We start from the raw sequence: 119,023 nt of genomic DNA on the forward strand, positions 1-119,023 counted from the left end.
GTTATCAGTGTCATTGAATTTATTTTGTCTAATATTAACAGAAATACTTGGCAGATGACTTGTGACTTCATCCAAATATGTCGACTTCTGCAGTTTTCAAGCCACAAGACTACAGTGATCAATTAAAAACATTTTTTTATATATAAAATTAATGCAAATCAAATAATGTGCTCTCTTATTAAACTAAACTATCTAATCTGAACCACCAGAACCAAAGCATATTTTGTTCATACAGCGAATTTAGGCCAAACACCTATAAATAGGACAAAGTCACCTAATCTTCTTTCTTTTGACTCTCATGACTGCAGTTAAATAGCTGCAAATGATAGTCAGGATGTTGCATTATGGACAATCTTGATCAATTTTCTACACCAATCAAAACACATTTTCATCCTAATGTAACCTTCCTTCTTACAGCTACATCTGAGAATCTGGTAAGATGCCTCCTCATATATGAAAGAAAAATCACAAATAAGATCTCTTGTATATCATTTATGCATTTAGCAGACACTTTTATCCAAAGCGACTTACTTTGCATTCACGTTACAGTTTTTACATTTTATCAGCTCTTGCTTTCCCTGGGAATCGAACCCATGACCTTGGCGTTGCTAGCGCCATGCTCTACTATTTGAGCTACAGGAAAGTTCTGTTTCTGCAAGATATGTTTAGTAGAAACATATCAGATGTTTCTACTAAGAAAGCAACAAACTGCTAAAAATAAATACATAACATATGTTTGACAACAAAATATTGACAACATAATATTATTATTCAAAATATAATAATATTAACAAAATATTATTTCAGTCTACTTCAAAATGTCATGTTTAATCCGTTACTTGCTATTTCTGTGTATATTATTTAAGACATTTACTTGCAATTTCTGAGTGAAAAATTGTTTCAAAGTAAAAGTTAAGTGTATATTGCTTTAGTCTGCTGAATCTGAAAATTTGATCCTGTAAAGACTGACTTTACACTCTACGTTTTCACAGCTGTGTTCAGATTTGCCAAAGCACCAAAGTCCACACATTTTATCTATTTACTGTGTAAGCAATATCTAATTTACTTATCCTAAAGAGAAACACCTGATAGATAAACAAAACTCAGAAATCCCTTCTCCTCAGCTAAAAAGAGCAACCTCTGAACAACATTTTGAGCATCATATATTATGTTCTGCATTATCTCAAAAAGGCTGTAACGGAGGCAGCACACTATGTTTTGAGTTACAGCCTGTGTGTGTCTTTAGATTCAGAGCTCTTTGAAACTTTGTGCAGCATTTCTCTGCAGCAGGAGGCAGGTTCATGCATTCTACCTTGTCATCAGCAGCACTGCCGTCATCCTGAGCATCGCTCGCCGCTGCAGTGAGCTCCTCCGCCGCTGCGTCCTCCTCACATCTGCTGTCCCGTTGCGCGGATGATGCCGTAGCTCCCATTTCACAATCCTGCTCTCGTTCTCTTCGGCTTCTTCCCTTTCACCTGATGTAACTGCAAAGCGAAAGGGGGAATATCCAAGGATGAATGCTGAGCGGTGGTCGGACTCAGAAGTGATGCAGTTTGGCTCGATGCAAACTCTTTTAGGACACATCCTTCTTGCATCACATGAACACACCGGCACGCCTCGACGAATCAATGGGAGAGAGAACGAGAGTACTGGGATGACCGAGGAACAACCTCTACAATGGACGTTTTTATCCCATGATTATGCTTCTTTATCCATCGCATGCGTTTATGTACAGACCAATGATTGCATTAAGGCACTCAAAATAGCTCATATTGTGTGTGGAATAACTATAATAGTTTTTTGTTGTTGTTTTTTTAAAAGGCAAACGTTAATTTCAAAGCTGTAAAAAAGAAGTATAGATCTTCTCATGGGACTATGCGGGAAAGCACTTAATTGTACTCCAAAACATATATTTTGTGATATAATTTGTATTTAAAGCAATTAAAGTGTCTTATTTTTATTTAATTTAAGGTCACTTAAGCGTATTAAATAATTTAGAACAGAAAACTAAATCAAATGTCAAACCAGAAATCCAGTTCACATGGCCCACACATTTATATAAATTATTAATTATGAAATGGTGGAAAGTTTGTGGACACTCCCTAAATAATAACAGGTATTTCTTATTAACAACAGGTTTGCCTATTCCACCAATTCCAGTGAGACAAATATTAATGGCATTCTAGAGAATTCTGTGCTTCCAACTTTATTGCAAAAGTTTGAGGGTAATTTTCTGTTCAAAAATCCCTTTATGTTAAAGGTTAAACTCTTCTGGGAAGGCCTTTCGCTAAATGTTATACACTGTTTGAACATGCAAATTCATGGATTTGCACCTGTTTAGACTTAAGAGCATCAGTAAAGAGGTCTGGCTTGCAGTTGATCTTCACATGCAGTAGCCTAGTAGCCGGGACAACTTCTTTAATGTTTCAGACGTGACGTAATGACGCAGTGCCATGCTCGAATTTCCCACGAAAACCTACCCATACAACTCAAATTAGAAAACCTTATTATAAGATAACTGTTGTGAATCGGGCTAAAGTAAGGAGATAGTTTTGAACACTGGCTGGTTATGTACTTGCTCAAATATTGATTTTGGATAATTTTTAACCCAAAAAAGTTACAGACTGCAGCTTTAAGTTAAACTGTAAAAGCAGATACAGACATCTGTATTCATATATGGTTAAAATTATTTACAGCCATGGAAAAGGTATTATGTTTTAATTGTAAGAGAAAAGCCTATTAATTTGGGAGCAATGGGAGTTAACCTTTTTGTGACATGCTAACATTCAGGAGTATTTAAAAAGATAAAAATATAGACTTTTCCAGCCATTTTGGGCAGATCATGCCTCAAAGCAGTAAAGCAGAAAGTTTGGGCGCAGGGTGAATTAAAATCAACTGACTGGTCAAATGAGGAGGAACAGCCTTCATCATAATGCAATTTGAGATTAAATGAGGGCATGTGAATTCAAACATCACGAGTGTGACAAACAACCCCAACATAAAACGCTCTGCAGTGGTTTACTTGTGTTCCGCATTTCTCAAGTTCATCTAAACACATTTTTATTCCTTCAGAGGAAAAGTTTGACCTTTCAAGAAAGTAGGATGATTAAAATTTCCAAAACGACCTTTTGTTTATTACATAACTTAACATGATATTACACAACTTTAAAAAGATTGTTCATCATTTTGCGCCCCCTCTAGTCATTTAAATGTTTATGATGCACTTTTCTATACAGATAATGTAGACAAAAAGGCTATAAAAAGGACAAAATAGTGGCATAACAAACCTGGCAAAGTCACAAGAAACATAAGAAACAATGGTGTGTGATGTCATGATGTATCAGGTTCATATTTACATTCATGCATTCACGCACAGTCGCATTGCATCTCATGGTATGTAATTTATTGAACAGAGTTGTTGTATTCAGCATTGTATGAAATGCCCAGTTAGGACACAAATGACAAGATTGTCTCAAGTTCTCTAAACCAACAGCATGAGTTTGCGGCAGGGCTCAGAGAAACACACTTCACCTTCAACCATTCACACAATTTTATTTCATGAACAACATTATCAACATAAAGACCATCAACATGAATTCCTGGGCCTGAAGATCAAGATAACACAAAACAGGAAATAAACCCATCAAGGGCAGATTAAATATTCCTGTTTGCTCATATGTTGGTGCACGGATGCTGTGGATCAGTCTAGGCCAGGGTCATCTGGAGAGAGCAACACAACATGACGGTGGTCTGAGCCCACCGAACTCAAAGTTGTTGAACCCAAATCTCACAGGAAACTTGCATCACTTACCACAGAGCAGGAAGTGACAGTTCTACAAGCTGTTCAATAACCTTTTGACTTTATCACATCCCAAATGCATGCATATTAAATCCAAGTTTGAGTTCTTACAAAATACATAAACAAGCAAACCACTACAAGCAGGATTATTATGGTTAAGTAAAACCATTAAAAACAGTTACTTAAATCTTAACTGAAATAAAATAGTTTTAAAAATGTATTTTATTACAGATAGTTTCTAATTTGTCATTTTCATTTAGATTAAATTGATGTACTGAAATAATTAAATTGAAATTAAAAATAATAAAATTATATGTAAAATTGCTGTAGCTATTACAATATTTCAATATTAGAATAATGTGTGGTTTTAACTTAAAAAAGTAAGTGTTCATGCTTAAAATAGACTTAAAAGTATTATTATACGTATATATAAATTATACTGTTTTTTTTAAAGTTATATCAACAAACTTTAAATTAGAACTAATAGCAGCAACATTAAAAAATTGAATAAAATGGCAAAAAATTACTAAAAAGAAAACTAATTCAAACTATTAAAAAATAATATCCACCAGAAAGACAATACAATTTTGGTTGGACCTTATTGAGACTTTATTAGACCTCTTAAAATACTGAGATGAACTTGTTATCCCACTAATATTGTTTTGTAATACTGCATTGTAAGTCTATTTTTTTATTTATTATTATTTTATGTACATGGTGAGATCTTGGGCTCTGCTGTGAATAGTTATGAATCTAAAATGTGTAATAAAAAAAAACCGAATAGTATCTTAATGTTACTAAAACAACTATAAGGTTCAGTGTTTGCTGATATAATGATTAATTTAATTGAGGGATCAAAACTGAAAAGCATGTAAGAAAAAAAAGAGAACTTATCCAGCAGACCAAAAAAACAGGAACAGGATACAATAATTGATTTAGGAGAATATGCAAGCTGCAAACACATCGCGGCAACATTTTCTTCCAAACGTACAAATTTAGTTAGTTCTGTTTTTGTGGAAACCTTCTAGATATAGTTTTGCTGTATCATTGTTCATTTCAATTGAACAATTAGCTGTTCTTAAGAAATAACAACAAATTATCTTTGTTTTTGTTCCTTCATAAAGGAAATGGAGGGTTACAGCAACGGGAAATTATGGAGTCAAGAAAGATCTCCAAACACATGACAAACATGAACGCTAATTCAATCAAGAGCCCTAAAACACTGGAGCTGCTGTGGAGATTCTCATACTGAGTTAACAGGATCAGTTAATTTGAGTCACAGTTCGGCTAACCAAAACCAGCTGATGTTTTCTTCAGACGTTATACAGTTTAGAAGTACCTGGAATCAGGATGAAACGATGCCTGTGAATAATCTACAGGCATGCACATCCCTATAGTGAGAGTTTGTCTGTCTGCAACCAGTTTGTTTGTTCAGAGTGACGCCAATCACAAATTTAATAAATCATGTTTGACAGACATACATTATATTTGGATTTGTAAATATAACTTGGGGAAATGGAATGGAAATGTCCCGGTTTGCAGGATGTTGGATTGCATAATTGTGTGTTGTGGTTACTTGCTAATGGTAAGAGAATTACACAGGTATCTAATTTGGTGTAATTTAATGCAAACAAACTTACAAATGGGCTGAGAGCCAGAGGAACTTTAAGAAAATGGATTTATATATTTTTTGTATTTTTTATGAGACCAATGCTACAATCTCAAGGATTGGTTAATTTGCTACATTTTCATTTTTGTAATAAACACTGCTGCAAGAATTTTTCAGATAATTAGGAAATTATCCGATGAGTTCCTATCAAAAAAATGGTGAAAATAGTACTTCCTAGGATGAATAGCATAACAATATCGCATATATTATACACACTGTGTCATGTTTTGTTGGGTAACATCTAAACTGGTTTTATGGAAAAAAAATATCATTTAATATGACTACCTCAACCTGACTAAAATTAGATTAATCCAACAGAAACATATTTTAGTGTCAGATCAGTTACAAATACATTTCGGCATATAGAATTTGTAATTCATATTAAACCTGTATTACATTATATACAACAACTGTCATCCTCTAAAGTCGACCAGCAAATCTTTAGGTATATGTGAGTGTAAAAAACTTCAGTTTCTTTCTCATCTCCACAGCAATTGGAAACAATAACCCATTCACAAAACACAGTCTTTACAGAAGCAACTGCACATGAAGATGATCACTCTGTGATCTGCCTAATTAACTTATCCTTTCCCATATGTTAAAGACCTGGACTCATTATGTCCTAACAATTTAACTAACAATTGTAATTAAAACTATTTTAACATTTTAAAGAAAACATTCTTGCCGTTCATGATAGGTCATGAACTCTCCTGCCATAAAGTCCAAGGGATTTTTATTCTATTGCTTATACTTTTTCCTAAAGTGATTTCATATCCTAATGTAATGATAAAAATGCCATTCTGACCGTATAATTCATTTGAGAAGCCTTGATGTTTGCACAACGTAACATTGTTTACTGTGCCGAACACAAGCACTCTTTCTCATATAGCAGAGACTGCAGGTAGAACTTCAGGCGCAAAGGATGTCATTCAATTAGATGTATAAACCACATTGAGCACACAGTGAAAGCACTTTCAAACAAGAGCTATGTCTTAAACTAAGCAGTTTAATGTCATACATACAGTGTACAAAACTGGTGACTTCATAAAACAAGAACATTTCCATAAATTCAAATTATGCAAACATTTTTGAAAATGCACCAACAGCTTCAAGACTCTTTATACCAGTGCAAAAAAAAAAAAGCAAGTGTGTTTTACAAATATGACAATATTTTTACTTATTTTAAAAAATTATTTTGGGAGATTAACCATTTCTGTGGTGTTTTTTTTTGGTTTTGTTTTGTTTTTTGGCATAAACGGACATTCCTGCAGTGTTGTTAGGTTACTACTGGAAGGCCATCCGGTACCTTTCAGATATAAGACAACAAAAGTTAGATCTTTGTGGATCATGGCTATAGTACACAACAAGAAAACCTTCCAGGACAAATGAGAGGAACTTTTTTTTTTTTTTTTTAATTCTATTTGTTTATCTTGAAAGAAGCTTGATGCTTTAGAGGGGCTAAATACTTGAGGACTTAAATTGCTAAAAGTCCGAATTTTAATATGATTTTGTTTAATCATGTCAGATCAATCAGCGGTTCTTGTGCATAGGTCAAAAACAGAATGCATCCTTAGAAATCTGGTTAGAAAAGAACCTCAATCAGACATTGAACAACAATATCTCTGTGCATGGAGTAAATATTCTGATCACTGTCATCTGACTGCACTAGAAGTAATTATATTTGAATTACAGTGTTTCTTTGCATGTTTTAATTATTGTCAGTAGTAGTTTCATGTGATTTCTCACTGTTGCATATAATCAATATTAGTGAGTTTAATGAAAGGCAAACATGTAATTAAATCATAAAAACGTAAAACGTAAATAAATCATTTAAAAATAACAATCAAAATAATTAACTTACTAAAACAAGAAGAAATATTTTATGTTTACCTGCACACCATATGACCATTAACCAATGTTAGAGAACCATGAACATGCAAATGTGATGCTTAATAATTAAAATATTTATTTTAAAATCTCAGGGGTACTTAAAGGGGTCATTGATTATGATTTCACTTTTTTAAAAACTTTAGTTAGTGTGTAATGTTGCTGTTTGAGCATAAACAACATCTGCGAAGTTACGATGCTCAAAGTTCAGTGCAAAGGGAGATACGGTCTTTTACAGAATTGCTGATTGACCATAATATATTAGGTGAAAGAGGTTCACATGAAAAAAAGTTTGAGAATGTCTGCAAATAAGAAATAACAAGAATTTGTGCATTTTAATGAGTTTGAAAGACAAAAGCCTTTCAGTAATACATAATAACACGGTTAAATAACCTACTGAGTGATAATTCAAATAAAAATGAATGTGTTCATCAGTAGTTGATGCAATATTGAAACGCTTCTTAAGCCTGAAATGCACTTTGTAAATCCATTGGTCAAATGTTGTGTCGCCACCTGACTAATGACTAGTCTATGTGTGAATGTCCACAAAACTGGACTTTCTGAGTGTATATAAGCGGGAGACTATTTTAGAAAGGAAAATTTAAAAGATAAAAATGAGGAATTAGAGATTGGTGAATAATTTATTGCTATTGTGGGAATAATATGTAAGCATGTAATCAATAAAAAAAGTAACTCTGATTACGAGTATTTTAAAATGTAAATTACTCTAATTACAAGTACTTGTACTGGAATCTTTGTACTGTGTAGCATCCTATCTTAATTCTTCATTTAAGATTTCCAAAGTTAATTTCTGTAACGTTTAGCATCTAAAACGTTTCTGTAGTACAGGCCCTAATGGAAAAATAATATGGAAAGTTCATAAAGTACTGGCAGTATTTGCAAAATATATGGTTGCAAATAGCATAATTATACAGAACGTTAATTAGGTAAAGCAATACACGAATTGAAAGGGGAAATAACAAAATATTATATATGAAATAAATATAAAAATATAGCCCTAACAAGTTAATATAACCTAATAATAATATATAAATATTAAATGAAATGTTTAATGTTAATAAAAAAATGTTTATTCATCTCTGATAATCCCGGGTTGTTATAGTCACGTAGGTTTATGCATTAAACTTGTGGCTATAATAATAAATGCTAATTAGTTTTTGTGAATGTTCTGGTTTGGAATCGGTTGGGCCTTTTAAATTTTGCCTACAATGCGATGTTGTAATTTCAATGCAGTGTAAAATAGACTAAAATTAAAAAGAAAAAATGAAAGCATAAAATAGGCTACTGGCAACATTTAAATTACTACTAAATAAACAAACAAATAAATAACGAACACAGTGATTGGACCACAAGCATACTTGTGGCTTGGCTTATACGGTGGAGACAATACACTGTATAATTAGCCTGTATACAGGATTGTTTTAGATATTTTTCCATCAGTTGTTTTGGCCATGATGCAAGCACTAAGTTTCAGCAGAAAGAAAAAAAATCCCTGAGACCCTGAGAGTAAAGAAGGAACCATGGTATAAAGAGGAAACCCAGACTCTTCTGGTTAACCTAGATTTTAAAAAGCAAAGGAAACAGAAAGAAGCACCAATGCTCAAACAAGAGCTCATCAAATATATAGTCAGCAGAGCAAAGAGCTAAAACTTCAGTGAAGAATTGCTCAAACAAATCTCTGAGAATCATTATTCAAGCTCTACTGCCATCATGTGGTGTGTGCATGAACCAAATGACCAATTCCCTTTGCATTTCATAAGTTTACAAACATCTGATTATAAAATCATCTTCTGTAAAATATTTTATCCTGCATATGCACACACCATTGAATTGTGTTGCTTAGTTCGGTTATCGTGTTGTGCAGACAATTTGCAGTTTCACTTCTGCTTTGGACTCACATGATTACTGTCTGGTTTGCTATTTGTTCTACAAGTAGTTTTTATAACAAATATAAACCAGTCAATAGAGTTAGAACACCTTACGATTTATGAGCCTCAACACCTTTTAATTCCACCAAACATATACAGTATATTTGCTGATATTAAAAATTGCTAACAGTTCACTGAAAAGAATTTACTTTGGAAATGTTTGACTTTAAAATTCCTTGTAATCTAAACAGAATATGACTATGTTATGATTTAATCAGCCCTACAGATCTGCTCTAAAAGGTCAATTGTTTAAAGTACCATAGATCAATAGGCCTATACCCACTTACCTTTGGTTTGGGTATCTTGTTACCAGAGAAACTGTCAAAATATTCAGAATTAATGAGTGCATTAATGAAATTCAACTGTTTGTCCTATAGGTTGTCAGTCAAGGGTAAAAGACAAGATTTTATCTACAGGATTGTTGGTCTGATGCTGCAGTATAAGCACAGCCACACAACATAGCCACTATTTTTTTTTATAAGTATTGACAAGTTAGTTTCTAGCAATGCCACAATTATAAATTGATTATTTTTTTTCAACTGCCTTGGTAAAAATAGAAGTGATTGATTTTGGGCCAGAATCAGCCACGAAGTCGAAAACTGCAAGCTGTAAGCTGAAAATTTCAAAGAAAAATGATGGGAAGGGATTTTAAACATCCACGTTATGATCATATTTGGAGGAAATGTGGCATTTTAGGGTTTTGAAAATGCCAAAGAACTCAAAAGAAAGCATAAAACACCAGTCAAGCAAATGACATCTACCACTGCACCACATTAACATACATATATGAACATAAAAATACCCAGAAGTCTTATATTTTACATAAAGTCTATAAATTCAACCATTATTAATGTTTGTTAAAAGTCATCTGTACTTTAAATAACACTGACAAGTTTAACCACTGTAAATATATTTTTCCGCTGTAAAACTGTATAGTACTATTGCTATAGTAAATGTTTATAAGATAACTCTTTATTTTAAACTTAAGTAAACTTTGGTGTTTTGACTTGTCGGAAACTCCCAGCAGTCAAAGCCAGTCAGTCAGTCATTCGACTGCAGCGTTATTTCCTGCAACGATGTGCCATGAGGAGAAGATGCGCGTTAGGACACGATAAAAGCTCGCGTTTATAGCCTTTCAATTGAACGAGGGGACATGAAATAAGGTATTGAGACAGTTTATGTATCATTTTAACTTATTTGAATTCAATTTACAGAAAAGTTTGTCGCGAAGCTGTTTTGTTGGACGTCAAATCAAATATTTAGGCTAAGTTACTCTAAATTAAACAAGGAGTTTGATCTTTCAGCATGATTGCTGAGTCGGTTTAAGCATTGTTCTTCTGTTTTATATAACTTATATTGAACTGTGTTTGATTTTGTGTGATCTAGCTTGCTTTATTTTTGAGGAAGTTAAAACGAAGATGCTCAGTTACTTTTTTACCTAATTGAGAAACTGAACTATTATTGTTCACGATATCAAAATGTGTTATTTCTGTGGCAGCACTTGCACACACTATAAGTTTAATATGTACATTGTGCACCAGTGTAATAATATATCAGTGTTGACTTTACATCCGGGAAAGATGGTCTTAGAAAAGACTGTTGTGTTGTTCCCGTGTGTAGCTAGTAGGCCTACTTGTAATTTGTATGTTCATAATGAGACAATAATGGCTTTAAGAATTTTAGATTTAAGCACTTAAGTCACGTATTTGCTCTTATTGCCTCATGGTGTTCAACAGAGGACTAAAGGGAAGTCCCCACCCTTTTTATTTTCTGTATGGTGACCATATCGGGTGGGAAATGTGCAGCATCTTTGTGGTAAATGACAAATACTTCTGGTCTTCTATTTAGTTTAGCTTCATGGGGAATGGTTGCCACTGTACTGAAACCATCAATGGAACAGTGTGTCTGACTGTATATTGATTGAATGTGTCTGCATATGATGCAATAAAGATCTAAAAGCATGTCATGTAGGTCATAAAGTCGAACAAACTGAATTTCCATCTGGTTTGATCTTTATTTTCCAGGAAAGATGAGAGACAGGCTGGTTGAACTGGGAGGTGTTGCCCCCAAAGACCACAAAGAGGAAGACCAAGTAGATATCGGAGAAGATGTGGACAGTGGTGAATTTGAACAGCATGCGGTGGTGTTTGAGGGCGAGGACATCATGGAGGATGCTTTCAGAGAAGCCCAATCCATCCAGAAAGAAATCGCCCAACTCCGGATAGAAGTGAAGAGGCTGGGAAAGCAGAACACACGCTTTCTCACCTCTGTCAGACGCATTAGCAGCATCAAACGCGACTCCAACACGATCGCACGCAACATCAAAACCAAAGGGGAGAACCTGTATGCTCGGATACAGAAGATGGATGCACTTTGTAAAGAGTTGGAGGAGAAAAACGGAGCCCATTCGGCTTTGGTGCGCATGATACGCGGCCAGTTCGTCTCAATAACAGGTTCTTTTCACGAGGCCATGAATGAGTACAACAGCGCTGAAATGGCACAGAGGGACAACTGCAAGACTCGCATCCAAAGGCAAGCGGAGATCATGGGTAAAGAAGTGACTGGAGATCAAATCGAAGAAATGATCGAGACGGGCAAGTGGAATGTCTTCTCCGACAACTTGCTTACAGATGGGCGAACCGCTCGCTCAGCGCTCACTGAGATCGAGAATCGCCATAAGGAGCTTTTGGAGTTGGAGAGTCGCATCAGAGACATCCGTGAGCTGTTTTTCCAGCTGGCCTTGTTGGTGGAGGAACAAGGGCCCATGGTGGACAACATTGAGGCCAATGTGTACGCCACCCAAGACTTTGTGGCCAAAGCCACTACTCAGATAAAGAAGGCTGTCAAATACAAGAAGAAAAACCCTTGTCGACAGCTCTTATGCTGCTGTTTTCCATGTTGCAATAAATGATCTCGGTGTTACCGCCTTACCATTTCGCATAAGCCATAGCATATAAGACTTGCAAGCTAGTGTTAACCATGTGATTCGCTCTGAAGAGACCAACTGATGCCCAGTGCCTGCGCTTGATGAACTTTGTGTTTTCTTGTAAACCACAGGAGCTGCAATGCATATGAGCTAAAGTGATACTGCAGTCTCACTTGTGTGAGAGTCACAGGACATTCACTTGATGTGTAGAAGATATTAAAAGGGAAACCACCAGAAAAAAAGTGTTTTACACCCATGTACAGTGCACAAGCAAATATTATACGAAAATCTTTTACTGATGAATGTACTGCTTTATTTTAAGGTACTTTTGTGTATGTATGGTTTGTTGCATTAATTTAATAAATATTTTTAATCTTTTAATGCATTTATGTTTGTTCGATCACCATATTGTGCTGGACTGTTCCTTGTAGGAAATTTATGCAATGCTTAGTATTGCATCAGTGTAGGTTTCCCGGGTTTGAAAGTTACTTCTGCAATATGACTTGCAAAATATATTGTGTAAAATTGTTTGGTGGTTTGAATACAAAATCCTGCAATCTTAAACATTTGAACAAATACTGAGAACTTTCTTTACATTGTTGCATTTTCACCAGAACCAATTATCTATCTTCTGCGAGAACCACATTCACATGCAAAGGTTTCAAGTCAACAAGATATTGCACTTAAATCTCACAAGTTTACCAGGAGTGGGGTTCAAACCCACAAGGGCCATTGGATCTTAAGTCCAACTTCTTAACCATTCGGCCAACCTGTTTATTTTGTGGCTTCCCCACATGGGCCTAAATCATTTAGGAAACCTTTCGATGCATTTAACTAAGCATAACCTTGCTTTACTAGACTGCTTAGTAATTTGTTTTTCTATTGGATGCTTATCTACAGTTTCTTGTAAAGTGGAAGATGGCATATATTGAATACAGTTTAAATGTCAGGAAGTGGGGACATTTGTCTTAAGTCCAACGCCTTAACCACTCAGCCATCCTGGTCACTATGGGGCTTGCTTGGCCTCAAATTGAGGAATTATATAAACTGACCTCAAGTTGTGGCATTAGATTTGGCTGGTTCTTTGTTTTTAATAACCACATCTACACAAAGAGCAACCTTCTTTAAAATTAAAATACCCTTCAAACTAGGTAGTTATGATGTGTGTCTGATTTGTTTGTAGTGGTGTATTTGGGGTCAAAAGTTTTACATTCGTGTCTTGAGGCTTTTTGGTATTTCTGAAAAAGAATTTAGAGCACCATTAGGAAGTTTAAACAGTGCAAGAAACCTAAAATTAAAATGTAATAATGCATATGCGTGTGAAAAATGTGTTATATGCATTTGGTTTTGGTTGACAAATTTCTAGCAGAAAAGTCAGCTGGGCTTTCACTGTTTAAGAAGCTGTCAATTTATTAACTAAGTGTGTTATTGATTTACTAGGCTATTTAGTCACTTGTTTCTCTGCTGGTTACACAGCTAAAACATTTTCCCCAATGTTAACAGTATATTCTGCATGAAATCCACATTATGCTCAAATGTTCTACCAGGAGTGGGATTCGAACCCACGAGAACAATGGTCCATTAGAAACACCTTAACCGCTCTGCCATCCTGGTTTTAATAAAAATGCTAATGACCTGTTGTTGAGTTTTTTTTTTTCCTCAGATCTAGAGATGTGTGTTTGGAGTCACAGAAATTCAATTCTGGGTGTTTTTGGGTGATTTTTAACAGTGGAAATGTGTTGCCATGGTACACCACTAGATGTCAGCATTGTATTTTTTTTGTGGGGGTCTCAAAACGCACGTGTGTTATATGAAGGTCAAATAACTGGACCACACATTATAAGCAACTGAATAAATGCTATTTGGTATAAGATATGGTAATTACCTAACTGTTGGTGTGTAAACAAACATGTCCTAATTGCTTTTCATAATAAAACACATTTGGAGTGTGATATTGAAATTTGTAATTATTTAGCAAAATTATAGCAAAAAGCAGGGAACAATTAATTTGGGGTATTATAATTGTTATTATAATGTTCTTATTTTAGTTTGTCTGGTTGCTGGTTTGTTTCGGGATTGCTTCCTGAGGCCTGTACCATGATAGTGGCTGAGCAAACAGGATTAGTTTTGAGTTGACAAAGCTAATACAATCTGACCATCAACTTTCTCTGTCAACTCAGGCTTTGATCCCGAGTTATTGATGCTCGTGCACTTGAAAGCCTGACATCAGTAATGAACAGCCAATCACATATCTTTTAACTGTGATTCACCTCCCAATTCACTGCCATAGATTAAAATGTTTTACTATGTAGTGTCTTTTACACTTGCACATCTACCAGGAGTGGGGTTTGAGGACATTTGTCCATTGGATCTTAAGTCCAACACCTTAACCACTCAGCCACCCTGGTCACAGAACAAGACTTCGTCCATCCACTCCACAACCCTGTTGAAAAAAACAGCATAAGGTCAGATAGGTTTTGAAGCATGGCTGCTGGTCTGAGCTGGTTTAAGCTGGTTCTTAGCTGGTCATGAGCTGGTCATGTGCTGGTTTAAGCTGGTTCTTAGCTGGTCATGAGCTGGTTTAAAATGGTCATGTGCTGGTTTAAGCTGGCTCTTAGCTGGTCATGAGCTGGTTTAAGCTGGTCATGTGTTGGCCATGAGCTGGTTTAAGCTGGTTCTTAGCTGGTCATGAGCTGGTTTAAGATGGCCATGTGCTGGTCATGAGCTGGTTAAGCTGGTCATCTGCTGGTTTAAGCTGGCTCTTAGCTGGTCATGAGCTGGTTTAAGCTGGTCATGTGTTGGCCATGAGCTGGTTTAAGATGGTTCTTAGCTGGTCATGAGCTGGTTTAAGCTGGTTCTTAGCTGGCCATGAGCTGGTTTAAGATGGTCATGTGCTGGTCATGAGCTGGTTAAGCTGGTCATGTGCTGGTTTAAGCTGGCTCTTAGCTGGTCATGAGCTGGTTTAAGATGGTTCTTAGCTGGTCATGAGCTGGTTTAAGATGGTCATGTGTTGGCCATGAGCTGGTTTAAGATGTTCCTGAGGAGGAGCTAGTTGCTCAGGACCAGCACACCAGCTAAGAACCAGCTCAAACCAGCAGCCATGCTTCAAAACATACCTAACAAGCATCTTGTGATGGCAGTATTTGGAGTCACATGTTTTTCATTCTTATTTAGGGGTTTTCTATAGCGGAAAGAAACACATGTATAACAGAAATTACACTGCAAATGAAATAAAATAGTGAATACACTGGTGATAACATGATATTGAGCAGGAATATGACTCAGTTCTCCTGCAGAACAGTTATATTAGAGTTAAACCCTTTAAGTTCCTATCAATTTATTAATCACCTTAATGTATTGCTGATTTATCAGGTACTTAAGAGCTAATTCGTCATACCACATTTACCCCCAAACTATTAATCTATTAGATTTAAAGATTAGGAGATTCCAAGGGAAGAGTTTAATCACATGAGAATCCTAAATCTGTATCATACTGTATCATATATCATACTGTATACATTTGACTCAGAAATTTCAAAAGGCCTCTAATATCATCTAAACGTTGGTTACAATCTCTTCATGCCTTGTGTCATTTGAAAAATTGTTAAAATATGAGTATCAAATATTTTTTATCAGGCTTTGGAGGAATGTTTATTTGTTCAGCTCATTGATCATTGTATTGCACTGCATTATATTTTGCCAACCGATATTACAACCAATATGTATATGCATTTTAGGTAAGTTGACTGCTATACTGTTAAAGATCTCATTGATTTACATTACAAGCTATCAGAATTTCATCACCAGCAGTACCAAATTGCATATTGGGCCTCTGAATAAAATTTAGGTGTTTTTTCTCTTTGTGTATGTGCTCCATTATCTCACTATAAAAGTGCTTTAAAGTTCAAATAGTTTTCTTAATTCATGTGTTCCTTGTATATTCTCCAGATATTAAGTCTGCTTGTATTTCAAGGCAAATAATCCAAGATATTTTTGACATTGATCATGTGATTGTTTGTACAGGTGGTAAATTGTTCTTCAGAACATCTCAAATCATATTGGATTCATCAAGTTTTATTCTTGTCAGTTATAATGCTACGGTCAGTAGATCAAGCAATATATGACAAACCAAATAATAAGACATTCTGAAATCACACAACTTTTTTATTCAATACATTTTGTAATGAAAAATATTACATTTTGATTGTATAAGACTACGGTCCTCACTGTATAATACAGTCTTGTTGTGTGCATGCTGTGTGTTCTCCCCAAATCTCTCTCTCTCTCTCTCTCTGCCACTCACTCAGACTCTCCTTCTCTCGCTCAGCATCATCTCATGCAGACAGGGAGTTTTTGCTGACAAGGAAACAAGCTTTTGCACTGTAGTCCAACTTTCAGTTTTCATGGTCCTCTGTTCATTATTCAGTATCCCTTTGAAGATTAAAGTACAAGCCGGAAGACAGGACATCTCTTGAGTTGGATCTTTGTGCTGGCTTTGTTTGCTGCTGTGGAGAGGCGTTTTCTTGCAAATAACCTCTTAAATTGTTGGACATGCTGTAGGAGTATTTGGATTCACTTTCAAAGCCTAGATGATATCCTAACTGTTCAAACATCAGGAGTGGCAATCCTTTAGGATGAGAATCTTAAACAAGCCCAGCAGTCTGAAGATAATGGCAATGGTGAGATCTTCACTGCAGAAAGTGATGCTTTTTCTACAACATATCCAAAGAATGGCCGTCACGTCACCACGTTATCAGAAACTGTGCAAGGTAAAAGAGTGTTAAATTACTTTGTTTATACTATGAAGGTGCATTTTATTCAGATCTGTTCATGTGTGTATTTGGGCTCGTACATTCTCAGTATTTTAGAGGGTGAAATGAAAAGTGCATTAACCAAGTTTTAACATTCAATGATATTGCAATGGGATGCATGATTAATCTGTGGCTAAACTGGGGTCTATAGTGAAACAAAGCAGCAGTAACTTTTATCATTGACTGACCTTATAGGACTCTTCTCCAGAAAGCCAGTTATTTATTCTCTAACAGGTATATTTCATGAATTATACAGACATTTGCATCTCAAACTTTCACATAATCTCTTTAAAACTTCAGGTCTCTACCAGGAGTGGGGTTTGAACCCACGAGGACATTTGTCCATTGGATCTTAAGTCCAACGCCTTCACCACTCGGCCATCCTGGTCTCATTTTAAAACTGATACCAGTGTTTTTTTTCACAGCACTGATATTTATGAACTTCTTAAAGTCTTAAAACAATGCCAGTCTCTGATTTTCCAGACTAAAAGCAAACACACTTTCTCTGCTTATGTGAAATATGTTCTAAGCCAAGTTTTAGGAGTCATTGTGTTAAAGATTTAAAGAGTTGTTCAGTTTATTTTCCTAACACCAGGAAGAGCCTTTTATGTTTTGATCCAAGCTATTCAGATTGCTCAAATCCGTTATTTGCTGTGTCATTGTAGGCCTGTTTATAAATAACTTGGTAAATTTCAGTGACACTGGAAATTGCAGTGTATTTTTTTCTGATTAATTTTTTATACTTGTGTAAATTTGTACTACAACCTCATTAACGCATGCAATGAGCACACGAGATCGTAATAGATCTGATCAGACTCATGTTTTTAGCATCGTTATAGCAGTAATAATGAGGCCAAATGTCATTTTCCTTTATCTTTTCCAGCTCCACTTATTAGCAGAATAGATAATGATATTAATGGATTCCAGCATAATAATAAGCAAAGACTCTCTGTTATGTCTCTGTTTGATGTCTTTCTTTGCATGTATATCATGACTACGGCCCTAAACGAGAGAGCTATATTTTTCTGATATAAACCAACCAGTCATTATGTCTGTGGAGGCTTTAAGGAGACTGTCACCATAAATGAAAGTTTTATAGGTAGGAATTACAGCAGACTGTTGAAGGCAGGTGAGGTGTGTGTAATTTAAGGTAATGCATTATTTTGCAAGTTGGTAAGTGTTCTGTCAACCACAGATGTGGATTGATTTATTTGGATAGCAAGTCATGTATTATCCATTATCCAGTCTCATTGAAGGAACAGGTCACCCAAAATGAAAATTTGCTGAAAATATCTTATCCTAAGAACATCTAAGTCGATGTTTAATCATCAGATTCATGTGGATTTCTGTGATGATTTTATCAACCGTTCTGACGGCACCCATTCCCTGCCAAGGGTCTATTGATGAGCAAGTGATGTAATGCTAAATTACTCCAAATCTGTTCTGATGAAGAAACAAACTCATGCACATCTTGGATGGCCTGAGTGAGTACATTTTCAGCTAATTTTAATTTTTGGGTGAACTATTCCTTTAAACAGCAGTGCTGTTTTCTTTTCATTTTAGTCCTATTTATAGGTCACACAGACCAAAGGAACCATCACTTTTAATGAGTCTATTGAGGTTTGTTTGAATTGGTGCAATTTCAGCTTCTGCATGCTGTTATTTCTCCTCAGGACATTCAGACAGATGTTGATACCCAGACTGATCTTTCTAAAAGGGCTCTGGGGTGTCAGATCCCGAATACCAAGGCACAAGAGCTTGATAAGTTCGGAGATGTGGACCACATTCATATAGCCTCAAGAAGGTTTGTGCAATATATCCAGCAATATAAACAAACAGATTCCTCCAATGTCCTGAACTTTCCTTCAAACTGTCATGTTCTTTCAGAGAGTGTCTGGAGGCAGGTGCAGAGAAATGGACAGGACTCATAGCCATCCTTGAAGAGCTTTGGTTCTGGGTAAAGCTGAGGGATGAGGAGCTGTCAAGGCAGAGGCCGGTGGGAGAAGACGCACATACTTTACTCCAGGAACAAGGCTACTGTACGGTCAGTCATGCTGTGTGTGGAAGAGGGAGGGCCATTTACTTGTGGCTCCAAAATCTTACTTATTCGTTCTATCTTGAATTATAAAGAATGCAAAGTTTAGTTTTTTTTGGAGCTTCAGCAAGGATGCCAAAGCAGTATGTTCACGGGTACGCATCTCTCATTTTAAGGATCTGGATGAGAGTTAAACACTTACAGTCCATTTTGAGTGATGTCGCCATATCTTTTATACATAATGTCTTATTATTTTCCACTTTGTACCCAGCACCTCCTTCTGTGCACAGATTATTGCCTTTTTAAATAGCCATCTTGCTGTCCCTTGATAATATAGATGTTTCTACTTTAATAACAAGATACAATACAAAATAATTAAACCCCTTGATTACTGTTCCTCAAACAGAATCTGTGACATTGTTTTGTTTGTTATTGCTCTGCTGAATTATTGATGTCCAGCACTGTTTATCATTGTCATTTATTGCATTAAAACATTGCATTATTTACATCATTTGCAATAAGTCTGTCTTGTCAAGCAGACCTCACATAATAATAGCAGTAAACAATATTATAAAGTATTTTTTATAAATGTAATCGTGATTGAATTAAACAGTATTTTATAGTAAAGTACCTCATTTATTCCACATATAATTTTTTATATCATTACTAGAGTCAGCTGCTCATTATTGCATCTGATTTGTTGGTGATATTATCTTGCTTTATCAGTAAAAAACCACACAGAATTAATCAAAAGTTTTCCTTCTGATATTGACCACAAAACATCTTCCCTCTGGTTCAACGATTTTGTTCCTCAGTTTGTCACTTTCAACTCAACTAATGTTTGGGTTTATACATTGCTTTCTGATTGCTTTTCGAGTAATTATATCTCCAATTTCACCGCCTCTAAATTGTCTGGAATGAGCTGTAATGAATGTCTAGCTTTATCTGTGTGATTTCGTTTAAATGTCACACCTCTGCATCTTTAATGTGTTGTTCGACAGGCCCTGCACAGCGAGTTGATTGGACGGAGGCAGGATGTGAATCAGATGTGTCTGTCTCTGGCTGTTCAACCAACAGCAATGGAAGTCCAGAGCAATATAGAGACGGCTGCAGGTGAGAGACAGTTTTACGTCCTCCCAGAGTGAACATTTTATTTCATGGCACAGGAATTCTCAGTTATGTTTCATAAAAGAATCAGCATATGTTGTGGATAACAAAGCTCAGATCATTTGGTCTTGGGAGAATTCGATAAGAAATGCCTGGGCTCATACTGAAATCTTTCGATTGCAGGCTTTGATGTCTTGGCAAATCTCAGCACAGTTTGAGACATTGTTAAGATTCCTTCTGAAACTCTGGTGGGGGCAGATGTGAGATTTATAGGGGGGGAAACATCTGAGAAGCAGGAGACTTTAACAAAAAATTATTTACTCCTTTTACTGTGTAGGAGAGTTAATTCACATATTAAAGAGATCTTATTTGAGATTTTTCTTTTATATAGGCCGGGCATGTGTTTTATACAATATGTAATGCACAACAGTTTATACATATCTACATTACGTGTTCAAAAGTTTAGTAATTTAACATTTTTAATAATTAAACATAAAAACTAAATTTTCAATTTTCAATAAATGTTCAATCACATACCGTTCAAAAGTTTGAAATCTGTAAGATTTTTTAATGTTTATGAAAGACGACTCATACTTACTGACCAAGGTTACATTTAGTTGCTCATAAACTAACTCATAAAATTTTCTATTTCAGTATATATTAAAATGTAATTTAATCCTGTGATGCAAAGCTGAATTATCAGCATTATTACTCCAGTTTTCAGGGTCACATGATCCTTCAGAAATCATTCTAATATGCTGATGTGCTGCTACTCAATAAATATTTATTACTATTATCAATGCTGAAAATGGCTGTGCTGCTAATAATTTGAGTGATAACTGTGATTATGCATTAAAATCACACATTTCTCTGTTAAACACTTTGTTGCCGTGACAGATTTCACCTATCAGTCTGGTTTCTATTAAAGACGCCACCAAGTGTCAATTTTTATGTGTATTGTCTTTCTGATGTAAATGGTCGTCTCCTGGATTCAAACACTAATTTTTTATGCCACCTTTCATTTCTGGAGGTCATAGTTTTAGGCTATAGCGTCGTTTCTGCTTGATTTATGTGTCTCTGTAATGGCTCAGTGGACACAATAAACCTTATAGGACACAAAGTGAGAAGTGAGAGAGTGCTGAAGGGGATGGATGTAAATCTGAGCTGGATTTATAGCAGCTGATCGCAAAGGAAAGATTAGATTCCAGAGTAAAGAGACATGGTAAGTGCTGGTCCACAGTAATATGGTTAGGACTAGGACTCTTAACTACTAAAATATTCAGTACTGAAAAACCAGTTTACATGTATCTGACATGAACAAATAAATATGAGCAGATAATCTTTTTAAAGTAGCCTGCTGACAAAGAAAATGAATTAAATAATGTATCTAACTATCCCATTCTAAAATGTATCATTTAATCAGAACCACAGTTTTATAAAAAACATTACAATTACACATGTAAACATATAAATGTACTTATAAATTTAAACATATAAATATAACTAACTAATGTTGTCCCTAATTTATACAAAAAGTCATACAAAAACTAAATCATCAAAATAGAATCGAAATGCCACTTTTTGGAATCTGTACGTTTACAAGAACCATCCAAACAAACCGATTTAATAGAAAAAATTTAAAATCACTAACTAAGACTTGTTATAGCACTTGCATATCATTGCTCTTTTTGATTGCTTCCATTGTCCTCATTTTTAAGTTGCTTTGGATAAAAATGTCTGATAAATGACTAAATGTAAATGTAAAGAATTGAACTTTCCAAAGGTACATATAAGACAGAGGAAGCCTAAGTTTGTGTGACATTGAAACAACTATGCTGCTAGTCATAGTTTAAAGTTGCTTACTGTCTACTATTATGATGTTGTAATCTACTGTAACAATGTAAAGAATGTCATGGTCATTGTACTCTATAAATGTCACCATAGTATGCAGAAACCCACAGATCACAAAAAAGATGCTACTTGAATTAAATAGTCACTCTAAAATGACATGACATAGAACATCTCGTTTGAGGTCATTTGATTGATGTTGTCTTTAACTTTCAGCAGAGATAGTCCAAGAGGAGAAGATTCGTCAGCTGGCTCAAGCGGTTCAGGAGCAGGCCATTGAGGTCCAGCAACACTGGGAGCGGTTTAGTTCTCAGGCCTCCAGTTGGCAGCACGAGGTTGACTGGGCTTTGGGGAAACTTCAGGATCTCCAATATGCCATGAACCAATTGGACCTCGGCCTGGCTGAGATGGAGAATGAGAGCTTGCAGTCTGAGGAACACAGCATGGTCAACTGTGTGCTGGAGAACGTGGAAAATATTGTGAGTTCAAATTAAAAATTAATTAAAGGATTTAAACGAGGCCCATTAATGCAATAAATAAAATGAACTAATAATGAGCATATCACACCCATGGACGTTCTGTTGTGTTTTCTTTCCCCATGTGCTCAGTGTGACCTAGTTTTCCGTCTATGTCTAATTGTGTCATTAGGTGCATGTGTGTCTTGTCAATTATTCTCATTTACTTACCATATAAGTTGTAGTCAGTTCTGTGTTTCTTTGTCTGGTCTCGTTAACGTGTATGTGTGCATTAAGCCTTCCTGTTGTGGATTACCTTGTGTGGATATATTAAAGACTTTTACTTTCATCTTCTTTTGTGAGTTCATTACTCACAGCACCGTGACAGAAGACTGGACCAAGAAAGTAAAGCGCCGTGGTCTACCCCGTTTATTTTTATTTTTTTCCCATTTTTTTTTTTTTTATGGAGTACTCCGCTAGATTCTCAGGATTTGTTTTCATTCACCCTCAAGTTTTGTCTTGCCGTCACCATCCCCTATGACGATGAGACATTAAAGTCTCTTTTCTGGATCGGGGGAAATTTCCATCGCCCAGTTGACCTTCCAGACACCATGGGACTGAACTGGAGGGACGTTATCATCTGGAGAGCGTCCAGCCCCGATCCAGAACAAAGCCCGACCCAGAGCCCAGCCAAGCATCACCCCACTACGTGGAGCTGCCTGAGCCTACAACAGATGGAGAGCCAGAGCCTGCCGCGGTCATTGAGCCATCGCCATCAGGAGCAACAGAGCAGACGATCGCGCCGGAGTCTGAGCCCGAAATGTCTGACCAGGTCTGAGAGCCGACAGCACAAGCGATGGTGGATGAGACAGTGGAGCACGAGAGTGCAGCGAGAAGCCTCGCCCACTGTACCACTGCTGAGGGTGAGCGGAGGCAGGACTCTGGAGATCTCATGGACTTTATTTTCTGAAGTACCCATTCTTCCATCATCTTCCTGTCCTTGGGGGCAGTCGTGGCATAATGGATAGAGAGTTGGACTTGTAGCATGAAGGTCGTGGGTTCGAGTCTCAGGTCCGGCAGGGATTGTAGATGGGGGAGTGAATAACCAACACTCTCTCCACCCATGGAGTTATATTGGTTAAACTCTGAGATCTGCAGTAATGGTCACAAAATCATCTGAAATACTCTTTAAGCTGTATGTATCCATAGTGATGCTAAATATAAATATAAATAAAGGTAATAATTTAATCCTCCTAAGGCCATCCAAGATGTAGATGAGTTTGTTTCTTCATCTGAACAGATCTTGAGAAATTTAGCATATCTCTTGCTCACCAACGGATCCTCTGCAGTAAATGGGTGCCGTCAGAATGAAAGTCCAAACAGCTGAGAAAAACATCACAATAATCCACACCACTCCAGTACATCAATTAAGCCTTCATGTTTGTAATAAACATGTTCATCATTAAGAAGTTTGTAACTTCAATAGTCCTCTATACAAAATATTGCTGTATTTTGAGTATTATTTTTTGAGACCAATGTATTTTGATGTGAGAGGACAACGGGGGATGGACGTTTTCAATGAAGGAAGCATTTTTATGGATTTTGGACTAGAAGCAATGGTTTAAAATGAAAATGTCATGATGGATATGGTCCTTACACTCTTACACTCAGCTTTTCACTTCATAAGATAATAATTGATGGACTGGAGTCGTGTGGATTATTGTGATTGTTTTTATCTTCGATTTGGACTCTCATTCTGACACACATTCACTGCAGAGGATCTATTGCTGAGAAAGTGATCTAATGCTAAATTACTCCAAAGAAGAAACAAACTCATCTACATCTTGGATGGCCTGAGGGTGAGTGAATTTTTAGTAGATTTTTATTTCTGGGTAAACTAAAGGTCAAAATTTTAGATTATTTACACCTGAGGTTTAGAATATTTCTTACTAGCCCACATAATAGCTATAAAGATGCCAATTTGTGCCACATGGGCAACAGATTAGAGCCGGTTGGCATCCCACTCTGAAATAAGGTGCATTCAAACCCCAGCGTTGACCTTGAAGAATCGATTATTTTTAATCATGCATTAGGATCACTCAAACCACACGGAGTCCAGTTTGTTTTTGATTGCTCCTTTATCCCGCAGCGTTGACAAGTGTGTGACTGTCATGTTGTTTTGAGGATCCTGTGGACAGAAATATTGACCCTCCGTATTGACTTGGGTAGCTGGAGAACATAGATAATTAAGCTGCTACCTGCCCAATGACACTCTTGGGCCTTGTTTCACCAACACCCCTCATCAAACCACAGTCAGGCTGCTACTGACTCATTTTTGGAGCTCGAACAACAACATTTTTCACCCAAAGTGAGCATTTGGGGATTTCATGTAATAGTTATATTAATATAACTGAAAGAGTTGCACCATTTGTGCTTTTGGGATGTGGCATTGTCTATCATACAAGATGAAAATGCACTCATTATATTTTGGCAGAGATGGGTCTCTACAGACTCTTGAAGGCAGGTGTGTTGGATAATGAGCATTTGGTCATTTCAGGAGTGAAGTTCTTTCTCATATTCTCAGAACAATGTCTTTATTTTTCTTCCGACTGCCCCCTGCTTAGTCGTCTCAAAGGATGAAAAAGCCTTTAAAGCACTGTAATTTTCTCTGATCTGAGCTACCATTATGTCTCCATTGGGGGGGTCTGTTTTGATCAGCGCATTATGGTCTGATAGCAGTAAGATGTTAGGCATCATTTTTTATCTTGCCATTTGGTGTAGTCATAAATCCTTCAATCTTGATTGTTTGAGAATATTTTTCTTTTTCAAATTCTTATCAGGGGATTGTGGGTAATCAGCACCGGCAGTTGCAATGCTCTCAAATGGATAGGAGTCATTTCTCCCATGACTTCTTGTCTGGTAAGTTGGATAAACATTTTTAAGCATTTGTCAGTTCTCCCATAGTCATGGAAAACCTTTTTAATTCTAACACCGGAACACTTATGTGAATGAATAAAAAGTAACTGAAAAGTAATTTTTGTAGTGAATAGGTATACACTACCATTCAGAAGTTTGGGTTTGACTTTAATTTTTAAAGAAATTAATGCTTTTTCAGCAAGAATGCATTTAATTGATTAAAAGTGACAGTAAAGATATTTATAATGTTACAAAAGATTTGAAAAGATTTTCAAATAAATGCTTATGCATACTTGCATACTATGCATACTTTTCCCACTGCGTATTAAAAACCATACTGCGTGAAAGTTATTCAAATGTCATGACTTTAAAACCTTCTGTCTCCCAACCAGTTTCCGTTCAGTTCCCTTGGCAAAGAGCTGTTTTTCATAACGGTGTCCCTTATTATATCAAGTGAGTTGTTTCATACATTATCATCTCTGCTATGACACATCATGCTGTTCATGTGATTTCCCATGTGCTCAGTTTTGCGTTAGAATGAAGTCATTCAACAAGTTTTAATCTAGTTGCAGTCACCCTTACTAAAATGTACTATAATAATTTCCTTCAGAAATCATTCTAATATGCTGATTTGCTGCTCAAGAAATATTTCTGGTTATTATACATGATGAAAACATGTTGTGCATAATATTTTTTTCAGGATTATTAGATGAATAGAAATCAGTTTAATGCATACTTACAGAATAAAAGTATTTATTTATTTAAAAAAAGGCTCCTTCAAATAACCGTGAGAATTTATTCAAAGCTTTATATCAATTTTATGCATTGTCAATGCATTTTCCATGGTACATTCATTTAAGGTGAATTGATGTTAATTATTATTTATTATCTTTCAGTCATGAGCAGCAGACCACCTCGTGGGATCATCCTGAGATGACACAGCTATTTCAGTCAATGGGTTTGTTCTTTCTCCTGTCAATCAGTGTCAAGTCTTTCTGTCTGTATAGTTCACTAAACATTTCCAGTATGCATGCTTTCTAACATTTTGCTCTTTGTTTGAACTTGAGAACTAGGACTTTTCTTCTTGATAATATTCACATCCAGCCCTTATGTTTTTACCCTCAATGTGCAGCTGATCTGAGCCATGTGCGTTTCTCTGCTTACCGCACAGCGATGAAGAGCCGTCGGCTACAGAAAGCCCTCTGCTGTGAGTGATAACTTATCATTGAAGTCTTATACTTCTTATACTTTCCTAATAAAAAACAGTTCCATGGTTCTTCTGTGGGGGATTTTGTACCAAATACCATATTTGTTTGGACATTTATCATTGCATTGCAAATTACTGTCAATGTGAAAAACCCCTCATCACTTCTCACTCGAAATGACCTTTGGAAGTAAACAGATTACTGCAGAAGACAAAGGCAATTTTAACCGAGCAATCTCGAGCTCTATCTGCTAATTTTGTCAGGACATTTCTGGTACACTAACTATAAGCCTTTGATCTGCAGTAGGAGTTTTGAGGGCGTTAGAGCCGGCAAGCCACCCGCTGACAACATTAGTACAGTACAAGCTGTGCAGAAATAGCCTTCAGTCAGGTTAGCCGGATGGTGTTTTTGGTAACAGACAGCAGCTGCTTTTTGCTTCATATCTTCAGATGTGGGTAATGTTGAGAAAGTGTAGTTGTTGAAATGTATAATTGGTTGCAATTCTGATGAATGCTGATAAGAAATATAATTTTTTGCTGCCTTTTCAGTAGGGAATGTTCATTACACGCCAACGGATGAGTTACGCTCTGGTGACTTTCATTAAAATGCGCTGAATGGAATTCATTGTGGAGACAGAAATGAGTGGAGATGAAATCTGTCTGTCTGTTTCAGTGGACCTTCTGGAGCTCAGCATCGCCCAGAGTGTCTTTGATCAACACAAACTCACGCATAATGGGCAGCTACTGGAGATTCCTGGCATCATAAACTGTCTCTGCACAATCTACCGTGAACTTCAGCAGGTGCATCTGGATCTGGTTAATGTGCCTTTGTGTGTGGATCTGTGTCTAAACTGGCTTCTAAAAGTCTACGACAGGTCTGTATGGGTCTTATCTTTAAAACAGTGGCCTTTAAATATATTTAAGTGACATGAGGCCAAGTATGGTAACCCATAATTGGAATTAGTGCCCTGCATTTATCCCATCCAAAGTGCACACCCACAGCAGTGAACAGCCAATGCTGCAGCACCTGGGGAGCAGTTGGGGGTTCAGTGCCTTGCTTAAGGGCACCTCAGTCTTGGTATTGGTGCGCTGGTTATTCACTCCCCCCACTGACAATCCCTGCCGGTTCTGACTCAAACCCTCATGTTAGACTTGAACCCTCAACCTTTGGGTTACAAGTCCAACGCTCTAACCATTAGGCCACAACTTCCCAATGAAACAATTTCCCCACGAAGACTTAGAGACTTAAAGGAATAGTTCACCCAAAAATGAAAATTTGCTGAAAATGTACTCACCCTCAGGCCCTCCTAGATGTAGATGAGTTTGATTTTTTTGAAACAGATTTGGAAAAATGTAGCATTACATCGCTTGTTCACCAATGGATCCTGCAGTGAATGGCTGCCGTCAGAATGAAAGTCCAAACAGCTGATAAAAACATCACAATAATCAATAAATCACTCCAAATCTATTCTCATGAAGAAACAAACTCATCTACATCTTGGATGGCCTGAGGGTGAGTACATTTTCATTTTTGAGTGAAAAAAAAGCTTATCTCTTGGTTTAATATTTTTGAATCTAATAATGACATTTATAAAATTTTAAATCTGAACAAGTTGTCCAAAACTTAATGCCACTAAAAAGTGTGTCTCATGACTTCTAAACTAATGCTGACAATCCCCTCTGTAATGGTTGCTCTCATACATATTTGATGTAATGCTTTATGTAAATTTCTTTTTGCAGTCCTACAACAATATTTATATTTTTGCCAAGAGGACAAGCTGTCACAAAAGTGCTTAGTAAAGACATAACCAGTGTTATTCCGCAAGATAATATGCATTTAAAATATAATAAATAATTTGTGTGGAATATAAATGTAAGTGTAGCCAGAAGGTTGAGCCAGAATTCAATGTGTTGTTGCTACAACTAACATCCCTGTTTTGTTTGCACAACAATATTTTTTAAGGAAAACAGTAAAGTAACTGGGATTTTATATTAGTATTTATATCTATATATATCAAATACACCAAAAAAGAAACCTGTTCAGATTGAATCAGCCTTTTGCTGTCTTTGTTTTTGTTTTTTTAGCGACAGAAGTGGAAAAGTTCAAGTGTTGTCCATGAAGATCGGCTTGTTTTCTCTTTCAAAAGGACCTCTAAAGGAGAAGTACAAATGCAAGTACTTTGATATTGAATATATATGGCATAAAATATTCTATCCTGCTCTCAATTTATAAATGAATTAAGTTATGTTGTGAAACACTGGCTTCTTTCTTTCACTTTAATGTCTGTGCACAATTTCACTGCAAACTTTGATCTCAGTGTCTCAGACGTACTGGGAATTGAATGCAACACTGTCCTTGCTGTGGCTCCAACAAGGACATTTATAAATTGGATCTTAAGTCTAAAATCTTAGCCACTCACCCTCCTGGTCTCATCATCGCTCCTGCTGTCCTTTACAGATCTGTTCGCTCAGGTGGCCGGCGCCGCAGGCGTCTGTAACCAGAGGCAGCTGGCGTTACTGCTACACAACAGCATCCAAATCCCACACCAGCTCGGGGAGGCCGCCGCGTTCGGAGGGAGTAACATGGAGCCCAGTGTCCGTAGCTGCTTTCAGTATGTGAGTTAACACTGCCTACAGGCTAAAAAATAAGATAATGAGAAACCATCTTTCAGGTCAAATGAAAACCTATGTATCAGATTTGTCTCCTGAGAATTAGTGCTATTTCTGTATTATATTTATGTACTATTCTATTTTTATATATTTTCTGTTATCATTTTCATTTCTAATAATATGCATGCTTTTGCTTTATTAGTTTTAGTTCTGAGTTCTCAATGTTTTATTTAATTCTAACTAGTCATCTTAGTGTTTCAACCTAAACGTATTTTAGAAAGTTGCCTTGGCTTTTAGATTAAATCAAGGTCAAATGAGACTTATGACTTCTTTTATATTGTTGTAATCATTTATTTGTGTTACACTTTTTTTGTGCGTTTGTCATTTGTATTATTTTTTTAATATTACTATTTAGGATTCATTTACTTTTATTTCAGTCTTAGTTTTAGTTTTAATTCTAGTTTGTCATTTTAGTGTTTTGACTTAAACTTATTCCAGGTTTCCAAAGCACTGAGATTAAATCGAGGTTGGAGACTCATGAGTCAGATTTTTCTATAGACTGTTGTAGTTTTATTATGATTTTTTTTTAAATATTGTTGTTTAGGTTTAATTTACTTTATATTAGGTGGCCTTAACTACTATGTACTTACATCAGAAAATAAGTACAATGTACTTATTGTGGTCATATTGTATTGCAACACACTTTTGCTGCTATTGAGGTGGGATACGGGTAAGGTTAGGGACAGGTTTGGTGGTATGGGTAGGTTTAAGGGTGGGTTAAGGTGTAAGGTTGGCTCAACAGCGTAATTGTAAATGTAATTACAGATATAACTACATATTGGTATTTTTACCAATTTATGTACACAATAAGTGCATTGTATCAAATGATTAATTTAAATGTAAGTACATAGTTAAGGCCACCTAATATAAAGTGGGACCCTTTTTAGTTTTAGTTCGGTTATAGTTTTGATTTATATCCAGTTCGTTATTTTAGTGCTTCATTCTAAACTTATTTCATTGCCAAAACAACATCTCTTATTTTGTACAGTTTTTTTTTGTCCAATATTTATATTTCATTTTGTTTTACCTTTATTTCAGTTAGTTAGATAGTAACCTTTTGAGATCAGTCTTGATGATTTGCTCAGATTTGTCATAACACCAAAGTGTGCTCTTGAAAAATCAGATCTCAGTACAAACTCAAACATTTATTTTAATAAAATTCATCCACAAATCTACACAAATATATTCAGTACAGATCTGTAAGAGAAGTCTGAGCAATAAATTGTTCCTTTGGCTGAAGTCTATCATTTGGCCAAGTTCAATTTATGACCAGCACAAAATCTCAGAGAAAATGAAAAAACGAATGCGTACAATAAAAAATTACAATGTGGAATAAAATTTCTGACATGCAAATTAATGAACATGATTCTATGATACATAATTTAGGTGTGCTAGACATTATATATTCCTAAAGGGAGCTGCTGAACGGATGCTCAGACTTGTTTATTTGGGGATAGGGGCTCATCATAACACTTGACTGAGTTTTGACATATAAATAAATGATGAGCTCAGTTATAAGAGTGGCAGGCCTGCCAGGGGATTTACATCGCCACTTTCAGACGCTTAGCGCTCGGTTCGACAGCTGACGCACAAGCTACCGAGAGATATTTAAATGAAATCCACTTGATTTGTGTGTGCGCCTTCCCATAATATCACATGATGGAGCGCTTTATGATGTGGACCACATCCACTGGTGTAATGGAGTATTTATAAATCCGTTCAGCTCTCCTGAAAGCCGCCCTGGACGGATCCTCCAATACTTCACTGTTTTACTTGGGTCACAGTGGAGCTCTTTTCATTTAATGTTGCATGTAATGAAAGACTCTTGATAGTCCTGCCTTAACTGGCCTGCTGTAATTGATTCATAACAGTAGTAGCAGTTTTAATGTCAGGAGGGAGACGCAAATGATCACAATTGGCCCCATTTGCTTCACTTGAAAATTACTAATGGATCCCTTCCCCTCAGGCTAATAAGGTTGTGATGGGATATTATAGTTTTTGGGCTGTAGTTGAATACGCTTCTGAACTGATAAATAGACCATCTGAGTGCTTTTAGACTCAGACAGCTCCATTATAGAGCATCGTGAGTGCATTGTGGTTATGAATGAGGGGTTTGTCTGTCGTCTGGGGTTCAGGTGGGCCGAGATGACGTCATCGAGCTGCAGCAGTTTGTGGACTGGATGCATTTGGAGCCGCAGTCCATGGTCTGGTTGCCTGTTCTTCATAGAGTCGCCGCCGCAGAAACCGCCAAACATCAGGCAAGATGTAACATCTGTAAAGAGTGTCCCATGGTGGGCTTCAGGTAAATAAAGTGAATTATGGTGAAATTATTTCATTATTTTCTAGCAGTAAACATTCAGATTGAACACTATAATAATAATAATAATCATGTCAGAATGGGAAACAAGGTTTGTTTGTGCATTTGTTAAAAAAATTAAGTAATGGTTCACCAATGTATATTATTTTTAAAAGTCAAGTCACATTTATTTATATAGCGCTTTATATAATACAGATTGCTTTAGAGAAGCTTTACAGTAATAAACAGAAAAAAGTATTAATGTTGCAAAATTCTTAAATTATGAAACAGCTCTACAGAAAACAATAGTGTCATTGTTCAGCTCAGTTTTGATTCAGTTTAACTCGATGACAGTATCAGACAGTGTTGCAAAATTCCTAGCTGCCAGTGTTAAGCATCTGTTTATCCTTTAGGTATCGGAGTCTGAAGCACTTCAACTACAATGTGTGTCAGATGTGTTTTTTCTCGGGAAGGATTTCCAAGGACCATCATCTCAGCTATCCGATGGTGGAGTACTGCACCCCTGTGAGCATCTGGAAGACGCTTGTGTTTTGTTGTGTTTTCAAATGGTTCGTTGTGGAAAATGGTTCAGAAATCAGGGAGGAAATAGTGCAGGTGTTGTGCCAGCCTAAATCATTTATTGTGTTCTGTTAATTTTTAAGAATATTTTGTAAAAATATATTTTTGTTAGATTTTTTTTTTTTTCAGAATTTTCTAAGCCTAAATGCCGAAACACTCCTGTCCCTGCCACTGTAATTGTTCACGCACAACAGAACATTTCCCTACAGCCTCTTTGTTACAGACCACCTCAGGAGAAGATGTGCGTGACTTCACCAAGGTGCTGAAAAACAAGTTCCGCTCAAAGAAGTACTTCACCAAACACCCTCGGCTCGGCTACCTGCCCGTGCAGACCATCCTGGAGGAAGAGCATTTAGAGACGTGAGTTTTCCTAGTGCAGATATTCAAGAAGCATCTTTCCAGATGAAACCGCTCTAATTCTTGACTAAAAGGTGCAAGAATAAACTGTACAAATGTCCTACATTTACATCCTGACTACAGGATGCCATTTCTTTATTGTAGAGATGACTTCCTGTCATCGCTCAGCCTCATGGGAAACATGCTTCTGTTTTGCTGAGGAGTTCATGAATTACTAAAGGTCTATTCATGTGTCCTTCGAAAGCTGGAACAGATAAGAGGCCGTTCATTCATGTAATTCCAAAGCTGCCGCTTTAACATCGACACACAAATGCCGCTTCCCTCTCGTGGATGTGAATTTAATTACAAAAGCAATCAGGTGTCTGTTTAGTGAGATCGAGGGGGAAATGAAGAGACGGGACATTTATCATGTTCACGGCAGTCTTTAATATTGAAATAAACCAGCTGTTCTCGCTGGCTGTTGTAATGTCAGAGCACAGACAATAGTAGTTGAGTGTCTTTATTACATGTCCAGATTCATTATATGAGTGACTGCTTATGGCTGTTTTCTCAACTACAGCTGCTTTTGTCCTTTTATAACTCAAATTAAACTCTTTTTGCTTTCATTTATTTTTTGCTAATTCTTAGTTTATTTTTATGTTCCGCAATATTTAATTTTATTGTCCCAGACCCAGATGCTTATAATGTTAAACTATGAAAATCCATTATATATTTAGAAAAATATTTTTTTTAACAATGATCTAAACAGAGTGAAATAATCATTAACTAATATTTCTTGGATGATTTTTTGTTTTAATCATAAATTTTTTATTTTATTTATTTTGTTTTATTATTTTGCACAAATTACGACTATCCCTCAGTTATGGTGTCATTTCCACTCCAAACAACATTATTTTATTTTTTGTTTTAATTATTTTGCACAAATTACGACTATCCCTCAGTTATGGTGTCATTTCCACGCCAAACAATGTAATTTTACTTAAATTTATTTTATTTTAATTATTTTGCACGAATTACAACTATCACTCAGTTATGGTGTCATTTCCACTCCAAACAACATTATATTATTTTTTATTTTATTTTTGTTTTAATTATTTTGCACAAATTATGAATATCCCTAAGTTATTGTGTCATTTCCACTCCAAACTACATTATTTTATTTTATTTTTTATTTATTTTATTTTTGTTTTAATTATTTTGCACAAATTATGAATATCCCTTAGTTATGGTGTCATTTCCACTACAAACAACATAATTTTATTTTATTTTTAATTATTTTGCACAAATTACGACTATTCCTCAGTTATGGTGTCATTTCCACTCCAAACAACATTATTTTATTTTATTTTTTATTTATTTTATTTTATTTTTGTTTTAATTATTTTCCACAAATTATGAATATCCCTCAGTTATGGTGTCATTTCCACTCCAAACAACATTATTTTATTTTATTTTTTATTTATTTTATTTTATTTTTGTTTTAATTATTTTGCACAAATTATGAATATCCCTAAGTTATTGTGTAATTTCCACTACAAACAACATTATTTTATTTTTAATTATTTTGCACAAATTATGAATATCCCTAAGTTATTGTGTCATTTCCACTCCAAACAACATTTTATTTTATTTATTTTTTATTTATTTTATTTTATTTTTGTTTTAATTATTTTGCACAAATTATGAATATCCCTCAGTTAAAGTGTTAGTTCCGCCACAATCAACCATTTTTGTGGCAGATAAATTACAACTATCCCTTAGTTATCGTGTCATTTCCACTGCAATCAATAATTTTGCCTTCAAAGTCCTTCAAAGGTTAGTGTACATGTTTGTTTATTGAGATGAGAGTGACACTGATGAGCTTGAGATGAAAAATGAAACGTGATACCGTGTGAAGAAAAATCTGTGGAAATATATTGTCCATTTATTATCCTTTGTCTTTTTTTGCACAGCACAATCGTCAACTGTTGATTTTTATTGTGCTATATGTAAATACATTTCATGATATTTTCTCACTCTGCTGTCTGTTTCGCAGCCCCGTTGCGTTTGTAAGCATGTGTCCAGACGAGTATGAGTGAGTATCTGCAGTCTCTCCTCTCATTCTCTGATTTAGTTTGAATCTGTTTTCATCTCTTCATCCACTAAACGACATCAGGGAATTCAAGCTGTGTATTCGCTCTTAATATGCAGTGGCCATAATTAAAATGTATGAATTTTGTTGTATTACATACAAAATATCAAACCAATTAGCAGCTTTACTGAAATGCTGCACTGATATTGCTAAAATGCTTAAAAGCATTTCTCAGATCTATGATTTTTTTTTGCTGTTATGATGCAGTGATTTTGGATGCATAATGTCAGTTCTCCTTTCTAGTTCAGGCTCGAAACGTTGTGCTCATACCAACTTTCTTTTAAATAAACGCCACTTGGTTTGATATTTTAACTAATGTAATGGCATTTTGAGTGTGCCTTAAGTGTCCACTATAGATACTGAAATGGTGTATTCATACAACAGAAAAGGTGTTTTAATTGGCAAAACTGAATGTTTCGATTGCAGTCCGTATCCACTAATGAGCAGGAGTTTTATAATAAAGCATCTCTTTTTCTCACCCTATTACAAGTGCGTTTTCTTTTAAGCTGAATTGTTTTGCCTCTTTCTTTAACAAGCTGTTTTGCTGAATTGAATATTTAATCTTGACAGCCGCAGGGAAATAAAAAAGGAAATGCTTCAGACATTTACACATTTTACAGTTGGGTACATGCATCACACTGAACTTTCACTTTTCATTTTTAGGTCGACACAGAACAACAGAGAATCCAGTGCCATCTTACCTGTAGCAGAATCTGACCTGTCAACAGGAAAAATGTGAGTCGCTGCAGATCGTTTGGTTCATGTGCACAGCAGTTTGTCATTCTGTCAGTCACTCTGACACCTGAACTAACAGACTGACGAGTGAACATTTCATATTTGACCTCACTGTGACCAGCACAAATAAATTGGTTTCATACACCTGGATTAATTCAGTACAGACACATAATGGCAGTATGCTCATGTTTAATCACAGAGACCCTAAAAATAATTTGAATAAGCATTGCTCCAATGTTACTTTAGTATAACTGAGATACTATTAGAGTTTTTATTCATATTTTGATTCAGTTTATATTTTTATATTTAACATAAATTATGTTTTCATGTTTGACGTTTCAGTAACTTTGTTTTTTTGTTTGAAATATGTCTATAGTGTTTATTAATTTTTGTTTTAGTTTGTTTTTTATTACATCAATTTAAACTAAATGAAAATTAGAAATTTTACAATTATTTTTTAAAATATTTAATTTCAGCGAAAGCTTATTTTATTTTAATTAACTAAAGGCATATGCATTTGTAACAGGGTGAACAAGATGCGAGACGTGCGGATCCAAGTGCAAGCTTTTATTTATAAACAGTCAATAAACAGGCAGGGTCAAATAACGGCAAACAGGTATGGTACAGGCAAGGCACAGAGCAATCCTAGGGCTAGCGAGAGTCGACGATCGGCGAACAATATCCAACAGGGCAAGGCAGAGAGATAATCCAGGTATACGAGCAATAGTCCAAGAGAGGTGCAAACAGAGTCCAAACGGCAAGGCAAAGGGTAAATCCAGGAAACACAGGCAAGAATCAAAACACTAGAAAAACACACAAGGCAAGACTATGACAACAAAGTGGGTTCTGTATCGCAGCTAAAACTAGGAGAGTTATAAATGCAGAACAATACTGGAACTAAACAGAAAAACACAGACTGGCTCGGTAAGTCATCTAACACTAGGGGAGTGATAAACGCAATACAATACTCGGCAGAGAGGAAGAGGAAGTCCATGGTTTATGTAGGGTGTGTGATCAGTGCAATCAGCTGTGTGTGATCAGTGCAATGGATGATGGGAATTGTAGTCTGAGCAACAGTTAGTGTGGTGCAAGAGTCCATGTGGTGAGCGAGTGACCTCTGGTGAGTTAACGGAAGTTCATAGACCAGATTCATGACAGCATTTAACAACTTAATTTCATGGCTTACTTTTCCTTAATTCGCCCTATTATAGATTAAAAAATGTTTTTATTTGTTGTCTGTCATGTCACTGCTTGGCCACCATACAAGTCATTTTTCAGCATAGGTTTTTAATAAATATAGTATGATTTATTTTTTTATTTTCTAAAAATGTAAAATCTAAAACTAATTTGCACTGAAATCAAACTTAAAAATAAGTCTCAATTTCTGAATCTGAGCACAGAATACAATGCAACTGTGCTAAAAGTGCTGAAAGGTTTCTTGAAATCCATAAATATGAGCAATAACAATATTGATGCTTGCCTTTGAAATCACTGCTATTAATTAGACATTAATCTATTATGCAAAATGCAATATTAAACAATGACAATATTATGTATAAGAGTTTGCAAAATGATCTGTCATCATGGTCATCAATAATGTCATCTTTGCAGTAGTGCAGACGACATCCACACTCAGACTGATGAGAGAGCAGCTACATGTGCACATCAGAGCTCATCCGACACTGAGATGATGATGATGAATGAGCTGGAACCTTCTCAGAGTCTGGAGGCGGACAGGTACCTGCATCATGTCACCTGATACACGCTGAGGGCCACTGATGTGTTTCTGACGCCTTACGAATGCTAGCAAAACAACTTCATATTGCCTACTACTATATGGCTCTATCCAAAATCACATGCTTCCCTACAATACAAGAGACCAAAACAGTATGTGAAAAGAGAGTAGTACATCCAAATTAACAGTATTCAGAAAATAATAGGCAAAAAGTAGTCAAATGACCTACTATTTCTGACAAGATTCTGAATTGCGCATCAAATGGACACTTTACTATCCCATGAGGCCACGGCAGAGGATCTGTGAATGGCAGTGAAGCAACACAACCGACACTGGTAGGTCACATGACAATAACAACATGATGAATGCAGTACATCTGGATTACACTGATACTACACACATTCATACTTTATAGAGTGGTCTCTAAGTAATTACAAAAGAAGTACCTACTTAGAATGTATGTAATTTCGGACACAGCCTATGAGTCAAATGTTTGCATGCAAGTAAGTATTTTTATACAATTTGTACACTTATAGACTAATTTGTTTTATAGGCAAATAATATAAATTATACAGTTTAAGTTTTCAAATTGAAGTTTTAATCTAGTATCTACTAAGGAAGCCTGGTTTCGCCACTGTATTATGACACCTTAAAATAAAGTGTTACCAAAAAGTCTGAGTAATTACCTAATTAAGTACTTAGTAGTAGCCGTTGTACTTACATGAAACAAAATGTACTTACCATGTAACTAAGTTATGGAACAGCCTGTACTTACAGTTTGTAATTATGTAGATGTAATAGGCAGCTACTGTTACACATTTGTGAGTCTGTTACACAGCTACTAGTACACTTAAGTACAATCTTGATACACTTTATTTTAAGTAGCTTATGTCTGTGTAATATTCTGTAATTTTAATGTAATTACAAATATATTACATGTATTTTAGCTGTGTACTGGTGGGTTAAATCAAACTAAGGTGCAGCTGGATAAGGTGGACAGTATAGATTCTCATGAAGTACACTTAAGTACAATCTTGATACACTTTATTTTAAGTAGCTTATGTCTGTATACTTACATTTATAATGACATTGTATAAAGTCTGCAACACATGTAACAATCTTTTGGTTACACAAGTAGCTGTTTAACAGACTCGGTCTGTTACATATGTGTAACAATAGCTACCTATTATATGTCCATAATTACAAACTGTAATTACAGGCTGTTCCATAACTTAGTTACATTGTAAGTACATTTTGTTTCTTGTAAGTACAACAGCTACTTAACTAAGTAATTACTCTGTATTATGGACACCTTAAAATAAAGTGTTACCGAATTTTAAAAAATGGTAATTACAACTTTTTATTTCATAATTTTGACTTTTTTTCTTGCAATTTTGAGTTCTGAATTTCCATCTCACAATTCAATTTTTTTGGTCCGACCAATGAATAAAAGATAAAAAAGTAAAAAATAAATAAATATGACTTTTTATCTCACAATTCTGACTTTTTTCCTCGCAATTGAGAGTTTATATCTCATAATCCAAACTTTTCTTCTTTGCAGTTCTGACTTATTTCCTCAGAATTCTGAGTTTATATCTTGAAATTCTGAGAAAAAAAGTCGAAATTGCCAGATATAAACTCAGAATTATGGGAAAAAACTCACAACTACCATTTATATTTTGTTTTAGTTCTGTGCCAGAAAACCATCTTTCATAATCTTCCCTCTTTCCTTTAGATCTGAGGATGTTTTTGGCAACTTCACATGAGATTCTTCAATCAGATGAGATAGTGGTGGCCTGGGATCTGAAGTTTAAGTTCTTTGCATGAGATTTCATCTTACATCACCCATGTAAGAGCATCTCACACCCCACACCAAGATGACTGATGCCGTTTTAGTGTGACAGGACTTTCATCATCGCTGTCTTCTGCTCCTCAAACTGATAAGAGCTGAAGTCGACCGCAGTGCAGATGTGTTTGTTTATCCGTGAGCTGTTGGCTAGAGGATGACCGTACAGACAGATCGCTCGCCTATCAGACCCCACACAACTTCCTCCCAGAGAGACTGCAGTTATGCTTTAAAGCCACTGATAAAAATGTACACATTCTCCCACCATGACAATCAGTTCTGAGCAATGCAAAGACTGCTTTAAAGGAAAAGTTCACCCAAAAAATATATTTTGCTGAGTTTGTTTCAGATTTGGAGAAATGTAGCGTTAAATCACTTGCTCACCAATGGATCCTCTGCAGTGAATGGGTGCCGTCAAAATGAGAGTCCAATTAGCTGATAAAACATCACAATAATCCACACCTGTCCATCGATTAATTATCATCTTGTGAAGTGAAAAGCAGCGTTTTTTGTAAGAAACCAATCCACCAAGGAGCTTTGATTTGAAGCTGTTGTAAACTGCACTGTTGTCTATCTAAAGGGAAAAAGCATCAAGAATTTGAAAAGGAATCACACAAGTGGAGATTTTCTTTTCTGATTCCACTGTTATTGGACATCTAGCTGTTTCCTCCATCTATATTCCACATTTGTTTTCTGTGTGCATCTTACATATGACACTATCCCCCGGTTTCACAGACCAGGCTTAAGCCTAGTCCTAGACTAAAATGAAATTCTGAGCTGTTTCAACTGAAAAAAACTTGCACTGACTGATCTTAAAATATATCAATGCCTTTGTTTTGTCTCAAGATGCACACCAGTAATGTATTTTTTCTAAGGCACATTTATAAAAAAATAACTAAAATGTCTTAATTGAACTATGGCCTAATCCTGGCTTAGTCTAAACCCTGTCTATGAAACCGGGCCTGAATTGTGTGTTTTGGTGTCTCAGTAAATCCTTAATGTTATATTGTTAATTAACTTAACATTGCAGCTGTTGTTGAAAAGCTTCTGTGTCACCATTAAACTTCTTTGGATTTGACTGGAAAAGCTGCATTGTAATAAATATATATTTTTGTCTCGGGTGTTTCTGCTCTATTTTCAATCAAATTTTGATTTTAAAAGACATGTTTAGGCATCATTTAATTAAAAGATTACTCATAATCAGTCTCAAATTCAACTGAATATCAATAATGCATGATTAATTAAGGATGTTTTGAACAGGATGCCATTTTAATCTCGTCTGATTATTGTCTCGGCTACACTGATGTTTTCCTGTTGTTATTTTTCTTCTTGCAGTTACAATGTTGCACACTGAAAAGTGTATGTTTCCTTAACCAGAATGCTATATTAAAGCACCCACATCTCTAAAGAGTACACTAAATGTTCTCGTATGTTATAGGAGATAATGGAAACTTTTCTCTAATGCCTGTTTAATGGGGTAATGGTTTAAGGAACCCTTCATTCATTATGTAATTGGTAATTAAGGTATTACATAATACTAATTACAATGCAAAGCAGAGCAGAGCAGCCAATAGATTTGTTGCTAATAAAATACCTCTTTAAGGATTAAGGATATATCCATAGTCTCTGTAAAGATTGTTATTTTGAAGGTATGCATCATTTATTGAAGAAGAATATTACTCCAGAAAGCTGTGCTTCTTTGTAATGGTAACGTGGTAATAGTTCTGGGTGTATTATTTGTCTGTCTAAACCTTTCTGAGAACTCTGCTGTAAAAGCCAATTTCCATTAAGGTTACTGAAGCAGATGAGCCCATCTGACCACAGTCCAGCCCCTCGGCCCTGGATCCATTCAGGATATTAATCTTTGGATATTTATCTGTTTCGGCGAAATTATACGGAGATAGATGCTGAAAAGGAGAAGTAAAGTATTTGTAAAAGTATGGCCTCATTATATATAGGCTGTATACTGTTCTTAGGAAGCAAATTCATTGTTTTATTAACAAATGTGTGTCTCTCAGGAAATGTACCGTGCAAATGGCCTGCTTTTTTGATTAACATATTCTGATTTTGAATACAGCAGCACCACCTGGTGGTAAGACACTTTACATTAAGTGAAAGTGACGTGACATACAGCCAAGTATGGTGACCCATACTCGGAATTTGTGCTCTGCATTTAACCCATCCAACGTGCACACACACAGCAGTGCACACACACACACACACCATGAACACACACCCAGAGCAGTGGGCAGCCCGGGGAGCAGTTGGGGGTTCGGTGCCTTGCTCAAGGGCACCTCAGTCGTGGTATTGAGGGTGGAGAGAGCCCTGGACATTCACTCCCCCCACCTACAATCCCTGCCGGCCCGAGACTCGAACCCGCAACCTTTGGATTACGAGTCCGACTCTCTAACCATTAGGTCACGACTTCCCCCATTAAAATAGAGTGGTTATTACAAAAAATGTATCTGTAAAATCAAAGCCACGTCATACACTTCAAGTGATAAATGTGTATGCATTGCATATTAGATTGCTTTTATTAATTCAATGCTTTGATTTTACCAAGTAAATAGTGAAGCAAAGCATTATCCACCCACGATTACATGATTGAGGTCACACAGGCAAATTAATTTCTCTTCCCACTTTGCTTAACGACTTTATTTGATATATTTGACATTTGGTTGGCTGCATATCTAGAGCCTAAACAAACGGCACACTGGTAACCTGGATTTCTCACACTTTATTAAATAATATTAAAAAAAATGTAAATAACGATACAACTGTTGATGTGAAACAACTGTTTAGGTTAGTTAACATAGATGGACAAACGTTCTGATTATTTACAATAGAAAAATGGGTTTGAGAACTAACATGCATGAGGTCATATGAAATCGCAAATATGAAAACTGTATTACAAAAATGTCAGGGTTTGGAGTGTAAATTAACTGTACACTTCCTTTCAAAAAACGGAAACCACACAGTAAATAATCAACCCTAACCTTTCCACAACTCTTCTTTAAATACCTGAGTTCCTTCATACTATTATATATATATAATGTATATGGCTGGGAAACCTAGAGTAAATATATTTAAATAAATTCAAACATCACAATTGTTAAAAAAAAAATACAAAATGCTTTATGTAATATATAAATGCATTTTGTTCCTTTGGGGGGAAAAAATCACTCGAGCAAAGACATTATAACACATTGCACATTGACTGATGTCAACTCTGATAAATTCTTTAAAAATAAGCATTTTATGGCTCTTCAGTTTTCAAAGATGCTAGAATTAGATTATTCAGAAACTCAAATGTTTCAGAATATTGCTCTATTGTCATCACTCAACACAAATGTAAGGACTGTCATACAATTTTCAAAAAGCACATACAGTAAAACGTATCACACATCTAATCCCTTAAACAAGGTTAAGAGAACGGTTTTCTTTCCAGAATGTTAGCAAACTGAAACATTGTAAGAGCACACCTGAAAAGAGTTACAGTAAAACTTAACTCTTTAGGAACTGTAAACCTGACTTTTAAACCATCAACAAATAAAAGTGGAAGAGAATCTCAAAGTCATGTTTCTCACAGATAAACTGTCCATAATGGCATATGCTGGATGTTAAACCCCTGAGAGACAGAGAAGTACACCTGCACATGTACCGTGTGCAACCAAAAAACAGTCTTGTACCTGTCCTGCAGGTTTTGCGCAGTGACTCACAATCAGGAAGATTGTAAAAATGAATAATTCAGCACCTGCCATCAACATAAAGTACATTTACATGAATCCATTTACTTATTAAAAGATGCAGAGGATGACCACTGGAAGTGTCGGGTGTGACAGTATCAAGTACTATATGTTGTATACAGCTAAAACTGGATACTATAAATGCTTCTCAAAGAAATAAGTTGTGTTTGTTCTGACAAACTGATATAGGAAATGTATCTAAGACTGTCATTTATAGACTTTTAAATGAGAGAGAAATCAGGTGATTTAAGTCTACATCAGTGGTTCTCAGTTAATGGTTTGCAGGTTGGTTCAGCAACAGCAGGTAAAAAAAAAAAAAAAAAAAAAGCAATTGATCAAATGAAACTAACCATATAGTCGTGAATAAGTCAGATAGTAAAATAAATGGACTTGTAAATAGAGAGCAATTTCTATATCTTTTGCACAATGTCTAATCGAACTCTGTATTTTAGAGCAAATTCATCTACTGAATGAAATGCCAAAATGGACAATTTTCTTGACATTCATCCTCAAGGAAGAAAACTTGAAAAAAACATGACCAAGGGAACAATAAAGACAGGTTATGTCCAGTATTGTATATGGTCACCATTTTTTGTACAATGCAATTTTGGGTTCAAGTGTAAAACCAGTTGAGAACCACTGCTCTATATGATAGAAATACTTGGATTGTGTATTCCTGCATTAGAAAAATGAAGACAATGGTTTTCCGTTTGGTCATCACCATTTAACAATTCAATGTTTCTGGTTTGAAGCTACATATCTGAACAAAAGCAATGAAGTTGTAAAAAAAAAAAATTAATAAATAAAAGACTTTGAATATACTGTATCAAAAGTGCAAGACAGAACAACCATCATCACTACAGCAGGTAGATATTGTTTATTAAAAAAACATCTCTTCCAAAAGTGGTTTAAGTTGAGGCTCTTATTTTAATGATTACGTCACCAAACAAATCCCACAGTTCACCTAAATACATAAGGCATGTTGTATTATAAAACGAAATCCTCATCTGAATTTTGACTACAGTCTATATCACTGGTTTAAGCACTGAACGTAGAGAGCGTCCCTCTTTTGTAAGTTCTCTTGTGAAACTCATACATGGAAGTGGGACAGCCTCTTCTCTCCGTGCTATGGTGTTAAACTTGCATGTTTTGAGGTGGTCGGCCATGCTGGAAATGTTGGCAAACTTCCACGTGTTCACAGTGTCAAACGCCGTACTGAACCGCCACACCTAAAATGAAAAATATCAGCAAGATTAGATTGTGAAAAATTGCTTTTTATGCTTGGTGCTTCAAGACAACAAGGTGAATACTCTTTGATTACCTTGTCTTGTATCTGCCAGGATGTGGTACCATCATCTCGCTTTGTCTTCTCCCAGAGCAGGACCACCATGCCACGAGATTGAAGAAGACTGGCACACACGTCCCTCATAGTGCGAGACACCCTGGAGAGTTGGCACAGGCTAAAGCCATCCAAGAAGCTGGCAATGTGCTGGAGTAACTCAAAGGGCAGGTCACTAAGGTGGTCACAGTGGGACCTGAACTGACAGGTGTCAGTTCTGGATAGAGGCTCATCAGGATAAGCTGCTAACCCAGGTTGCACCCCAAAGGAGCCCAGGTGTCGGTCATGGATGATTCTGAAACCTTGTACCGAAGGGCAGAACCTTCTTTGTGAGTAGGTGCATCCATAGTACGCCAATGGGCATCTTTGCTCCATCCAACCATTAAGGCCAGCATGTATGTCACCATGAACGTTCTTAAAATGGGAGGAGAACTCGTCCCTGCGAAACAGCTGTCCGCATACGAAGGTGAACATCGAACGCTGTTTGGTCTGATAGCGTGCCACACACTCCAAAACGAGGTCTAATCTGAGGGTGTGAAATGGACTGGGGTTAGAGAGTTGTGGACTGGCGTGGTCACAGGCAGATGCTGAGGCAATGTCACCTACCATGGTGCTGGTTGCCAGTATGGCAGAAGGGAGGGAGAAGGTTTGCGTGCCAAAGTCAATTCGATACCCATCTACAAAGCGACTGTCTGAGATGCCCCTACCTCCGGGTGAGTCTCCCAAACAAAAGAGCAAGGCAGCGGTAATGAGGTCAATGCCATGAAGACCCATCGGATCATCTGCCACCTCAAGGTCTGATGTGTCCACCGCCTTGTCCTCCATCTTGGCTTTGAATATATAGGGGTCGGAAAACAGAGTCCTTCGCCCGTTGATTGTAAACAAGTTCATTCCCCTGAGTAGTTGGAGATTCTCCAACTTGCGCTCCAGCCATCGGTCCTCAATTCTAAAAGGCAAATGGTGCAGAACATTGTTGTGCATCAGGTTAGGCACAGGGATGGGCAAAGGAAGAGGTAGTTGGGGCAAGTGGATCATTTCTGGCTCCCGTGCTAGAACAGGTATGGAATGATCAGGTAAAACCTGCCTTACGTTTGAGGAGGCATTGACCCTTTCAAGTCTAACCTGGCTGTCAGTGTTCCCTTCATTACGAAGTCCTCTGAGTTCTATCCCACCATTCATTTCGCCTTCTTCTTCAGAAGATTCACCGCATCCACTGTTCTCCAACCAATCATCTCTTTCGTCTTCAGGGTCTACTGGAAAAGGACAGTCTGCACCACCTACCGCTCCCAGATCGGAATCCGAATCAGTGTCACTTTCCTTTGTTGTGTCATTACTAAAGCCCCCATCGTTATTCGTAACACTGCTGCAACCTCCATTCAGTTCCTTACCATCAGGATTCTCCACAATCAAGTCAATATTTTTTGCACTACGGAGTACGTCCAAAGTGGTGGCAAAGCTTCTACTGTTTTCCACTGAAGTTGTGCAAGGTCCACCATACAATTCCTCGTCTGTTTCAATTAATTCATTTTCCGGGTCTGAATCCTGGGGGCTTGAATTGTCCTGATTTTGCTCCTCCAGAGCTTTTGTCACAGTGGTCGCCACTTTAAGCGACTCCAGCAACATTCGCTGATCCTGGAGGGCCAAAGCCATGTCGAGCTGATCCACGTCACAAACCTCCTTACTCAAGTTATCGTAGGACTTACGATCTGCATAACTCACTGGCCATCGATTCCATTCCATAGTGCAACACACAACGCTGGCTGGGCACGTTTCAAGGTGCTGTGCCATTTTGACCCTGGCAAGGTTGAACGGACATCCAAATCCACGGTTCAGACACGGGACTCTTTCATACGGACACAGCAAGCGGTGTTCATTCAGTTTGCACGAGTGAAAAACCGCCCCACATACAAGAGGGCAACCCACGAGGTCACAGGAAATGCTAGGCTCTGGTCTTATCATACATCTGCGGTTGACACATTTCAGGCAATGGATATGAAGCTCCTCCATTGCAAATATTAGGGAGTCGCTTAACTCAAAGACGCTACACCAAACACTGTGGAAGAAAAGAAAACAGATTGTTAGACCTTATCTTATTTTGGACACACATGTGAGGCGTCTTCGTGTACAATACCACACGGCTTAAAATCTATGTATACCATTCATGGGGAAAGTCCCCTCTTCTCTTAAAATGGACAAGTGTAAATAAACCCACTGCCCTCTCGCAGTATGTTTACTAAATTACTAAACCATTGCACTGCCATTTCACAACTCTCCTAAAGTTGCACGGTCATGCTGGTTCTTCGAGGACTGAGAAGGAACATGACCCCTTGTTTCTGAACGGTATGTTACAGGAATCAGTCATGGCTTCCACTCAAAAGAAACACTTCCATAAGGATCTTGCAATGTCATTCAAGAAGCTTCTCTCTCTCCAGCATGACAGGGCTTGGCTGGACATGTGCAGTTAGACTCAGCCGGCATGACCTAAATGCAAAACGTCTGAGTCAGTTGGGTTAAAGTGTGTGTGTGGGGGGGGGGGGGGGGGGGGGGGGGGGGGTCTGTCATGCTGTGGTGTAAGCTTTGAATTATCAAGCTGGCTTTCAACATTGCCCTCGTAATACCAGCTGGGCATAAACATTGCAAAACGTTTGTGCACAATGCCGGTGTATCAGCCTGCCTTATGTCTTGTGATGGCTTCTTTTGAAACAGCAAAACACATCTGAGGATGTTTTCTGAATACTTAGGTGTTTGGTATCTAATACTCATGTGCAATATGGCATAGAGTTGCACAAGCAATCACTCTTAAGGACTTACAACAGACAGCATGCTTACAGCATCTCAGTATGACCCCAAACATGACATGACTTCAGGATTCCAGTCTTAGAGGGGCTCAGATTTGTGGCAATTGTAGGTTACATTTTTGTGCAAGAACTTCTGGTTAAAAAGCTTGCACAACTGACTATCATTAGCCATTTTTCTGAAAATGTATGATGCTTATTTGATTGTATTTTATTTTGTGCTTTCATTGGAACAGAAAGGTCAACTTATCAGTCCAGCAAATCGCAAAAGAAAATGCAATACAGTGGTAATTCTAATAGATTAATTCATAGCAATCAAATAACTAAAATTGCTGAGTATGTATGTATTAAGTAAAGATACCAAACTTTTTTAACAACAGGTACGGTGACCTGTTGGTAATGAACTAATGTCTTCCTAGTTTTCTAACAAGCAACAACAACAACAACAACAACCAACAAAGAGTCTAATGCTTAAATGAAACTCTTCATTGTATGAAATTAAGGAAACTATGACATAAATGCATAACTGCTGAATAATACATTTTAATCTTAATTTAGTTTTCAAACGGGATACATTCCATGAAACAAGAGAATGAAAAATAACTTTTATTACAACCAAAGTGGAGGAAAAATAAATATTTTTAAAACCTGAGTGTTATTTAAAATATTCAGAATGTTATTATTCATGCCAGTCTATACTGTTTATGCTTAAGCAAGGTGTGTCAGTTACAGCATAAGCTCAATATTATGGACAAAACAGGTCATTAAATAGATAAATCTGATTATTTGTAATAATTTGTAAAAAAAAAAAAAAAGAAAAAAGAATTAATTAGTTGCTCATATGCCATAATTGAGAACTGACAGTTGAGTTAATAATCTCTGAGTCATCAAAAGCCTATAACCTGTGGATCCTAATGTTCATTTAATGACATATGATGCATTATCCTAAACATGATCCTACTCACGATGATCCTAATAATCCCAAACATGAAATGATCTGATACTAACGTGAAATGTTTCCCAAAAACGGCATGTTCTGCAGATGCACTGAACTGAATCCAGTCAAACTCATGAAACCTGATGCAGCTTTTGTTGTTCTTCCTAAACTGGAGTAAAACGACTGACAACATGAACCCGGCAGTGTCATGATCTCCTATAGATCAATAATGAACTAACCATCCTTAAACATCTGTATTATGACAGATAAATGTTTAAATTCGTTAAACTGACCAACACAAAGCCTTTAGCATTAGCTAGCTGGTTAGCCGCGAACTGCAGGATTAAATGAAAACAGCACAAACGCAATGAATAAACGTCGTATACAGACGAAGTTATCATGCTAGTAAGAGACAAAAAATAATATTTTGCTATTTTAACAAAGACCTAACGTTATTGTGTTGGAGCCGGTGAGGAAACTACTCAAAGTAAACAAACATTAAAGTGTCTTACCGTTGATCTGTGACGAGTCTTCAGTAGTTTAAGGAGGACAGTGAAGTAACTTATTTATTTAATTAAAAACATGAATATTTAATCGAGTATAATGACAGTGATGTTGTTTTCACTGCTGTCTGTTGAAATCTGTGTCTCTCTGTCCTGATACACTAAACTAGAGGCCCATAGATGGGCGGAGACTAAACACTAACAAGTACCATGATAATACCATGCTGTTTAGGCATTACCATAGTATTATTTTACACGGTATATGATACCATTAACTGTAAAATATGTCGTTTTTTGCCTATTGTACAATTCAGTTGCACTTACTTCTAAAGCTATATTCATAGTCACATTTTTTTTAAATCCATATTTGAAATAATATTGATTTACTTTACCTTTAGTCTAACCCTCATGGAAACCTGTTGATATCAGTATATTTAAGACAAAATATGATTTTTCAGTACATTTGGGAAATAACACATTCTTTTCCCTGCTAAAAAAAAACAATAGAAGCCCAATAGAAACCATCACAGAAATTCCAATGGTTTCTATTAAAATACCATTAGCTTTTTCCAGTAAAACCATTACAAAATTCCTCTTTGTAGTGTGTTTTGGGCATTTTTCCAATAGGATTTAACATCCCACCAATAGAATCCATCACATACCAGTAGACACCATTATAGTTTCCATTAAAACCAGTACAATTCCCATCATAACCATTAAATCCATTACATTTTCTATTGTTTTTTCAGCAGGGTTGTTTATGCTCTTTATGAGTGTTGTTATTGTTAAATGTTAGGGAGACGTTTTAAAACCTGTCCTAATCATTTATTCATGCATCTATGGTGTGTTCAGGGTACTGTTTTTCATAAATACCATTGTGTGTTTTATTGAAACCATTACATTGATTTAACTAATAAAGTTAGTTAACCTACCAATGGAACTGAGGATGCATTTTTAAAGCCTGATATTGTTATAAAAAATGTGGTTTCTAAGCAAGAACTATAGTCCGATAGACCAACATAATGTTGAACTGACTCCTGAATAATGTAGGCTATTTGTAAACTTAAGTCATACTTTAAAATAGCAAACCAAGAGATTTTCTTCACTGACTTTACTGATCTTCATTTTTTAGATGTACTGTATGAAGTCTGTTCTCCTCAGACAGGAGCTCTAGCAAGGTGTAGATTATCACATTATCTATGAGCATGTTACTGCACTATTCACAACCACAAAGTGGCTTATTAACACATTTTTAACAGTATATTAAATAAATTAAGCTGTTAGGAAATCAAAAAGCGTTTTTATTTATTTCATAATAAAAGACAACTACTATAAAATGCACTATAGGTTAGCAGACAACATATTTGACACAACACTGTGTGTGTATGAGATCCCAGGTTAGCTGGCCACCTCTGAGATATGGTGGATGTTGGAGAGAGTGAGCTGGGCCTCTTGGGTCGGATACGAGTTCCTGCTCTGGAGCCAGAGTTTCCCAAAAACTCCTGTGATGACAATCAGGAGGAACAGCAGACCACCCAACACAAAGGTTTCCACAGGGGGCAAATCTGAAGCTGGGGATGTTCAAATAAGTTGAGCACATTGGCGAGTATGGTGACTCTGACAAAAACACAAGAGTTTCTAAGACTTACTTGGTCTAGTATTCTCCATGTCAATTTTGAGCCTTCTGATTGGTCCATATGAGACAGTGTGAGATGATGCAACATCCCTGCGTGTCCGTACTGATGCTTGTTCAGATGAGCAGTTCTGTGATACACCAAGGGTTTATAGTTACTATGACGCAATGTTTCTCAACTATATTCTTAAAGCAAAAGTTCACCAAAACAAGAAAATTGTCATTATTTATTCACCCACATATTGTTAAAAATTGGCATATTTCTTGTACATGGAATTATAAAAGGAGATGTTTAGCAGAACTGTTGAAGATTTAAAATGCAAGCTCAAAAGGATTTCAGACTTTTCAGACTTTTAGGACTTTAGAGTTACAGGGCATAGTGTACTTTTATGGTATTTCAGACCAATTTTTGACTCTGATTGATAGATGGGTGTTGGCTAAGCATTAGGCAAACTACTGTTCAAAAGTCTGAGGTCAGTAAGATTAATACTTCTATTCAGCAAGGATGCATTAAATTGATCAAAAGTGATTTTTTCATTGATACCAAAATTTTACATTGTCACCACAAAAATATTAAACAGCAAAACATGTTTTAAACATGATTTTCATTTTACAATAAAAATAAATGTTTCTGAAGCAACAAATCAGCATATTAGAATGATTTCTGATGGATCATGTACCACTGAAGACTGGAATAATGATGATGAAAATTCAGTGGGAATTGTGGGAAGTCGTGGCCTAATGGTTAGAGATTCAGACTCGTAATCCAAAGGTTGCGGGTTCGAGTCTCGGGCTGGCAGGGATTGTAGGTGGGGGGAGTGAATGTCCAGCGCTCTCTCCACCCTCAATACCACGACTGAGGTGCCCTTGAGCAAGGCACCGAACCCCCAACTGCTCCCTGGGCGCCGCAGCATAAATGGCTGCCCACTGCTCCGGGTGTGTGTGCACGGTGTGTGTGTGTTCACTGCTGTGTGTGTGCACGTTGGTTGGGTTAAATGCACAGCACGAATTCTGAGTATGGTCACCATACTTGGCTGTATGTCACTTCACTGAAAAGCAGTTACTTTAAATTGTAATAATATTTAACGATATTACTGTTTTTACTGTGTTTTTATTTAATCAAATAAATGCAGCCTTGATGACTTGGGAACTCACAGGCTGGCAAACTCCTCCTGTGTTATGACAGATCTGGACGTTGCAGTGCAGGAAAACATCTGTGTAGGAGCTGCCAACAAACTTGAACATTTGTATCCTGAACAGAGCTTCTGGTCCTTGACCGTTCTTCATCACAGCTAGTGTCTGGTCATTCCACAACACTGGACAGCTGATGTGAAGAGAAATGCTTGTCAGTGTGATATTTGTACTCAAGAGAAGGATATTTAAGTTGGATAGGTTTTCTCTATTCTTCACAGAAACTACATGCTTCAGTTTTTTTCCTGGTGGAGAATCTCTGGGTAGTCAAGGACAAGCACAGCTGTTAAACTGAAACATACGGCTGCTGATGGTCGTCACATGACTGAAGCTGCATGCTTTGTTTTTAGCAACGGTTTCAACAGCATGTCTCAACAACATCCTTTCACACCTCTGGTGATAATTATGACTGAATGACGCAAAGGACTAATGAAGCTGTGAAGGAGGGCATTTACACAGAGGACAATAGAAGGGAGTTAATATACAAAATAAGTTTTCAAATCACTCAAATTAAATGCTTGATAGGCAAAGGCTTATACACTAAAACTTGTGTCCCAGACCTGTCCTTGATGAAGGTGTACTGAATGTTGCTGTAAGGGTCGTTGGTTGGTGTGGCCCAACATCTCTCCACTTTCAGAAAAAGATTAGCTGGAATCTGTGTGATGAAATTCCAGAAAGCTTCATTAGCATATTTAAAGAAGTGACTCCAACAGAAAATAATTATTGCTCATATGCAGATATACAGAATATGTCAGCATCTTGCAAGAAAAAAAAAGATAGTACACAAATTATAGGATCAAATTTTGACTGCCATGTTTAATTTGTGATTCAAAGTGATTTGCAGGATTTGTGTACATGAAATATTTCCTATATCCATTTATTCGTATTGAGAAGAAATAGTATTTTGTTCTAGAAATATCAGATATACATAGATAGATAGATAGATAGATAGATAGATAGAACCATCGAACAATAGATAGATTAGATAGATCTCTCGTTTGATGGTTCTACCTATCTATCTATCTTTCGATGGTTCTATCTAATGTTCATTCAATAATTCTATCTACATCTATCTATGTATATCTCTAATATTTCTTTTAGAAAATACTATTTACTTAAAACGACTAAATGAATGTAGGAAAGATTTCATGTACACAAATCCTGCAAATTACTTTATGTTCTGTTCATCTGGAAACAAAGAGCCAAACAGCTCTCAACTGCAGCATAAAGAAAATGCACGGCAGCTTTCATGAAAGGCCTCAGTAGCTCGTAGTGAGTAATGAACACACACCATGTAAACTTTGACATAGATGTTGTCCTCGAGTGTGAGAGAAGGAACAGTGGTCCATTTATCCTGAAACTCTTCATCTTTATACAGAAGCATGGAGACCGAGAAATTTCCATCCTCCGTGTTCAGAGTGATTGTCCTGCGGGGCAGAGAATGTTAAAAAGCTCATTGAAGAGGCTGAAAGGTTCGCTCAATGAATATTGAATGAAACTCTTGAGTTGGACCCCAGGGAAGTCTTTTGTTACCATTAGCTTCCTTTATTGTGTTTACATACAAACAAATAATTAGTGAGGAGCTCGGCCTTTTTTAAGCTTGGAAAAATAGTGATAATTAAAGCCGTTACTACATATAGAGTGCTGCAGTCCCAGACAGACTGAGCTTTGAACCAAAAAGAGTTGCGGACTTAATTAACTGGTGATGTCATGACTAGCAGAAGCTCACCTGACATCCACTCTGATCAGATTCTCCCCGTTTTGCTGCTGGACCATGTAGTTTATGGGGTATCGACACCCAAATGTAATGTTGATGTAGCTTCTGGTGATGATATCGGTTTCATTGTTACGGATTGAGTTGGTGAACATGATATGAGTATCATCTGATGCCTGAGGAAAACATGAAACAGAAATTAAAAATGAAATACTTTTAATGATTGAGTAAATAAGAATCTATCTATACACCTGAGTGACATTCACAGGCCAATAAAACGTTAAGAAGTTAAAGGTCAACACAAGGAAACAAATGTGCTATTGACGGGGCTGAATTGACCCCAACCACATCCGGTAAAACAAACTTTATTGCCCTTTTATTTCCCAAACACGCCTCCTGATTCAGAGAACAAGCATCTTCTTGACCAAATGTTAGTGCTATTTGTCTCACATTTTTCAGTTTAAATCAATCCTGCATGTACAAGGGACAGAAAACTGCCTCTCTAGCTCTAATTCTCAAAAGCAGCTGATTTCGACAACCAAGGATTTTATTTTTCTAATCCAGATATGCCCTACTTTTAACCAGCAAGTATGAAAAAAAGCTTGTAAAACTCCTAAAGGCGGAGAAGGAGGGAATTCATCCCCTCTCTAAGCTGCGTTAACCTTTTGCTGGCTTTACAAGAAATAGTCTGCTGAGTCCTGTGAGAGGCTCTCAACGATACTCGTGGTCTCAAGTACAGATTTATGCTGTGCCAGAGTGAAGCTTGTCCTCTGGGTTGTGGTAGTGCTGTTTGAGGCTGGCTGTATAGGGCAGAATAAAAGGAGGACTATAAAGTACGACACTGAATTATGGTCGGCCTATTCACCACGGCTGAAAACACAGTAATCATTTCCATATAAATCAGGATAATTTAGAGCCGCATGTCTGTTTGCCCTCCCCTCCGAGCTCTGAAAGGACTAGCCAGCCAATTTGGAGGGAAACGAACAACAATGAGCATTGAAAAATAATTAAATAAATACAAGTATTCCTTAAAAGGATATCTAAGCCTCGTGGTTGCCACTTATTACAATGCACATCATTATGAGTATGCCAGAGACGTGCAATATTTTATTCAATATTTTTAGAAGGTTTGCTTATTCCATGAACAAAGCATGCGGTCACCTTTCAACCAATGAAAGGATTGTAAAATAGGGAAATTTACTGTTTGTATTTTTAAGTTTAACAGCCAAAGAGGCCCAATTTGTAGTTGCCTTCAAGTAACAAGTGTTTACAAGCTTTTTAAAAGTCTTTAATGTCCTGACACCAATTTGTAATCAGCTGGAGGCCACTCTCCAGTCCTTGTGATCATCTGAAGCGGTTTTATGATTACACACAAAGCCTTGACAATGCTAATGAGGATTACCATAATGGTGCCACAGTCCGTGAGGTTTGTCTTGATGCTGAAGACATAGTCGTTCCCAACCTCAACACCTCGACAGTCAGGATCATTCAAGTGCAAATCCCAAACCTGAACGAAAATCAGCCAAAAATGGCATAAAACTGCAAAATAGTTCAAGCATTGCAATTTATTTAATCATTTGTGAAATAAATGGAATGAACATACGTAAACAGATGGCTCCTTGTTCAGAAAAAACACACTGGGAATGATAACTTGCATCTGATCGTTGGTGCAAATGACTGTCTCATTGAGTTCTAATGAAAATAGAGAGGAAGAATGTTTAAGTATTAATAACATTTTAATATCGGATGGTACATGCTTTAGTGTTCAAAAAAGAAATAAAAATATATAAAACATTAAAAAATCATAGTATATTTACATTCTTTTATATAAATATTACATTTTCATTTTTATGTACCATTGCACTGCAATTAATGTATATTATATATATATATATATATTTAAAAAAAAATATATAAAATATACATTAATTGCAGTGCAACGGTAGATGCAGTAATGTTATAAAAGATAAAACACAATGCATGGAAGACATTAGTGCGAGCTCATTTTAGGTCTATTTGAATAAAATCTTAATGTACATCACAAATTCAAACTGGTTTATATGCATGTAACAATAAAGTAATGCACTTGAATATTTCAGACTTACCTTCTTCAATCTGCACAGCAGAAGTTATTGTCCATATTGAGAGCAAAGACCATGTCAGTGCCAGTTTAGCAGGTGTCATCCTTAAAGCGTTTCTGGCTTCCTCTCTCCTGAAATGTAGTTCCCTTTTTGGCCCTTTCCACCAAATCTTCTCGGTTATCACCTCGACTAGCTGTCAGAGCCAAACGTAGTGCTTACGCTCTCTCCAGCCCTCCGAAACACAGCTCTAATGAAGTGGGAACCTCCAGTTGCTTTGGATCACCAGCTTGAATGATGTCCACACCAACAATGAGATTCCACACATGAATAGGATAAATTGGGGGGAGTCCAAGGTAACACCGACCAACTAGATTTCAGGCAAAAGTAGAAAAAAATACTACTGACAACCCACTTAGCAGACAGCGCACTACACCTCTCAGTGCGTTGGTCGACAAGGAGTTTGTTTGTCATGCAAAGGGAATGGAGGTACAGGGGCGGTGTTTTGTTTTATCTCACTCTTTTGTCTGTATAGGTTTTTAAAGGGCATGGCAAACGTTTTACTGTTTCGGGAACCCCAACGACTTGTTTGAAAAGAAATCCCGTCACAGTGAGTCAAGGGCAGTTCACTGACACCTTAGCCATAGAGTTGATATCTTTAAGACTGTTTGGACAGAGGAGGTGGTCAGTCTTTCAACCTTGTGAGGGAGATTTTCGAATGTTAGATGCCAAAATGGCATTGCAATCAATGCATTTTCAGAGGATTTTCAATAAAATGTTCAGTCTGCTAAGCATTTCCCTGAAAAATATAATTTTTAACATTACAAACTACACAAAATTCAAAGGAAATATACAATAAAATGCATCTCTTCTTGTAAACGGAAAATTTATTTTTGGTTAATTCCTCTGTTGACAATTTTGAGTCTGGGAAAATGTGCAATACTGTATTTGGGTTATAATAACCGGACACGAAAGATATTATGCATTTTAGTACAGCTTGACAGAAAGAGTTCAGTTTCCCCATCTGCCCTTGTTCATTCTAGGACAAAGAAAGTCTCTTCCCTTTTACTTTCTGGTTTTACTTTTTACAAGTGCTCTTTATTGGACGAGTTTTACGGACACTGAATCATGTATCTATTGTTTTGCAAATAGCACCACATAAATGTTCAAAATGGTCTGCTACAACTTTGCACAGCCAATCCACTGAAAGGAGCGTTTGAACGGAAAACGCTCTAACAAAGATCAGTGCTGTAAAATCAAACAATTTCCTTCCTAAACATCATAAAAGGCATTTAGATTAAAAAATAAACCAGGTCAAGAGCATAATTCCAATAAAATGTCACAATGTGTTTTTTTTATTGACTTTACAGCACAGACTGACAGACTGTGATTACTGTGGTTTTCTTATAAAAGGTTTGATCGCTTCAATCACAAATACGTGAGTGCTACTGTTAAAACCAATCCACTGTACAGCATAAGAAATGCATTCTAATTTCAATTTGGTTCATTAAAATCATATTAAAAATCACTTGTTTTATGCACAACATGGCATTGATAAAAATTACAGCCACTAAAAATCACTCTAGAAAGCAAACAGAGATACAGGACTGATACTGTATATACGGTACATCAAATCGTGTTCTTTTTCACATTGAGTATAATGAATAAATTACACCATTGGACAGACCATATAGAAAGGGGAATGTGCAAAGCAAACATATAGGAAAGCTGGAGAGCAGCGGACGGCTCGTCTCCTGGCTGGTGTTAGTGTAGTGTTCACATTACTGGCCTTTGGACTGGCAGGTCTGGAGAGACATTTACTCGCTGTCCTCTGTGAACAGCTCAGCCAGATCTGCCACTGTAAACACAGAGGCCTCCGAATGCTTCATGGACGTGGAACTATGACTGCAGAAGATGTTGGTTTGAAAAAGTTTAGTCAAGGTCATTTTCAGTAAACAAAACAAATCTACAGAAGACTCGAGTATACAATTACTATGTATTTAAAGATCCCATTAGGTGGCTTGACAAATAGCAGTTTTTTGTTGATGAGTTTCCTTTTAAACCAGTAAATTGGTACAAAGATAGTTATAGAGGGAGAAACATACATGGACTAGTTTAATTTTGATTTTAAAGACTATTTACTTTAAATACCCTCTTTATGTGTCAGGGACTCACCTCTTTTCTGCCGTTTTAAGCATTGCTTGCATTCGCTCCTCGATGGTGGACTTGATCAGAAACCGATGAACGAACGTTGGTCTGCAAAAATCAAAAGAATAATATTATAATTTACTGATAACATCACACAGGCCTCATGGTCCATCAATGAACATCTTGTGAAGTGAAAAGCTGCATGCAATAAACAAATCCATCATTTTTAACTTTAAACCAATGTTTCTGGCTAAAATACAACTCCACTCTACCTATAATATTGCTTTCTCCAGGGAAAGAGTTGTCTCATCTGAATCAGGAGAAAAATATGCACAGATCAAGTACTGCTTACAATAGAAAACAGTTCTAAACAAATATTTGAGTGGATTTTGATGTACTTTTTCCATTATTAGGAACGTTATTATGGATTATGGACTTGTGTATTTTGGCCAGAAGCAATGGTTTAAAGTTAAAATGTCTTAAAGTTGGATTTGTTTCTTACAAACAAGCAACTTTCTTGCTTCACAGGACATTAACTGATGGACTGGAGTGGTGTGGATTGTTTAGATGTTTTATCAGCCATTCACGGCAGAGGATCCATTGGAGAGCAAGTGATGCAATGCTGCATTTCTCCAAATATGTTTAGATGAACAAACAAACTCATCTACATCTTGGATGCCCTGAGGGTGAATGCATTTTCGGGTGAACTATTCCTAGAAATATAACAAAAACCCCCGCTCATATTTTAACTGATATGAGAAAAAAAGCTGCAAGCTAGAATCAAACTCATGTTACCAGCATGCGTTGTGTTGAATGTTATATGATTGGGTTGATGCCTACTTGGTCTGGCCAATCCGGTGCACTCTTCCTATGGCCTGCAGCTCATGGGCAGGGTTTAGGATGGGCTCCACCAGCAGCACATGTGTCGCTTCAATGATGTTTAGCCCATTTGAGCCTGTGTGCAGTGGCAGCAGCAAGATGTTGATCTTCTCCTCATATTTGAAAGCACTCAGGTTCTCCTACAAATGAATGCAACAACCATAATTTCACATATTATATGGAATATTATATTCAGAGTTTTGCGTATCTCATTAATTCATTAATGAATGTTTTGTGTCACATTTAGTAAACAAGGCTCATTTCAGTGTTGGATATACTCATAATGAGATATTTAAGTAATTACAGAGAAGAAAGTGGGAAAAATCCTTCATAAGACCAACAATTTGTTGTTACACTGTTGTACATTCAACACAAACCTGAAATTTGTGAATTCCGTTGATCTGTGCAAACTCCATGTTGTTGTCGAAAAGGGCTTTCGCAATGATGTCCAGGACGCCCTGCCACTGAGAGACGAGGCGTAAATGTTAGGTCAGTGGGTAAGAGCTGTGGTCTGGTGTTTGATGTAGTAACTCGTTTAATGAGAGCGTTACCGTGGAGAACACAAGAGACTTGGCTCCCGGATCGGTCATCTGAATTTTCTTTAAGACTCGAACCACAGCCTCGACCTTCGTGGAATGGCTACCCTACAAGGGAGAGAGATTATAGAGATGCGACAGATCATATCTGACCTGATTGAAAATGTCATGTGGTCACAGCACAGTTGTATTTTACCTTCATTGTAAAATACATATTAAATGTCTAAAGAAAACAGGAATTGTCGCTGACCTTCACAGGGATGTCCTGCCCCTGGTGGGCACTCTGAGTGGTGAACACATACGAGATCTCTGAATGTGAAGTGGTTTGTCGGCATATGGCGCACTTTATGGCTCTCCGTCGATTGCCGACGCTGTACTGCTCCACGATGATAGCGATGCACTCGTTACAGAAACAGTGTCCACAGGTCAATACGGCCCACTGATAATAAAAACACATGCAAGTCACGTTCAGAGTATATACTTACACATATACACTTTACAGATTCATTTTTGCTTTGATTTTACCTCCTGTCCCAGCGGTCGAGCGCAGATGGGACATGGTTCTGGATTCAACCCTCCAGTGGCCTTATCCTGAGACTGAAATGATCAATACATGAATTACTACATCAAATACAACACTTTCATTCATCTATACATGCTAAAAAAAATCATCTTAAAATTTTTACTACAAGTAAACAGTGTCTTATAGGGGTTCATATCATGCAAAGCAGAATTTTCTTGCTTTTTTGAGAGTTTCATCTACTAAGTAGACATGCTCACATTCACAACATACCATCTTCAATCTACTCAAAACACTTCTGGAAGCTAAAGAGGAGTTGTGACTCCATTCACATGCAAACAGTTCAGCTTAACAGTTCATATCTTTAAGATGAGACGCTACAGGTGAATAGGGTAAAACGTTTTAACTGATTTCACCATACTTTCACAGGTTGATTAATTACAGCACATTAAGACAATTGTTTTATATTACAAGTTTTTTGGGCAATGATACATTATCTAATTAAGTATGCACTAATTGGTATGTATTTCCAGAACGGAAATCTGAACATTTGATAAATCCAAGTTCAAATTTCTTTTCATTTTGTTGAAAGAGATATGGTTTTTACACAGAGGGTTTTGGATATCTCTTTTTATCACGCTGTGAATCAGAAAATACTGTCAACAGCTGGAACAAAATAAATTTTCACCATGTTTTAAGGAATAACATGTTATTTAAACCAGGCAAATAATAACTGACTCCTCTTTAAAAACCTGGAGATTTCTGACTTGGTGGAGGAGAAAATGGCCTTTAAAGATATATATCATAATTTAAATCTACAGACACAAACAGATAAAGTGTTATATAAATCGGGTGAATGACACATGAACAAACAGCTCCGTAAATCAGAATATAGATAGGAATAAACATGGAAAGTTAGGTGTAAATGCTACTGAAATGGGGATTTCTGAGAAAAAAAATTTTTAGTATTAAAATAAATACTTAAATGTGTATTTTGGATGTTTTCTTTCCACTAGTCTGAAAGAAGACAAGTTATGGAAGCAAAATAACCCAACCCATAATCTCAAAATTGACTAGTGCATGAAAAAAACAATGGTTTTGCCTGTAGCATATTGCCTTACACAGGAGCAAAAAACAAAAACTTCTTTAGTTCTAAGGATCAGAGAGAGGGTAAAAATCGATAGACTTGGGTCTAAATATTGTGTAAATAGTCTTAGGTAAAAAAGAAAAAAAAGAAAAGAGGGTTATCTCATAATACAGCATGTATTACCTTCTCCAGGTTTGTGAGATAGAGAAACTGCCCAAGCTTTTTTTGCAGTTGTGATTTGGCCACAGCCCTGTCATTGAGCAGCTTTATCCTGTTCTGCTCCACCTGTTCACATGTAAAAAAAAAGAAAAAGAAAAAGGCTCTTACTTCTCTTAATCTAAAAATCACAAATAGCATGACAGATGGGACTCTTTGATGTCGTCATCACCTCGTGAGGTTCTATGATATGAAGCACTTTGGGTTTGGGCTCATCGGGTAACCGCACACGCAGCCTCTCGGTGGCCATGCCCAGCTCATCTATGGCCGACACGTGATCCCGCAGTGACATCCAGTACTCATGCAGCAGCTGAAAGTGCACGGGACATTTTGATGAAGACATTCAAGCAATGCATCATTCATCATGCAATGAGAAAACAACCTCAAACCTTATATTCTTTCTTCCAGGACTCAAAGAGATCCATGAAGGAATTTCCCTCCTCTACGAGGCCAGACTCCAAGCGACGGGCCTTGGCGAAGGACAGGATAGCTTTAAGGGCTCGTTCTGTCTCACTGGCTGCCCACAAACCCCGACTGGTCGTGGGTAGTCTGTCATCTACCAGCCCTTCTTCATCCTCAATCATCTCCTCAAAGATGGCCGTCTGCCCCTTTACTCTGCCCAGAATGCATTAAAAAATAAAGTTTACTGACTATCCTTACTGCATATATATTTTAAATGAATAGTTTGCCAAATGGTTAAACGAATCCCTTTCAAAACCATTATCAATTTCTATTGTGGAACAGAAATTTTATTTTTTATATCAAAATGTCCAAGCTGCGACTTTCCACTGAATGAAACTAAATAGTGACCATGACTTTTAAGCATGACTTTTAGTAAATAACAAATAAAATTTCAGTTTGTTTCTCAGATAAAGCTATTGTATGACTTCAGAATATAAATCTGATATTTTTGATACTGTTATTGTGTGCTTGTGTCTTTTTTGTAAGGATGAAAGCAGCTTGGACATTTTTCTAAACATCTCCTTTTGTGTTCTACAGAAGAAACAAAGGTTTGTCATGAAGGAATAAAGTGAGTATGAGTAAATGACGTCTATTACAATTTTTGAACTGTTGCAAACTTACGTGTGGGAGAAAAGTTTTGACTCGTAGTCCGTAAAAAGTTCATCGGCTTTGCAAAACACACAGCTATGGAGTAAATATTAAAGCAACAAATTTTAAATTCAAAGTTGAACAATTATAATAATTTGCAAATATGAAATTTAAAGGTGAAATTTCTCAAACACTAGAGGCTTTAAAGTAAAAAAATATAAAAACATTGACAGTTAGGCCATGCATTATTCATTTTGGTACTGCTACTGTAATAGAAATGATGCACTGCATCCATAAACATATTTTACTTGTTCAGTGGCAGACGAACAGGTCGCAGGTGGCAGAGTGTTGCTTCCTCGATGACTTGCTGAGATGGCGGCCCCTCCAGCTTCTTTACAGCATCTTGAACCGTTTTCTGTGATTTCATCAAATCATCCATTTGAGTGCTGAGCAGAAACTGAAGACCACGAGCATCTCGAAACCTATGAGTAAGACATTTTTCTTAAATAGTAATTCTTTTCCATCAAAAACTATATTATTGTCTATCAAGTGTTGGATTACTTGTCTGCCAATGAGAGCTTGTTGGCTTGTTGTTTATAACTGCAAGTGAGCTCATTTTGGATGCGGCCCACAAGGTCGTCGTCCATGGAGTACTGAATGGCCTGCTGTATGACATCCAGCCACCAGGGAGAGCGAAGGTTCACCTAGGGTAGAACACACAATTAGTAAACTTCAGTACATACAAAAAATTCTGCTAAAACACAAAACTGAAAATGTGTGATAACTCAGATTGTACCTTGCGTTTTTGCTCTTTTATGTGCTGAAGAACAGGTTGTAGGTTCTGATGTGCTTCAGAAACCTCAGAGTTCACCTTGGCCATGTAATGCTGCCTCAGCTGCTCAGCCTGGGACGAAAACACAGAGAACTAGAAATGATTAGCAAATTTATCTAATTTTCTTTCTTTCTATATTTAAGCGATTATGAGCGAGTAACCCAACCTCTTCTTTGAGACGGTCATCTCTCAAGGTTGGAGGAATCCCAGGATGCTTTGCATTCAAAAGCTCCATCAGATTGTGGGTTGCATGAAGCCTCTATATATATAAAAAAAAAAAAAAAAGTTAAGCAACGATAAAAATGCACACAAAATTAATCGAAAAGGATGTGATAAAATTTTGGACAAAAACAACAGTTAAATATATTTGAATTGTGACTAAAATTACTAAACTAAAATTAAGTAATTTGAAAGAGAGAATTGGATTTGGAAAAAATAAAATAAAATAATGATTTGAGATTAAGGCAAGACACCACAAGTGAATATTTTAACAGAAAGCTATTCCTTCTCAGCTGAATAATCACAGTACATCAAGACACTTGTTTTGTATGATAAGATTTCTGAAATGTTATGTATAAATAAGGCATTATATAATTAAATATGCACTAATTTGAATTAATTTCAAGATGGAAATTGTTGACAGAGTTAAAGGTTTTATTGAAGGGATTTTGGATATCACTCTGAAAATACTATCAACAGCCAGATAATTTATATTACCACATTTTAAATATTATATTACCATACACTATTTTTAGGAATAAAATTTTAATAATTCAGATGAAAGATATATAAACAACCCCCTCTTTAAAATACAGAAAAAAACGTATTTTGAGAAAATGCCCTTAAATATATGTAGTTTAACTGAAATCTACATACACATATAGATAGAGGGGAAAAAATAAACATCTAAATGTGTATTTTGGATGTTTTCTTTCTCTAGTCTTCCCCAAATCTCAAAATCGACCAGTTCCTGGAGAAAAAAAAACAATGGTTTTGCGTGTCCTGCCTTAAATTAAACTGAATTGGTATTGTTTACCTGAAGGGAATCAGTTTTCAGTCTTGATTTATGTTCTTCAGATGATCGCAGCACTTCTCTGTACATCTCCACTGCATCTACAAACTCGCCTGGCGAGGACAGGAAATGGTTCATTGACATCTACAGCAGCAGACGCAGGTAAATACTGTGGATGAATACTGATAGTGTAGAAACCTCTGATGATGTGGATTCCAGCCAGACCGTTGAGAGCACACACCAGCTGCCTGTGGGCTTCTTCACACTCCATACGGCATTTCTTCTGCAGAGACTTCAACAACTCCTCCATTGTCATTGTGCTTAAACAGAAACAACAAATCAATGTTGACTAAATAAACCAGAACACATTGTCTCCCAAAAGCTGATCAATTATATGTGAAATTTGTTTTAACCTCTTCTGGAAGGGCAGGAACTCTCCTCTGACAGCTTGCGGGTGGCAGCAGGCCTGACGCAGACGTAAAAGTGGGTATAATATAGTAGTGACGGTACGTCGGTCCAAACTACCCAGCTTTAGTGACCAATCAGAGATCTTCCTCAGCTTGACAAGAGCATCCTGCGAGCAAACCTCATGCTGACGGTGGTAAAAGTGTCCCTCTACTGGAGAGAAGTTGAGCCAGTGGATCTCTTCTGTTTGAGGAGGGATTTGAATCTAAAAATGAAGTTTGTGACATTAAATCAATGCAATGACAAAATTATGATGGATGAGTTGTTTTTTAAAAGTGTTACCTACTAACCTGATCGATGACATCTTTTTTGGCAGATCGCCATAGTAGTTGACCAATGACATTGTAGAGCGGTGCCGTATTGCCGTGGCGGTACGGGCGATAAAGTAACTGGTCCCACCAGTATTTGACCCAAAAGGGATCAACTCCCAAGAATAAGACTAGACCATACAAGTCTAAAAAAAAAAAAAAATGATGTAAAACAAAAACAATTATCACCACACAATATAACTGTTTTTATTACATTAGGCCGATTCATCGATGATGATTCTAAGACATATATTATGTTATTGGCCACAGCTGCAAAATTGCCCAGAGAAGTTCTTGCAAATGTCTATTTTAAAGAACTGGTTCAAGCCATCACTCAGAAAAGCCTCAACGTGGCATTTTTATTTGTTAGTGTTAAATTTGATAGTAAAGAATTTTTTTGTTGTTACACTGGCGCATAGAAATATAATTTTTTAAGTGTTCATTAAATGATGGCAACATCCCTTGATTATTTACTACTACAATTTACTGTATTTGCTCTTAAATTTTGAATCAAAGGTTGTTTGGAATTTTTTTTTAATTAAAAAACAAAGAAATAAATAAATTATATCAATTAATACATTTTAATGGAAGACCACTTAGTTTAAATTGAAATCATATTTCACAATATCAGTGTTTTTACTGTATTTTTTTATCAAATAAATGCTGTTAAATCTCAAGATATTTTTTATCTGTATAAACAAGCTCTATTTCAATGCAATATTAATTCTGCATACCTTCCAAACCTCTCTGCACAGGTGTTCCACTGACACACCAGCGATTAACAGATGTGAGACGCAAAGCCATTTCTGCAGCCTGAATAGAGAAACAACAAGAGATTTTACCATTATAAAAATGAATGTCCTTGCCTTTCCAAATGAAGCTGTTCTGGGACTGTGCTGTCTCTGGGATTGAAACTGAAAAGGATTAATGCCTGCAAAATGAATATGGCAATGATATGATCACCTTGGCTGTGGTGCACTCCACCATCTGAGCTTCATCCAGACAGACCCGCCACCACTCCACGGCCACAAGAGGGCTCGGTATGGCCATGTAGCGCTTCTGGTTGCGGAATCGACGGCCGTCTTTGCTATTGCTGTGGGGGATGTCGACGTAATTGAGTTCAGTGCGCAGCACGTCATAAGTGGTGATGACCACATCCTGCTCAGCTAGAATGTGAGGCTGGATGAAACCGTGTCTCTTCACACCCTGATACACCTTAAAAAAAAAAATCACATTTACACCAAAGACGATAACTATAAGTTTTCATAATCATTCTAATTCTATGAGAACTGGGAAGTTTACACTTAAAAATAACGACACAGAGCAATTATATTATTGGAATCACTCTCAGAGCTATTTTTTCCAGCTAATGAATGATAAAAACTTATAATAAACAACATTATCATGCATTAGTGTGGATGGTTAGATCTCTCTATAGTTATCACTCTTGCTGTGAATGGGCCACAACATTTATTGCTATATATTGTTAGACTGGTGCATAAATACATTTACATATTTAGCAGACGCTTTTATCCAAAGTGACTTACATTGCATTCAAGTTACAGTTTTTACATTTTTTATCAGCTCTTGCTTTCCCTGGGAATCGAACCCATGATCTTGGCGTCGCTAGCGCCATGCTCTACTATTTGAGCTATAGGAAAGCTATAGGAAATACATAAAATGCATTGTTTGAAAATATAATTCTTCCATGTATTCATTTAGTGAGAAAAACTTCCCTTTTTTTCATCCAATTTTGCATTAGATTATAAATTTTTATTCAAAGGTTTAGTTGTTATTTAAAAATAAATTTGTATTTTAAAATAAACAAATATACTGGGGTTTGGAGTCAGAAAAAAAAATTAAGAAATTACATTACATCTACATTTTTTCAGCAGGGATGCATTTAAATGATCAAAAGTGACAGTAAATACATTTATAATGTTACAAAAGATTTCTATTTCAATTAAATGCGGTTCTTTGGAACTTTCTATTCATAAAAGTATCCTGAAAACAGAGTTTTCACAAACATATTAAGCAGCACAACTGTTAATTAATTAATAAGATAGGTGTAGTCTTATATTAAGTCTTTCATACAAACAACGCAATCAAAATAGAATCAAAAAAGTCTGGTTAAACTAAGTAAACTGCAGTAGTAGCTCTCTAGTTGGTCCTTACCAGCACTCGGAGGGAAGAAGTGTGAATGTGGCGGTTAATTTCATCCACCCACTGGTGACAGATGGAGCTGGGCGAGACAATAAGAGTGGCTCCAGTAGACACAGGTGTCATGGCCACCAGGCAGTGAGGGCAATAAAACGGGGTTGTTTCCAGGTTCTCCTCTTTGTAGTTGACACACTCTGCATGCTGCCACAGCAGACAGTTCAGGCACTGGACCCGAGGCTTGTAGTCCACCAGGCCAAGCTCTCCACAGATGCACTCAAAGCGGTAGTCTGGAGTATTAAACGGGATCACAGATGCTCTGGTGGGGGTCTCGTGTTCAGGTTTTGAGTTTTGTGTAGGATCTGAATCACAACTCTCAACATGGATGTCTTCTGTTGTTTCTTGTTTAGGTTTGTCTGTTGGTTCTTTGTCATCTTCATCTGTGATGTCTTCTGACATCTTCTGCGGTGGATTCTCTGAGTCTACAAGGGAATCTGACTCACATTTCAGTTCCTCTGTGAGAAGAGGAGGATCCACACTGTCTTCAGAGTCTGATGCTGTCGTATACGAGGTCCGTGATGCCTCTTTTTCCTGACCAGAAACCCGTCGAGATGTTCTCCTGGGAGTGGCCTTGTCAACTGACTTCTGCAAATTAATACAAAACATCTGAAAAAAGCGCATGATCCATTTGACTGTGTCATTTTTTAATACAGCAAAAAATAAATGAATAAATATTTTTTTAATATATATATATATATATATATATATATATATATATATATATATATATATATATATATATTAGTGCTGTCAAATGATTAATCGTGATTAATCGCATACAAAATTTAAGTTTTTGTTTGCATAATATATGTGTTCTGTGTATATTTTTTATGTATATATTTTGAAAATATTTATGCATATTTACATATCTATATTTATATTCATATAACTTATATTATAAATAAATATATGTAATATATAAACTCAACATATTTTTCTAAAGTATATACATGCATGTGTGTGTATTTATATATACATAATAAATATACACAGCACACATTCATATTTTATGTAAACAAAAACTTTTATTTTTTTACTTTTTAGATTTTAAAGCAACAATCATAATGTGTCTTAATAATATTACACATTTGTGTAATTTATAATCTGTATAGATAAAGGAAGCTATATAATCTGGTGTCTCTGAAACATTTTGGAGAATTTGGACCCATAATTTTTTTTTTTATTCTCTATAGGAGATGTAAAAGTTACGCACAATTCGAGGAGAGGCAGGTTTCTTCTTCTTTTCTTTGTAGTTTTTCCCCAGTTTGAAGGATCCTGCTAACCCTCGTCCTTTGACCTGCTCCACAATGTTTTCACTAATGAGCTTGGTCAGGATCTTCTTTATGTGGTTCCGGTTCTTTAGGGTGTCATACTTGTACATGGTCCGTAGATAAGCAAAAATGGCATTGATTGACGCTCCTTTCCCAACCCTCATTTCCTTAATCGCAGTCAACAGCATCTCACGCACAGCTGGAAAAAGATAGAAATTGCATGAAAGTAGGGCTGCAACTAACGATTATTTTGATAATCGATTAGTTGGCCGATTATTCTTTCGATTAATCGATTAATCGGATTAAAAAAATATTGACCAAAAAAAAGACTATTCCACATTCTGCCCAATGTCCTTCAAACAAACGTGACAACTGAATGCTATGAAAACATACAGTGCTTAATTTATTAGACCACTTATCATAATAAAGAGAAAACATATTTTAGAAATTTGTCAAAAATTTGTTTAAATTTAAAAATGTTATTGTCATTTATTGGACATAATAATAAAAAATGTCCTCATAACAGCTTGCATTCTTGCTGGTATTGTTTATGTACTTTTTGACTGCAATTGGGTATCGCGAAAAAAAAATACTCAAATAAAAAATACAAGAAAAAAAATAAGTGCTCTGGTTTTCTTTCATAGATAACAGCAATAATGATATTATAGCATTAAAAATAGCCTACTACTGTTACTAAAGAGCTTACACATATTGGAGTACTAACCAGTACAGAAAGCCGAAAAATGATTTTGGTTATCACCAATACTGTTACTTTAGAGCAGCAGTGGCACAAACCTTACATAAACACATTGTTAAACTTACATAAATTTGTTAAGCATTGTAAAAATTGAATATAGTTTAAACCTCTATTAAAAATTAAAATAATAAAGATAATAATAAAGACGAATAAAAACACAAACTCAGTGTTAACCAACAGGTAAGAGTAATGTTCTGCAGGAACTACTTTGATCACAGTCACCTCGTCATTTCTTTATCCTGTAAAAGGCCGTTATGGAGCGTCTCATGTTTATATTCAGACAGACAATTACACGCTGTTATCCCTTTAAAGTTCCTACTCTCATAAAATATTTTAATTTATTTTAAACCTTAAATTAACTTTCAACAACAGATAATTCAGCACAATGGATATGTTTGCGCTGAAAAGCCTATTAATTGTCTCCCTCTCTACGGTGTTCTGTCCGTCTGACGCGCGGTGCTCATTCAGTATTTTAAACTTAACACAGACTGTCAGGACGGACCTTTATGCAAAAATGGAAATGCTCGCGTGAATTTGTGGCATTTATAGATAAGGATATGACCGTAAACTGAACGTTTTTGCGCTGAGGACGCACACGCATCTGTCAAAGCGCCTGACAGGGCAAGCCATTACTCTTATGCATTAACTTAAAGCTTAAAATAAAGAATTATCATGTTTTGGGCAGCTTGGATCATTTGCTTCTCCGGCAGAATCTCATTCTGTTTCCGCCACTATTTTTAGATGCATTTTGTCCATAGAAATGCATTATTCAGTGTCGTAATTTGACTAACCAGCTGAAGTTGGACGTGCACTGTGGGCAGACCCGATTAATCGATAATGAGAATCGTTGTCGATGATTTTCATAATCGATAATAATCGATTTTATCGATTAGTTGTTGCAGCCCTACATGAAAGTATGTACTCATTACTCATTAATACAATTGGGACATGTTCTTGGATCAACAATCTTAAGACAGTCCTTGAATAACATTCCTATCAAAGAGCAGGTTAAAACCTAGCAGGTTATCTGATGAGATAACATGGTAATGAAACATGGTTGACAGAAATGCTGCTCCAGAACCAATCAGGATGCTGATCCAGGAACATGTCCTTGTTTGGTAAAATTAAACCATTTTAAAAACATTTTTACCTGGATAAATGATCTTCTCCTTGGGCCTCACCTCATGTTTAATGATTCGTTGCCTCTCTAATGGTGGAGGAGGGACAAAGTAATTCACAGATTGTCCCTGGAGAGGACAAAGACACAAGAGTAAAACAAAAAGTGTCATTTCTGGAAAAGTCAAACAATGTCCTAATGTACGCTCTTTAGTAAAGAAATCTTGAACTCAAATAAACTGGAGCAGATATGACTGTATATCAATAAGTTTGTTATTCTATACAAAACGTCAAAAATGTGCATGATGATTTTGCTGTTAAATTTTTCTCTGACATACACTAACTAAAATTATAAATGCAACACTTTTGTTTTTGCCCCCATTTTTCAAGGAGAAGTGCTCACTAACACAGATTTAGACTGATTTGTGAACAATATTTGAGAGAAATAGGCCTTTTGTGTACATAGAAAAAGTCTTAGATCTTTGAGTTCAGCTCATGAAAAATGGGGGCAAAAACAAAAGTGTTTCGTTTATCATTTTGGTCAGTGTAAATTAAGAAATTACTGTGACTGCAACTGTCTTAAGTCTTTCTAAGGATACACAGGTAGTCAAGTGTGATGGTTTTAGCATGCAGTGAATATAAACAACAATAATCTGGGGCCACTGACTATATTTGTAGGTGAAGAGCTTACCAACATTAACCAATGAAACCTTGTTATAACCGAAATTACATCATTATTTTTTTACTAATTTGCATGCATTTAAGGGCATATATAATCTTAAATTTACCAATGGCAAAGTGAGAACCCCGTGCTCCAGGTTTTGCCGGGTGTTACACAGAATAAGGGCCAGCACTTCCACGGTTTTCCCAAGTCCCATCTCATCAGCAAGGATTCCACCAGGCCAGTCCACTCCAGCCAGAGGAAACTCTCGAATCAAGCTGTTAGTGAGTTCAAGGGAATTAAACAATGACTTATGTACAAAACTATATGTTGTTGTTATTATTAGATTAGAAAGTCCATGCACATCTATTTTAACTACAGTTTCAGTATGTTTTGCTCCAAGTAGAAAAAGAATCATACCATCCAGTGTAGGGATTGTAAAACAGCTTTTTGCCACAAATCGTGACCATTTCCCGCCAAAGAAAATGCAACCTTTGTTCTGTGCAAGAAATACAAACACTGTAAATAAGCACTGAACTCTTTTCATGCACTGATATACAGCAAAGATGAACATTTGTAGAACATGTCTGAACCTTGAGAGCTGCTGCTTTTGTACTTCTCTCTCCTCAGCATCCAGTTGACCGCCTGGCTCTGATAGGGTCTCAGCACGGGGATGAGGCCTGGGTGCTGGACATCGAAACTCTGCTCCGCTGCTTCTGTCTGATGGAGGTGTCTGATGTGATCATACAGCTCCTCGACGTTCTGACGCTCCAGATCAGTGTCACACTCCTCCTCTTCATTGTCCATCACCTCTACCATTGGAATAAAGTTCACAAATGAATATTACAGGAAATCAAGTGCATTACTGTATTGTGTTTTTTGTTTCTTTTTACAATATAACTAAAAACAGTTCTTAAAAAATAATTTTTAGTCATAAACTAAAGATTACCGGGAATGATGAAGTCATAGAAGAATTCCATTAATTTTTGCATTAGCTGATTGGCTTTTTTAATGCGCCCATTTCCTTCACTGACCAATTCTGGTCTGCCCAACCCCGATTCGAGAAGAAACATTTTCAGCTGTTCAAAAAAAACAAATGGAGAGAAAACACAGCAATTTATTTGTTTGAATGTTTGGAGAACGGTGTCAATCACAAAACAGCTTAATCCTGATGATTTTGAAATACGCACCTTTAGTGATTCATCTCCTGAAGCGTGACACACTTTAATGACCTTCCTCTTCTGTAGCCAATCCAGATCCTCCAACAATATTCCACCAAATGAACATTCAACAGGTACACGGCAGACGGGATCACTTCTGCCAGTCTCAACCTCCAACTCTTCACTATTCAGACTCATACTTAATGTGTCACCTGTTTGCTGCAGGCAGAAGGAATTGTCTCCTAGCATAATGGAAATCTTTGGACACAGGTTAAACTCTCCAATCAGTGCATTCCACCCCTGATCCAGAGCAGAAATTGGCATCACATTCAGTTCTATGGTATCTGGAAGAGAATCCTGTGTGGAACAGCTTGGACGCTCTTCTGATGGTCTTGCAGAAGATGTAAAACCCTGGTTTGACTCTTCCTGGTTTCTCTCAAGCACCGGTCCAATATGACAGCTGTCAGACGGTGCTGGGATTGACTCCAGATCTCCTTCATTTCTCCGATCTTCATGCATATTCCACTCCACTCTCCTCTTGGCCTCCTCATTCATGCGCGCCGGCGGCGCACGTTTCCTCCTGCTGCTCATCGTGGAAACCTGCTGAGATACAATGACACAAAGTTTCATAAATAACATGTTTTCTATTTATTTACCATTTTGAATTAAAATGCATGGGACTTAATTCATTAAATGTAACAGAACACATGAACTGACAGTTAATGGATAAGTAGCAGAATTATACATCAGTTTGATTTGAGGTAGACATATATGGGAATGTACATACATTTTTAATACAAAGCAAATAAATACCCAGAAATATACACGTTTAACCAAAATACACCACGGTTAAAAAACGTAAACACTTCAGATTGCAGCTATAATTCTACTTAATTCTATACAGAAAACAGATGTGGCAAAAAAAATGATATTAGTGCACTAACCTACTCACTTGATAAATATACATACATACGATCATTATTGCAAACTCCATTGAAAATGCTTTCGTGGAAGGTCAGTATATATAAGCAATACAGAACTGATATGAAATATTCCATTCATTCAGTAAAACGCTGCAGATTTCAGACTATCATTATACCGCCTCACCAGCAGTCGAAACCTACCTTTGTTTTGCTTCGGGATGTGCTCTTGTCAGCAGCAAATAAATATCATAAAATAACTTTCATAAGCGCCATAACCTGCGGGACATTTTCATGCCTTTATCCGCCATATTTAAAATATAGGAAGTGACGTCAGTCGGAACCAAAACAAAGCCAAGGCACTGTAATATTCTAAACACTAGATGGCGCTAAACATCCAAGTATAATAATAATAATAATAATATTATAATATATATATATATATATATTTTTTTTTTATTATTATAAATAAATAAATGAATGAATAAATGAAAATAAAAAAAATGCATAACTTACTCCACAGCTGAACTTGGACTGACTGAGAGCATAGTTTTACACACACATTCAGTACAACTGATGATGTCCTTATTTTATGAAGTGCTAAAATGCCTTTATAATCTTTATTGTTTTCAGAAGTCTTCATAACCGACACTGCAAAATATTATTCATTCTCGATTGTTTAATGTACTACAAAAGTTACCTTACCTTACCATCTGGCGCTACGGACCCAGTGGTCCATGAACTCTACAACCATCCTCTTCCATGCTTGCCGCTCGAAATTGTGCCGCAGCCCTGCACTTCTCATATCCCTCCTCATTGCATCGGCCCATCGGCTTCTAGGCCTTCCCCTTAGCCTGGTACCGAAAGGCTGTGCCCCGAATACTCTCTGTGCCAGTCGTTCCTCTCCCATCCTTTGAAGGTGCCCATACCACCGGAGGCGCTGAAGTCTAACAAATGTTGATAGTGATGCCTCCTGATACAGTGCTTCTCATTCCTTCTGTCCACCCTCATTCACAGGTCCAAATATTCTCCTTAGTACTTTCCGCTCAAACATATCCAACATGTCTGCAGACTTTTGGTTAAGGACCCAGGTCTCACTGCCATATGAGACTACAGGTCTAATGAGGGACTTGTACATTCTGAGTTTGGAGGACCATGAGAAACTACGGCTTTTAAAAAGGCTACTGAGGGCAAAGTAGCTCCTATTCCCAGCAGTTATCCTTCTCTTGATCTCGCCAGTCTCAGAGCACTCAGCATTAACAGAGGACCCCAGATACACAAAGTTCTGTACTACCTCATATTCATGTTCACTTAATTTGAGGGCTCTCCTTCCTTCTGGATGTCCATAAAAAGGGAGACAATGCCATCTGCAAGAACTACAGAAGGATCAGCCTTGTGTGTGTAGCATACAAGGTATTGTCTATAATGCTGTACAACCGTCTAACACAATTGCCGAACGTCTGATAGGAGACTATCAGTGTGGTTTCCAAGCTAATAGGTCGACCATTGACCAAATGTTTACTCTTCGACAGATGTGTGAGAAAGCTTGGGAGTTCGGAGTCACAACCTGGCACTTGTTTATTGATTTCAAAGATGCCTATGATAGTGTCCACAGAAGGTTCCTATACAAAAGTTACATAAAGTGGTATTTCCATGTGTCTATTATGCCAGTAATAAAAACATCGCAAACTATGTGGGAGTTAAATCAATCATACACAATGCATGATCATATAAAAAAATACCAAAAGTTATTCACTGGTCACTCTGAAAGACAGTCAATTACAGTGATTATTAAACAGTTTATTAACACAAAACATTTTACTAAACATAATTCCCAATATTAGACCTTGCATTTTTGCTCATTTACTGTCATCTTTATCACACAAATGTATCACTTCCGGTTTGTTAAGATTCAGATTTTGTTGTCATTTAGAAGCTTTTATCCAAAGCAACTTAGTACAATAATACTGGATCAATACTGGGACAACAACTGAGATAATTCTTTGTTTTTCCACTTGCAGTTAGAATACAACCTAATTTTTTGATTGCATTTATTCATGTGACACATCACAGGTGCTGTGAGAAGGTCAGAGTGCTGCTGGAAGCAGGTCATTCACTGTCAGACTCGTCTTGAATCTGGACTGCGTCTCGTTGGGCAGCATATTGTGCCATGTTAGGTAATCCTGATATAATGCAACAACTCAGAGCACTGCGGAAAATTGCCATTTCATTTGCATCAAACCTGTGTGGAAAACAGAAAACAGGCTGAGAATGCAAAGAAATATACATTCAAGTTTTATTCAGTGTTCATTCATTTTTTTGTGCAATTACGCCTCATTTAGAGGCATTAGCTCATGCAGTGTGAAATTGTTTTGGGATTTAGTGTTTGTGGATGTTACCATTCATTTGTCTTCTCATCGTAGCACTCCGCATCAGATGTTGTGCTGAATCCATTAAACCCTCCGACAACAAACAACTGATCATCAACTACCTGGATTTTGAAGAAGGTATAAAGGAAATTAAATAATGTTCTGCTAGTATTTACTTTTATATGAATATGTCTTAGTATTGATGAAACACTTCAATGAAACCTAATAATCCACAACATAGAATTTCTTGACTCTTGAAATTAGGAAGATGTTTTCATAGTCAAACACACTTGGCAATATTGATTCATTCTGACATTTCCATGAAGCCTTCTAGAGTTATTTAGATGCAACTTTACACTTAGTGTCAATATGGGACCAATACATATTCCCTACAGTCATAATTACCAAATCATACTTGTAATGTTATTTAATAGTTTCAGCAAATACAAATAATAACTGTCCACATCTCACCTCAATGCCAAAGTTACTGCGTGGATTGTACATAGATGCAATATCACACCAGGTGTTAGTCAGTGGGTTGTAGGTTTCTGCACTCTGCAAACGACTGGCACCATCGAAACCACCAACCTTTAAAAAATATATATATTTTTTAATTTATGCATTCTATGTTTTTGTATGCACATTCATGCATGCATTTACACACACACAACCTTTAAAACTGTGCTTCCATGTAAGGATTATTACAGTTAACTAAAACTCTTTTAAAAATTGTTCTTGAAATAAAATCAAATATTTAAAAAAATTATTATTAAAACTTATTTTTTTCAGATAGTTTAGCGAGGCAATATTTCTCATTTTTCTCATTTCTCGTTTAAATTGAGGTACTAAAATAAACTAAAACAGAAATAAAAATTATTAAAACTATATAGACATAAAAAACTTAATTTAGTTTAACTTGTACTAAAATTATGTACAAAAAATAAAACTGAAAAAATTATGTATTTAAAAGTCACTATCAAGTGACGTCACAATTATTTGTATAGCGCTTTTAACAATGCAAATTGTGTCAAAGCAGCTTTACATCAGCTGGATATAAAGCTGTATCAGCTTTACAGTATTTAGACACGGAAATAGTGTCGAAATGTCATGTTACAAAAAAATCATGTTACTATATAGACAAAGATATATTTCAATAACAAAAAAACTTGACAAAAAACTAAAATAATATCTGAAAATACATCTAAAAAAAATATGAATAAAATAATAGTATAATAGTATGTCAATGATTCTAAGATAACAGTGATGTGTGTGTTTAATGCTCACAGCATAAACTAGATCCCCGTAAGCAATCACACCAACACCACTGCGGCGGCTTCTCATGGGAGCGATGAGAGTCCACTGGTTTGTGTCAGGGTTAAAGCTTTCAGCTGAGAAGAGACACTCTGTCCCAGTAAAACCACCACAGATATAAACCTGCCAAACACACACAATATAATATGCATGATGTTCATGACTAAAGCCTTTCACGTAACTGTGTTTACAACAGACAGTATATTTAATACGGTATTCTGTTTCTTATTTAAATGAACATTCTTGTGCTATACTGTATTTCTACATTTTCAGTTTCACCCGTCCTGTTTTACAGGTCACGGATGATTGTTCTTACCCTGCCCTGCAGTGAGGTGGCACTGGCATCACTCCTCTGTTCATTCATGGATGCGGTCAGTGTCCACTGGTTGGTGTCAGGATCATAGCGTTCTGCTGATTTGAGCCGTCCATGTCCATCAAAGCCACCAATGGCATAAATGAACCCATCCAGAACAGCAACACTAATATAGCATCGCCGTTCATACATGGGAGCCACCTACAACACAACACGGGTTTAACATTTTTTTGGCATTTAAGTCATTGTCTATACATATATCAATACACTAGCTCATTGCTCTTTTCTATCATGTTGATAACTTTCAAAAGTTACCTGTTGACCTACAACATTTCTCACCTCATGCCAAGTTTGAGTGATAAGATTGAGTTTCCTGACACTGTTAAAATACTCCACACCGTCATAACCACCAACACAGTAGACAAACTCATCCAGGACAGCTGTGCCATGATAGGCTCTGGGACGCTCATCCTCAAGAGTCACATTGACCCAGCGGTCTGCATTTGCATCATATGCCTCGATCGCATTGGAGGGACTGCCATTGCTCCATCCTCCAATGGCCAATAGGATCGCAGAGGGCAGACGTGGGCGTGTCAGTTGATGTATGAGCTCTAAGCTGATGGGTCCATGTACATCCATGTCAAATTCAAACAAAGCCTTCATTGCATTGATGATAAGAGGCATGCAGGCTTCATTCTCCATCACCAGTGCATTGCTCTTTACATTATTGATGAAGTAGTCTGATGTCATCAATCCCATTCGAACCTGAAGCACAGTGAAGAGAGTTTCAACTTTCAGAATTGCTAGATTGTTGCAAGGCAGTTGATACGGTGTCCAAAGTGCTTGCAACATTACAAAATATCTTTTTACTCAGTATTTTTGTCTTGTTTCTAGTACAAATATCTAACCTTTCTAAAATCAAGATGCATTTAACAAAACAAAGACAAATGATTTAAGATATTAAATCTTGTTTTATGAAAAAATTATCAAATTTAAGCATGTTTATGCTTAAAATAAGAAAAATATCTCTCAGTGGGTCTCAAGAAAAATAAACTTATTTCAAAAGTAAAACAAGAATATTTTTCCTTCCTCCATTGGCAGGGTTGTTATATTTAACAGAAGCTAAAATGATCATTACTTGAAATCAAATACAATTTATTATTTATTTCAGCTGTGAAGGCAACATCATTTAGTTTAATTTAATGTACTGAAATAATAAAAGTAATAAAACTAACTAACTAACTGAATAAATAAATAATAAAAAACTATATAGGATTATTTAAACAAAAAACACAGCAAAATTACTGAAACTAAAATTAAACACAGAAATAAAAACCAAATTCAATATATTGATAAAAATTATAATATATTTTTCTTGTTTTAAGCGTAAACTCACTTAATTTTGTTAATAGTTTATACTGTTTAATACACAAGACTTAATATCTTAAGTCATTTTCCTCCTAAAGTAAATTTATCCTGATTGAAGACTTTTTAAATATTTGTATTGGAAAACAAGACAAACATACTAAAAAAAGAGTACAAGAAAATAAAAACTTTTTTGCAGTGCAAGCTGTTGAAAGATAGTTTCTCTGTCTTACCTTTGGCAGAAGCATGGCGATGTGTTTCCTCCTGCTTTCAGGTGCGTAATCAATCCAGTGGAGCACGGCTTCAAAAACCACCTCCTCCTGTTTGACATTCAGCTCATCCTTATCAATGATCTCCTCAAGCTGTTCCAGTGAGAGCTCCAGGAACTCCTCAGATACTTGCAGAACCTCCTCAAAGTGCTGCAGGATGTAGAGCTTTGCTTTATGGCGGAGCTTTGAGCAGGAGTGAAAATCCTCTGTAAACATGCAGATGCCAATGCAGTTCTCTGGACATAAGCGTGACTCCAGGAACTGACAGCAGGCATCTACAAGACCTGAGACTAAGAACTGATCAGCTGCCACTAAGAGCTCCAACACATTCTCTTCTGTAATGAAGACAGATCCTGTGTAAGCATACTGAATAATAAGAGACCAGATGTTTCGGGACATTCCTGGAATATCATAGAAATGTTCTGTTGTTCTGCTCCAATTAGTGGAGAAAAGAACCCTGCAAATAACAAGCATTATTAGTATTTGTGTTACACACATTAAAATAATATTATTTACAATTCAATTTCAGACCAATTTTTGCAAGTAGAGAAACTTTGAAATATATGCTGCTTAAATTAATGGTAATTTCACAGATAATGTAATTTGTAACATATCATATATTAAATTTAACATGCTGGATAAACCTTCTTACAATTCCATTAAATGAAGAATTAAATTTCAAGAAACATTTTTATCTAAATATGTCCATGTGTTCTGCCAATACACTCATTCCTTTTTATCCATTTATACATTAGACATCTTAGGCAGTTTCAATGTTATTGATGAAAAATAGGTAGGTCTATATAATTAATTATTTCTTCTAGATAGGCTACTTTGTACACAGTTGCAGTTTAAATGCTTCTGCTCACCTGAAATAAGGACTGCAGCCACACAAGATGATCTTGTGCACTTGAAATACTCTGTCATTTGCCCTGATGATCAAGTCAGTGTGTTCACCCAGTAAACGTGCTTCATCAAACACGTTAAAAGCTGTAGGACTGATGTTCTCCATTTTTTTTACTAGCTGTTGGTCTTCAGTAAATGTATGCAGTCTTCTCATCTCAAACTATGATTAAAGTCTCAGGACTCTAGAGTTCTAGAATATCTTTGTGACATCATAGTGGCAGAGTTTGAAGATGCTCTATGTTTTTTTTATTAATTTGTGTCTTGGCCTTAACATTTAGCTTTTGCATCAAAAACCAACATTAAGTTTTCTTTAACGATTAATAATAATTAACCACTTCATTTTTAACTCAGTGACCAATACAATTATATTAAGAGATTAAATAATTTAATATGTGCTAATTTGCATAAATGTCTAGTACAAAAATCTAAACACTGGATGATGTCAGTTTCAAAATTCTTGTTTACTTTTTTTGACATTAGAGCCAAAGGTTTTTACAGAGGGAATTTTGGGTATGTCATTTTCTGTCACTCCATAATTCAGAAAATGCTCAAAGAACAGGCTAGATTTTTAACAATTTTGGGGAGGGATTAAAATGTATATAATCAAGCAAATGATATATGAACAAATCCCTCTGTAAAAACATTCAGGATATAGACAGGAATAAAAATGTAAAGTTTGGTGTGTGTAAGTGCTACTGAGATTTATGGCTCAGTTAAGGGGAAAACTCATTTTGAGAAAACTTCCTTTAAAAGTATTGTGATTGAAATCTAGTGACACAGATAGATAAAGTGCTAGAAAAGAAACACTAGTGTCTTTTGGATGTTTTCTTTCCGCTGGTCTGAAAACACTATGAAAAACCAAAAAGCCCAAAATCTCAAATTTGACCAGTGCATGAAAAAAAGATCCCCTTAATCTAATTAATTTATGATGGTGTTTGGATGAACACTGACACATCTGGTTATTTCTTTTCATTCGTCCAGTGGATAAACAAACAAATATATATTATAAAAATAGACAGAGAAACAATAAATGTATTCAAATATACATTACAATTATAGCAAATGAATAAAAAATTCAAATAATGAATAAAACACAAATATAACAAATACATTAAATTATACATTAAAATGCCCCATCGGGACAAGACCACGGGAATCAGATAAGCCCTTTACACAATCTGACATGGCTGCGGTTGAAATTGAACTGCGGGTTTCGTCTGGACAGAGGAGAACTGGCCCCCCCCCCCCGACTGAGCCTGGTTTCTTCCAAGGTTTTTTTTCTCCATTCTGTCACAGAGGGAGTTTTGGTTCCTTGCCGCTGTCGCCTCTGGCTTGCTCAGTTAGGGACAATTATTATTGGAGACAATTTCTAGCGATTATCGTCAATTTGTTTTCACCTTTTTTGTTAAAAAATTATGTAGGAAAATTAATAGATTAATTTATGACAAGAGTGCATCTGAAAAATCTACATCATAACAGGAGTTCTGACCTTTGTCCCAGACAGTCTTCTTAGTTGCCTTTTTCCCGATCACACTTTAGAAAGCATAAGAAATTATATATCAGTTGAAAACTTAAAATCTCAAAATTCATCATTGAAACCCATTTTAAAATCAGACATTGCATTACCATGGAAATGGTACATAAAAATCATGTTACAAAATGTTATAAAAGTTTGAATAGTGCTCTATAATGTCTATGTTCAAAACTGTGAGTGACAGTTAAGGGGTTAATATATCTAAAAGTTTTCTTCTTTTTCTTCTGCTCAGTAACATTAAAATTGAACAAAATGGCAATAATACAAGAACTAGGTAGGTTAGCTGATTATCTTAAAACTCAATAAATATCGCTGTCAGTTCATACTGCTTTTGACACTTTATTCCATATTAACTCTGCAGACTTGTAAAGGATATTATAGCTGTTACACAAGGAAACAGGGTGTCTGACATATTAAATGAAAACGTAAAACACAAAACAGTCCAAGACAAAAACATTGAAATCACCTTCTTCTGATCCCAGCCACATAAGAAACAAAAAAATAAAAAGGTAAATAATACTTTGATAATAGGGGTGGGCGATATGGGAAAAATATCATATCACGATTTTTTTTTTTTTAGAAATATCACGATTTTATCATGATTCTTTGTCATGTTAGTTTTACTATTTTGGTTTTACAAGTTGTGTGAGCATTACAGCCAAACTAGAAAGACAAAGATGCATGGCAGATATTTAGGCCAAACTGGGCGAAGATAAAAAATGTGTCATTATTTTATCTTTCTTATTAAAAAATAAGAACAAAGATACACATTACAAATACATATAATATACAAATAAAACAAGTGCTTTATTTTCAGGTACAATAGGTGTATTTAGCAGAGCATTCAATGAAATTGAATGAACAAATATAAAAATAAAACACTAGATAGACTGATTCCTAAAGCAACTGTATTAAAGTTTTTCAGTCAAGAGTAGTGAGTGATTTTTCTCTTTGCGTTTTGTTGTTTTGTTAACGTTAAATGAATAGTTCCCCCAAAAATAAATATTCTGTCATCTGTCTGTCAATTTTGTCATAATGTTTTATTTTTATACCATCATTTACTCAAAAGTTGTTTTAAACCTGAATGAGTTTCTTTCTTCTGCTGAACATAAATGCTATTTTGAAGAAGGTGGAAAACCAAACAGTTGCTGGTCCTCAGTGACTTCCATAGGATTTTTCTTTCCTATCAAAGTCAATGTGGACCAGCAACTGTTTGGTTACCCGCATTCTTCAAAATATCTTCTTTTGGGTTCAGCACAAGAAATTAATAGAGGTTTGGGACAACATGTGAGTGAGTAAATAATGACAGAAATTAAATTTTAGGGTGAACTATCCCTTTAATGACAGTCGACAGCATGTTTAGTACTGTCCCTTTAAGAGCTGCACGCATCTAATATACAGGCACGCATCTGTTTCTCTCTTAACTATTTACTTTTATTGTAGGAGATAACCAACTGAGTCTGTATGTAAACCTTGTGTGTTTTGACAGTATTAGCGCAAAAGATAAGTTAGTTGAGTAATCAGGCGCTGTTAGACAGGGTTTTTAGTGCGCGTGCTTCAGGTGTATGTGCTCAGAAAAAGCGCACGTCAGACCAGCGCGCGAATGAAACATTTAACCAGCAAGGCTTGTGTGCAAATAATGTACTTTTGCGATCGCGAATAAGTGCAGTGTCCTGTCAGAGTAACTCTACTGCTGTGTGTCGTGTTGTACAGTATATAGAGACGGAGGCGCCAGAACTGTATTTGACATAAGGTGTGCTGTAGCACGATACTACGATATTTCTTCAAAAGCAGATCGTGGAGACAAATCGTCATATCGCACACCCCTATTTGATAATATAGACTTGTTTCTAAATAAGTGTTTCTTTCAGACTTGAGAGGAACATAATAGGCTACAGCTTGCCAGGAACATTAGCTTATAACTTCATTTCATTCCAACCTGTCATTTCGTATCACTTTACTGCAGAGCTTCTTGACATTTTCTGTAAACTGTAGATATAAATGAAAGTATTTCAAGACATGTTGTTGTCAGCCTAGCACAGGTAAAGTGAGAGCTGTAAACACACTTTTGTGTTTGTATTTGGATTCGATTTGAACATACTCAGAAATGAAGAAAACCACTTTACCTGTGCAGGTGTTGTACACACACCCAACATTGATTTCCTCTCTAGCTGGTGAATGTTTAACCAAGTTCACCTGTTTGTCAAAAGTGAAACAACAGACTCCATTTTGTATAAGGAAAAACATGAACAGCATCAGGAGAGAAAAGCTGTGAATAATGTCAATCAGTTAGAGAACAGATAATTTTATGCTGCTATCTAGAGACAGAATGGATTGATGAACTAAATGGAGTTTGTGTTTGATATTCTTCATTGTTGAGACAGAGGCGTAAATGTTTATTCATTCTCATGCAATGGTAAATCAGTATGAATCGGCATGTGCATATATTTCTATCCTACTGTAATGTAAGAATATTTTCAAAAGCTTTCGTCTTTCTACTAAGACTTTTACTTACTCTTGACTGTGTCTATGTCTTAGATTGATTGTAGGAGACATTTCTGAAACTGTTGAAGTGGGATTTGAATTGAACAGCTCTTCAGGGACTATTCATCCAAAGCTTTGTGGCTCAGGGAATGGTCGTGTTCGTGAGTCTAGAAAAGTAGCCTATAGTTTGTTTTATTACATATTTCAATATTGTGTGGCATAAGAATTCTTAAATAAGTTTCCATTTTCATTATTTCTCTTATGAGCCTTAGTCAATTCAGTTGTCTGTTTCTACAGCACTGCATGTAAAATGAATGTGTCTATGAGAAGAGAGAGGAGGAGGTGGATGTTCACACACATAAAGCAGCATCTCCAGAACCCAGCTGTGTGTCTCTGAAGATCGACAGATTCATGATGAAACTTTGAATTGTAGTGGTGGAACAGCGACCTGTAGAAGTGAGTATAAATGTGATTTAACCACTGTACTTTTCATGTTTCACGTGACATTTCAGGATATTGAATAATGAGAATTATTATGTAATGTTGTCTTTTGAATATTTGTTAAAGGGTTCCTATTATGCTCTTTTACAAAGTCTTGATTTTGTTTTGGGGGTGTACTAGAACATGCTCTCATGCTTGCTGGTTTGAAAATCGCATTATTTTTCACATAATTTACATTACAATACCTTTCTCCCCAGCCTGAAACAAACGGTTCGATTAGTTCCGGGTTTGATGAAGGCCCGCCTTCCGAAAAACAAAATGTGTTGTGATTGGTTAGCTGCCCCAGTGCGTTGTGATTGGTTAGCTGTCCCAGTGCATTGTGATTGGTTAGCTGTCCCAGTGCATTGTGATTGGTTAGCTGTCCCAGTGCATTGTGATAGGTTAGCTGTCCCAGTGCATTGTGATTGGTTAGCTGTCCTAGTGCATTGTGATTGGTTAGCTGTCCCAGTGCGTTGTGATTGGTTAGCTGTCCCAGTGCGTTGTGATTGTTTAGCTGTCCCAGTGCATTGTGATTGGTTAGCTGTCCTAGTGCATTGTGATTGGTTAGCTGTCCCAGTGCGTTGTGATTGGTTAGCTGTCCCAGTGCGTTGTGATTGGTTAGCTGTCCCAGTGCGTTGTGATTGGTTAACTGTCCCAGTGCGTTGTGATTGGTTAGCTGTCCCAGTGAATTGTGATTGGCGAACAGCTTAGACGGTGTTTCAGTATTGCCCCGCCCCTTGCCAAAACAGCAAGTTAGTCAATATTGCTATATCAATTCAGACCCCGAGAATATTGAACAAGAGGATCGTGCAGAAACCTTTGCACGCACAGATATTGTGAGACATATTAAAGTGGTACATTTACATTTACATTTATTCATTTAGCTGACGCTTTTATCCAAAGCGACTTACAATTGCTATATATGTCAGAGGTCGCACGCCTCTGGAGCAACTAGGGGTTAAGTGTCTTGCTCAGGGACACATTGGTGTCTCACAGTGGATTCGAACCCGGGTCTCTCACACCAAAGGCATGTGTCTTATCCACTGCGCCACCACCACCCGCTGTTGTTGTTGTTTTTGTGGCTAAATCATGTTTTAGATAGGATGTCAACAACAGCTTAAAAATAACTGCATTGACATGCAGATAAGTGCAACGGTAATAAGTATTATGTTTATTGTTCTTTAATTGTTCTTTAATTCTGTTGTTTAATAAATAAAACATTATAACATGAATTGCACTGAAACTGTTTTACAGTTGAATTTATTTATACCATAGTCCCACAGATTTACACTATTTGTGGCCGCACAATATATGCAAATTAATTCTATGCCAGCAGGAGGCGCTGTTGGAGCGGAAGAGAGCGAGGTTTCTCCGGTAACGCTGTACACAAAACAGAGCTCTGCTCACAAACGCTGCTTTACCAGACATTACATGCAAGATGAAATGAAAACGACATCCATAATTTTCTGAAAACAGTTGGTTTCCATCAGAAATACAGTGATATAAAAACACCCGCACTGGGTTTCGATTTTGAAACGTGCAGTGCTCAACCAAGCGTTCCTCCCACCCCCCAACCATTCAAATTTCTGTAGGCGGGATTTACAATTTGTGATGTCACAAATACAGGAAAACAACTTTGTAGTCCAAACGAGCCTTTCGTTGTAGTTCTTGAAAAGGGATTTTTTAAAAACGAAATATCGCCCTTTGGAGTGGACTTTGAGATTTGTAACTTTGTAGATCGGTTTATGCCCAAACATACGCACTACACACTAACTAAAATTCAAAAAGTGAAAAAGCACAATAGGACCCCTTTAATAGATGACTTGGAGTGTACACACTCAGTTCGTTTTCTATCATCATATAACATATAGGAGGGAAAGAACAGAAATGCTGTAAAAAGTTGTTTTTTTAAATAGAAGATGGTTTATATCAGTAAAATATATTAGAATATCCTATTAAAGCATCAAAAATTATTTATTTATTGTTTTAATACTGAACTGCGTGTAAAATGAGTCTCTGTGAGAAGAGAGAGGAGGAGGAGGATTTTCGCACGCATAAAGCAGCATCTCCAGAACCCAGGTGTGTGTCTGTGAACAGTGACACATCCATGGATTATTCACTTCAGTTCAGTGATGGAGCAGTGACCTCTGACCCTGAGTGAGTATAAATGTGATTGAACTGCTGAAGTGGAACTTCTAATGAAACATTTGTAAAGATTATTAATCTTCAATGAGGAGTGGAAGATTGTGCAAGATTGTTATATTTTGTTATATGAATGTTATTTTAGACCTGACAGTTCTGTGTGAATGTGGCATTATTTAAAATTAGAACTGATGGAACATTTGAATAATTTTCTCTATTTTAATGAGAGAGGGGTTTCACAGTGCTTCTGTTCAACTCACTGTTTTTGCAGAGAGAAAAGAAATGATGTCATAAGTTTAGTGATGTTCTACCTGTCTCGCCTCATCTCGTACTGTCGGACAATCCTGGGGTGGCACAACTCAGATAGAGCCCTGCAGACACGCACACTGCTGGAGGAGACTGCAGATCTTCAGCATGATTCTCACCAACCAGTAGATGATGTCCTGCAGAGACTCAAAGATCAACACAAAACCAGCATGAAGAATAAGTACAAGAGAGTAGAAGAGAATCAAACCTTCCTGAAATGTATCTACACACAGTTCTACATCACAGAGGGAGAGAGTGAAGGAGTGAATGAAGACCATGAGGATTTACAGATGGAGAAAAGACCCAGAACACAAGACACTTCATTCTGCTGCAATGACATCTTTAAACCTTTGCATATGCCAGGATGTGAGGAGAAAGACAAAATCAAGACTGTTCTTACTAAAGGCATTGCTGGAATTGGAAAAACAGTCTCTGTGCAGAAGTTCATTCTGGACTGGACTGTGGGAAAAGCCAATCAGGATGTAGATTTCATGTTTGTGCTTCCATTTCGAGAGCTGAACTTGATTAAAGATCATCAGTACAGTCTTCACAGACTTCTGCTGGACTTTAATCCTGAACTCCAAGATCTGGACTCAAAGATCTATGAGGAGTGTAAATTTGTGTTCATCTTTGATGGTCTGGATGAAAGCAGAATTACACTGATGTTTTCAGATGATGAGAAGGTTTGTGATGTGAATGAGTCTTCATCAGTGGGTGTGTTGATGTCAAACCTCATCAGAGGAGAGTTGCTTCCCTCTGCTCTCATCTGGATCACCTCCAGACCAGCAGCAGCCAATCAAATCCCCTCAAAATACATTGACCGTGTGACAGAAATTCAGGGATTCAATGAGCTTCAGATGGAGGAATATTTTAGGAAGAGAATCAGTGATGAGCATCGCGCCAGCAGAATCATCTCACACATTAGAAAATCAAGAAGCCTCCACATCATGTGTCACATACCCGTCTTCTGCTGGATCTCAGCCACTGTGCTTGAAAACCTCCTGAAACAAGATGAGAGTGCAGGAATCCCTCAAACTCTGACTGAAATGTACATCCACTTCCTGCTGACTCAGATCAACATGAGGAATCATAAGTATGATGAGAGAGATCCTGAGAAACTCCTCAAGTCCAACAGAGATGTGATTGTGAAACTTGGTGAACTGGCTTTCAAACAGCTGACGAAGGGCAATGTGATGTTCTGTGAGGAGGACCTGATTGACAGTAGCATAGACGACACTGATGCCTTAGTGTATTCTGGGATTTCTAAGGAGGAATCTGTGATTCATCAGAGGAAAGTCTACTGCTTCATTCATCTGAGCTTTCAGAAGTTTCTAGCTGCTTTATATCTGTTTTATTGCCATGTAGAAAAGAATAAGGAATTCCTGAAGTTGTTTCTAAAGAAAATATATCACTGGTACAGTCGGGAAAACTCTCTATATGAGCTACTAGAAGCAGCAGTTGATAATTCCTTACAGAGTAAAAATGGGCAGCTGGATCTTTTCCTGCGGTTTCTGCTAGGCGTCTCACTGGAGTCCAATCAGAGACTTTTACAGGATCTACTGACACACACAGTGAACAGTTCAGAGACCACTGAGAGAATCACACAGTACATTAAAGACAAAATCAAGGGTGCTGAACGTCTCTCAGCTGACAGATGCATCAATCTGTTCCTCTGTCTGCTGGAAATGAAGGATCAGACTCTTTACAGAGATATTCAGGAGTTTGTGAAATTAGAGAATAACTCAGTGAATCAACTATCCCCATCTTACTGCTCAACAATAGCCTACATGCTTCAGATATCAGAGGAGGTGCTGGATGAGTTTGATATGAAGAAATACAACACATCAGATGAGGGTAGAAGAAGACTGATACCAGCCGTGGTGAACTGCAGAAAAGCTCTGTGAGTATTATTTTACTGACCTGGTCAAGTAAATTGAAATGATGCTTGTCAGTCATTTGAATTTAATCCTCTGTTATAGTCTTGCAGACTGTAGCCTCACTGATCAGTGCTGTGAAAGTTTGTCTTCATCTCTACAATCATCAAACTCACTGAGAGAGTTGGACCTGAGTAACAATGACCTGCAGGATTCAGGAGTGAAGCTGCTCTCTGATGGACTGAAGAGTTCACACTGTCGACTCAACATACTGAGGTAGGAATAACTGTTACATCTCCTCCAACACTGACACGGAGTTAAAAAAACTGAACCTATAGAGTTGCTCCAGGTGAACTGAACCTGTAGTCAGTGATCTGGGGATGAAAGTGCTACAGAAATCGGAAACACTCCAGTCTCAGATGAAGTGATGTTGAGTGTTTGTGTTTGTGTCTGTGTGTGTGTGTGTGTGTGTGTTTGTAGATTATCTGGCTGTATGGTGACAGAGGAAGGCTGTTGTTTTCTGGCTTCAGCTCTGAGTTCAAACCCTTCACACCTGAGAGAGCTGGATCTGAGCTACAATCACCCAGGACAATCATTAGTCAAGCTGCTCTCTGATCCAAACTACAGACTGGACAAACTCAAGTATGTTCAACACTAATAATCATCCTGTCATGTGTAAATGTGTGCAGTATAAAGTCAGTGAAAACTCATATGTATATAGATCCCTGCATGCAACACATATACTGTGTTTCCCATACATTGATTTATTTGTGGTGGTATATTGTGTATATTTACATTTACATTTACATTTGTTAATTTAGCAGACCCTTTTATCCAAAGCGACTTACAACTGGGGAATACATCAAGCGATTCTTAAAGATCTTAAAGAGGCAAATAGACACAGGAAGTGCTTGTAATAATAATACGTTTCAAGTAGGGCTGCACGATATTTTGCATGTGATAGTCATGCACATCTCGTCAATAAGCTATGCAATATCACGTTCAAAATCAAATGCGATTCATCTGCGATTATGAGCGCGAATTGCGTAGCTTGTCAGTGAACTACGGCTCTGTGTATATAAATGCCGCTCCATCTGAAAGCAGGTGATGGAGATTTACCACTAATCACAGAACCGTCTTTACTGACCAGATGCGCATGACTATCGCATGCAAAATATCATGCAGCCATTGAAAAATATTTTTCTTCATTTTCTAAATTTACTCTTTTGTGGACTTGGGTATTCCTCTTCATCTTTAGCTTTGTAAAGTTTTGATTTTGACAGATTCCAGCACATCCTTTATAAGCCCTTTGTGAGATGTGACAAAGAATTTCCTACAGAAACTATTTGTATTTGTTTGTTGTGTGGAATTTAGCTGGTTTTAATATCTCATTAAAGGTGGAAAAAAATGATTTAACGTGATTTTTTACATCTCAAATACCTGAAATTTTAACAGGGATGTTCTGTTATTCAGATGTACCCTTATAATTTTTTTTAGATATAGATTTTTCTTTAATTTAACCAGTTTATTTTTATATAGAATCTTCATTATGTAAGTGTGACATCTTTTGTTTTTACAGTGTGGATCATAGAGGAAAGTTCAGGGTTACAGCAGGACCACAGAAATGTAGGTCATGTTTATTTAGCTGTCTGAATGGTGAAATTGTATAGACTTCAATATAACTTAAAAAAAAAAAAAAGAAGAATTAAAAAAAAATATATATATATATATATACACACACACACACACACACTGAACAAAATAATAAACACAACACTTGTTTTTGCCCCCATTTTTTAATTTAAGCACTTTTATCTCGGCAAGCACTCTTTTGCCGAGATAATCCATCCACCTCACAGGTGTCGCATATCAAGATGCTGATTAGACAATGTCCACCAGAGCTGTTGCCCGTGAATTGAATGTTCATTTCTCTACCAAAAGCCGTTTCCAAAGGCGTTTCAGAGAATTTGGCAGTACATCCAACCGGCCTCACAACCGCAGACCACGTGAGTGAAGTGCCCACTAAGACAGATTTATACAGATTTGTGAACAATATTTGAGAGAAATAGGCCTTTTGTGTACATAGAAAAAGTCTTATATCTTTGAATTCAGCTCATGAAAAATGGGGGCAAAAAGAAAAGTGTTGCATTTATAATTTTGTTCAGTGTGTATATATATATATATATATATATATATATATATATAAGTCTATGCAATTTGGCCATTTTTGGCCCCTAAATTTGGTACACACACAAGTATATACAGTACACACACAGTCTTCTGTTGCATCTATATTGAAAGAACAATGTTTCTGTTCCCTGATCCCACACCTACCAAAACCTTACAACTAACAAGAACCTTTGTATTGTTGAGTTAAAATTAAATAACTATTTAGTCACTTTATTAAGTATTTGTACTGTGGAGCTTGTTAGGAGATCCTCACAACCTGTACACACCTTAAATATTGTTGTTTTTTTGTTTTATGAAGTTTATCATTTCTTTTCTTGTGTTCAGATATCTGCGATCTCACTCTGGATTTAAACACTGCAAACACTCGACTCGCTCTGTCTAAGAGTAACAGAAAGGTGATTTATGTGAAAAAGAAGCAGCCCTATCGTGATCATCCAGCAAGATTTGATGAGTTTCAGCAGGTTCTTTGTAGAGAGAGTCTGACTGGACGCTGTTACTGGGAGGCTGAATATAAAGGGAAGACTGATATATCAGTGACATATAAAGGAATCAGCAGGAAAGGATGGGATGATGACTGTTGGTTTGGATATAATGAAAAGTCCTGGAGTCTGAACTGTTTTAACGACAGTTTCACTGCCAGACACAAAAATACAAGCACAGTCATATCTGCCCCTTCAAGTCACTCTAACAGAGTAGGAGTGTATCTGAACTGGTCGGCTGACACTCTGTCCTTCTACAGCGTCTCTGACACACACACACTCACACACTTACACACATTCAACACCACATTCACTGAACCCCTCTATGCTGGATTTAGGCTTGATTGGGGCTCCTCAGTGTCTCTGTGTGAGATTTAACATGCTTCCTGTGAGAGACAGAGTTGACAACACACTATCATTTCCTTTTTCATCAACTAACAGCTGTATAGATTTAATGGGGGAAGTCGTGGCCTAATGGTTAGAGAGTCTGACTCGTAATCCAAAGGTTGCGGGTTTGAGTCTCGGGCCGGCAGGGATTGTAGGTGGGGGGAGTGAATGTCCAGCGCTCTCTCCACCCTCAATACCACGACTGAGCAAGGCACCGAACCCTCAACTGCTCCCCGGGCGCCGCAGCATAAATGGCTGCCCACTGCTCCGGGTGTGTGTTCACGGTGTGTGTGTGTTCACTGCTGTGTGTGTGCACGTTGGATGGGTTAAATGCAGAGCATGAATTCCGAGTATGGATCACCATACTTGGCAGTATGTCACTAAATAAAAAAAATTGTTCTAATATGGAAACGTGTTTTTTTTTTTTATACACATTTGAATGCAGCTCAACAGGAGTTTTTCTTTCTGAGTCTCTGCTCGCCATCTTGAGGAAGATTTAGTTTCTCTCTCACAGGAAACAGCTCTTAGCAAGTGCTTGCTCTGTTACTATAGTAACTGAGGGTCAGTCAGAGCTCATCTTCTAAGCACACTTCATTACAAATGTTAAAGGCAGTGGAGCTCTTCTTACACTAAATGTGGAAAGCTGATGTCTCTTCCTGATCACTCATTCTCACGATCACAGTTTAAGAAAACCCATGTCAGATTTAATCTTTGTGGGACACAATGATCAGGAGGGTTTGGAAATCTCTCATAGATGCAGGCAGAGCTTCAATACATTCAATGATGAATTTGAGTTCAACATTATTATGCACTGATATTTACTCTCAAATTATGAATTTTACCCTGTTTATTCCAAATACCTTTTTAAATTAATGACCAATAAAATGTGTTTTCAACAAACATTTATGTTCATCACCCATAATTCAAGATCACGTGTCAGGTATTTATTTTAATCATTTGTAAATTTAATACCTAGCAATGCTGCTGTTTTATAAATTAATGTCAAGTCAAATTGTGGGACATGGATAATCGGTGATATTTCAAGGTCAAATGAGTGTGTGAATCCAGTGCAGTATGTTAATCTCACCACCTGAGGGCTCTGGCACCTGCTTATTAAAATGGACTCCTAAGTGCCACACAATTCAATATATTCTTGTTAGGTTTTTATTCATCACTTGATATTTGATGTATTGATAATATTTCAGTTATATATCAATGTTAATCTTTTTAGATAGCATGAATATATAAGCACAGAGAACGTCTGAGCAAATATCTCAAAGAGGTATTTTAAATATATATCAAATATCTCACAGAGGTATTTTATTTTATACAGTCCTTAAGCATATAGGCTATGTGCCTGAATTTCTGTTCAATGTGATATGCGATATTTATGTTTTCTCATTGCAAAGTTTAATATCAATTTGTGTATCTGTATTTATATGCCTGATTTCTTTTTGGAGATGTTTTCATAATTTAAGGGGAATGTGGATAATCTTGCAATAAGTAATATTTAGAAACAACATATACAATAACAAAAAAAAACATTTTAGATTAGCTGTTCATTTTAAAGAAGACATACCTAATACATACTTGGCTAATGCTATATTAATGTATAATATTTCTCTAATTTTCCTCTGTATTTGTGTGTCTGTGTCTGTGTCTGGTGTGTGAGCTGTGATGATAAAGGAGGAGGTTCCTGCGCTCATGCTGGAGGATGAAAACAGGAGGCTCAGTTTGTGCTCCAGCAGCTCAGGAGAGAGATGTGACGACACGCGCTGTGATTTCAGGTGAGAATGAGCTGATTAAATGAGCAATGAATGCATGACACAGATATAATACTTCAGCCAGATCACTAAACTAGAGTACTGTTAGAAGATATTGCATGCTGACTATTATATTTTAGTTGAATCATAGCACAGAACAGCTAATCTATAGGACACATGAAGCATGTTAAGGAAACTTCTGTCAGTTGTTTCAATGTCTGTTTAATTCAGATACGTCCACAGCAGAAATTTAGGATGATTTCCATTTGTATTGTCTGTGAATGTGAAATATCTGTATCAGAATTCATCTACAAATAATAAGCATATATTTTCATTATGATTGAGTATATCATCGTCCTTTGACAAAGAGAATTTCTGGCTCATCTGTGAGAGAGAACTGCTGTTCATAGAGCTGAACGCTGTACACTGACTGCATGAATTATTAAAAAACAAACCATGAGAGTTTATTGCATCTGTAGGTGCTGCTAGAATGTGCTCTGAAGTGATTCATTCTCATCTTCATTCTGCAGGGAAGCTGTTTGGATGATGATGGCTGGACTGGAATGCAACAAATATCTGTGTCTTAACAGAAAGATGGAGCTGATTTTAACTGAAGACATCTGACACCATGCTGAGAATGAATTTCCTCCTTATTTTGTGTTTCTCAGTCTTATTGTTTTGTACCTGTCCCATCTCATCAGCTGATGTTCATCAGAGGTCAGTGGTTCCCAGAGCAGCCTCCCGCTCGGTGGCAAGGATGGATGGTGATATCATCATCGGCGCTCTGTTTTCTGTCCATCATCAACCTGCGGCAGAGAAGGTCGCGGAAAGAAAGTGTGGGGAGATCAGGGAACAGTATGGGATTCAAAGAGTGGAAGCGATGTTTCATACACTAGATAGAATAAACTCTGATCCAAACCTTCTTCCCAACATTACTCTGGGTTGTGAGATCAGGGACTCCTGCTGGCACTCATCAGTGGCTTTGGAACAGAGTATTGAGTTCATAAGAGACTCGCTCATTTCCATCCGAGATGATAAAGATGGGCAGAAGTGGTGCGTTGAGGGAAATCCTTCCGCTCAGCCGCCGGCCACCAAAAAGCCCATCGCTGGTGTGATTGGACCTGGATCCAGTTCGGTAGCCATTCAAGTTCAGAACCTGCTGCAGCTATTCAACATCCCTCAGATTGCGTACTCGGCTACAAGCATTGATCTGAGCGACAAAACCCTCTTTAAGTACTTCCTTAGGGTTGTGCCCTCTGACACTCTTCAGGCCAGAGCTCTTCTGGATATCGTTAAACGCTACAACTGGACGTATGTGTCAGCGGTTCACACTGAGGGTGAGTTATAGAGCTTTTTTATACAGCTCAGATGTTCTCAAGTATCAGCATGTATCTCAGTTTCTCAGATGGCTCTCCTAAAATACATTAAAAGGACAAAAAGACACAAATTAGTCAGTTCTAACATAGAGCTATACAATTAATTGTGCATAGCAGGTCAGATTCTCTGGTCTTGGAAGAATTTTATGAGAAATGTTTGAGTTCCTAGAGAGATCTTTAACTTGTAATTGCGGACTTAGTCATGTTTGCAGACACATGTGAGATTATTGGGATCTTTCTCTTAGGAGAAACAGCAGAATTAAGCAGAAATCTCCATTTACACCCCATTTAGTCTCTCTGGTGTCCAGGAGAAACAGATCAGGTTTTAAATATATCTTCTTTGTGATTTGTCTTTTCTACATGATCATTCTGTGCTTAAATCTTGAACTGACTTTCAAAAATAGCCCAGATTGCATTTTAAATAACATAAATTTGTCTGTTTGGGATGGTAAAGTGAAATCAGACCAGAAGAACCAGAGGTTACAGTACTTGAATCCAAATATCACTTAAATTCCTCAAAAAGGTCAAACAGTCAGTACATGCTGAGTGTCTTTGAATAGACTTTTTAATCACCATATCATTATCAGGAGATTGATGTTGGTCTCATATCGTGTCACATTATTCCAAATACCTGTGATTTAAAATCTGTGATTAAAAAGTAACATTGTAATCTTCTTAACAGCATTTGTAAGCACAATCAGGGTCACAAGCTGAGTTCTCAAATCATCCAATGAAACAAATATCAGTCATCGTCAGTTCATTCATTCATTTTGAAACAAGTCCAATGTCATATAAACCAATATCAAACATAAGAGTCATTTCAAACATTGAGAATTAATATCAACTAATGTGTCTAGAAATACTTCATTGGATGCATATATTGGTAATACCTGGAGTTCAGAACATTTTTCATTCCAATTCACAATCCAATTCAATGTTATGTGGATGTTTACACTCATAAAATAAAAAGAGCCAGTTCTTACATTCTGAATAGGCAACTCTTCCTATTTACCACAAAAAATGGTCACAACAGGTGTTTTTTTATGTGTAAGATTATTAAAGTTGTAATTTAAATCAGACTAAAGTCTATCTGCAGTCTTCATCTGCTCAGCAGAGGAACTCTGAATACACAGTTAAGCTGTCAAACTCATTGCATTGACACTAAGCTGGACTGAGGCATTGAGAGGCTCTCTGATTTAGGTGCTCTTGTGTTGGCTATCGTTCCTCAGGGAACTATGGTGAGAGCGGGATGGAGGCCTTTAAGGAACTGGCATCTCAGGAAGGTCTGTGTATCGCCCATTCTGACAAGATCTACAGCAACGCTGGGGAGAAGCACTTTGACCGGCTGCTGAGGAAACTGCGAGAGCGTCTGCCCAAAGCTCGTGTGGTGGTGTGTTTCTGTGAGGGGATGACCGTACGTGGGCTGCTCATGGCCATGAGACGCCTTGGTGTAACTGGAGAATTCCTCCTCATTGGCAGGTGACTATTAATTTTTTATTTAATGAAATGTGACACTTCAGGGACACTGGGGACATTTAGAGGCATTAAAGCATAATCCTTGATAGTTTCATAAAGCATCAGATCTGTCAGAGGGATTCTGCTTAGAAATGATCATGATTTCCTGATGCTGCAGGTTTTTATTAATGAGATATTAGAATGATGGATGACTGTCCCTTTAGTTTTTTTAATCAGCAGAACCCTCTATTGTTGGTGTAAAGTATTTTATACCTCTGTCTTGACGCCAAAGCAGTCTCTATGGACTGAAAAGAGGAACATCATTTGGACAAGGCTGCTTTATTCTGGGTCAAGGAGACTGTTTTAAAGGAGGCTAATTCAAAGCTTTATACTTAACTTACTGAAAGACATAGTCACACTAGGCTAATTGGACTAGTTAACAGTGTGCGCACAGTAACAATTAAAATGATTTAGTTGAAAGGAATTTAGTAAATTTATATTGTAACAAAATGTAATTGTTTTGTGGTGTGTTTTATAGATTGGTATTCAGAATTGTGAAAATGTGAAATTAGCTGTTAATATTTACATTATAAAACTACTATTGAGTTTTCAAACTAAAGAAAATTAGAACTCTGAATTCAAATTTCAAACTCTGAACTCAGAAGTTCCAAATGTACAAAAATGGTCAAAGGTCAAGCCTGTGTGTTCCATAAGAAGTACTAATGACTAATTTTAGTATTTTTGTCTGGAAATTAATAGCATTTTTTGGTTTTACATGACAAATTAACTTTTTGAATCCTAGGGTGTAGGTTTGATTGGGAACGTACTGTAAACTGTAACAGCACCCCCCCCCCCCCCCCCCCCCCCATCCAACTACTCCAACATTTTCACATTTATGATCAACTTTGGACCACAGTTTCATATCATCTAAAGTCTTTATTTATAGCTATGGTAGCTAACATGCTCATAATTCATAAAGAGAGCATTTTTATGTTAGCATATTCATCAGACTATAATTATACAATTTTGATTATGATTATGTAAAACCATCAACATTACAGCAGCAGTTTTACAGATGTATTCTTTGGATTGTTTGACTATATAGCAAAATACTATTTATAGCAAATGACTATATAGCAAAAAGTCAACTAATTTGTGTTTCCCGCTAGCCAAATTTCACATACATAAACAAAAATCTGGCGCTAAAATCTGTCTCTCTTTTTTATTCAGAGTTGTTCTTGAAAAGTATATGAAAACTATTCAAAGCTCTGTTAATTCTAAAGCAATCAAAAATATATCTCTATATTCATCTTACAGTATGTGTCCTCTTAAGGTGTACATTTATTACTGTTTTTGTTAACCTGGCAACATATCCCTTATGAAATTTATGGTTTTACTGTTTAACAAAAAAAAGAAAGAAAGAAAGAATCAGAAAAGCCCATATCAAAATCAAAAGATTCACGAACCTGCTCCGAAGTTCTGAAGCGCTTTGAAGTCCTGATCTGAATCAAATTGATTTGTGATACGCTATCCGATTGTAGCGCTTCGAAACAGTGAATCACTTTTTGCGATGCAATGGTTTAACTGATTTGGGGTTTTGAAAAGCTCCATTTCAAGGACGTACTTTTCTAGCGTAATTAACTTCTCAGGTAATATTAATGGTATAACCTATTTCAGATTCAGCCAAAATGACAACAGCCGTGGTTACATACACATATATTCAACTGTTTGATCAAAACTATTGTAGTCGCTGGATACTGGTAGGGACATGTCCCTAGCATCCCTAATAAATTCTAAGCCCTTGATAGAATCATTGTTTCGATTCTTGGTGCTCCTGACACCACACACGCTTGCTGGTCACAGCTGTACATGGAACAAAAAACATGCCAAAACATGCATGTTTCAAAAACACCTTTCACAAACCAATTGGAAAAGATTTATTGAAAGTGTAATCTGTTAAATGCAATCAGCAAATCATCAAAGATTTATCAGTTTGTTTTCATTAAAATCCACTCCTGGGACATACAATTGGAAGCAATTTGAATAAAAGTTGAAGCAACACTTGATTGTGGCATTTCTTTGGTAAACTGTAATCACTTTGGGAACACACAATGCTTGTCAGCTGCTCATGGTAAATTGTCATTTGTGAAATATGAAGTGTCAACTAATAATAGTAATTTTTTGGCGTGCTGCCGAGAAGATGCTGAGAGGCAGATGGTGCTGATGATGCCATGACCACAGAAAGAGACCTTTATTATGAGCTCAAACAACACACGTTCAAGCAGGGATGGACTGGGACTAAAAAACAGCATGGGATTACATCTTGCTATTATATAGTTCATGTAAATGTTTTCATGCATTTTTGACATGCTTGAAATAGCAGCTTATTCATTGCAAAGGCAGCCAGCTGTACAATATTTTATCTTGAATGTTGTAGCTAAAAGCATCAGAGAAGATTATATCAATCAGCTGGGAGTCATCATCACATCACTTGATGATGAACCGTCTAACACAAAGTAAGTGTTATGCATGCTGAGTCTGTTCTTTAGCCTGTGCTAAAGTAGGTCAATGCACTCGAGTGTCAGTGTTATTCAGGCATTGCAGTTGAGAGATTGAAGAGGAAGCTGGTGGTAATTAGGTGACTAATTAGACACTCTGTGACCCGTTTCCTTCAGTGATGGCTGGGCGGACAGGGATGAGGTCGTGGAGGGCTACGAGCGGGAAGCTGTGGGCGGCATCACCATGAAGCTACAGTCAGAGGAGGTCACATCCTTCGATGAGTATTACCTGAAGTTACGACTCAACACCAACAATAGAAACCCCTGGTTTGCTGAATTCTGGCAGCATCGTTTCCAGTGCCGCCTCCCAGGACATCCACAAGAAAACATGAATTATAAGAAGAACTGCTCAGGTACAAGGAGAGAGAGAGGCTGTATATGGGTCATTCCGAGTATGCAGTACATGTCTAGTATGCAGTACTTTTTCATGTCCCGTCATTGTGTTTTATTTCATTACAAAAATCACAAATAAGTGAACGTAGAGGTGAATTTTAAAGAATTAACTTGTTAATTCTCTTTAATGCGTAACGGGCAAATGTTACACATTAACTTCTAAAAAAAGAAACTTCATACAGAAATTAAAATTTGCTAAATATTTACTCACTCTCAGGCCACGCAAGATGTAGATGAGTTTGTTTCTTCATCAAAACAGATCTGGAGAAATTTAACATTGCATCACTTGCTCACCAATGGATCCTCTGCAGTGAATGGGTGCCGTCAGAATGAGAGTCCAAACAGCTGATAAAAACATCACAATAATCCACACCACTCCAGTCCATCAATTAACATCTTATGAAGCAAAAGACATATCCATCATTATGGCGTTTTAACTCTAAACCATTGCTTCCAGCTAAAACATGAGTGCTTTCGTTTGAATCAGGAGAGAAATATGCACAGATCAAGCACCACTGAAAACTACTTGGATAACAGAGGATGGAAGGGGTGTTATTTTGGATTATGAACTGGTATTTTGGACTGGCACAATCATTTGTAAGTGTAAGTGTGAGCAATGGCTTTTAAGGATTCTTTGATGTTTTGTGGCAATAGTTACTTGTCATGCAAAAAAAAAAACAACCCAAAAACAAATCATCCTGTTTGATCAAATTACAGAGTTCAAAAGTACGGCAGAACAGGAATGACCCATTTTGCATGCTATAGCTGTTATTTCCCAAAACAAAAGGAAATGAAACGCATACCTATTGGGCTTATAATAATCTAAAATCATATTTTTGTGTTTTTTCTCTTTTTGTATATTTGAAACCTGCTGATTGAAAAGGTGATCTAGGTAAATTGACTGTTTTTATGGCACATTTCTATCTGGCTGGGTTGATATTTAACATCAGCTGAAGCGCTGTTTTGAGACCACACTCAGTAAGCATGTTGTCAAATAACACCTGACTTTATTTTCTGCATTTGCAGTGCCACATTTTGTTTCACAAAGCAATATATTTATGTTTTAGCTTGTTAGATGCTTTTAAATTTTTTGGAGTTTTACACAACTAGAGTCATATTAAGGTATAATAATTCCAGGGAAGCATGCCACTCACTTTATTATCTGATCTACGTTTATGCTATTTTCATGTTGTTTGTCCATATTTTTTTACAGCATTGCTTTGCTATATCATTTTTTTTAACGTTTTTTTTTTAAATTAGTTTTAGGCAAAAGGTAAACTTTATGCAAACTGTTCATTTTAACTTTTTGAAATGTGAACATAAACAGAAAATGAAAACTGTTACAAATAATCAAACAGAGAAATAGTCATAGTCTGCTGTTCTGTTATTATTTCTTTGTCTAGAACTGCAAGATGGTAAGTGAATATTTTTCTGAAGAGCTAACGTGGAGGCACTTCACTTCAGCAATATAGATAGAGGTCGACTGATATAATACAACCATATGATTTAAAAATAAATGATGTTGTGTGACTATCTTTTTACTGTGTATTTTCATATCAGATAAGTGAGTTTACTATTGTCAATAAGGTCACAATGCAGCAATGAATATCGGTTGACCTCTAATATATGAAGTTATTGGGATGTTTTTTTCCCCCAAAAAGAAATGAGCATCTAGCATCTTGAACTTTATATCCCAATAACAGCTAGATTTATCATGCCAGTTGGCTTTGCTGCATGTTCCAGTGGGGACCTCTTTTAAGCTCCAAACATTTTTAGTTGCTTGTGCTAATATGAATCAGAGCCTTCAGAGAGAAGAAATTAAGAGGTCACGCTTCTTATTTCTATAGATTCGGCTTACAACATGCATCTGCTAAACATGCACAACTGAAGAAAAAAAAAATTAATAAGAAGATTGTATCGATGTCATACTGTGACTATGGTGAAAAATGTTTTGGTGTTCACTAATTTTGACAAAAATAACAGTGAACAGACACATTATCATCTGGTGTCGTATTGTAAATAGGGTGTAAACAGTAGTGAATTATATGGTGACTATTTCTTTCTTTACTCATAAAAAATAAATATTTAAAAATAAATGAAGCTAGACAGCACGTCCTTTATTGTTTGTTCTTCAAATTTTTTTATATCTGATTATAGGAATGATTTTGATGAATTGTTGATGAGATGATATTTAGGTGGAGATATCATAGCACAGTATCATATCCTTACTGAAGCTTCCAGTCCTAATTATTGCACTTTGCATGTAAACAAAACTTGGATATACCAAATAAAAAAGATGTCATTTTTGAACATAAATGATCTAAAAGAGAGCCAGAGGGTTAGAAACACTGAGAAATCCTCACAATCTGCCTCTATTATTAATAAAACGTGTACAATATTTAATGTTTCAGTTTTTCTCAAAGTGTCACTGTTATATTATGGTTGGTGCCCATCCCACAAAATTAGGGATTGACAAGCAAAGCATGCCTAGGTTTTAGCTTTCGCCCGTTGCTTGCTGCAATGCACTTTAACTTACAGATATAATGTGAGAGCCATGTTACGATGAGCGTTTTCTTTGAATATGTATTATTTTATCTTTGAAATACACCATAGTTATCAGCTATGGTGCCTGATACTGCTTCCTGCTGGCTTGTTACAGATCACCAGATAATGAGCTGATAGGGTGTCCTTTGGCATTGCCTGTTCCTTTGAATTAACACAGCGATCTTTTTTTTTTCCTTCAATTGTCAGCCACATTTACTTTGATTCATGAGGGAGATGGGCAAGAATGAGAACATGAATGAATAATTAATTTCCTTGCTCAATTAATAATAATGTCACCATCATGTCCATTACTAATTAAATGCAGAGTTGGGTTACATAAATGATTTGCTTCGCCATGGCGACTGCATTTCGTTTGATCTTCTGTGTTAATGCTGCTGTCTTTTGATTCACTGTCCAATAGAAAAAGACAGAACTTACTGTCCTGTCGCCCGTGGCTTAGGAATAATGATGTCTTTGGACACCCTCTCGTTCCCTTTCAAGTGCTCAAAAATTGCTAAAAAATGGGGTCTGGAAATATCATGTCTGAATTGTTACAGTGGTGATTTTCATTGTGATTTTTATTCCAGCAAAAGCCTTTTAGCTGCAAAATGTGGAACTTTTCAGAATTTGCTTGTATTCCTGAATGATTTCCTGCAGTCAACATGAAATCAAAATTGACCCTGTTTGCTTTCTTAATGCATGTTTCTTTATTTACTGCCAATGATTCATTAGTGCACGTTATTCTAAAGAAAACTTCATTGGATATATGAAAAGATTAACACCACTTAGGGCATGTAGGCTGTTGGTAATGTCAACCATTTGTCAAACAGCTGTTTAGATCTATAAATATAGATCTATATTTAGTTTCATGTTGACTAAAACACACAGGTTGCATTGCAGTGATGCTCTAATAATTACTTTTTGGTTTGCTGATTCTCACAGGTTATGAAAGCCTAGAAGACAACTATGTCCAGGACAGTAAGATGGGCTTTGTCATTAATGCCATCTATGCCATGGCTCACGGTCTTCATGACATGCATGAGCACTTGTGTCCGGGTCACGTGGGACTTTGTGAAGCCATGGACCCCATTGATGGCAGCAAACTGCTGGAATTTCTCCTCAAGACCTCGTTTACTGGTGTGTCTGGAGAAGATGTGTGGTTCGATGAAAACGGGGACTCGCCAGGCAGGTCAGTCTTACTTACTGGCCTACATAAATCTATGTTTTATGCACTAAATGAATAACACAAAAATAGCTATTAATTAATTGTTAAACCACCATGGAGCATGCGTCCAATAAGTCCAATGGCCTGACTTTGGAAAACAGGCATTTCTGGATGTTTTGTCCATAATTCAACATTCAACGTTTTGCATTAGTAAAGTGCATTTATTCCAAAGAAAATTGGGTCACAACCCAATACCTAGGTTTAGGGGTTTGTTTAAATTACTAACCCTTACTATGAGCGATAATAATAGTTGTATTGTAGATGAAGTTCCTTCTCTCTTTTTTAAAGGTATGACATAATGAATCTGCAGTTTGTGGAGCCTGGCGTTTATGACTATATAAACGTTGGGTCGTGGCATGAAGGCATTTTAAGGATCGATGATAATATGATCCAGATGAACCTCAGTGAGATGGTCCGATCTGTCTGCAGTGAGCCCTGCTCCAAAGGAGAGATCAAGGTTAGTTTGTATATTTATTAGTAAAAACTCTCATGCAAAAAGTTCCCTTTATTTCCCCTGCATCTATTTCTTCTTAAAAACAAAGTAAAACGTGTGTAATGTGTCTTCGCAGGTGATCAGGAAAGGGGAGGTGAGCTGTTGTTGGATCTGTACGGCCTGTAAGGACAATGAATATGTCCAGGATGAATTCACCTGCAAAGCCTGTGAGCTGGGATGGTGGCCGGACAAAGAGCTTCAAGGTACTTCATTTGCAATAGTCATCATTTGCAGTGGTCATTTTGTTCAACTTCAGGCCTAGACTTTAAACCTGGAGAAATTAGAAATTTGAATTGTTGTAGCTTAAAGCAGCTGAAAGCATTATCACATCAGCCCAAATATTCAATAAATTAAAACTATGAAAAAGTGTAATGCTAACATAAATGTGATTTGGTTTTAATTTCAAGGATCAACAGATGTTTCTCCTAAAATTCCTCAGGAGGAATAACAATAGATGCAAATGAGACTACACTTGATATAATGTCAAAGTATAGACCTGTAAAATTAAGTTGCATAGTACTGTTCAAAAAATGTATATTCTTTGAAGAGAAATGTACTGAAAAGTACTGAAATCTTGTATTTTGGTTGGCTTTGGTATTTTGGTTTCTTGAGGTTGAGATCTCTTCTGAAGCTGTAGAGGACACCTATGATATTACTAAAATCAGCAGAAGAATGAGGCAAAAGTCTCCATTTTATATCCATTTGATTTCTTACTGTAGTTGTCTAAGGGAAACAATTGACAAACTAAAAGGAAAGCATGTGGCATAATTAACATTTTTAAATTGGAAATGTTTTTGTTAAGCTAAATATTCAAAGATATAACTTGTCTTCAACCTTTAAAATTCAGTGTCACCATTTATGCCAGACAAGAATGACACTTCAAATCGAACGGCTTTTCGAGGAAAGGTGTGATATTATTTTTCTAAGCAATCAGACTGTTTTTATATGACAATAGAATTACTGTGGTGACTTTTGCACGGACATGTACATGCACACCTGTTTTCTTCAGTAAATGTTAAAGTGTTGTTAATGATTTTCCTACATTGTTTGAATCACTTTAATTGGTTTTGAGTTTTGAAGTCAAAGGAAAAAGCATGTGTCTGAATCAAAGCATCATAGATGCGTCATCAAACATCCATGCAGAATCCCTTTCTCCACGTCTTACATTACTGATTTGGCTTTTTAAAAGACCTTCACTGTCCTATTTTCAAAAGGTTTCCCATGACACCTGAAGGCCATTTATCATTTTTACAGATTGCTTGCGCCGTACAACTTATCGCCAGTGACAGCCCTACTTCACTGCCTACTTCTCTGGCCTATTTTCAAACACTGTGATGGTCAATGTCAATGCAGCAGCCTAAAGTGTCCTAGCAATGTATTTTTCATCAGTTCACTATAGTATAGCTCCATTCTATGCTACTGCCGTAATGCACAGATTCACCGTAGCTCAGGAATAACCCATGTGCATGGGACAAATACAGATTTAATTTGTGATGCATGTAAATTGTTGTCCTTGTGCTCTCCTTGAGTTCTATCATTGGTAAAGTGTCTGGCTCTCATGAATACTGGTGTTGATAATGAGGAAGCATTGGTTTCCTCTCTCCTACTGCAGTCTCTCAAGTCTCCTTTGGCTTGGTTCTTTCTTAGGTTGGTCCCTTAGTGGAAGGGCTGTTTATTTTTAGGTGAGCTGGAAACCTACTTTGGTACTTGGTGCATAAGCGAGCTGGTCACACTCAGATGGCCAGTCCTAAAAAGGCACGAAGCAATGCGAAGTGTATGCTTTTACCATTTTTAATGCATATTCAGCAATGCATGCTTTGATCTAAACCCCTTGTTGACCTCTTAAGAGTGTTTTGGTGGAAGCATTAATTCATAATGTCTCACACCCTATGACTATAGACATATGAGTCCACAGTAAAATTGGAAAAATCTATGCAGGTGTGTTTTGAGTATTTCTGGACTGTTGCTAGATGGCGAGAGAACCAAAGCATAAATTGTGAGAGTGGTTTCCAGGGCTTAATAAGATGTTCAAAGGTGTTTTAGTGTGTTGTGCAGTTGCTAGGTTGTTCAAAATGGTTACTAGGTGGTTTCTTACTGACCCAAATCAAAAGAACCCACCCCGAAAATGTATGGCCAGTTAAGACATTGTTTTTGGTTGCTGAAGTGCTCTGAGTATAGTATTCAGAATTCACAGTGGTTACTTATTGTCCCATGTGTTTTCAAAAATAAATAAATACAAATATACAAGTCGTTGCCAGGGCATTACTATGCAGTTGCTTGAGTGGGTTTCAAGTTGTTTGGTGGTTGCTTTCTAGTAAAAAACAAAACATCAATAGAACATGTTTTTGGCTGGTTGCCAAGATGTTGCTTTGTGGTTTTCAAAGTGTTTCGAGTATTTTTGTGTCTTGCTCTGTGGTTTCTAGGATGTTTAAAGTGATTACTTACTGTCCAATGAAAAAAGGTATTGCCAGGGCATTGCCATGCAGTTGCAGTTGTTTGACTTATTGCTCCTAGACTGTTGGTTACTTAATGGTCCAAATCAACAGAAATCATCCCAGAATTTTGTGGGTTGTTGCCAAGGTGTTGCTATGTGATTGTTCTTCTTGGTGCTCTCGGTGGATTTGGGTACATTGCTATGTGGTTGCTAGGGTGTTCAAAGTGTTGCTCACTGTTCCATGTAAAAGACCGTTGTAACCAGGGTGTTGCTATGCAGTAGCTATGAATGCTTTAAATAGTTGCTAGGGTGTTCGTTACTTAATGGTCCAAATGACCAGGTCTCAAATGGTCAAATAGTCTCATCCCAAAATTTTATGGACAGTGGCTAGGATGTTGCTATGTGGTTGCTAAAGTATTATGAGTGTTTTTTGTACATTGCTGTGTGGTTGCTAGGGTGTTGTTAGGTGGTTACTTACTGGTCCAAGTTAAAAAATAATAATAATAACTTCCCCACATTTTGTGGGTCGTTGCCAGGGTGTTGCTATGCGTTTCTTCTTAGCACTCTGCATGGGTCTTGGTGTGTTGCTCTGTGGTTGCTAGGGTGTTAAAAGTGGTTACTTAATGTCCCATTTAATAAAAAAAATGTTGCCAGGTTATTATTATGAGTTTATAAATACCTGCTTGGATGTTGGTTACTTAATGGTCCAAATCAACAGAGCTCCTCCTAAAGTTTTTTGGGTTGTTCCCAAATTGTTGCTATGTAGTTTTTAAAGTGTTTTAAGTGTTTTTGTGCATTACTATGTGGTTAGGGTGTTGCTAGGTTGTTACTTACTGGGCCAAGTTTGTGGGTTGTTTCCAGGGTGTTGCTATGCAGTTGCTTTAAGTACTCTTATATTGCTATAAGAGTGTGTTGTTGTGCAGTTGATAGGGTGTTCAAAGAGGTTACTTACTGTCCTTTGTTAAAAAAAAAAAGAAAGTTTTTTTTGGGTCAGAAAAAAAGTCTGATGCTTAGAAAATTATTTGCACACCATTAATAGCACAATATAAGCAAGAATAATAGGGATGCTTGCCTTAGCAAACATTACGATTAATATTTGAATGCATTGTGTTCATAGTCTCACATATGATCTAATCATTTTGTCTTGTCTCTTCAGTCTGTGAGCCCCTTCCCCTGCGCTACCTGGAGTGGAGTCATCCTGAATCCATCGCGGCTGTCGTCTTTTCATGTCTGGGCATCCTAGTGACCAGTTTCGTCACCTTCATCTTCATACTGTACCGAGACACACCAGTCGTCAAGTCCTCCAGTCGTGAACTTTGCTACATCATCTTGGCTGGCATCTTCCTGGGTTACATTTGCCCCTTCACTCTCATCGCCCGTCCCACCATAGCCTCGTGTTACCTGCAGCGCCTCCTCGTGGGTCTGTCAGCCTCCATGTGCTACTCGGCTCTCGTCACCAAGACCAACCGCATCGCTCGAATTCTGGCCGGCAGCAAGAAGAAAATATGCACTCGCAAACCACGCTTCATGAGCGCCTGGGCGCAAGTAGTGATCGCGTTCATCCTCATCAGCGTGCAACTGACTTTAGAGGTCACACTGATCATCTTGGAGCCTCCAGAGCCCATTAAAGCGTACCCAAGTATTCGAGAAGTTTTTCTAATATGCAACACCAGCAATTTGGTCATGGTTGCGCCATTGGGCTACAATGGCCTGCTCATTCTCAGCTGCACCTATTATGCGTTTAAAACTCGCAACGTCCCTGCCAACTTCAACGAGGCCAAGTACATCGCCTTCACCATGTACACCACCTGTATTATCTGGTTGGCCTTTGTGCCGATCTACTTCGGCTCCAACTACAAGATCATCACCACATCGTTCTCTGTGAGCCTCAGTGTGACGGTGGCTCTCGGCTGCATGTTCACACCAAAAATGTACATAATCCTCGCCAAGCCCGAGAGGAACGTACGCAGCGCGTTCACCACCTCCGACGTGGTGCGCATGCACGTGGGTGATGGGAAAATTGCTTGCAGGAGCAACAGCCTGCTAAACATGTTCAAACGCAAGAAGAACGCACCTGGAAATGCCAAGTAAGTAGCTCAGCGGCATTAGCACAGTCTCTCTCCGTCCTGTTGAGTTAGAGCCCATGGGTCCAGTCCTGTTATTCCAGCTTCTCTCCAGATCTTAAGATCATGCCATTTTCAGGAGCTTCTTCAATTAACGTCTCTCTCAGACATTTTGTGATTTGCAGGTCAACTACAATTAAAACCTGCACACCCGGGGCGTCTGAGCAGCAGGGCTGGGAGAGCCTGTGGGACTATAGTAGCTTTAAATGTATGTAATGGGAAAGAGCAAGAATTATTATTGTTCCTCTACCAGTTTTTGAGTCGCTGGTCGTTATGATGGTGTGTATTAGTAATGGTTGAAATTTGTCAACTGGAAGAGACTTTGTTATAATTTTTATACCAGTAGACAAATGAAGCATAAAGCAAAAATAGAGAGAAGGACTTGTTCCAAACAAGTCCAAGATCTTTGTGCCTAGTTGTTTTACGGTTGTGATTGTTGCATAATATAGTATGCATAATATATGTACATGTATATTGGCTGTCTTGCAATGGCTCTGATAAAAATTGAAAGTTATAACTATTTGTTTATAATATTAGTCTTTTGTGTTAATAACCGAAGCGGTTTCTGCACTGATGCCAGACTAATTCATTTGTTATGAATAATCTGATATTTTGCTTAGAGTCTAATAACTTCCAGATAAAATGTGAAAATGATAGAATGAGATGAAATTCCTTTTATTTGTAATGTATATTGGGATTTAAAGTGTGGTCCAAAAGTTTGAGAGCGCTAATAGAAACGCTTCTATTTTGCTGTGTTTTAATGTAATATTTAATATTTTAATATATTCAATTAAATATTTTAATGTTATAGTATACATTTATATTTATGCAGTATTATTTCAAATATATTTTATTTTAAAAATATATATATTTCCAAAATATTTGAGTAAAAAGTTTGAATTTTCACACAAATTCAGATTTTTCAAAGTTTAGGGGTTTTTTTTTCTTTAATGACAGCAGCATTTTACAGCAAGTTTATGTGAAAAAATATCACATATTGACTTTTGGACCTCGCTGTAAAATATTACTTTAATATAAATTTGCTTACAGTATACTGTGATTTAAGATCTTGTTCATATTAGAATGATCTGTAAAAATAAAAGTTTTTAAGCATACGCCAAATATCTGAATAATAATATTCAGTATATTTCTTTTGCACAATTTTTTACACGAACCAGAAATGTTGTTCTTGTGTTCACCTTTCTCGGTTCCTGTGAAATAACAGCCGTCTTTATTTTGTTCATAGTTCTAATGGAAAGTCTGTGTCATGGTCTGAACCAGGTTCAAGACATCCTCCGAAAGGGGAACACATGTGGCACAGACTGTCTGTACATGTGAAGAGGCAGGAAGCCGGATCCAATCAGACGGCTGTCATCAAACCCCTAACTAATACCTACAATAACCCCGGCATGGAGTTTTCCAATTTAAGCACCAAGACTCTATATAATGTAGCCGAGGAAGACGAGAGCGACCCGATCAGATACAATCCCTCGGGCAGCCCTCCTCTGATGGCTCTCAGGCACTCGCCTGTCAGCAAGCCTATGAAGGAGGCGGGCACCGATATGTCATTTTATACTCCCGAGCAACACGTGTCACAAAAAAACAGTGTTCTCCCTCAACATTGTATTGCGGATCAAGAGATGCTCAAGTTCAGTTCAAACATGCCCGATCTGGATGAGATCATTAGCCTGCCCAAGCTGGGCGATGGGGTGATTTTGCCCCTTCAGCCCCAAATATTGCGCCCGCATCCGATTTTGCCCATGCAACTGGGTGCGTACCCGGATGAACCCTCCTCCCCTTTGGAGGATGTTGAAAACGAGCAGTTCGGGCTTCTTCGTGGCTACATGTATGACAATGCGCAGATCCACGACGAGGAGGAGTTGGTGCAGATTAAAATGGCAATGGAAGACTCTCTGGCCCTTATGCCACCTTCTCCGTTTCGGGATTCGCTCGGCTCGGGCAGCCCCGTTCCCAACTCCCCTGTGTCAGAGTCAATCTTATGCATGCCGCCAAGCGTAACGTACGCCTCCGTCATTCTCGGAGACTATAAGCAAAGCTCCTCGACCCTTTGAAATCTATTTTAGGAGATCATGTCTGCTCCAGCTTTGTAAAAAAATAATAGCTACTGTACTAGTTTGTGCAATAATGTGACTGTAAGTCGCCTGCAATGGAGAGCTTTAATATTATTTATGGTTAATTTAAAGAGTGTATATAGAAGTGAATGTATGTTGAGCAGGGTCCAAAATTAAGACTTGCCAAGTGCAAAAGGCACATAACATTTTGCCAGTACATCTTTCACAGTTTCACAGACATGGAGAAGCTTGTGTACCATCTACTTATTTTAAATGATTCAGTGTTAGTATTAAAAATAATAAGGTTTTATACTGTTTTCATTTTAATTTTAGTTCAAGTTTTAGTCATTTTGTTGTTTTTTTCTTTTTCTTTTTCTTTAAATATGCCCTGTATAATTTATATTAATTTCTGTTTCAGTTATTTTAGTCTTTTTTTATATAGTTTTACTTGTAGTGAACGATAATAACCCAGAAATGAACAATAAAACAAAATACTGTTTAATGGTTGGAAAATATTTAGTAAATTCACCTGAAATTTGCAGGTGTGGCAAAAATATACTCTTATAGTTTTTATTTACAGTTTCGGTAATTTTGTGTTTTTGTCATTTTTAGTAGTTATTTTTTTTGTCTTTTTTCCTTTAAAGGGTTAGTTCACCCAAAAATAAATTCTGTCATTAATTACTCACCCTCATGTCGTTCCAAACCCGTAAGAGCTTCGTTCATCTTCGAAACATGAATTTCAATATTTTTGATCAAATCTGAGAGCTCTCTGACCCTCCATAGACAGCAACTGCAATGTTCCCAGGACCAGAAACGTAGCAAGGACATCGGTACAATAGTCCATGTGACATCATTGGAGTGGTTCAGCGTGGTTTATACATTCAGCATGCGTGCGATTACGTTCTGGGGTACTCTCCAAAATGGATGGTAACTCGGGGAGAAGAATTGTTGAATAAATGATATTATATTTTCTTTGCCCACCAAAAGTATTCTTGTAGCTTTGTAAAATTATGGTTGAACCACTGTCACATGGACAGTTTTACCGATGTCCTTGCTACGTTTCTGGACCTGGGAACATTTCAGTTGCATTGCTATTTACAGACGGTCAGAGAGCTCTCAGATTTGATCAAAAATATCTTCATTTGTGCTCCAAAGATGAATGAAGGTCTTACAGGTTTGGAACGGCATGAGGGTGAGTAATGAAAGACAGAATTTTCATTTTTGGGTGAACTAACCCTTTAATTGTCTATATAACTTTTATTGATTATTTAGTACTTTAAACTAAATGAAAATGAGATGTCCTGGCAACCAGCTGAAATCAAAATAAGTTGTTTTTTAATAGTTTATTACATACGGCTAACATTTATTTATTTGTTCATTTATTTAATGTTTCTTTATGTTTTTAGTTTTAGTTAACAATAATAACCTTGAAATGAACGATAAAGCAAAATACAGTTCAGCATCCTGTAATTTTTCTCAATTCACCCGCAGTAGGCAGGTGTGGCAAACAGGTTAATTTTGGACCTTAATGTCAGTGCCGGATCGTATAAAAGCAGGAACCAAACGTGTCGGTGCGCTTTGATTTGTGTCACTATCACTTGCTTTAGTATAGCAGCAGTAGTTGACATGAAACCAACACCAGTCATTGTAATGCTGTGTATTCTGAGCTCTTTATGCTTTTCATAATAGATCAAAGTTGCAGAAAACAACCACTGTAGCAGAAAATGAAGATTTAGGAATTCAAACAATGTGCAGCAACTCTATCAGTGACTATTTAATGTGTTTAAGGTGTTTTATACAATCATAACTTTTATAAACTGCATTTTAAAAGTCTATATTAAAATAAACATGATCATCAAACAGTTTTAGGTCTAGTTAAAGCATCAAATCATGCAGCATATGTATGCAGTAAACTATAATAAGTGTAGATAACAGATGCCTAGTAAATTTGGTAGCACAATGTAGCAAAAAATCAGTGGTTTTTAAGTGCCAATGTCAAAACCAACTGTATTTTTTTCATGCCGTGTTGTTTTTATGTACTTTTTGTATAGTTTTTGTGTTTAAAGTACAGTAGGAAGTGTATATATTATTCTATTTATGTGTGATTTTTTTTTATAATGAAGAAAATGTAAATGTATATCATATATCTCTGTATTTAAATGGTCATAACATAAAGTTAGAGTTTGTATTATTACATGGACTTTTCCATTAGACATTATTGTCTGTATTTGGTAACTGTTGATTAAATGTTTTCATATCAGCTCCAAATGCTTATACTTCATAAAGTCAGTGTGTTAATGAAGATTCAAGATCCCCTAATGCTCAGCAGGGCCACCGACGGCACTTTCACCAGAATGTACCACAGTGTAGACAGTTATATACTCTTGTTATGACCATTTAAGTCTTATATGACATGACGGTTACTAAATTATTATGGGATTTTAAGCAGTTATAGAGGATTGTATTCAGGTAACTTTTTAGATATTATCTGAAATGATTATGCTGTAAGTTTTCTTTTTTTCTGTTGCAGTGCAATATGTGTTGTCAGATTGCATAGACTTGAAACTATACTTTAGCTTTAAGAAAACATTTGTGCTATTAGATTTTTTAAAAGAATCAATCATTGTATGAGCCTAGATGTAGCTATCTTAAGATAAACTACATGTTTCTACATTTAGTTCTGCTGTATTTGTCAGGAATTGCTTAGCTTATCATTTTAGTGGGCATGTTTTATTAGGTTTATGATAAATATTGTATATTTTGTAAATAAGCTCTCAGGGTTGTTTCTGCGGTAGGTGTTTAGTTAATAATTTCCTAAAATGTGACCAGTTATTGCTTTCATATGACCAAGTTAAAGCTGTCTTCAACACCCGTGTGTCTCACTGTCACTTTATGCACGCTTTGCACCTGAAACGCTCAAAATGCATGAACTTTGATTTACCTTGTAAAATCTTTGTTTTACTGTTTTTAATGCTGGAAACTGTCTGTGTTCTTGGTAGCATGGTTGGAAAACGCGATAGGGATTTAACTGGCAGAATAAATCTGAAGTAGGTCATTTACAAAAAGCAATTTGTTATCGCTCTCCAGGAAAATGTCAGGAGACTCAGAATTAGGATTCTCTGAACATTTATTTAAAGTTTTGGTGATTGGAGACCATAAAGTTGGGAAAACCAGCTTTGTTAAACGATATGTGAAAAATCAATTCTACGAGGAGTTGAAAACGACTATAGGTGTGGATTTTTCCATGAAGGTGATAGATTGGGACGGTCACACACGGGTCAGATTACAGCTGTGGGATATAGCAGGTAAGTCTTTCTTTAAACCTGAAATTAGGTTGTTATTTTAATAGGTCATAATAGGTCATCAGTGCATAATGTTGATGTATATGAGAAAAAGGGCATCAGGAGCAAAATAGAACAGAAATGTATCTAACTTTGACAAAAAATAGTTGTTTTTTAGTTCTACTGATCCTCATAAGGGGTAATTATCAACCATTTAGTGGCACAGTTTCACTTTCAGATTTATATTTGACTAGAAATCTCTAGGCAAGAAAAATGTGTCATGCTGTTATGAATTAGGACCGCAATTCTGCATCTCAAAGGCTAATTTGGTGCTTTCTGATTAAAGTGTTTTTTCTTGGTTATTTAGGTCAAGAGCGTGTAAGGGGACTGAACCGTGTGTACTTCAAGGGATCCAGTGGTGCACTTGTTGTGTATGATGTGACAAACGGGTCAACATTGGATGGAGCTCTGAACTGGAAACGTGAACTCGATGGTCAAGTAATGCTGAAAAATGGCCGTCCGATCCCTGCTGTTCTACTGGCCAATAAATGCGATGAGACTAATGTGTGTCGGAGGAATGCCTCTTTTCTGGAGAAACTCTGCCAGGAGAAGGGCTTCATTGGATGGTTTCAGACATCAGCAAAGGTGGCTTGATTATTATCGTGCCATTTCCATATTTAGACCAATTTTCAATAAGAAACGGGGGTTTTTCAATCCTCACCCAACCAGCGCCCTGCCTCTATGTGTTTGTATTAATTATACTTAATATAAACTTAATTTTTTTTAACTTATGAAAGAAGTCTCTTCAGCTCACCAAGGCTGCATTTATTTGATCAAAAATACAGTAAAAATAATAATATTGTGAAATATTATTAGTTTAAAAGAACTGGTTTCTATTTAAATATATTTTAAAATGTAATATATTCCTTTTTTTGTGAACAATTTAAAATATATATATATATATTTAAAAGGCAAACTATAAAATGTAATTTATTCCTGTGATCAAAGCTGAATTATCAGCATCATTACTCCTTCAGTGTCACATGATCCTTCATAAATCATTATAATATGCTGATTTGCAACATTTCTTATTATTATCAATAATGATCATGTGCCACTGAAGACTGAATTAATCATTGTTTTTTATGAAAATATTGTTTATAGTTTAAGAAATTGTATGTTTTAACCACTATCTATAATATTGCCTATAGTATTATAAGTGTATAGTAATGTCACGTCTACTATTCCACTTCTGTTTCATTACTTCAATGGTGTTTTATGGTTTTGTTTGCGTCTTAGGAGAATATCAATGTGGATGAAGCTGCTAAATTCCTCGTTAAGCACATTCTCCAGAATAATGAGGAATCAGTGAAAGAAGAAGAGCAGAACATGCAGATCAACCTGAAGCAGCAGTCAAAGAGCAACTCTACCTGCTGCTGATTCAAAATCCCAGTCTGAGAAGCTTCCTTATTGAGGTTAAACTCAAGGGATAACTGTGCAGAATTCTTTCTGTATAGCGTATCATTTTGCAATTTGTATTTTTTATATATTTTATTTTATTGTCAATGATTAATACTCATCTAAACATTTTGGGGGCCACGAGCAAGTACCATGTTGGATGAGTTTCATGCTGAGTATCTAATAAATACCTCTGCGGCGATGCGTCTCATTTCCCCTGCTAATCTGTTACATGCTCACGGGTTATTAAATACATCAGCATGCAAGGACTGGAGACTAACTGAGATCCGCCGTACGCACTTCAGCTTACAACATTTCAGGAGTGAACAGAAATACTGTCAAGATGCCAAATTCATTATGTTTCTCTCTGCAGAAAGCAGCGTGCACAGGGACATGGCCTATATTTTCATATATAGCCGTCAAAAGTTAGTTTTCTTTGAAAAAACAGCAATAGAGAATGTGTTTGAAATAAAAAGTTAGACTGATGAAAAATAAATGTAGCTTCCGGATAATACTCCATATTCAGGGCTTACAAAATAAATTCCCTCCCTATCAAGCATAAATGTGTAATGCTGTGCCTCAGATGGCAAGCTAATATATCTCTCCTTACATTATTTGACAGAAATTGGCAGAATTTCCATTTCAGTGCATGACTTCTGCAAACTTTAGAAGCTCAAAACGTACACTAATCAAGGCCAATGCCCCCGCTCTATTTCATCAAGTTTATAAAATTATCAATTATTTAAAATTTAGAGGAGAAATATGCCTCATACAGCGATTATACAGGTCAGGGGAGCGTACAAACACAGCAGGATGCACAGCTTCCATACACAATGGTTAATGTCACAGAAATAGGAAGCCGTTCCCAGCGTGACCCAATTTTTTGCCGCACAGCAACCTCAACTCACTGCATCCGCTGCCAGCATATTCAGATTTCTGTGCATGCAAGTAGGTTTGAACGGGTTTCCAGAGTTTTTTGTGCTCGTATGCAGCTGTGTAACTTGTCACACAGGTCTGATGGTGCACCGTTCACCGCGTTCCCCCAGAGGCACCAGAAATGTTCCTGTCTCGGCCGTAAGCGCTTCCCATCTGTTAGTGCTGCTAGACAGGTTGTACAGGTGTAGCGCTTTTACCTTTTCTGGCACATTTCCATGCTTGTATTGTGAGAAAACAAGAAGGCACTGTTGAGTCATAATGTCGTTGCTGAAGACTGTGATGCAATTAAAAATGTATTAAAAAGATAATTAAGTAATTTGCTCAATAATGATAGCAGGGTTATAAAACTATGAATAAATTATTCTGTGCAAGTTTTGGAGAATGAATAATTAAAGCAACTTAAAATTCAACATACACTTTGATTTCTTTTTATTTGTTCATTTATTTTCAAATGCAGTGGCAATGTTTCAGTCATTGTGAGTCTGTATATTTATTGTACTATTGTACTATATTAAACACTATGAAATGTGACATTAAAACACATAACGTGCAATTTTTTTAAATTTTTTTTTAAGTACTCCCCCTCTGGTGATCCAAGATGTAGATGAGTTTGCTTTTTCATCAAAACAGATTTGGAGAAATATAGCATTGCATCACTTGCTCATCAATAGATCCTATGCAGTGAATGGGTGCCGTCAGAATGAGAGTCCAGCTTATAACATTTTATAAAAACATCACAATAATCCACAAGTACAACACCACTCCAGTCCATCAATTAAGTGCTTGTGAAGTGAAAAACTGTACGTTTGTAAGAAACATCTCTATCATGTAGGCTTTTTTAACCCCCTGGGGTCGAAGCCCGCACCGGTTAAGTTTATTGACTGACTCAATTACTGAAGTATTATTTGTGATGTTTTTATCAGCTGTTTGGACTCTCATTCTGACGGCACCCATTCACTGCAGGGGATGTGTATGGCATTTTATAGTTTTTCTGTTAAAATAACATTTCCATTTTCTGTCTGTGAATAATTTGCTGACTAATCTCTCAGTTGCTTGGACAGTGGGCTGTGGTGGTCTCATTCTGGTTCATCGTGTGAACGCTGAGCCTGAAGGCAGGTTTTTGCTGACATGGTGTGTGTATACGAGGGCAGATATTTTTATTCTCCCATCTGTTCCGCACCGTCCCGTAGTTTTACTTTGTAGCGTCCTTGGTGTGCGTCTAGGGATCTGTTCTACATACCACTTATTTGAGCCCCTCCGCTGCAGTTGTTTACAAATAATATGGGGTCCTGATGAAGCTGAGAGTCTTTACTGTTGATCTTAACGCATGAAACTTTTAGCAACTCTTTGGTGCTTTGAATGAAATGTGACTGATTCGTGCTGCTTGAAATGGATGCACATGCATTATAACTGTTTCTGGATGCATTTGAAGTGGATATTTTGCTTAGAGGAAAAGCATCAAAGACAAAGTCTGTGTCCTATATACTTCAGACCTAGTTTCAGAGGCTGAGTGAAGGAGTGTTTGTGGGAAATCCTTCAACAATAAGCACAAAAATCTTACATGTATAATACTTTAAAGAATTCTTACTTATTCTGGTGGTCTCATAATTTGAAATAATTATTACAAGATTTAGATTGTCTCTTCATCGGAGCAGATTTAGGAAATGTAGCATTCCATCACTTGGATTCCATCAACAATGAATGGGTGCCGTCAGAATGGGAGTCCAAATAAAATCATCACAATAATTCACAAGTAATCCACACCGCTCCAGTCCATCAATTAACATCTTGTGATTCAAAAAACTGTGTTTTTAAGAAACAAATCCATCAAGATGCATTTTTTGTGTGTGAAGAACATTTCAACAATGTAAAGAAGCTGTTTTCAAATTTTTATGGAATGGAAAGTTTCCATGGATCTCAAAGTTTCTTTCTGGAACCATAAACTCAATTTTTACGAGTGTATGTGATATAGTTTATACATTTAAAAAATTGTTTGCAAAAATATCCATGAATTATTAAATGAAGGTAAATTGTTTTCTGAATATTAAACCTTTTCCTGTCTGGTACGAGGTCATTGTGAGTAATCTGCAGCAAAACAAGCACTCATAAATCGTTCACATATTCCATCAACCTTTCCCCTTTACCCAAGACACAACTTACTCTGTTATGTGCGATGGGTAAAGCGGCGGCTCCATGTGTGTGAGCAGATGGCTCTCATGGAGAAGCGGATGATCACTGTGCTGACGTACAGAGTCTGAGAATCACACAAGGAGGGAAGCTGGACAGAAGAGAGTCCACAGGACACACGAGGAGCTGCAACACAAACCAAACATGACCTTTCTGCAAATATTTTTGACCTTGGCGAGTCTGTATGGGGTTCACATTACAAATCTGTGATTTTCATAAACAGAAAGAAGTTTTAGGATTAAACTAATTAAAACAAAATATTAACATGGAGAAATGTATTCACTTTTTTGGTAAAACTTCACAAGAAAGATCAATTTGTCAATATTAGTTAACTACATTGAAAATTTGAATTGAAAAAATATTGTATAAAAATACATTGTGTTTAATAATCTTCATGTTCATTTCAACATACATTCTTTAAAAATCAAAAGTTGAATCTCATATTATTTAATGGATGTTGATTGATAAAATCAAATAAATATTTTGCAAAAATTATTCTAGACTTTATATTTATACTAGCCTATTTATAGTGGACTTTTTAGACTTCTGACTCTCTAATCTAATTAAAAAATATATTACTTAAAAACAAACAACTATTATTAAATATAAGTAAATAATATTATTGTATTAAATATTTTTTTGATAATAATAGTAATAATCATAATATTTTAATATATATTTATATTCATATTGTATTTATAAATATTTACCTATATTGATGCAAATCATATATTATTATTTTTCAGTGTACTAAATTAAAATTGAGCAAAGCCATTACGATGGATGATTGCCTTAATCTTCATCATAATCATCATTTAATGGATCTGAGCTATTATGAACTAACAAGCAGTTGTATTTTTATTAACTAATGTTAACAAGTATTAATAAATACTGTAACAAATGTATTGCTGGTTAATGCATTAACTGACATTAACTAATGGGACCTTATTGTAAAGTGTTACTGCTGCTCTCAGATAGTATCGCTGATGATGCTATAATTAAGGCATTATCTCTTATAATAGAGAGATTGTGTTCTTTTCATTTAATATTCTACTTATGAATCACCTCATTCATGTCCATGCTGATTTTGGATGTAAGAATGATTATGGCTCCATCTAGTGGGTGTAACACAGACTGTCCTCTATTTCAGTTCTGCTTTCAAGGAGGCCAGTATTTAAATGAATAGTTTACCTGACTGATTTGTTGCTTAAAATTAACCAAGTTTGTTGTTTACCCATAATGAAGCAGAAATGGTACAATTTCAAATGTTTAAAAGTATAGTTTAAAGTTTAAAGCAACCAATATACAAATTACAGTGTTTGCATCCCAAAACACATCATATACTGCAGTTATTATGTATGCATGGTATTATGTAGGATTTTGTCATATTTTTTGCATAGACAATAGTGTAGGATTGAAAATTACATCATTAATCTCCTGAGACAGTGAGAGGAGACCCTGGAGACCGTGTGTTACTAAGCATCCGGAAACAGCAGCCATTACAGGAGGAACGGGCCAAATGAGTCTGCCACAGGCTTCATTGAGAATATTTTGTACCCAGAGAGTCCCAGACGACCTGAACAACCAGTACTGTAACAGAGAGAAAGCTGTTGAGTTAATTAGTTATACTGTTAATTGCACTCTTTTCTAAAGCAGTTTGAGTATAAATGTATATGTAAAGAATTAATATTTTAGCGACTCTAAATTTGCTGGGATATTATATTCCAGTTGCACTAAAATCTGTTGTAGTTTTTATAAAAACTGTCTTTCATTTTTGTGAATTGTGTCCTCCAATATAAACCACAATAAAACCACATGAACAATGGCATGAGTCAGTTACTGTATATAACATACTGTAGGTGGATTTTAAATGATATGGTGAACAGGTCAAGAGTGTTTTTCATAAATTTCAGATTAAGGAAGGCTTTCACATTTTCCCCCGGTTTCACAGAATAGGTTTAAGACTATAGTCCTGGACTAAAATCTAAGTCTGAGCTGTTTCAACTGAAAGAAACTTGCACTGATCGATCTTAAAATATATCAGTGCATTTGTTTTGTCCCAAGATACACACCAGTAATGTTTTTTCTCTAAGTCCTAACTGAACTATGATCTAATCCTGGTTTAGTCTAAACCCTGTCTGTGAAACCAGGCCTTTATATGTTAATTTTATAAACTGCTGTCCAAAACAATGGCTGAAAATGTCCCTTTTTGTTGTCATTTATGTTTTTGATGTGTTCTTTGCTTATTTTGTTTAATTCCATTTTAATAC

At 36.6% G+C, this 119,023-nt stretch overlaps 9 protein-coding genes across 11 annotated transcripts in view; 4 read left to right on the top strand and 5 right to left on the bottom strand.

The window, feature by feature from the left end:
* Positions 1-1,702, bottom strand: part of akap12a (A kinase (PRKA) anchor protein 12a) — an 11,321-nt gene extending 9,619 nt beyond the window's left edge. The window contains exon 1 of the mRNA XM_079386513.1: positions 1,313-1,702. Coding sequence (XP_079242639.1) covers positions 1,313-1,432 — 120 coding nt within the window. The 5' untranslated portion in view covers positions 1,433-1,702. The remainder of the gene's footprint in view (positions 1-1,312) is intronic.
* An 8,645-nt stretch (positions 1,703-10,347) lies between these two features.
* On the top strand, positions 10,348-14,181 carry stx11a (syntaxin 11a). Its single transcript, XM_079385597.1, has 2 exons — positions 10,348-10,467; positions 11,329-14,181. The coding sequence occupies exon 2, from the start codon at positions 11,334-11,336 to the stop codon at positions 12,213-12,215; it is 882 nt and encodes a 293-aa protein (XP_079241723.1). The 5' UTR covers positions 10,348-10,467; positions 11,329-11,333; the 3' UTR covers positions 12,216-14,181.
* A 27,492-nt stretch (positions 14,182-41,673) lies between these two features.
* On the bottom strand, positions 41,674-48,468 carry fbxo30a (F-box protein 30a). The gene is made up of 3 exons (XM_079385732.1): positions 48,285-48,468; positions 44,023-46,093; positions 41,674-43,930 (listed from the first exon to the last, which is right to left on the bottom strand). The coding sequence occupies exons 2-3, from the start codon at positions 46,045-46,047 to the stop codon at positions 43,727-43,729; spliced, it is 2,229 nt and encodes a 742-aa protein (XP_079241858.1). The 5' UTR covers positions 46,048-46,093; positions 48,285-48,468; the 3' UTR covers positions 41,674-43,726.
* Positions 48,469-51,063: 2,595 nt separating this feature from the next.
* On the bottom strand, positions 51,064-54,997 carry LOC306850460 (alpha-tectorin-like; the record flags this gene model as incomplete). Its single annotated transcript, XM_079386112.1, has 6 exons — positions 51,064-51,754; positions 52,391-52,526; positions 52,829-52,989; positions 54,216-54,320; positions 54,417-54,505; positions 54,919-54,997. 6 exons carry the CDS (start codon positions 54,995-54,997, stop codon positions 51,605-51,607), a joined length of 720 nt encoding a protein of 239 aa, XP_079242238.1. The 3' UTR covers positions 51,064-51,604.
* A 768-nt stretch (positions 54,998-55,765) lies between these two features.
* Positions 55,766-72,387, bottom strand: shprh (SNF2 histone linker PHD RING helicase). Of its 3 annotated transcripts, none has more exons than XM_079385502.1 (30): positions 72,251-72,387; positions 71,157-71,729; positions 70,916-71,045; positions 70,560-70,778; positions 70,387-70,465; positions 70,094-70,244; positions 69,340-69,436; positions 67,375-67,631; positions 66,120-66,746; positions 64,908-65,159; positions 64,679-64,757; positions 63,927-64,090; positions 63,585-63,841; positions 63,370-63,491; positions 63,196-63,284; positions 62,326-62,418; positions 62,124-62,231; positions 61,889-62,031; positions 61,636-61,809; positions 61,361-61,423; positions 60,667-60,892; positions 60,450-60,587; positions 60,245-60,346; positions 58,980-59,051; positions 58,705-58,893; positions 58,470-58,562; positions 58,296-58,382; positions 57,880-58,058; positions 57,067-57,147; positions 55,766-56,796 (listed from the first exon to the last, which is right to left on the bottom strand). In XM_079385502.1, the coding sequence occupies exons 2-30, from the start codon at positions 71,715-71,717 to the stop codon at positions 56,709-56,711; spliced, it is 4,920 nt and encodes a 1,639-aa protein (XP_079241628.1). In that variant the 5' UTR covers positions 71,718-71,729; positions 72,251-72,387; the 3' UTR covers positions 55,766-56,708. The 3 variants fall into 3 exon arrangements, with proteins under 3 accessions (XP_079241628.1, XP_079241629.1, XP_079241630.1); XM_079385503.1 differs by having other exon boundaries at positions 71,157-71,726; positions 72,251-72,341; XM_079385504.1 differs by lacking the exons at positions 57,880-58,058; positions 58,296-58,382; positions 58,470-58,562; positions 58,705-58,893; positions 58,980-59,051 and having other exon boundaries at positions 56,226-56,796.
* Positions 72,388-73,830: 1,443 nt separating this feature from the next.
* Positions 73,831-78,159, bottom strand: LOC306850168 (kelch-like protein 10). Its single transcript, XM_079385634.1, has 7 exons — positions 77,638-78,159; positions 76,379-76,804; positions 76,043-76,240; positions 75,700-75,849; positions 74,887-75,003; positions 74,446-74,537; positions 73,831-74,288 (listed from the first exon to the last, which is right to left on the bottom strand). The coding sequence occupies exons 1-7, from the start codon at positions 78,145-78,147 to the stop codon at positions 74,156-74,158; spliced, it is 1,626 nt and encodes a 541-aa protein (XP_079241760.1). The 5' UTR covers positions 78,148-78,159; the 3' UTR covers positions 73,831-74,155.
* Positions 78,160-85,085: 6,926 nt separating this feature from the next.
* On the top strand, positions 85,086-90,863 carry LOC306850461 (NLR family CARD domain-containing protein 3-like; the record flags this gene model as incomplete). The annotated part of the gene is made up of 6 exons (XM_079386113.1): positions 85,086-85,234; positions 85,491-87,425; positions 87,505-87,675; positions 87,880-88,041; positions 88,979-89,025; positions 89,914-90,863. The coding sequence occupies 6 exons, from the start codon at positions 85,086-85,088 to the stop codon at positions 90,444-90,446; spliced, it is 2,997 nt and encodes a 998-aa protein (XP_079242239.1). The 3' UTR covers positions 90,447-90,863.
* Positions 90,864-92,132: 1,269 nt separating this feature from the next.
* Positions 92,133-108,891, top strand: LOC306850462 (metabotropic glutamate receptor 1-like; the record flags this gene model as incomplete). Its single annotated transcript, XM_079386114.1, has 10 exons — positions 92,133-92,242; positions 92,749-92,783; positions 92,887-93,555; positions 94,824-95,073; positions 97,725-97,960; positions 101,487-101,733; positions 102,058-102,226; positions 102,339-102,465; positions 105,853-106,783; positions 108,066-108,891. The coding sequence occupies 10 exons, from the start codon at positions 92,133-92,135 to the stop codon at positions 108,889-108,891; spliced, it is 3,600 nt and encodes a 1,199-aa protein (XP_079242240.1).
* A 3,091-nt stretch (positions 108,892-111,982) lies between these two features.
* On the top strand, positions 111,983-113,612 carry LOC306850590 (ras-related protein Rab-32-like; the record flags this gene model as incomplete). Its single annotated transcript, XM_079386296.1, has 3 exons — positions 111,983-112,196; positions 112,540-112,817; positions 113,472-113,612. 3 exons carry the CDS (start codon positions 111,983-111,985, stop codon positions 113,610-113,612), a joined length of 633 nt encoding a protein of 210 aa, XP_079242422.1.
* Between the last annotated feature and the right edge of the window lie 5,411 nt (positions 113,613-119,023).

This window comes from Barbus barbus (genome assembly GCF_936440315.1).
Source record: "Barbus barbus genome assembly, chromosome: 30".
In the NCBI taxonomy this organism is placed as follows: Eukaryota; Metazoa; Chordata; class Actinopteri; order Cypriniformes; family Cyprinidae; genus Barbus; species Barbus barbus.

What these genes read in the sequence shown, in the direction of transcription:
- shprh (XM_079385502.1), bottom strand. Translation starts at nt 71,717, where the DNA reads ATGAGCAGCAGGAGGAAACGTGCGCCGCCGGCGCGCATGAATGAGGAG. An exon ending in ATATCATAGAACCTCACGAG is followed by an intron (nt 60,347 to 60,449) that starts GTGATGACGACA and finishes ACATGTGAACAG; the next exon opens with GTGGAGCAGAACAGGATAAA. An exon ending in CTCGACCGCTGGGACAGGAG is followed by an intron (nt 58,894 to 58,979) that starts GTAAAATCAAAG and finishes TTTTATTATCAG; the next exon opens with TGGGCCGTATTGACCTGTGG.
- LOC306850168 (XM_079385634.1), bottom strand. Translation starts at nt 78,147, where the DNA reads ATGCTTGTTATTTGCAGGGTTCTTTTCTCCACTAATTGGAGCAGAACA. An exon ending in ACGGGGATCTAGTTTATGCT is followed by an intron (nt 75,004 to 75,699) that starts GTGAGCATTAAA and finishes TATTTTTTAAAG; the next exon opens with GTTGGTGGTTTCGATGGTGC. An exon ending in GCAGTAACTTTGGCATTGAG is followed by an intron (nt 74,538 to 74,886) that starts GTGAGATGTGGA and finishes TTCAAAATCCAG; the next exon opens with GTAGTTGATGATCAGTTGTT.
- stx11a (XM_079385597.1), top strand. Translation starts at nt 11,334, where the DNA reads ATGAGAGACAGGCTGGTTGAACTGGGAGGTGTTGCCCCCAAAGACCAC.
- fbxo30a (XM_079385732.1), bottom strand. Translation starts at nt 46,047, where the DNA reads ATGGAGGAGCTTCATATCCATTGCCTGAAATGTGTCAACCGCAGATGT. An exon ending in CCTGGCAGATACAAGACAAG is followed by an intron (nt 43,931 to 44,022) that starts GTAATCAAAGAG and finishes TTTTCATTTTAG; the next exon opens with GTGTGGCGGTTCAGTACGGC.